General features: G+C 38.6%; 3 protein-coding genes across 5 annotated transcripts; 1 reads left to right on the top strand and 2 right to left on the bottom strand.

Moving 5' to 3' along the window:
• Positions 1 to 2,454: 2,454 nt before the first annotated feature.
• Positions 2,455 to 24,511, bottom strand: ALDH8A1 (aldehyde dehydrogenase 8 family member A1). The gene is made up of 7 exons (XM_027602787.2): positions 24,319 to 24,511; positions 19,930 to 20,077; positions 18,448 to 18,603; positions 16,716 to 16,865; positions 12,333 to 12,589; positions 8,702 to 8,863; positions 2,455 to 3,627 (listed from the first exon to the last, which is right to left on the bottom strand). Exons 1-7 carry the CDS (start codon positions 24,454 to 24,456, stop codon positions 3,175 to 3,177), a joined length of 1,464 nt encoding a protein of 487 aa, XP_027458588.1. The 5' UTR covers positions 24,457 to 24,511; the 3' UTR covers positions 2,455 to 3,174.
• Positions 24,512 to 34,475: 9,964 nt separating this feature from the next.
• On the bottom strand, positions 34,476 to 120,881 carry HBS1L (HBS1 like translational GTPase). 3 transcript variants are annotated; one of them, XM_027601352.2, is made up of 18 exons: positions 120,669 to 120,881; positions 116,760 to 116,825; positions 108,868 to 108,996; positions 108,168 to 108,362; positions 70,406 to 70,514; positions 65,226 to 65,485; positions 64,599 to 64,764; positions 61,375 to 61,492; positions 56,775 to 56,921; positions 54,634 to 54,708; positions 53,955 to 54,072; positions 53,487 to 53,555; positions 50,593 to 50,697; positions 46,737 to 46,827; positions 46,235 to 46,343; positions 39,025 to 39,125; positions 36,234 to 36,378; positions 34,476 to 35,136 (listed from the first exon to the last, which is right to left on the bottom strand). In XM_027601352.2, the coding sequence occupies exons 1-18, from the start codon at positions 120,709 to 120,711 to the stop codon at positions 35,125 to 35,127; spliced, it is 2,058 nt and encodes a 685-aa protein (XP_027457153.1). In that variant the 5' UTR covers positions 120,712 to 120,881; the 3' UTR covers positions 34,476 to 35,124. The 3 variants fall into 3 exon arrangements, with proteins under 3 accessions (XP_027457153.1, XP_027457154.1, XP_027457155.1); XM_027601353.2 differs by lacking the exon at positions 50,593 to 50,697; XM_027601354.2 differs by lacking the exons at positions 34,476 to 35,136; positions 36,234 to 36,378; positions 39,025 to 39,125; ... (9 more) ...; positions 65,226 to 65,485; positions 70,406 to 70,514 and adding an exon at positions 101,488 to 106,914.
• On the top strand, positions 81,738 to 83,136 carry LOC113926755 (60S ribosomal protein L37-like). The gene is made up of 2 exons (XM_035728538.1): positions 81,738 to 81,753; positions 82,810 to 83,136. The coding sequence occupies exons 1-2, from the start codon at positions 81,738 to 81,740 to the stop codon at positions 83,091 to 83,093; spliced, it is 300 nt and encodes a 99-aa protein (XP_035584431.1). The 3' UTR covers positions 83,094 to 83,136.
• Positions 120,882 to 144,179: the final 23,298 nt, after the last annotated feature.

Genomic DNA, 144,179 nt, shown 5'->3' with positions numbered 1-144,179 from the left:
GCACCCTGAGCTACTCTCCCAACTTGACCTTCCAGATTAGTACGTTAGCTGTCAGCCAAACCAATGATACAATTCTTTTGATTTTTCATTTTATGTGGGGAGCCAGTGTTTAATTTTCAAGGCCTCTCTCATGCCCCTGGCTCCCTCCTTCTGCATAGCCGCGCGCTGTGGTGACTAACGCGCTGGGCGCTCAAATCTCTTGAGACGAATTCAATGTTCAACATCTTCTTTTATCTTTCTCCCGGGTGAGTTGCTCTTTCACCAAATTGTTCATGATCCTTGACTGACCAGTAATAATGTTGAATAAAAAGCGTACTGGTTGATTATTATAGGTAGTCGGCAAAGTTATTTTCTGTGGTTTGGAAGAGCAGTTTCCCTGTACCACCCTTCCCTGGATGGGGGGCTAACCCTACATTTCCGTGTGGGCGGGACAGACACTGGCTTCTTTTGAGGCTGCGTGGACGGCTCAGTGCGCACCCGCCCAGGGAGCGATCGAAGGAGGACTTTCTTTACCTGAGCAGGGAAATGCTTTAGGGGATGTCTCTCCTGGGCGGAGCTGCCTTTCCTTCTACCTCCTCCGAGCTGCAAGTGAGGGTCCTCTAATTCCTTGACACTCCAAGTACAAGCAGGCCCACCCAGACCTACTGGATCTCAATCTGCATGTGAACCAGAGACCTCGCGGGCTGCGCAGCACCGCTAAGCACATTCCGAAGGTCGGCTCCCCGAAGTCCCCGAAGTCTCCGCCCCCTCAGCGCCGGCTCTCGCTCGGGGCCACCTCGGAGCCGGCACCCCCGCGGCGCGGCCAGGAGGAGGGGCTCTACACGCGCTCAGCTTCCTCCGCGCAGGCGCCAGGCTGTCCGTCACTGCGATGCACTTTCCCATTTTGGCATGTAGTTGCTACGCGTGAAAGACTATAGCAAACACCCGAGCACCCATCACCCAGCTCAGAAATAAAACTCAACAGATATGATCGTGCATCCCCTCTGAGTGTTTTCCTGAGCAGCCCTGAGTCCGGCAGGCCGGGGACCCAGGGCCTGGCAGCCACCAAGGCGCTCCACTGCCGGACTCTTGTCGCGCCGGCACAGACCCACAGGGCACCCTAAGCTGACGTGGGGCCTGAGACCGTGTGGGACGGCCTGGGAGGGGAAGGTCTTGGAACTAACCCCCCCCCCCCCCCCGGGTAGACTAGAACAAACGAAAAAAGGCCCCGTGGGGTGCTAAGACATCAAAGGCACTGGTGTTCACAACTGAGAACTGGGCCGGTGTTGGCGTGATGAAGAACAGCATCTGCTCAAACACGCGTTAATGAGACTGCCTCATGAGCCCGGGAGAAGCTTCTGAAGATCCAAAGAGGCACATACGAGGGAAATGGCATCCAGAATGTCTGTCTGTCAGCAGGATGCAGTCTCCTCCACAAGACAGGATCCAGAGCCCAGACAAGAAGGGACAGGAGCAGGGCCAGCTCCATGTCCTAGAGAACAGTCTTGGAGGCAGAACACAAGGGGGGGGGGGGCGCGAGGGGGGTATTGAGGCACAGGGAGCAAAGACCTTCAGTCAGCAGAATGTGGAATCAAGACATGGCTTAGGTCTCAGAAATAAGGATGAGCTTGGGCTAGACCAGGTACAAGAACAAAGATGTGGGTTCTTAGAGACTAGGAGCTGCTCAAATTCCTCCTACTGACTCTAGGAATTGATCCTAGATTTAACTAATGAAGACTCCGGGGCCTGAGCTGGAGAACAGGGCAGGTGAGAAAAGGAGAGGGGAGGGGAGGGAGAAGCTAAGAACCAGATATGATCCAATACCAGTGCTTGACCTCAAAAGGGCTTATGTTTTTCAGCATTTGTGAACAAGCCAACATATCCGAAAACCTACACAAACGGTGAAGACTATTTTGTCCCCCTTCTGACCCAACCCCTATCCCCATACACCATGCTACAAATAACCCCAGAGCACCGGGAAGACCTCATTCCGTTCCTGGAAATTGTTTTGCGCACCTTCTGTGTGCCAGGCACTGTGCTGGGAATGGAGACTTCGGGGGGGGATCAGCACCTGCCTGGGCCTTCAGGCAATTCCTGTCCAGCTGGGCAGTCAGCCATGCAGACAGATGGTTTCAGTTGGTGTAGGAAGGGCTGTGCCCGAAGAGTTCCTGGCTTACATGGATGAGTGGGACAGGGGAGAGGGGGAGAAGGGGAGAGGGAGGGAGGAGATATGGAGAGGAGACCCAACACGATGTGTTCCATGAACCAAAAGTATGTGGCTACTTCTGGAGCATGAACCCAAGGCAAGTGTGAGGTAGTCAGAGATCATGGTTTTGGAGACTGAGAGCCAGCCCTGGGTTCAAATCCTTCCTCTGCCCCATACCATTCATGTGACCTTGAGCATGCTACTTTAATCTCTGTAAACCTTGGTTTTCTCCTCTGATCATTAGGGGATCCAGAAAAAAGCCATGAGAAACACCTTTATTACTTTGCATAAAGTCCATACCCCTAAGAGGATGGGGATAAAGAGCAATAAAGGATAATTCAAGAAGAAGACGTAGGTCATACCGGCTACTGAAACTGCTTAACATCTATTCTTTTAGGATTAGTGGGTCGTAAGCCTCATGAGAGACAGACGCGAAGAATTGGAATTGATTAGACTCCAGAGTCGAAAGGGATCAAACTATTTCCTCTTCTTGCTTCAAGTTTCCTCCAAAAGTAGTCATTGTTTTAATTTTCTTTGTCCTCGGACAGATTTATTTAGTGGGACCTACCATATAGACCTCCTCTGACAAATTCCATGTTATGTTTATCATTGACATTCATATATATATATATATATATATATATATATATATATATACTTAAAAATGAAAAAAATTATCTGTAAATTTCCAAGAATTCGATCAAAACGATGAAAAAAACTAGAGCGAAGACACAACAGAGAAGGAACCTGACGATTATTTGGCTTCCTTTTTGTGACTTCCTGCTCAGAAGTCTCTTCTTTGACTTCACAGTGAAAACAGACATCCTCTCTGACAACGAATAAAAGTACAGACTACTGAGGATAGGGTAGAGAAAACCCGTGGAGCCAAGATATGGCTGGATTTTATGCCGGCACATCTGCTCACTGCATTGGACGACTGATCCTCTGCAGCCAGGAATGGACCATAACAGCTTCTCCACCGGCCAAGGTCAGTGTTTAATGGTGATGGTTTTGATTTCCGTGAAAAATTCATAAGAGTCCTTGGCTCCTTCTCGACCTACCCCAGAACTCTTCATCCCCCCAAAAGGCAGGTTGAGCTCTCTGATGAGCCAGCAGTTGGTCCAGACCAAGCCTGACTGCAACTTCTTAGCCACCCGGTGGATACGGCCCACATTGCTGGACCACACTGTGGCTGCCAGTCCGTATTTAACGCTGTTGGCTCTTTGAATCACTTCCTCTTCACTATCGAAGGGGACAACACATGTCACTGGCCCAAATATCTCTTCCTTCATGCAGCAAGATTCATCCTTAATGTCTGTTATCACTGTGGGAAGCATAAAGTATCCTGCTTGATTCCTGCGGGGGAGGTTCAATGTGTCCACCCCCTCACCACACAGAATTTGGGCCCCTTCCATCTGGGCTTTTTTGATGTAACTTCTGACCTGCGTGGGTGAAAACCAGGATTAGCAACATCTTACCATTTGGATTGACACAAAGCAGCAGAAAATTCAATATTTTTTAATCATCTAGGAAATATGTAGAAGGCCATTGCTAAGAAATCTAAAGTTGATTATCTTATTGCTCAGCTGCTAAGCCTGAGGGCAGAAGTGCTCTGACCATCATTTGGGCATCCAGCCCTCATACGGAAGAGGAGAGTAATTTCTTTACTATCTAAGTTCCAGGCACGTAGATAAATGCTTTTCATACATTCTCATTTAATTCTCTCAGAACTCTATTAGCTATGTATTATTATCCCCTATTTGCTGATGATAAAATTGAGCCTCAGAAAGGGTAGATGGTTCACACAATGAATAAACAGGAAAGCTAGAATTCACACTCAGGTATATTCAGTAGTTAAATACACAAAAGAATAGTTTCTCACTTTTGGGGGGACTCTGTCCATTGCAGAACATGGGAAGTTGAATGGTGCATAAGATTTCATGAAAGGCCAAGATGCCCTTCAATAGCTAGGCTTCCAGAACAAATCATTTCTAACTTCTAGTATCATTACTGATTATGTTCTGAAAATATGTCCAGTTAATATAGAATAGCTAACTATAATGGGAAATAAATTATGTAATAAGTAAACCCAATAACTCAGAGACAGTGACAGATGTTTATTAACCATGGTTGTAGAAATGACCTATTATAAAATGATATGTACGTTTATATATGGAAATTTCATTGCAGTCACAATGATACATTATCCTACCCCTCAGGGGTATTATAAGTATAGGAAAAGTAGAAAAGTCATCCCAAAAATTAAAAGTATAGAACAACAGTTAAGCAGTACATCAAAGGCAGGGTAAATTTTGAAGTCATACTTTGGCTCCCTACTTATCAAATATTTATCTGAGCATTCTGCCCCAGGATTAGATAAGTTCTCCATTGTAGAACTATATTCAATGTAGAGCTATGTGTTTGCCATGTAAAAATAAAAAAGTAATGTTGTTTTATCATTGATTTTGCTCTAGTTTATAGAACACTTAATAAGCCATGAAGTCAAAGACTTCTAAAAAATATATTATTTGGAACAGGTTCGTATTCTGCTCTGTTATACATTTTCCCCCAACATGACCAATGATCTCAAAGTTTTCCCAGAAAAGCCCTTGTCTAGTTTGTGGGTAGAGACTAAATTAGGTCTGGACTTCTCTTTCCCCTATTCTCTTACTCCTCTTGAAACAATCCACTCAGATTAATTAAAAGATGCCAAAGGCAGCATAGCGCGTGAACAGGGGAAGTCGAGGCAGAGATCTCCAGGGGCGCCTGCTGAACACAGGACCAGAACTTTTTTCCGTGATTCAAACATGGAGTGGCTTTAGATTATCTCGTCTATATGGAATCTCATGATTATCTCTTAGAGACTCTTGGATAATAAAATATGAAGGAAAGTATCAGTTTTCAAACTGTGAACTTTTCAAAATTTTTAATACGTAAGCTGACTCACACTAAACTAAATATATTTTCTGGATGATAGAATGATATCTATACTAGCAGCTCAGGAACTGAGATTTTCAGGAAAATATGGAAAAAAGAAAATGTTGTGACTGGTAATATGCCATAAAATGTAATAAATTATTACTACAAAACTTTTTCTGAGAGCAGAGAGCAGTTAGTACTTCGGAGCTTTGTCCATAAAATCTGAGCACAGAGGTCAGATGAGCAGGCGGGGGAGCCCAAGTGTTCAAATCTCAAGAGCCTCCACTTGCTCACTGAGGGATTTTCGATGCTCAGTTTCCCCTCTGAAAAATGGGATTAACATTCCCACCTATTCGCAAGCTTAGATAAAATGTATGTAAAATATTTAGCATAATGCCTGGCTTACAGTAAGTCTTTTGAATGCCAGTCACCAACTGGTGCTGTTGATGAAGAAGGTGATGGTATAACACACCATCTGACGCTTCCAAGCTGGGAGACTTCAAAGACGAGCCCACCCGACAAAAGAAGATAGCAACCTGCAGAAGTGGACCTTTGCTAACAGCCTGCAGCCTGCCCCATTGGGGAATGCACCCGTGAACGTGCCCTGCGCTCTGCCAGCCTCACTGTAAACACTCAGAATTCCATCTCCGATTTCCTGCATCTTGGGGCAGGCTGGCATCTAGCCCGAGGCTCTAGACAGTCACGTGGAAAAGCATTCGAGGGGGTAAAAAGAAAAACTAAAGCAAAAACAAAAGCAACCTGTGAAACAGGCAGAGAGCCTTTTCTTCACTCCTTGAGGACAGAGTCACCTGTATCACTGGGAGGCAGGCGCGTCTCTCACCCACGCAGGAGCAAGCTGCGTCTCTGTGAGGTTCTGAGCCCTCTGCCATGACGGAACAGCTTCTACATATTCTAACTGGACTCTTCTGGCTCTGCCTCACCATCTGTCATGACCACCACACAGAAGTAAGATGGACACAAAGACCCCAGACTCTGCAGGGCTAGTTTACTCCAAAGAAGACACAGACAAACTGCAGAGGAGAAGTGGAATACAAAGATGGCCGCCAGGCCTCCCTTGGACACAGCCCCCACAGCTTTTTTGGTGAGAGGCGAGGAAAGATGACTACCAGTGGAACGTGTCCACTCCCTCCTTGATCTCCGAAGCATCACACCAAACTGAAAAGAGTCCCACTGGAAAGGCCACACTTACAGGGCCCTACTAGGCTTCCATTAGCTCTCTCTTTCTCAAGCGCCGAGATACCCAGGGCCTCCCCACAAGAATGGATCTGCAAGCCCCCCATCGTGGGTCCACTTGGTGGGAGACTCAGAGGGGGAAGCTGTGACTCCCTGCATCTGGGCACTCGTGCTCAGGGTGGAGCAGTGAGGATGGCAGATGTCGAGGAACCCTCGGAGCCTCAGCAGGACAGCCCTGGGGCTTCACATGGGGGAGGCAATGTACGCCCACCTGACGGGCACTCTACTCTAGCAGGGAGCGATCCAGTCAGTAGGACCACAAAACAAGAGAGCTGCATGGACCGCAGCACGTTTACATGTGGTGGGGTAATGCGAATACATCTTTAGTGTTCTTCCCTAGAAAAAGGAAATACATTGGCGAATGATAAACTATTTTGAAAATTTTAACTGTGTGTACAAAATCTTTCTCCTTAAAAGCAGTAGAGCCATGGAGATTTCTGAGATGAGTACAGAGTAATTAATTGTACTTTATTTTAATAAGCAAGTGGCTGAAAAATTATTTTCTATAATGATCAAGAAGAAAGTCAAGAGAAGTTGATTGAAAAGTCTGCAGTTTGGCTCATAGTCAGGTGCTACCGTTGGTTTCTTAGTGTGGACAATTGTATTGTGGACATGGAAGACGTTAGTAAAAGGGAAAGCTGTGTGAGTGGATATAGAAAGTCTCTGCCTTATCTCTGAGATTTTTCTATAAATCTTAAGTTATTCCAAAATAGAAAGTTTACTTCTATTCTTAGTTATTTGACCGAGATGGAAAACATATGATGGTAAAAATACATGGGAGTTTTAAAAACTTCTGTTTGAAAGATAAATCTGGGATTATGTTTGAATATGGTCAGAAAAAAACCTGCTAACTGTAAGCGTCACCATTTTCAGAGTTATTCATGGCACCTAAGTATACTACATTGAAATGACAGTAAGCAAACAAAGTCCAACCAACATGTTAAATAAACGCTTGTCTTTCCAGCGTAATTTGGTTTCATAAAAGATGGCATCTCTGGGCTAAGATACGTGAGGGAGAGGTTGACACCGGGCCTGAAACCTTGTCAATGTTTCAAGTCTTAAAAAAAAAAAATCAAATATCATTTGTGGTTTAGATCTATTAGGATTCTTGGCTTTTTTTTTTTTTTAAGATTTTATTTATTTGAAAGAGAGAGAGCATGAGAGGGGGGAAGGTCAAAAGGAGAAGCAGACTCCCCGCTGAGCAGGGAGCCCAGACACAGGACTCGATCCCAGGACCGCAGGATCATGACCTGGGCTGAAGGCGGTCACTTAACCAACTGAGCCACCAGGCGCTCAGGATTCTTGGCTTTTGTACACGCCTGCAGGAGTGTTTCACACCCTCTCCTCCCTATTGAACCCTCTGCACCTTCTCCCCTCCTCACCCTGCTTCCTAGTTCACTGAGAAAACAGAATAAATAGACCCCCAAAAAACTGTTAAAGTTAAAATATAGTAAATCTCCCAAATCTGTGCAGTGTCAAAGATTTCTACAAACTAAAGTAAAGGCTCTGTCCCTCACTGGCCAACTGATGGGGGCAGATTTTCCATGGTGGGTCTCAGTTACCACCGCTAAAAACAAGGTCCTCCAGCTCCAACATTCTATGACTTATCTTAGGAGTCACATCGGGTAATACATTAAGATGACCTTAAAGGCCTAAATTCCACAAACCAGCCAGAGGCCATCAATGGCTTCTCCCACATAGACCACCACTAACCCTACCCACTAAGGACCACATAATCTGGATCATGCCTGTTGGCACATCCAGAATTCCATTTGCTGTAAGCCACAGGCAGAACCCTTTCCACTGGGAACTTTTTTTTTTTTAAGATTTTATTTATTTATTTAAGAGAGAGAATGAGATAGAGAGCATGAGAGGGGGGAGGGTCAGTGGGAGAAGCAGACTCCCCGCTGAGCAGGGAGCCCGATGTGGGACTCGATCCCGGGACTCCAGGATCATGACCTGAGCCGAAGGCAGTCGCTTTACCAACTGAGCCACCCAGGCGCCCTCCACTGGGAACTTTTATCAATGGAAATTCCTGCCACCCTTAGTCCACATCATTCTTATCAGCTGACCCTTATGTTTTGAAATTTGTCTTCCTCACTCTCGATGGGATCTCTATGCTGACTTCTCAAATTCATTCATTCCATGTAGATGCTGCTTTAACCTGGATTACATTTGTGTATTCATATCTAACATTTGCAGACTCTGTATCCAGAGGCCATTTCCTACAGGTCAGAATTTTTTTAAGAGTAGGGTGGTAATTAACAACATTTCAAAGCATGACTGTGTGCTATGCCCTACACTGAGCTTCTCCCCAAACTTCCATCACGGAGATTTACTTACTTTCTCCAAATGAGCTTTACTTATCAGAGCTCCCATGCTGGCTGACGGATCAGAAGGAATGCCAACTTTCCACATTCTGGTAGCTTCTACAAACTTCTCCAAAAATTCACTATAGATGCTCTTCTGGACAAAGATTCTGCTGGTACAGAGGCAGATTTCACCCTGTCAAGAATGACACATGAGGACGACAAGACACACTCCTTCATGGGCAGGTCACCCTGCATTTCTGAGCACCTACCTGCCCGTAGTACAGGTCTCAGCCATGGGAAACACTGATCAACAAAACAAAGTCCCACCACAGGGAACACACATTCTTGTGGGGAAGTCAGACAACAGCACAAGTAGATGTGTTCAATCAATATAATTTCAGGTCATGAGCAAAACGATACAAGAAAATTAAGCAGAGGATGGGAATAGAAATCAATGGAAAAGTGCCACTTTTAGTCCCTTTTAGTAGAGGGAGTTCTGGAAGGCCCTTGTGAAGAGGAGGTATTTGAATTGACACTCGATTGATGGGGAGGGCCTAGCTGAGCTCCAGGCAACGCGGAGGAAGGCAATGCTCAGCAGGCGGGGTAGAGCGGCTTCTTGCAACGGGAGCGTGCTTGCAGTGGTGTGGTGTGTGAGGCAAGGCAAGAAGGCGAGCAGGGCTGAGCCCGGGAGTGGAGATAGAATGAGGGGAAGGAAGGATAGGAAAGGAGGGCAGGAGGTGAGGAGCAAGGCCACACCACGCGGAGTCCCACAGGCTCACAAAGGAGTTTGCATCTTGCTCCCGGTATCATGAAAAGAGCGTGGAAGGCTTTAAGCTGCAGCATGATATGATGAGATTTCCATTGTTAAATGATCGTTCCAGCAGCTGTGTGGAGAATAGAATGGAAGGGAACGAGAGTCGGGTCTACGAGAGTAGAGTTCAGAGAGTATTCCAGAAGTCCAGGTAAGTGGAGGTAGCTTGGACCAGGGCGGGAACAGCGGAGATGAGCAAAGTGATAGGTGTCCACCAACATCACCAGATTCGTAAAGGGACTTGGGAGCCCAAGGTGCAAGAAAACTGGTATCAATGCTCTCAGAAGTGAGGGATTCCAGGATATATTAGAATAATGGAGCCAACAAGATGGGTTGATGGATTAGTGAGACAGAAGGCTGGGGGGTAAGAACAAGGTTGAGTCCCAAGTTTTTGATGGAGCTGCAGAGCAGATGGTAATGTTCTATCCCCGAAAAGCAAGCCCAAGGGAGAGGAGTGGTATTGCAGGGAAAGGAGAGGGAGGGAAATCAACAGTTCTGCTTTGCACAGGTTAAGTTTCAGATGCCTAACAGACATCCGAATAGAGATACTTTAGGTTTTGAGCAGAGGTGCTAACAGGAGCCTGAGTGAAAAATGATCCTTACTATTGTTTGAATATAGCATGCGATCATTTACAAACCACAGTCTAGACATCTCAAAGCATTATGTATGTATGGTAAGTATATATATCTGTGTAAGTAACAATTTTCACCACATGTATATTTGATCTTCACAACCACCCTAAGGATGGAATATTTCTAATTATTTTGACAGTTGGGCAAAGGTGTATTGTCCAAATTAAATCATCATTGTTTTGAAACAAAAAATTCTCTCTGCAACCCAGGATCACTGTAAGAACCATCTGCATATCTAGCTTGGGAAATCTCCAGACACAAGTGCCCTCTGCCGTGTGGGAAGGGAGGGTGTGGTAAAGAGAGTTGAGGGGTTACCCAGTCAGGTTTTTCCGGCTTACTTGGTGCCAGGAAAGCATAGGTAATGCTAGGATCTCTAGTGGCATGACTTTCAAGGAAATGAGAAAAGGGAAATTATTTATTGCGTGTCAGGCACCGTGCAGGGTGCTTTTCTCATGATAATTCTGTGGTCCAGTAGTTTTCCCAGCTTACAATTAGGAAATGGAGCTTTGAACAAACACAAGCCCAAGGCCACCAGACACAGGAAGTTTCAACTTCAGTCTGAGTGATGTGGAAGTCCGCATTCATTTCTTCTGTGTCCCACAGCGTGTTGAAGTGTGAGTGTGCCCCCAGCCAAAGGAGACTACGTGTGACAGAGATGTTTCAAAGTGGCCCATTATGTTCAACTGAGGAAGAAGTGTTCACTACGTGGGACTCATCTCTCGGTTAAGGAAAAAGAAATGAGCCCCTCTAGTTTGCCTAAAATCTGCTTGTTGTCTTGAATTAGCTAGTTGGGTTCCAGTCCTCTTCCCCACTGACATTCAAAATACCCCCAAGAGGAAGGTTCTCTCAGCAATTTCAAGTCCTGGCACAGTCCTGGTGGCCAAGAAGCTACAGTCCATCTCCACGCTCACAGTGCATTTTCTTTCATGCAAAGTTCACCTGATTCCTCTCAGCTGATTCTCAGTGCACAGCTTGTCCCCACTCCCCATGTTGTCACTATAAGCCACCCAAATGCTTGATTTAATTGTTCATTTTGATACTTGATACTTGTTTATTTTAATGATTAAAATAGCTGTATCATAAAATTATAAATCTATTTTCTAAAATCTAAAATTTAAGTCTATTGATCCAGAAAAGCTCTCTCTCTAGATACAGATGTACCTGTATATAGAGGTATACAGAGAGATACAGAACAAAGCCACTTTCTCTTAAGAATTACTGTGAGAGAAATAATTAAAATTATAATGATCACAAAAATAACCACTGTCAAGAATGGTTTTCATTCTACAACTCACAAAATCGTTAATGGAAAGCATCATTATTACTTTCATGATTTCACAGGTAAAGAAATGAAGGTGCAAAAGGTTATGGCAACTTGGGCAAGTTAAATATATATCTCATTTCACTCATCTTTCTTTCTATGGTGGTTCTAACTCTTTAGTTAATTCTTTGTTCGCTGCTAAAATTTTTAAAAAGCAGACCCTTTGGAGAAAATCCTTCAGTATTTGTGCACACCTGCTCTACCTACCCTAAGCCTGATCCTGGGCATTGAAGGTCAAACGCGGCCCCAAAACAGACACAGGTGCCCTTTTTGTGAGGCTTACAGTTTGGTCTACCTGGGTCAGTGTTCCTAACCCTTTGGGATACCATGACCTCGAAGAATCTGCTGAGAACTGCGGCCTCCAGAAAAAACATCTGTCACATAATTTCGGGAGATGCGAAGTTGCCTGTGACTCTATGACATCCATGATTCCAACATCAGAAACGTCCTCTAGACTGGTTTAGGCATTTATTTCTAACTGTGTGCTGCATTTGGGATGTTTTTGGGGGAGCACAAGGTTTACTGGAGATAAGACATTTAGACAGCAAGAAGAGAATGGGGGTGACTCTATGAATAAAGGGACGAAAAAGCTTGGAGAAGCAAACAATCAATCATTTTGCCCATGGCTGGTACCTGATAAAGCTCAAGAACTGGAGCTTGCCCAACAGAAGCTATGATTCTACAAGAACCACAGGTGGACACTGAGACAAAACAGAGTCAGTGGAATAACACAATGTCACAATCTCCTTTCCCTGAAATAGGGAAAAGAGGGAAACAGATTAACCCACTCACTCCTGGCTTGGCACTTTAATGAAACAGATCCAGCCTAACTGGGTCACAGAGTTTAAAAACAAACAAACAAACTCAAAACAAACCAAACCAATACAGAGGACACACCTGGTTGGCGAAGCTGGACTTGACAGTCGTTGGAATGCACTCCTCCATGTTGGCGTCCTCAAAGATGATAGCAGGGTTCTTGCCCCCCAGCTCCAGGGACAGCTTCTTGCAGTGGGGAGCACTCAGCTGTGTGATCCGCTCAGCTGTGGGCTGGCTCCCCGTGAAGGAAATGAGGGGTACCTCTGGATGGGACACCAGGGCCTCGCCGACCCTGGGCCCCGTCCCAAACACAATATTTACCACACCTGGTGGGACACCTAGACAGGAAACAGAACAGTCTCCAGGTCTGTATCCAGATAGGATACAGAAACAGTAACAGAAATTACAACAGTAATTCTTCTCAGTATGTTGAGAACTTCGGGTGACATTGAGGTTCTCCTTGAAAGTGCAGTAGCTTGAATGGGGAGGGGGGAGTAGACTTTTATGGCTGTCTCTAGTTTAATAACAAAGACTATAGCACCACCTCCACCTCCAGGGCACCCGAGGTGGGATTTCTCCAGGTGCTTTGGCTTAGAAAAATGAAGAGTGGAACATTCTAATTAATTCATTCCATAATATTAACTAGGCATCAGAGGCTGAGAGCATACAGATATCCTCAGGCAAGTCAAGCCCTGTAAGGTAGGAGAGCCCTGCTCCAAGTTGGCATTCAGGAGTCACAATTCAGTGTGAAAATGTGAAGTGGAGGGAAGAAGAAATTGACTGTCTGGGCCCAGGGAAGGGAGGGAGGGCTCCTCCAGGAAGGTGAGCATTGAGTTAAAGGTCCCTGTGTCCCATGATGTGGACATACACTCTAGGACTGACTTAAAGTGCCAAGTACACCCTAAAACAGGTGCCCCCATCTTTCTAGCATGAGACCCTACTGCCCTACGTTTGCGTGTATTTTTTTATGTGTTTATGGCTTTACTTGTTTATTGCCTAGCCAAAACTGGCAGGTGCACGATCTAAGGGCAAAAATGGTGTCTGTGTTCTGCTCTTCACAGTCCCCCCTGTGCCTTGGCCCTAGTTTGCCAGATAGATTAATAGCAGTCAATGCTCACATTCACTGTAGGCCAATCATTCCTGGAAGCAATTTAGATCTCCCAGCAACTGGATGAGGTAGGTAGGATTAATATCCTCACCTTATCCAAACTGAGGCAAAGTGAAGTCAAATAGCAGCCACTAGGAGGCAAAACCTGGTGTAGATGGTTAACAAATAATTAAGTGAATGAATGAATGAAGGTTTCTTGTACATTATCCAAATCAGAAATGGTCCTTGACTCTGGAAAGCTTTACGTGTCCAGAAAGAAAATCTGTGTGCCATTGTGTTGTGTCCAGGAAGCTCTTGGGGTTTGTCTGGAGGTTAGCTGAGTTTATTCCCCATATTTCTGCAGCCTCAAAGTACAGCAAATGCAGAAAACCTCCAACATGTAAGGTTTTTGAACTACTTTCCCTGCTCCCACTATCTTTCCCTGTCCAGGTTGGACATTCTGTCCTAAATAGAAACATACTCTGTTGGATTAAAACCATCTCTTCCAGAATATGCTTTTCAAGTATAGATAACAAGTTCTCACCGATGATCCATTATCATCCAGAACACCTTCCCATCGAGCCAGAACCTTAGCCTGATCACTTGAGGGGACAAACAAGGCCCCCTTCAGCTGAGCCTTGGAGACAGGTGTGGAGGTCAGTGACTCATGGTGGTATCTGGCAGAGCTTCACCTCCAATGGCCCCGCCTTTACACACATGTGCACACTTCTTAAAATCTAGCTTGGGTCGGTCCTGGATCACAGGTCACTGCCATGGAGGGGAGGTCCAAGGCCAGGCACCATGTGACAGCAGCTGAGCCCTGCGTTGGGGCAAAGAGGAGGCTCAGGAGAGGGGCCCTCACTGTGGTCGATGGCAGAGAAACAAGGACAAGTTTCCCACCATTTGCAGGCTGGGGTCCTGCGTCTCCATCAGAGAGTGGGCATGTGAATATTTGCCGGATATTTTCTGATTGGGGTTTGGGGGCAAGAAAAGGTGGACTATTGGGCTTTATAAATCCTAAAGGCAAAAATGGATCAAATCACTTCTAATGTATACAACAGCATTTTAACAAAGAGTGAAGAAAACTTAGAAACACCACATAGGTATCACCCCGGGAAAATGAGTTCATTTCAGCAGGCCAATTGCCTTCTACACAACGGCATTAACGCTTTATATTTCCTTGAACTTTGGTGTTAATATGTTAAGAGCTACCTACTGGCCATTATTTCTCAGCACCACTTTGCCATTTGATCAAGACAGTACCGAAACTTTTCTAGAGACAACTGCCCTCTGCCCTTCAGATATGCCAGTTATGAGAGAAAGAAGGCACAATGTACATTGGCAAATAACAATTTGGTAAAACTCAGAGTAAATGGCTAACAGACATCACAGGGCATAAAGTCCCTTCACCAGGGACAAGGATGTGGCAGAGTGGCAACAAGCTTCCACTGGGCAAAACAAAACTAGGAAGGGCCAGAAATCTGCTTTCAGTGGACACTCCAGGAATGAGGCATACATATGGTGCCCCCAAGAAGAAATGAATATTCTAGAATTATAAAAGAGGTACTCACTGTATACTTTTTTAAATGATTTTACTGCACAGAAAGGTCATCTGTCAAGTCTGTTTGAATGCTCAGGACTCAAGGATTGGCTCTTTAAATATCCAGAATGCACCAGCAGGTCACGTTAGCTTTCTTTTTCTTACACAATATTAAACATGTCTCGTACAGATTCTCAATCCAAATGGAGAAACTGAGGGCTTAAGACAGGTGCAATTTGAGACTTACACTCTCCGTGGTGGCCAGAGGAAGAAAGTTTAGCAAAGCCAGCAGAGGCAGGGAAGGAGGGAAGAACTGTCTTGGTATAATAAGCTTATTCATTCACAAGAAATAAGATCAATGCTGTGTAAATACATGGAAATGTAAAACTCTTGTGTAGACCAGGTGCTGGGTGTATGGAAGGGGAGAGTGCTTAGGGAAGAGAAATCATCATAGATCAAGGTGTGGTTGACTTCAAGAGAGAGTGGTTCTGGGAACACAGCTCTGTGGCCCCACCCCACCCGCATGGCTGCCCTCCCCAACATAGATCACAGCAGAGCATCGGCCCCACTTCTGTCCACTCCAGGGAATCTATAGTCAACAGACAGGGAGGAAAGGCCTTGTACCTCTGTAGACACTAGGCACTTAATTTTGCAAAGAATGGCATTAGAATGTGATCCCTCATGTAAAGAAGGAATGACACCTGTGGGACATGGGAGAGGTAGGCACATTTCTATCATAACCCTCCAGAAGCCTAGGGCATCCATAAATGTCACCCCAAAGGCTGAAGCTGGGACACCTCATTGCTCTGTACAGTACAAGGGAAATGGGAAGCTAGACTAGGGTCATAAGGCCACGCAGTTCAACCTGCCATCTAAATCCTAGAGTAAAGAACTGGCCCAACTTTCTTGGAAGCCAATATGTATGTTTCTGCTTGGAGAGATAAGGTATCCAGAAGAGGGAGATATGGGTTCTTTCCAACTGCCTACTTTATGGATTGGGTGAGCCCAGTGCTACCTTTTCTGTGGGCTTGAAGGAAGTACAAACAGCAGAGACTGACAGACAGAAAGACAGCCACCCATCATTCCAATCCAGGTTGTGTATGGAGACCTGAGCTGAGGGACCTAATAGCAAGGGGCTTTCTTGTGGGTTGCAAGTTAGGGTCCCCTGACACCCTCCAACCCTGGTGTGGTGTCTGTGCCTATGCTGAGTTATACCTCAGAACGTACCCAGGAACATACCTTGAATGGGGCCATGACACTGTTGACATAAAGAGGACGTGGAGCCATATTGTATCAGCTTCCACACAGTGGCTCCAAATGTGGGGAAAACTGAGGGAGGTATATTCAAATCTCTTGAAAATGGCTATTTCTAACAGGTATCATATAACCATACAAACCAGAGAAGTCCCTAACAGTAGTCTTATTTGCATCAAGATTAACATGTGGTTCAAATATAAGATTTAAATTGACCACTGAAGACAATCCCTGGAGCAGGCTGGTATCTGAGTTGACTGAGTTCTTTAAGCCTGCTGTCACTTCACAGTTGTGCAATGACATCACTGCCTGCCAACCCCCCTGCCAGGGGAACCATTCCTGCAGTGGCACAGACAGGGGTGAAGAGAGGAAGCAGTGTGATCCAGCCCTGTGCATGAAGGGGATTTCTCAGAAAAGAATCAGAGAGAGGAAAACCAAAGATGTCGATGGAATCAATTTTGCTCTGAGCAGATTTCTATCCAAAGCAACTTCTCAAAATGTCAGGACACTGAGGTGGCTGAAGCCCACAAAATGTGCAACCCCAAAGCCAATCCTGTGCCTCTCCAGACCCACCGCTTATTACCTGCTCTCTCCAGGAGTTTGCACATCATCCACGCAGTCACCGACGTCAGCTCGCTGGGCTTGGCTATCACAGTATTGCCAGCAGCAATGGCCGGTGCCACCTTCCAGGTCAGCAAGTAGAGTGGCAAATTCCAGGGGCTGATCAGACCGGCTACAAGAGAAGAACAGAAACACTGCCAACAATGGCAGGCCCCTCAAACTAGACTGGCCAAACTGGGTTTATTAACGTGGAACTCCTTCACCCTGCATAAAGCTTTGGCTTACTTGTAGCCAACTTCAGGGAAATAACTCTAAAATGTATTACAAGCAACTGTGCCTTTGAAAACTATAAATCAATACAATTTACTCTTTTCTTGACGATGTACCAGTTGTATTTATGAACAAGGGCAATGTAAGCTCCAGGGCCAAGAGGCTGTCACCTGTTACTAAACAGTTTCCAAATGTGATGAGTTTTGAGATTTATAGACTGAGCTTCACATTTTTTTAAACTTCTCTCTCCTTCTTCATCATCAAATTGTCTAGCTACTATTTCTTTTTTAAGTTTTTCCATCACTGTTTCTAACCTGTTGTGAATTAAGACATAAAATCTCAAGCTTTTTAGAATTATTGGTAAAATAAGAGCAAATGGGCTCTGAGTCTGTCCTGTAGAAGCCTTCCGATTAGTAAAGCCAGTGAATTTTGATGCACAGACTATGAGATCCATTTTGGTTAGCCAGGGGACTTTTTAATAAAAAATTCTCTCTAGATTCTCACCTATTTCATGACCAGATAGGATTGCTAAATAAGTAACAGAACCAGCAACTAGAATGTGTCCCCATGCAATATCCTGAAACCAACCAGGTTTCCAACCGTAAAACATGCCAAAAAAAAAAAAAAATCTACCTTTTGAATTTGTAAATGGATTCATCTTATTTTATACTCCTCCCTTAAAATCTAGCTGTGAAAGTAAACATATATTCTATATGATTATATTTCTCGTTAGAAAATCGTTTCTTTAGAGGATAACAATATTTTTTCAGCATTATGTATCACCATACTTCTAAGAGGGAGGTTTGAGCTTTTCCTAATTCCTTCAAAATATGATTTCCAAAGGGTTCAAATAACCAAAGTGGTAATATGTTCCATTTTCGTTCCTTTTAATCTATTTATCCTGTCATAAAATGTAACTAATCAATACTGGTATTTAGTGGTTGGAGGAACAGTGACCTCTAGTGGGTATTTTGAGTCATTGCTCATGTTTACATGTCCCCCAAAAGAAAGCGGAAGCCTCTAATTCAGAGCTCCCTACACTTACTAATTTATTTAATTCACACTAAAATATATAAATATAAAATTAAACTATGCTCCCGGTTTTCAGATTAGAATCCTGAAGCACACAAATATTATGAAAGTGGCCCTGCACATATCCAAAATCCATGCTCTTAACTACAAGACTCTCTGGAAATAATTTTTTTTTTTAATTGTGGGGGGTGGGGGAATCTTCGTATGTGAATTTCCTCCCAGCATTATTCTTTTCCTGGTAATTTCCCGAGAACAATGTTCTAGGAATAAGCAGGTAATGTAACACAAGGAAAATAAACCAGAAATAGATTTTTGAGGCCCATTAATTTTCGGTTAAAGTAGAAGTCCGCTCTTTCCTTTCTCTTGATCTGTTCCTTTGGATGAGCTCTACAGAACTGAGGGAGCATCCCTACGCACCCCCGCGGACCAGGCTTTCCCTGAGCAGCACCTACCGATCCCCACAGGGGCCCGCACTGTGTAGTGCAGACAGCCCATGTGGTCCATCTGCGTGCACTCGGACGTGTGGTGCAGGATGGAGGAGGCGAAGAAACGGAAGTTCTGCACAGACCGGGGAATGTCCATGGTTCTTGCCAGTGTTATGGTTTTCCCTGTAAGAAGTCAACAAGAGAAAGCACGGTCGGCATACTTCACCAGGGACAGTGGAGACACGATCACGCATGTATCCCAGCTCACGCTCACGGAGCCTTGGTTCTTTCCAGCCTGAGACTTCATCCCCTGACGACACAGACAGCTGATCCGTGGTTTCATAGAACCATGAAATAATTAGGTGTGACATTATCAGATAAAAGCGAGTGAAATAATCTATGCTTTGTAGACTGAACAATTCAGGGCTATCATGAATCCACCAGATGCTACCACTCTGCTCACATCAGCTCTTTCAATTCAAAATCACCAAGCTTTGTACGTGCTACAAAGGGGTTGGAGTAATGGGTGTTAAGACAGCTGTATCTGCACGACACAATAAAACCACTTTGACGAATGTATACAATAAAACCACTTTGACAAACAGATGATGTATATTAAATGTCTCCCCAACACATGATGGAGTCCTTAGGATAGGCACGTGGCAGAACGGCTGAGGGGACCCCGATAATGCTGTGTGGCACTTGCTTACTCACTATGTGCCCCATGCACGCCCTACCTAGCTCCTGGATTGAACAAAAGGAGAAACATAGCTTTTCTGGACTGTTCCTTAGTTGTCTTTGGTGATTCAGGGGGACTCCCAGTGTCAGCAGCACCAACAGGAACCATCTTCATAAGGGTTTGGACTCAGGCTGCTTCCTAACTTTAAGCTGATGTATAGCATGTATATGACTTTAAAAGATCTCGGGTTTTCCTAACAGATATTACTGCAAGGATTTATGGACATTTACTCCATTACCCATGCCTCTTGGAAGGAGATAAAAATTAGGAAGTTGTGTGAGGAGTGCAGTACTCACATATCCAATTCTTTCTAAATAACGTGACTGTAACGGCTCTTCAGTTACTTTTGCTTTGAAATGATCTGCCTAGAATTGGTGGAGAATTGCACGATCGGCCCTCTTCTTCCTCTCTCCCTACATCCACGCCCTTTGCCAAAAACCTTGGCAGTGTCTTCCACCAAATGGACAAAGTGTATTTATGTCCTTGCCCCTGGAACTTGGACTCAGCTGTGACCTGCTTGGACCATCAGGGGCGGGAGTCGGCCAGATGCAAGCCTCCTGGGTGATTTTTCTTTCCAATTCCACCTCTGCCATGAGAAGCTCAGGTGCGGTATAGCCTGATGGGCCCGGGTTGGGGGCTAATATGGAGGAAGTACCGGGAGTCCCAGCCATTGTGGTTAAGAGGCAAGAGGTCTGCAAGAGGTCACCTGACCAGCGGGAAGGAGGGTATGCCTTGCCGCCACTGCACTTTGCACTGAGCCCCGCACTCACCTTGGTCCCTGGATTCCGCCTGCGCCAATTCCTCCAGGGACTGCTCTAGCAGATCGGCCAGCCGGTGCAGCACCTGCGAGCGCTCCTGCGGGCTCCGGGCCGACCAGCCGGGGAAGGCTGCTCTGGCTGCCTCCACCGCGGCGTCAATCTTTGAGGAGCAAGAGGAAGAGGGTCACCTTAAGACTATTGCTCCTGGGGTGCCTGGGTGGCTCAGTCATTGAAAGTCTGCTTTCAGCTCAGGTCATGATCCCAGGGTCCTGGATCAAGCCCCGCATCGGGCTCCCTGCTGGGCGGGAAGCCTGCTTCTCCCTCTCCCTCTCCCCCTGCTTGTGTTCCCTCTCTCGCTGTGTCTCTCTCTGTCAAATAAATAAAATCTTTAAAAAAAAAAAAAAAGACTATTGCTCCTAAGGTTGGATGAATCCAGAATCCACAGGTCCACCCACACTTAATTTTTTTCTGACTGGTTTCAAATATTCAATACTTCCTCCTGCCGAGTTACCTGCAAAATCAGCGAATCAGGGGCCACACAGAAACAAAGAAGAATGCTCCATTTCAACCAGGGTATTCAGATGCGGCCATCAGAAAGAAGCTATTTGAATTTTAATAGACGCACATTTTCAAGCATGTCAAAATACAAAAATTTTTTTGAATAGCCTGAGAGCTCACTTCATGTAGATGTGTAGAATCTCTCAGCTTTTAATCCAAATCCAACATATCTGATAAAATCTATATTTTTTTAAGATTTTATTTATTTATTTGAAGAGAGAGAGAGAGAGTGAGAGCAGGAACACAAGCAGGGGGAGTGGGAGAGGGAGAAGCAGGCTTCCTGCGGAGCAGGGAGCCTGATGCGGGGCTCGATCCCAGGGTCCTGGGATCATGACCCGAGCTGAAGGCAGACGCTTAACCACTGAGCCACCCAGGTGCCCCAAGTCTAAAATTTTGTTTGAAATCATATCCTCATGGGCGCCTGGGTGGCTCAGATGGTTAAGCGTCTGCCTTCGGCTCAGGTCATGATCCCGGGGTCCTGGGATCGAGTCCCGCATCGGGCTCCCTGCTCCTTGGGAGCCTGCTTCTCCCTCTGCTTCTCTCTCTCTCTCTCTCTCCCCCTCTGTCTCTCATGAAAAAATAAATAAAATCTTAAAAAAAAAGAAATCATATCCTCAGATTGTCATTTACACTCAGAATGACTAATCATAATAGTCATTGACTAATTTTTATATATAAAGGAATATGCTAAACACACAAATTATGTCATTGAACCTGTTTTAAAATTCTGTACCATGACTATTGCTATGCCCATTTTGCGGACGAGGAAACTGAGGCACGGAGAAGTCAAGTAACCTGGCAGAGGTCACACAGCTAGTAAGTGGCAGCATCAGGATTCAAGCCCGGCTTTCTGTGGCTCCAAGACCACAGCTGGCCTGCTACGGCAGAGCCACAGTCCCCGTGCCCTGCCTGGCTCTGCCCAGTGACAGAGGCCTCTGTGGGGATGGAGGGCATCTGTGTCCGAACAGATAGCTTGCAGACCTGGTTTTGGAGCAAATCCAAAAGGAAACAATATATGGAAAGGTTCAAGCAAAGCCAATTCCTGCAAGACAAAATGAGTCTTCGCATCTTCAGCAAAGTCAAAGCAACATCTTTCCCAGAGATAACAAATCCCTAGCCTGTGTCTCAGCCCTCTCCCCTCTCACACGCATGACAAGACTTTATGATCACTCACAGCTTTCTCCCCCTGCCCCCCCCACCCAGGCCCACCCTCAGAATCCTTTTCCACAGGCTTTAGGCAACCACGGGCATCTTTCTTGCCATCACAGGACTTTATAAACAGAGTCACTTCCAGCTAAGCTGAATAAAGGATGAAATGATTCTCATCTTAATTATAAATTTCTGGAAAAGTGGTGTTTTCGGTTGGAAAGCCGAATCTCTACTGTGGACCCACAGACAGGATGAAGGAGGATCGTGGGCTGTGGTATTCTCCACCAAAAGTTGCAGCCTCCCTGAGGCCTGGCTGCCAGACAAGAGGAGGGCTCCTTCCTCCTGTGCTCAGAGTAAAATCTCATCTTCCTGAGGTTGTCAATGTAAAATCTAAGCTTTTTGCTATGCAGAAAACTCAAGTCCAGTCATTCTAAGTTGGCTTATGTCTGTGTAATATAGAATACGTATTAATGTATGTGAGCAAAAGCTAATACCTAGAAAGCTTTTACTATATGCCAAACACTAAGGGCTTCAGATCTATTAGTCTGTTTCAGCCTCAGAACCACCCTAGAAGACAGGTATTACTGTTATTCCCATTTTATAGGTAAGGAGACTGAGGCACAAGGAAGTTCAGCTCTAAGTCAAGACAGTAGATACTAAGGGATGCAGCTGGTCTTTGAAGACAGGCGATATGACTCCAGTCTGTGCTTACAGACTGCAAAGCTACCATGTAAATGCCACCACAAATGTGTGTGTGTGTGTGTGTGGCCACTGATCTAGGCATCAGAGATGAGAATGTTAGCTCACTGTCGTCTGTGGAAAAGGATGATGAGAGAGTCTTATGTGTAGGTTGCTATGACTCACATTGGGGGTAATTTGTGTTAGACAGCTTAGTGAACACAGAGCACAGAGCAAAACCTGTTAGCAGCATCAGCAACACTTTCTGCACGAGACTTTCTGCAAAATTGGGCATGCAGCTTGTATGTTGACAATATTTTTCAAGCCAGCAAAAACTGGGACTTCCGGGATCAGAGAGCATATTTGCAATTTAAATTGCTGGGAAATCCAAAATATTTATTTCTCTACTAGCAGATGCAGCCATACCAAATTCTATCTTCTGAAAAGGCATGAACCATTAGCCGCAGAAAATATTTCAACTAAATTTGTCATATTTGTCACTTTTTACTGCACTTTGGAAAACACTTCGAGACCAGGAGGATTGGATAACACAAAGCTGGATTTCCCCACATCTGTCCCAGGTCATTTGAAACAAAATTGTGAGTTACAGTTTAACCAACAGATTAGCCAATGTTTGCAAATTTTTGTCCACAAGTCTAAAGGTTTTTTTAATGCAAGACAGGTTTAAAATATAGTTAACAAAAGAGAAATAATACCTTAGTATATATGAAGGCTTATTTACGTATACTTATTTGTATATGAAGGCTACAGTTATCTTTTAAATAATCTAGTTCTTTGTGCCTTAAAAAATAAAATCCATTAGGCATTAGATGAGCGTACATACATCAGCCACATTCATCACCCCAGACACATTTACATTGTCAATGCAATAACTGATAACTAATCAAATATATCTCCAACATTTTATAGAACTTCCCAAATAAAATTCTAATGTTTGTGCCATTAAGCACTTTAAGTAAGAAAAAGGATGGTCTTAAATTTCATTGCAAAAATATATGGGAATTTGATTTTGCATTTCATCATTCAAATGATCAGTTTTACTTCACTAGATATTTTAAAGACATAAGGCATTTTTAGAGGATAATATAAAATAAATCCCTGGGTTTTTCACGTTTGCTCGTTTTGGTGGAGTAACAAGTTTTTTGTTTTTTTTTTTTAGAAATCCATGAATATAGTAGCATAGTTAGGCAGCACTTGGCAAAGAAAAGGAAACAGAAACAAACACTGATTGTTCTTAACAAATAATACTTTTTACTAGACCCCTAATAAGGAATGGCTGAGAAATGCAGCTGTGTGTTAAGTTGCCCGATTAATTGCTTGCTTCTGCACAAAGTCATGGGCTTTGTTCCAGGCATAGGTATCCCCTTTTGAAAGTTCACAGGAGGTGACTTCACTTTTATATTAGCACCTGTTTTTGCTAACCACAAGAAATACGAAGAGGATTTTCACTTCTGTGAAAAAAAGCCGTTTCCAGACTTAGTATTTCTTTCCCAAATGCAAAGTGGCATAACGTGAACTTTCTGAAAATGGGGGATACTCTTCACTTTAGGCCATTTCAAAAGATGTCCTAAGAACGCTCTCCTTTGGATAGCCGGGGAATCCTGCATCCTAAAAGTCCCATTACAAAGCAAACCTTCCCAGAACTCAAATCTTCCTCCTGCCAGCGTTTAACAATTCTACACCTTTTCCCCAACTCCCTTTGCTCCTAGAAAAGTAAGTGACATGAAATCCATCAACACAGGAAGTACATTTCCGTCTTCCCTAGGTGAATATACTCACCTTTTCTCTATTTTTTTTTTTTAAGATTTATTTATTTATTTGAGAGAAAGAGAGAGAGGGGGAGGCACTGAGGGGAAGGGAGAAAGAGCCTTTAAGCAGACTCCGCACGGAGCACAAGCCCAGTGCGGGGTTTGATCCCTCGCCCCTGAGATCAGCAGGACCTGAGCGAAACCAAGGGATGCTCAACGGGCTGCCCCAGCCAGGCACACCACTCACCTCTTCTTTTCCACTGTTTGGCACTCTGCAGTACACATCCCCCGTAGACGGATCATAAGAATCGATATAGGAGTTACAAGGTACAAACTTTCCATTAATGAAGTTTTCCAGTGTCAGAAGTGCCTTTGTTCCAGCCATGGTGGAGGCAACTTCTGCCTTTCTCCCTTCGGTTCTCCCCGCACAGTTCCCTACCCGGAGTGAGCCCCGTCCTCACCTCCAGCCCCAAAGTCCTCATTTGCCAATCAGTGAAACTGGGAGGTGGCCTGACACTAAGGACTATGTTCCAGTCTCCAAACTCTGAGCAAAGAGTATTCAGAAATATTTCACAGACTTCCAGTACATTATGAGAAAGGGATAATAATATGGTAAGCTAACATTGGCTTGTGTCCATGGCCCTTTGAAATGTCAGAAGGCACCTATGTGTCTCCTTTTATTGGGTTCACACTATAAACTGTTTGTTGCTCAAACATGGAGGGCCAGACCCTGAAGCAAGTCCTTGACATGAATTTACTCATTTATTCCACACAACAATTCTATATAAAGTGAATGTCATTAAATCCCCTGTATAATACAAGGAACTGAGCCTCAAAAAAGTTAATTTGTCCAAAATCGCAGTTAGTAAGGAATGAACTTTAATCCGTTTATCTCCAAATCATGTGATTTCCCTCAACACATCACAGCCCTCACCCCACAGAGGTGACTGAAGACAGACTCCCTCTTTCCATCTCCCATCTGTTTCTCCTTACCGTGGCTGCCTTCTCTGTGAACAGTCCCTCCATCCCGAAACTAGCAGCTCACATCTTCCCAGCTGTGCCCCTCCAGTAAGGACACAAGCCACATCTATGCACAGATATAGGAAACACACAGGGATTCGTAGCCACGATGCATGTGAGCATTTCTATAAACTGGTAAGGGAAATGGACAATCCAATTGAAAAAAAAATAAGCAAAGGCTATAAAAAAAAGCAATTCATAGCAAAAGAGATGCAATTGGCTAATGAAGGCGTGAGAGGTACTCCGCCTCATTGTTAATCAAGGGAACGTGAAATACAAAGAGGTGCCCTGATTCCCCAGTCAAACTCGAAAACATTTTAAAAGATCTCTACTCCCCGCTCTGTGTGCAGTTGTGGAAAAGCAGGTGCTCTCCTACTCCCCTGACAGGAGGCTTCACAGAACCCTGCTTAGGGCAGTCTGGCCGTGTCAGCATTTTAAATGTGCCCACATTGAGGCTAGTAATTCCTCTTCTCAGAATCTCTCCCACTGGATTTCTTGCTCCAGTGCAAGTAGGTAAGTCACAAGGCATCGTTTATTTATGGTATTTTCAAAATTGGAAACAAGAGAAATGCATACCATCTGACAATTATTATAATGAGTCTTGACACCCAGAATAAGGAATGTTATTTAGCCATTGGAAGGATGTACTATTAAGTGCAAAAGAAAGCTAGTGGGTAATATACACAATAGGATCTCCTTGGATGCCTGCTTGAGGGGGATGGAAGGGGGGAAACGAGGGTTTCTTCCTCTTTTTACTCCATGTGGTTTTAAATTTCTTGAATACTGTATGGTGACCCTATATCAATATGTAACTTTTGTAGTTAAAATTTAGTCAAATGTGAGATACCGATATTCTAAATTCATTGGTCATCTGGGACATTTGCTGGTTGCCCACGTCCTCAGGCCCTCCCTGCTCCCGCCTTAATTGGTGTCTCTCTAAAGAATCTCCAAAATTCTTGCAGATTGCTAATGCAAAGCAAGAGACTCTGTTCCCTGAGCAATGAAGCTTCAGGCCTCTCTGAAAATCTAAAACTGACCTACAATGGCCTGCTGAACAAAGGACCAACCCCCCTGGTCTTTTCTCCTTTGCAGCTCAAAGCCTCTGCAGAAACTTTGGCATTAGAACTCATTTTATTTAACGGGGCCAAATTCTTGAGGCTCCTTCTCCCTACCCAGTTAGAAGCAGGGAAGAAGTTTAAAGACGAAAATTTTTTTTCTCAGCCTAAATTTCTTAACCTTTCCTTTTCCAGGTGACTTTTCTTTTTCCTTTCTCTTGTGCTAGTGATTTGGGGTCATTTGGATGTGCTTCTGTTAAATACCTGGTTACGCATAAATAAAAAGATACATACATGGACAAATACAACACTGCACACAGCCAAGGGTCTGTTCCAGAACACAGAAACAATGCATGTTTCAAAGTCTAATACGAGGAAATGGCAAAATTGGGTTAGAAGGCTGAGAGAGGGGCGGGTCCAGCTGAGGGACCCAGGCAACAGTAATGTCTAATAACAGGGAAGAGAGGCCGCCATGTCTGAGACGGGGTGGGCATACAAAGGAGCGGTGGGTAACAGCAGCTCCGGCGGGCCTGTGGGGTTGCTGCTACTGGCAGGGCGGGGAAGGGGTGGGGGGCTGCTGCAGGAGGAGCTATCCGCTGTGGCTGCAGAGATGCTGATAGGGACTGGAAACAGAAGGTAGCATCTCCCCCCACCTCCCCAGGCTCTTCCTAGTGCCTCCCATTGGCAGAAAGCCCACCGACAAGAGATGTGAGCAATACAGTTTGCAGACCCCAGCCCTGGCCCCACAGGACAAAGTAGCGGGCCACCTAGAGCAGAGAGACCTCGGGGAAATATCCAGCCCAGACAGACTTTCCCTAGCTTGTGTCCCTGGTTCTCTCACTCTCAGCTTCTAGTGTCTTCTTTGCTCCTTCTGAATCTCCCAGAAGCCCACTCTTATCCCAAGCACCCATGCTCAAAGATAAGCATCACCCTCTCTTTCCCTCACCCACTTTGCTGAGATTTCTCTCACCCAAGCTATTGAGAAAGAAAATCTGATTAATGTGACAGAAGCAACTGAGACTAATGCGGGTTGATTAATCAGATTTCTTTGTCTTTTTGTACAGTTCATAATAATCCAAAAGATTCCAAGTAGAGGAGTCCCTAAGGGAGAGCTTTTTAAAGAAAGGGACTTTCTAAGGACAACATGGCAGTGGAGTTCTCTGCCTCATAATAGCAGAGTAGTGTGAGAAACTGGACCCAGTACTTCTAAAAAGTGCTTCATGCTTCTCAAAACTTCCCCACATAGAAATAGGCCCAGCCTCTGAGCTGACATGGGTATTAGTCATAGTTGCATCTTTGTGCCACTTGCAATTCAAGCTTGACCTGGTCCATTTTGGTGTAATGCAATGGCCCTTCACCTTCCTTCTCCCTCTGTCCTACCAGGCCTTTTCTGTCCATACTGCAACCATTGACCCCCGCATGCAGGTCAACCACAGATCTGACTCTGGAACCAGAGCTCAGTTGAAGTGGGAGACACTTCCTGAGGACGTAGCATCCAGCCTCACTTTGACTTGAGCCCTAACCTGCCTTCATGCCCTTCCCTCGAAACGTGGGACCAGTCATCTCTTGCCTTGTTTCCCTTAAGGAGACATAAAATCCTATATCCAGGCCTCAGAATAGAGACCCTACTCCCTTGTGGTTCCACCTGCCTCACTGTACCTCTGGATGAGTTCTCTGGACCGGTCCACCTGCTCTCTAGGGCGTGTTCTGCTGAGCGCTGATCTATTCTTGTCATGCCCCTGGAGTAGCATTCAAGTGTGTTTCCATTAGCAGCAACCACCTCTACCCCCACCACACATACACCCCAGTGGATGGATTAGTGCCAGGTCCTACGGAGTGAGAGTAGAGGACTCAAGACTGTAAGCTCAACTGGGCGCCTGGGTGGCTCAGATGGTTAAGCGTCTGCCTTCGGCTCAGGTCATGATCCCAGGGTCCTGGGATCGAGTCCCGCAATCGGGCTCCCTGCTTCTTGGGAGCCTGCTTCTCCCTCTGCTTCTCTCTCTCTCTCTCTCTCTCTCTCTCTCTCTCTCTCCCCCCACCTCTGTCGCTCATGAATAAATAAAATCTTTAAAAAAAAAAAAGACTGTAAGCTCAACTGACAAAAATTATAAACATGATAAACGGAGCATACTCATATTCTGAAGAACTAATAGTTCTGGAATATTTTGGAAGATGATAGGGTGTTTTCACGTCATTGACAAAAATTATTCCTTTTGGAAAGGGTAGGCATTTGCTGATTTAGAGAGCTCTCATGTGTTTTTGGAGCTCTGAACTACCCAGGGGGCTGCGGTACCAGGAAGCACAGGGTGTGTGTCACGTGAGCACCTGCCATATGCCAGAAGCCATAGCCAAACATAGAGGCACTTGATGCCAGGAGAAGTCACCTTCAACTCAGGGAGACAGCACGCTAAACAAGCCCAGTGTAGTAGCCTGTGGGCACCCCGGGGGTGTGCACTACACTCAGCAGAAACCCAAGAAAGGGAATGGAGAGCTCCGCCCGAGTTCACTGAAGGAATCAGAGGATGGAACTTGGGAGATGGATAAGGAAGGATGGGGAAGTTATCAGGCAGACAAGGAGTGGGTAATTCCAGGCAGAGGGAATACCTCTTCAGGACCCCACCTCCCTTCTGTCTCCACAAGAACCTTGACCAGCAGACTATCTCCTATCTGACCCTTTGTCCTTCTCCACCCTCCTGGTCCTGCAGCCTTTCAATGAGCCCGTCTGTCCACTATAATATCGGATCATGTGACCAGTGTGGAGGAAAGCAGAAGCCTGGCAGTGAAGGCATGTACCTTCTCCAACAGGAGAACATTGCTCTGACAATCACAAAATTAAACCCAGTTAATGGGGTGCAGAATTGATATTAGGAAGGCCACAAGCTATTTTGTGTCCCCACATATAGGTATAATTTAATTGACCTATTTATGTTGTTTTACACTATTATTTCTACCTATTTAAGTGATTTCTGTGTGAGAAAAAGTTGCTTCGGAGAGCTAGAAGCTGGCCTGGCCCTCACAGGCAGGCCATGGTGTTCTTCTATCAAACATTAACAATTCCTAAGTCTCTGACATCAGACCAGGTCGCACTCCGTGATCCCGATGAAGTGGGATCCTATAATCACACCTGAACGAAAACCCAAGTACTGCGTAAACCTTAAAAATGATGAAACTACCCCCTCTTGTGGCTAACTTGGGTGACTGCCACCGCTCTGCCTTGTTCCACTGCCCCTACCTCTTAGATAAACGTGGGTCCCCAAGCTGCAGAATTACTCCCTGACAGCACCCAATCCGGAAGAAACCCTTGCTCACTTGAGCCCTCCTCAAAATTACTTCCCTCCACATGCCAAATCCTTTAACAAGCTCTCCTTACACCATCTTACTGAGCACCTAGTCCTCTGTGGTGTGTGGTCTCTCTTGCTGCAGCAAGCATCAATAGAAATATGTGCCCTGGTGGTCTTTGATGACATCCACAAATGATGGGCACCGACATATGCTTGCTGCAGAATATTCTACCATGACTTCCCTAATCTTAAAGTTTTGAACTACTTCCATGATCTGAGCATTTTACATCCTGCCTCCCCACTTCCTTACCCCTCTCCCACAAGGACATCTTACCCTCACCTGTGAACAACACACAGCTGAATAATGAATTCATGGGTTGCAATCCCTCTTACTTAAAGTTTTATATATTTAGGTCCTGCGTCCCTGTGTCTTTTAAAATTCAGTGCTGCAGGGAAGCCTGGGTGGCTCAGTCAGTGAGCATCTGCCTTCAGCTCAGGTCATGATCCCAGGGTCCTGGGAGCGAGTCCCGCATCGGACTCCTTGCTCAGCGGAAAGTCTGCTTCTCCCTCTGCCTGCCACTCCGCCCCCCTCCCCGGATAAATGAGTAAATAAAATCTATAAATAATGAAGAAAATAAAATTTAGTGCTGCAGAAAAGACTGGGGTTCACTTTTTGTTTCTTTGAAGATGACTTTTTTGGGAACTTTGTTTTGTTCCCAAGATTTGTTTTAATCTTAGAATGTAAAAGCTTTAACAGAAAAAATGTCATTGTAACCCCTTTGTAATGTTTCGCATAAAAACGTTATACTCTCTTCATGTGCAATCTTGGAGTCTGTTTATCATCTTCATCTATCTGTACTCTAGGAGTGGAGTCCAAGGACAACTTCCAGATCATCAATTCACTGTCTGCAATTAGTATCTATTTTTACAGGCTTCGGTGAGCATTTGGATGTTGCTATTATGATTTGGGTTCCCGTGCCATCTCATCTAACCTATCCTGATTGTCTTCTCAACCCAGCCAATCTCCTACATCTCACAGATACCACGCGCAGTTAAAGAAAACTTCTGTTACCTACAGTGCACAGGAAAGAAAGGTTTTTGCCTCCACGTGCTCAGAACCCTACGTGTACTTCCAATTTTTCCATAGGCCTGTTACCATGTTTCATAGTCATCTTTAGAAGAATTCTATGTAAGCCCGGTGTCGGTGAGCAAGAATGCATCAAGTTCCCTTGGTCATCTCACAGTCCACATGGGTGCTGCTAGAATCCCTGGCAGCCAGTTGATTTCTCGCCTCGATTCTGAAATGCAAGCACATCTGAATCCCGAGGCTCACAAGGCTTGCCCCAGCTCAAGAAAGATTGCAAAGTGGGGCTGTAGTTTCACAGACAAGAGGAGAGACAGAAGCAGTGCTAAAGTTTGCTTCCCTAAGTTTTCTTTTTCCGTCACTATATAAACAGCCCCTACACACACAGCATTAGAATAGAAATAAAAACTGGTAATTTTCGGACAATGCAGGCATCAGGAAATTAAAATCATTCATATCGGTACCACCAGCATTAATTTTTTCATTCATTGAACAATCGTATGTGCTAGAGACTAATACCAATAATGAAATAATAAACACAAAAGGTCTCCTTCCTCATGGAGCCTACATTTCAGTAGGAGAAAATAGTGAATTGTACAAATAAATGTGAAATTGCAGGCCTGAAAGTGGTCCAGGGAGAGGAACAGGGTCCTCTGAAAGCACACAGTAACCCATCCTCTGTGACTGCGAGCAGAGCCCAGGGGTTCCCTGGGAAAGCGAGGAAAAACTGGTACACAAGAGCTGAGCCTCACGCTTCACCTCCTGTTCCAATTAATCCTTATCATGCAGTTATGTGCCTCTTCTCATCCTCAGTGTTTTCTAAAATCTTGAATAGCGTTTGCATTTTCAAAGAACCAGACTGTAAATTATTCAGCCATTCTACTTCTTCTAAGACCTCTGATACAGAAGGGCTTTCAACAGCTCAAACAAGGGTTACCATTGGGCTCACCTTGCCACTTGGACCCATCCCTCATGTCAGGGGGACGCTGCTGGCTTGTGTGAGCTCTGGTCCTACTGCGAAGCTTCTCATTCGTGTGACTCTTCTTCCTGGAGGCGCGTGGCTTCTTAAGAATGGTTCTCACTCTTGGTGGGATTTTAAATGTTGCTAGTTTGGAGGTCTTTAAAAGCTGCCCTCTTGGATGATTTTGCCAAAGCAAAACCTGCCTCCCCTCTTCCCCCACTAATTTCTAAATGGGCAGGAGGGAGACTGTGACTTACAGGCTGAATTACTTTGACTCAAGAGAATTTTTTATAGAAGTAAAATTTCACTTCACTAATGGCTCTCCCTCCTCATCTAGACTCTTCTGCGTTGTCCTTAGGGCACATTCTTGCTGGATGCTTTCATATCGTTAATTGTCCTTCGTAGTTTATGGTACTGAGAACCCACCCCACCCTGCCCTGGGCTGTCAGCCCAATGAAGCTCCCTTCTGTGCCTAAGAACATGGCAAGCTCATGTTGAGGAAGGAAGAAATGTTTTTCCATTAATATATCTCTGTGGATATTTTAGAGGAAAACTAGAAAGTGACGACCCAGTAATTTTTATTGGGTCTTCTTTTGAAAGGGGTGTGTGTGTGTGTGTGTGTGTGTGTGTGTTTCAGCTGTATAATCTTGATGAACTCCTATAGATCAGGAATGTGCTAGGGACATTCAAATAATTTTGTATTTTAACATCATTTTTTAAAAGCTACTAGTATTTTTTTTGAAAAATCTTGTTACACTATAAAATAAAAAGATCACAGAGGGGCCCAAATACTGTCATAAATAATGAACATGTGGAAAAAAACACCAACAAGAAAAAACATGGATCTATGTTTCCTAAGCCCAGTTACTCTAGAGGCAACTGAGCAGTAGAGACTTACAAAGACTTGAAATCAGAGAACAGAGCCACTCGTGTGAACAAACAGTAAAACCACACATAGGAAGAAGAAACACGTAAGTATGGGCAGCAAAGTAACCCCAAATGGAGGTACTATTATTAGTATGGGTAGAAGATTCAAGGGGAGGACTTCCACCAAAGCCAACCTTGGGCATGCCTGCGGTATGTCTTGTCCCTTAGCCCCAATCTTTCCTACTGCCAGCACACCTGTCTCACAGGTGGTCCCCTTAATGTCACCATCCCCTTCAGCAACAACCAGTTGTAAACATAATGTAAATAAAAAGACTGCACTTTATCACAATTTAAGAAAGAAATAAACTCATTTCTACTACTGCTACTACCATTTGTTTTATGCTATATATGTATTTTTAAATTTTATTTATTTATTTGACAGAGAGAGAGAGACAGCAAGAGAGGGAACACAAGCAGGGGGAGTGGGAGAGGGAGAAGCAGGCTTCCCGCGGAGCAGGGAGCCCGATGCGGGGTTCGATCCCAGGACCCTGGGATCATGACCTGAGCCGAAGGCAGCTGCTTAACGACTGAGCTACCCAGGCGCCCCTATTCTTATTTAAAGTTAATTCTATCATGACCTTGTATACACGATGGAGGTTTCCAGGTCTCAATCCATTTCCCCTTCCTAAAAACACCCTGAATTTCCTTCCCAGCAATCTCAGCTATGTGCTGTGGGTGATTCACTTCACACTCAACTACAAGGATGCCCCAAGCAAAGAAATTAAACTCAATTATAGTCAATAAGATGTTTCTAAAACTTCTGGAAAACACATGTTCTTTAAACCTGCCCTTGACCCTTGATGAAGGCTCTGAAGATCTAGGTGTGGAACTGCAGGGGGTTCTGTATGGAGTCTGAGGGGCAAAACCAACACCGGGGAAGGCAAAGTATAGATGAGTCTTTGCTCACACTGTGAGCTGCTCAATCTAGGCAGAGTCAAAGCAAGTCTACTGCTAGTCTTTTTTTTTGCTTAAGTTACTTTAAGTTTTGTCAGACTTACCGGTTAAATTCCTGATTAACATAATACATAAATATAACACTTTCTTACCTTAGCAAGTTTACTCTTAAGTAACAACTACTCAAATACTTTTCAGTAAAGAAATGTATTATATGGGCGTGTTCATTTGGTGATCATTCACCAAGCAGCACATTTACGCTCTGTGTGTTTTAGCATATGGATGTATATTGTTCCACAGAATAATAAAAGAAATGCTGTTGTATATGGTAAGTCATCAACATACAAATCACACCATTCCCCAACAAAAAAAGCTTATCATACAGTCTATCAGATCAGAGTCCCAGACTCAGCTGAGCACGAATTCTACTCTAAAGCAACTTGTACTCAGGAGGCAGCTCAACAAATACCTGTTAACTAAGTATACCTTGGAGTTTGCTGTTGAAACTTCAAAGAAAAACATGACTTTTACTCACAGAGGACTTGCAGTCTATAAGGTATGCAAGATGAAGTCATTCCATATGTAACAGGAGGAGTGCCTGAGTGGCTCAGTCGGTTAAACGTCCGACCCTTGACTTCAACTCAGGTTATCGTCTCAGGCTAATGAGATTGAGCCCTGTGCTGGGCTCCATGCTGGCTATGGAGTCTGCTTAAGATTCCCTCTCCCTCTGCCCTTCCCCTCCTCTAAATAAATAAATAAGAGAATAAGAGAAATAAAATTATGATTAGAAATGGAGGAGATGGGGGCGCCTGGATGGCTCAGTCGTTAAGCGTCTGCCCTCGGCTTAGGTCATGATGCCAGGGTCCTGGGATCAAGCCCCGCATCGGGCTCCCTGCTCCACAGGAAGCCTGCTTCTCCCTCTCCCACTCCCCCTGCTTGTGTTCCTGCTCTCGCTGTCTCTCTGTCAAATAAATAAATAAAAAATCTTAAAAAAAAAAAAGAAATGGAGGAGGTGAAATTTGATCTGCTACTAGGGGAAAAACAAAACAAAACAAGAATTCATGTGAAAGAGCAGAGAAACTTAGGTGAAACAGATCCCATAAAATCCCCAAGTCATTCTTAGCAATGGTGGTAGAGAACCTCATAAACAGAATCTAAGAAAAAAACACAGGCCGCTATTATGCTCAAACTAAGGCATTTTATTAGCTGGCTTTACACCTTAAATAATATCTTGGTTACCAAACGGACAGTTTCCACTAATTCCAAATTAAGCTTTCAAAAGTTCATTTGCTGGAGGAAGAATATTCTTATGCTCAACACAAAATACCTTTCCTATAACCTTCAGGAAATCTTTTCTTAGTTAACTAAAAAAAAAAAAAAAAAATTGCTCAGGTTGAATATTAACTGCCTCAACAACCCAATTTAGTTACTTTTCCTTAAAATGTGTGCAGTAGAGTTGAACACTGTAAACATTTTGTGGTTTGGCTGGAAGTAGAGTTTATTTCATGATGACTGAATGTCTTCTAATACATATTTCTGATAGTTTCCATAAACCTCAGCAAAGTCAATCCATTCACTAACATTTCAAAGGGAAAGCCGGTTTTTTAAGTGAAAGTGTAATATTAGCCTTTCTTTGCCATTTGGCAACTTGAAATTTTTGCAGGGGTGATGATTAATACTTCTTTGCAGCTGATTATATCATTTTAAGTTTCTCTCTCATTTAAAAAAATAACCAATTGCACATTGTTCCTTTAACTGAACAACTGGATTCTTTAAAAACAGAGGTTAGCTATTTCATTGCGTTTGGAAACATGGTAGAAATTCTGGCTCATCATTCTTTTATCTGTAAAAGAAAAAAAAGAAAAGGTGCTATAATTTAAAGTCACATTTTAAAAAAAACAAAAGGAAAATGGCAGCAATATAATCATTATGTCAAGATGAAACTTTTTTTTCCTGCTACTTTTCCCCTTCCCCAGTCATGCTATTTCTGAGATTTACTACAATCTCTCCATTATTTTCCACAAGAAACTGTATCTTATTTCTAGAATGCTCTTTCAGAAAGAATGCCTTGGCAGACTGTGCATTAGGTAACAACCACAGAATGCCAATTACTGTGCCAAGTGCTTTGTGAGAGCCTTTCACTTCACAACTGTGGGAGGTAGGTTCTATTACCCTGTTTTTACAGGCAAATGAACTGAAGGAGAAATGTACTTGTGCTGCTAGGAATCAGTAGGCAGCTGAGCACCACAGCCTTCTGGCAGGATGCATGCATAACTGAATTTTGATGCAACATAAAGCTCTACGTTCAAAGTAGACATCCCATTAAATGAATTGAATAATTTGTATGCAGAAAACAATCATATGAAGTATTCATTAAAAATAGAATATTTCTAAGATTTATATTAATAGTGATTATGTGGAAGAACATTTAAATTACTGAAGTTTGCTGGTTTGCCTCTGGCTATTTTCGCCAAAACTCAACTGCACCTTACATTATACAACAGGTCCTTTTCAGAAACATTAGTTGAACTTTCTGAGTGGATCATTTCAAATGCATGGAGAACCAGTTATTAAAAAAAAAAAACAAAAGTAATGTGGGCTCTTCTAGTAAATGGAATCACCTCCCCCAATTCCTTTGACTCTTAAAGACTGTGTTCGCATAATGTAAGGATTGCTTACTTACAAACCTATTTTTCAACGAACTTACTTTAATTCTGAGAAACATTTTTAGTGGCGAGGACCGTTCAGAAGTCTCACTATGAAAAGTTCTAAAACCAAATATTTTCTTGCCATCATTTAAAAGAAATGTTAATATAAATTTTAAAATCTTGTTCGAGTACTGTAACTGTGTTCCCCTTAAGGCACAAGCCCTCAGGAATTATTCTTACAAAGCAGTAAAGACAAGACACATGGACACACAAGCAACACCCTTCACAGTACCTCCGTGACCACGCCCCCCGCGATCGTGGATCCGCTGTAGCGCAGCATGAACCTCCCCAGCTCTTTAAAGTCTCTGTACAGCTCCAGAGCCACTGGGCGCTGTGTCTGCAGCTCCACCAAGGCACTCTGGCCTTTAGTCAACAGCCTAGCAAAACAAAAGGTGGATGGGGAACAGGGATAGCCCATACAGGTGAATAAACGCAGTAAGAGACTGAAAAATAAATACTTCACATTCGATCAACAAATCAACCTTCAAAAACTTAAAAAGAAAAAAAAAAAGTCTTTTTAAAATGAAAATATATGCCTTTGTATTTTTCTGGGTTAGCTGAAAGAAATGAGAGGAATGATTCTAGATAGAAGAAATAGTAACTGGTTCATTTTATATATATGTATGTATATATGTATTTTTTAAACCAGTCTTCCAAATACAACTCTTAAAGGACCTTATAACCTAAAATGCTCAAGGAACCTCCAACAAAGCCTTCCCTTTCTTCCTCATGCAGTTGAGAGGTTCAATTAATAAGGAAAGTAAAGAATTTTCATTTTAAAAGAGGGCTACAATGTAAAATTCTAACTGGTGGATTATGTGTTAGAAGTTATCTAGGACAATCTCCTAGTGCCAAAAGACTACTCTAAATTTCTCTCTTTCCCTCCCTCCTCTCTCTCACACACAGGAATAGTGATTCTCTAACAGGGGTTCAGAATAAAATCACTTAAGATTTTTCCACAATATGATGTTTGTAGGAAATGAAGGTGGGGGTGGGGGGAACGGGGTACATGAGCCTGACTGTAAGCAGTTCATACAAATACATACACCAAAATCCTAGTGCATGCACTCATCTAAACTTACTGAAAGACTAGAACCCAAAAGGGGGCACTTTGATAGGTTCTCTAATTTAATTTTGATGTGCTCCAGAAGGATAGAAGATAGCAATTATAGACTCTCCTTCTGAAAAATTAGTTCAGGGACAGACAGATTAGAATAAGCCAAACAAGTTTCTAAAAAAGTATTCCAAAATTTCCAACTACTGGTTTTGGACAATTTCAGTCCAAAGTCCCACTCCTAAGAAAGGAGAGCATCTAATATATTCATTATTTGCACTTAATTTTGTTTTTAGAAAGCTGGATTCCATTCCACATAAAGCAATTGAGTCTACAGTATACCTGAAGTGGAAATGAAGGAGAGAGACCAAATGGTGTTGGTGTAAAATAAGAGAAAAGCTACAAATAAGGGGCCAGGGAAAATTAATATGAGAATATATTAAAACCTAGCATCACTGAGCAAAGGACTTTGTAGCAGAAGCAGGGAGGGGAAAATTCAAGATTAGATATGATGAGTCAATTCTAGATTGAGAATTCTCCAAATCACTTGTGCGGGTCCAATAACCTGGCTCCTGCCAAAAATAATATAATGCATGTGAACCAACGGACTAGGTTAAAATCCTGACTGCCCCTTGCTAGCTCTGTGAACCTGCACATGTTATATAACCTCTCTACACCTCAGTTTCCTTATCTGAAAAATGGGGAAAATAGCATGTGTTTCATAGGGTTGCTGAGAATATAAATCATGTGAAAGCGGTGTAGGAAACAGTGGTCCTCAAGAAATGTTAGCCATTAGTTATAGTTCTCAGAACATGATGCCACGCCACACTCATGCCAGAAGCTAAAGACTCAGGTTAAAAATGAAGAACTATCAGTGACTACACTGAAAAATGCACAGAACTGTTGAGTCACTATGCTGCACACCTGAAATTAATAGAACACTGTATGTCAACCATAGTTCACTAAGTTCTTAAAACTTATCTAAAAAATAAAATAAAAAGAACTATTAAAGAACTATCTTTCAGAGAGACATTAAGTAGCCCTTTCTTCCTAACTAATGGAGAAACAGGCATGGGTTCAGAGAAGTGTGAAGACCCTCTCTCCTACTCGCAGCGGACCTATTAATCCACTAACCACCTCTGCCCTCTTACACAGGCACAAATGAGGAGGAACACCCAAAGACCGAAAAAAGGGGATTTTGGGTGGGATTCCCCATAGGACTGAAGTGAGGAAAACCCCAAAGCTGAAGCAGCCAAGCCAAACTGTGGTCAGCCTTTATTGAAGTAAGGTAAGAAACTTAAGTTTCTCAGGAAGTAGCACTTCCTTCTGAAAAATCCCAACCTTGTCCCAACCAAAGGAAACTGTCCACATTTAGGCCTGGATATTAATGGTAATCAGAGGGAAACAACATGGTGGTGATCACCTCAGCTTAAAGCTCCAAGTGGATTCTGAGCAGAAAGAAAATAATTTCTAGAAGCTACACAGTACTATGTAATTCACTCTCTTCCTGGAGTGTTCTTAGCATAAAGAATGATTCTCATTAAGGGGGTGACAAGATAGTTAAGAGGATCACTCAGCTGGAATGTGGAACTAGTGGCTAGGCATAATTCAAATTCATTCTTTAAAATGTAGAACTGATTTTTTTTAAGTGCCCTTTATTTTTACATCATCAGCATCTAGGGCTTGATATATATATACATGTATATTTATACTTCCATTTTTATACACAGTTCACACCTGACTGCCACCACCCGCAACAGAAATTGTATCTAGCATTCACACCTAGACAGGAGCTTCAACCATGTGTTTTGTGTTTCTTTTAATCTAGTTTTTGAAAAGAAAAAGAAAGATTTCTGGCCCAAGTAAAAATAGACTTTACTTATCACAAACAAATATTACCAAAATGAATTATCAGTAAATAAAAAATCTGCTAAATTGCTTGTGTTCACTATTTGTGCATTTTACTCACTTTGGCTTCTTCTTTGTGACTTCACCTGTGCTTTTGTTTAAGACACTAATCAGTCGTTTAATAACAGCAGGTTCACTGACAGTCTGGTAGTGTAACAGCACCTAAAACAAAAAACTGCCACGTCAAAAAATACTTTACCATACATCTGTGGCCTTTTATTTTGACAGTCACATTTCATCACATTTTTACAGCCGGCACTCCTGCCTGGACCTTCCAGGGTCTCCAGCTGCTTCCTCTAAGTCCCACACTCTCATCAGGGTGTTCTCTATTTTACTAAGGGAAAAAGGTCACGGAGCCAGTTCAAGTTTCTCCTCCACCACCTTACTGTGTGAACCTTAGTAGATCACACAACCTTCCTTACAGGACTGTGAAGAGAACTGAACAGGATCAGAGACAGTGCCCAGGAGAAGGGATGCTCAAGAGATGCGAATTGCTCTATCATAAAAATGAGGGAAGGTGGATCATGTCATATTCAGCAGTACTTAATGTATTCATTGTTGGATAATGAGAATAAGAGATTCTGTGAGAGTGTAGACAGGCTTTGAAGCCAGGCCTGACTCTACACTTTCCAGATGTATGGTTTGGGGCAAGTCCTTGAAAAGCCCTTTACCCTCAACACCTCCAGCCTCAGGTTCCTTACCACTGAGGAAAATCAGATGATGTTATTTTGAAGTGGTGCCTAGCACAAGGTAAATATTTAGTTAACTGATGACCATAGATATTCGCCATTACTGTTCATGTTTTATGTGTAAGGAAGTTTCATATCAAAAAAGCTAAGTAAGGGGCACCTGGGTGGCTCAGTTGTTAAGCATCTGCCTTCGGCTCAGGTCATGATCCCAGGGCCCTAGGATCGAACCCCGCATCCAGCTCCCTGCTCGGTGGGGAGCCTGCTTCTCCCTCTCCCACTCCCCCTGCTTGTGTACTCTCTCTGTCAAATAAATAAAACCTTAAAAAAAAAAAAAGTCTAAGTAACTTAATGTGGCCATGGTGACATATTTCAGAGGTGAATTATATGCTGAGGTCAACTGGAATCTGAGTCAGACTGGCTATTCTCATGCAAATAATAAGCACTGAGTGCAACATGTCTACGGTAGGGTATAGTGGGAAGACCAAATACTAAGGAAGTGGCAAAGCTAAAGTTTCACTCGTTTGAAATACCATTTTATGCTGTTTGCTTGAAGAATAACACTAACACCTCTACTATGAAATTTCCTGGCTGAAACAGTTTGTACATTCAGAAAATAGAAATACCAGGGGATTTGTGGATGCACAATCCTGGACTCTGTAACTTTCTAAAAACCAAGTCTTTCAATCGGCACTTGGTTAATTCTGTCTACTTCGCTCTCCAGAACAATGCTGTCCTCAGTCCAGGACCATCCTCTCTTACCCGAGTTAAAATGCAGGCTCCTTCCTGACCTCTCTGCCACCACTCTTGTCCCCTCCCACCCATTCTTCCTATGTCTACCAGACTGATTTTCTAAAAGACAGATTTAATGGTATATCCTTGCTTTTTTAAAACCACAGTCTTTAATTCCACTACAAGGCACCAAGGCTCTTCTCAACCTGTCACTTACTTCTCCAGCCTCATCTCTCCCCATCCCTCTCGCATTCTCTGCTCCAGACACACAGAGCTTCCACTCCCTACATGAACCAAGTCCTTTCTAACCTTTAGGCTTTTACACATCTTATGCTTCTGGCCAGAACACATCAGCTGCATTTGGTTAATTCTTACTCATCCTACTCTACCTCTCTTAGAGTAAAGCATCACTTCTTACAAGAAGCCTGAACCCCCAGTCTGAGCTAGATCCCTTCCTCTGTGTTCCATAATCCCACACCATAACATCTCACCTTTATTGTAACTGCTGGTTTTTTTTTAAGATTTTTATTTATTTATCTGAGAGAGAGAATGAGAGATAAAGAGCACGAGAGAGAAGAGGGTCAGAGGGAGAAGCAGACTCCCTGCTGAGCAGGGAGCCCGATGATGTGGGACTCGATCCCGGGACTCCAGGATCATGACCTGAGCCGAAGGCAGTCGCTTAACCAACTGAGCCACCCAGGCGCCCCGTAACTGCTGTTTTAAGTGTCTGCCATCCCATGTAAATATAAGCTCTGTAAGACTAAGAACTATGTACACCGTGCCAGATACTTAATCAGCGCTCAGTAAGTACTTGTGAAATAAATAAAAGAATGGAGGAATAAGAACACCTAAAACATATGGAGGAAATCAGTCAGGTGGTGTTCCTTTGTCTTTTTAAGGCACAACTGAACCTCCATTACTCTGCAAAGGCAAATTAGTTTTTGGTTTTTGGTTTTTGGGTTTTGTTTTTTGTTTTTGGTTTGTATTGTTTTTGTTGTTTTTATCAATGGCATTTAATCATTATAAACTGGAAACATTCCAGAAAAATCTAACGACCAACTCTTAGGGGGAAAAAAACCTTCCATAATGCATGGTAAAGTCACATTTGTGCGTCCAAAGGATTCAGGGGTCAAATACAGACCAATGTATAACATAAATGTAGGTCTACAGATCTAAGAAACATTTCTTTTGCAACAAACAGGTAAATAAGCAGAAGTCCATTACTTGGCTCGGGTGTGACTAAGAAATTGGTACTGGTCTCCCATCCACGGCTTTCCAAATTTGAAAGAATAGAGGCACATGAACCTAGTTAGGTTTCCTACCCTATTTGTGAGCTATGTGTAGGTTCCATCCAATGAAGTGGATGTGCCAGTATGGAGTAAGTTTTATTTGTTTTTTATCTCCACAACATCTTACAGGTAGTAGCTCAAAAACAAAAAACAAAAAACCCTTGTGGAACACACGTGTGAAAAAAATCTACATGCAAATTAAGTGGAAAGTAATTATATATTAACATTTAATTCATATTATATATAACCAAAGTCACCTATAATTCAAAGCAGTCTACAGCATAATGGAAAAGGAAAAGAAAGTACTCAATTTCAAAGTGGAAAGTACTGAGTATGAGTCCTGGCTTAATCACTTCTTGTCCAGATAGTCACCACCCCCAAGTCTCCTATTCCTCATCCTTAAGTGCAGACAACACTAATGCAAGTGCACAATCTTATCTGCAATTCCAAAAGTCAAAAGATTGGAAACCTAAGTTTTTCCTAATTCTGCTATAAACCTATTTAAGTAGTAAAACAGCACTTGAAGTAAGGCAATTTACAGTCCTTAGTTTTTTCACTTAGCATTAATATTAATAGGCTGTGGTACAGAATGATTAGTATGTTTGATTACAGGGTGTTGCCCCACTCTCTGTCAGGGGTTTTACGTAACATACATGCACCACATCACCTTTCTATTATCTGAATATTTCTGCATTCTGAAACACACCAGCTTGAAGAGTTTCAGATAAGGGTTGGGACTCTACTTCATATGCAGTTGTGAAAATAAAATTATAAACTATAATGAGCCACATAATGTTAGGTGGCAAAATAAGCCAAATTATTATTTTCCTTACACCTCCAGGTAACACTTATTATAAAATTATTAATGCATATAAGGTCAATTAGTTTGCAACAAGGATGCCAAGACCACTCAAAAGAGAAAGGACAGTCTTCACAACAAATGGTGCTGGGAAAACTGGATATCCACATGCAAAAGAATGAAGATGAAGCCTTACTTTACCCATGTACAAAAAATTAACTCAAAATGGATCAAAGATCCAAACAAAAGAACTAAAACTATGAAACTCATAGAAGAAAATAGAGGGGGAAGTGTCCTTGATGTGGAATCTGGTAATGATGAGAGGACCTCATCAAAATTAAAAACTTCTGTACATCAAACAGCACTATTAAAAGATCAAGAAGACAACCCACAGAATGAAGAAAATATCTGCAAATCATGTATCCGACAAGGGATTAATACCCAGAATATATAAAGAAGTGAAAAGATGCTCAACATCACTAGCTATTAGGGAAGTGCAAATCAAAAGCACAATGAGATACCATTTCACGCCGAGTTTGCCTATTATAAACACACAACAAAAATCACCTCCCCCAACACTAACAAGTGTTGATGAGGAAGTGGAGAAATCAGAACTGCTGTGCAGTGCTGGCAGGAACACAAACTGGTGCAGCTACTCTAGAAAACAGTTTGGTGGTTCCACAAAAAGTTCAACACGGAATGACCATATGATCCAACAATTCCACTCCTAGGTATACACCCAAAAGAATGGAACTTGGGGGCTCCAATAGATACTTGTATGCCAATGTTCAACGGCCCAAAGATGGAAACAATCCAAACGTCCACCAACAGATGAATGGATAAACAGGTGGTGTACACATACAAAGGAACAGCATTCAACCTTAAAAAGAAATGAAATTCTGATACATGCTACAACACTGATGAACTCTGACAACATTACGTTATGCTAAGTGAAGTAAGTAGGACCCAAAAGGACAAAATTGTATGATTCCACTTATAGGAAGCACCTGGAATATGCAAACTCATAGAGAAAACAGAATAGTGGTTACCAGGGGAAAAGGGGAAGGGGTAATAGGGAGCTATTGTTTAATGGGTACAGAGCTCCAGTAGGGGATCAGGAAAAAGCTCTGGAGATAGATGGTGTTGATGGCCCCACAATGTGAGTGTACTTAATGCCACTGACCTGGACACTTAAGAATCATTAAAATAGTAAATTTTATGTCACAAAATATTTTACCACAATAAAAAAATGCAGGAATGTAAAGTCTAACCCATTCTTCTATTTTTTCCTTCTTAAATCGAGTTTACCATATAAACCAAGAGACACATATTTCTGTAGACACTACATATTTCTGTAGTGTCAAGATATTAGTCCCTGGGGCGCCTGGGTGGCTCAGTCATTAAGCGTCTGCCTTTGGCTCCGGTCATGACCCCAGGGTCCTGGGATCGAGCCCCACATCGGGCTCCCTGCTCAGCGGGAAGCCTGCTTCTCCTTCTCCCTGTCCCCCTGCCTGTGTTCCCTCTCTCACTGTCTCTCTCTCTGTCAAATAAATAAATAAAATCTTAAAAAAAAAATAGTCCCTAAATAGTAATTTTTAATTGCTTAGGGAGGCTTTTCTTGGTTTAAAAACAAAACAAACAAAAACTGAAGGTTTCGTCCCACAACAGGTAAACGACAAAACACAACTGTTTTTTCTGAAACAAATTTCATCCGGGTCTTCGTGAATCAATATACGCGGGTGGAATTGCATAAAAAGCAGCACTGACAAACTTTCAATTCATACGTATTTCTAAGAAACTACAGTAGACAGGAAGACAGTATTACTATTGAAAGTAACTACTGACCTCTTGACCTCTCTGCATCTCCAATGGCAAAAAAATTATTGCTGCATGAGTAAAAACACGCAGTAACCAACCTCTCCAGCTTCTCCGCACTGGACATACTGCTTTCTAAGAACGAGGGCCATTCATTCATAGCAAATTAGCTGTAGTTTCTTGCTTATCAAACATGAATTCTAGATATTTAAAAATTAAATATTTTCAACTATAACCATTTTTTTGGGGAGAGAAACTTTCACTCCTTTTTTAGCATGTGGGGGAAATGGAATATGAATTATAAAACTAAAATACTTCAACAGTATCTTATAATTTTTATCTGATTAAATTTACATAGAAATAATTATAAAGGATTATAATCAAAGCACATGGTTATCTCAAATAAAGGTGTATAAGTATAAAATGAATTTAAATGAGCTAAATAAATTTATTCCCAACCTCTAAAACACTATCACTAACTAAATTAAGTTTAAAGGTCAATTACTATTATTTTCTTACTTTTTATTGCAATAACGCATCAAATGATGAAAACAACCTGTCTGTATTTTCACAGGCAAGCTATTTACTTCCACTGAGAAACATTTTTTGTCGTGCAAATTTGTACTATATAGGCTGATCAAGAAAAGAAAAGCCTAATGGGGAAAACGTCATCTGTTAAGCGGCAAAAACAAAGTATTAAACTATAAGCAGAGTATGGCCCCCAAACATCTGAAAAAAAATTACACATAAGAGAAGGAATTCATGCAATTCACAAGTAGTATGTCTTCTGGCTAAGTAACATTACAGTATAAAATCCCCCTCCTTCCCATAAATGTGTATGTTCAAATGATGCTGGGAAATAATAATCTACCAAACTAACCTCACAGCTTGCAGGGTTTGAATGTATTGCTTCAGCCCAATTAAAGTTAATTCTATGGCAAGCATCCCTAGAATATACTCATAAATACCAAACATGCACACGTAAAAAATCATTAAAATGTAAAGTGTAGAGATAGTTATGTATTACGTAATTATAGAATATTCTTATCTTTTGTTTCCAAAGTTTTATATGATAATGTATCACTTTTATGATAGGAAAGCACTATAAATAAGCATATTAAAGCAAGAACAGAAAGACACAATCTGAGATTAGTCAGATAACCTCTAAAACACAATAAAAAAAATCTACCATTTTGCCTAGATGAGTTTGACTACTACCATTAGTTTGTATCCTATTGATTATAATAGTTCTTCTTAATGTCTCTTTGAAAAAATCCCCAGGCTCAATGACCAAAATAAAAAAATAAAAATGACTTTCAAAGTCCAATGTCATGTTTTTCTGGATTAGAATATTAAGATTTCTTTTTATTATGTTATGTTAATCACCATACATGACATCATTAGTTTTTGATGTAGTGTTCCATGATTCATTGTTTGCATATAACACCCAGTGCTCCATGCAGAACATGCCCTCTTTAATACCCATCACCAGGCTAACCCATCCCCCACCCCCCTCCCCTCTAGAACCCTTAGTTTGTTTCTCAGAGTCCACAGTCTCTCATGGTTTGAGTCTCCCCCTCCGATTTCACCCCCTTCATTTTTCCCTTCCTGCTATCTTCTTTTTTTTTTTAACATATAATGTATTATTTGTTTCAGAGGTACAGGTCTATGATTCAACAGTCTTATACAATTCACAGCACTCACCATAGCACATACCCTCCCCAATGTCCATCACCCAGCCACCCCATTCCTCCCACCCCCCACCACTCCAGCAACCCTCAGTTTTTTTCCTGAGATTAAGAATTCCTTAAATCAGTGAGATCAGAATATTAAGATGTTAGTTGAAAATAACTACAGCATTCTCACTTGTAAAGTAAGTTACTACTTTTTAGGATGAAGTTACTTTGAAGTTTACTTTGAAGTGACAATAACAAACATTTCAAAACTTACAGGAAATCCTTTAGTGATAGGAATTTCAATATTAAAGATGAGGATTCGTGCTCTGAAACGAGTGCAAGCTTTAATGGGTTCTTTGGGGCCACAAAATATGCAGCCAACACTGCAACAAAACAAAACAAAAGAGAGAGAGAGAGAAGGTAGTTGGAGATATTCAATTAGCAGTACCTCCAAAACCGTTTACAAAGAAACAATCAAGTAAATTGGGGAGTTTTTCTAAATACTCCCTTTTGGGTTAAAGCATAGCTTTATACCACTATTAACCTTACACCATTTTTATACATTATAGCTTTCATTCAAAGGACATGTCAAGTACATGTGCTGATATGTATTAATTTCAGTTTTAAATAGGTTTTGCTTCTACAAGTGCCTATTTTTGGCCAAATAAAATTCGAAATTATATTCATTCTTTCAGTTTAGCGAGTGAATAGCAAAATCTATGTTTTGAGGTCCTATATCCAAAACAATGGTCGCTTAAACTCATTTTCTCACTCACTTGATCTTGATGATATCCATCCCAACCAACGTAAGACTAACATGATCACCTGCTGCCGCCCAGTCGACGGGTTCATCGTGCAGAGTGATTCCTGGAAATGAGTAAGAACCAAAGCATACAGTGAAACACCTCAATATCAAACCATAACAACCAAGAGAGTTTGGCTGATTTATGCCTCATCAGTCACTACTCATCATTTTCAATATGAATGGATTGAGAATGAGAAGTGTAACTGTGAGCGTTGAGGAAAACACACTTCCTCTAGACTTGACTCTTCTAGAACACCACCCTAAACATAAAGTGACTACAATTGTCCAAAAAAGGCCCATTTCAGCTTAATTAATCAAAATTTTAAAACTCATTTATACAACCAGTATATTCATTGAATACACCCCATTCAAATAGTTCACTTATATTAACAGCTGCATGCATAACAATGCAGTTCAAATGACTTGATAAGACAAAACATGGGACTAAGGAAGGTGTCCAGTAGTATTTTATTCTCTTGAATTTTGTTTTTAAACAACCACCTAAACAGTCACCTGAATTCTGTGAGTAACCCTTAGGGCATCAGTGCTCAGTCAGATGGTGTTCTTCACATGCCCCTTCCCTATTCCTGGCTCAAAAGAAATGCTTCCCAGAGAGATGAACAATGATAACTAATTACATGAAAAGTGTAGGAAATTTAACTTAAAAAATGGTCCCAGGTGTTGCTATATACCTTTATTACCTAGGGATAATCCTGGAGAACAATTACAAAGGGCATTACTCAGCTCCCTTATTCAAAAGCTTTTAAAAGGTATCTCATATTTTCTGAGATTTTCTGATTCTAAGGGGCAATTAACAGGGTAAGTTCCTTTCCACTAGAACTTTGACGAAGACAGTACATAGGCCAACCACTGTGAAATAGTTCTGGATTGAAATGTTTTTAGTAAATTATAACTCATCCATATCTTTCTCAAAGTACTTTTCCCATGTAGCATACTCTTAAGAAACTTTTTATTTTTTTGAAGATTTTATTTATTTATTTGACAGAGAGAGACACAGCGAGAGAGGAAACACAAGCAGGGGGAGTGGGAGAGGGAGAAGCAGGCTTCCTGCTGAGCAGGGAGCCTGATGTGGGGCTCGATCCCAAGACCCTGAGACCATGACCTGAGCCGAAGGCAGACGCCTAACAACTGAGCCACCCAGGTGCCCCACTCTTAGGAAATTCTCAAACAAGTTTGTTTTAGACTTTTTATGAGTTCAAGGACAACTTTAAGAGCTCTGAGACAACCTACAGTTCTTTTTCAAATTTTATGTATGTACACATCTGCATTAATCTAAAAGGGGCCATAACCTTCACCAAAGCATCAGAGAGGTTCTTGACTCCAAAAAATATAACAATTATGATATTAAGAAATGTTTCTTAAATTTTCAACTAATTAAATTTAGTTTTAAAATGTAAACTTAAAGTGACCATATCTGATTTTTGCTCTGAAATGTGGAACATTGTCTGAAGACAGGGCCTAGCTACTTACATACAACAGAGATTGCCTTTAGCTTAAGATTCTCAAGAGCTTTCATACTAGAAGTTCAATTGCAATATAAAATTTTTTAGAGGCAATCTATCATCTGATTTTCTCCCTCCAAACATGTTACACTGTCCTATATATGATATTCATCTTCTTAAGGACCTTCTTCATTGGACAGACATCACACAAAGAAGTTCTTTTATAACAATCCATGAACGTGATATGTTAATAAAATGAAAACTTAATTTACAATTTCCATTTGTTGGTAGCAGATTTAGTTACTTCTCTCTTTTAGGATACTACTGGTTAGTGACAGAATTGTTGAGATAGAAAGGTGCACTGAAAAATCAAGTAAATCAAGCAAAAGCAAGAGTTAGAAATTGAGGACTGAGAACCTCCAAGATGGGTTACAAGAGTGGCTGTCAAGGAGTTGGGTATGATCTCAGGTGCTTCTGATACAGCTTCCCCTTAAGATTAAAGATAAATGGTTAGAGTTTTTCTGGTGGGGAAAGGACAGGACGGAGAGAGGAAAAGAATGTAGTACTTCCAGAGGTAAATTATGATCTTGGAGGTTACAAAACAGCCAATCTGTAAGGTCCATGATAATTTTAGGATCATGGTTTTAATTCATGTCTACTGATTATTTTAAAAATTCCTATTCTCAAGAAAGCTCATTAACATACAAATAAATTAGGATTTCAAAAGTGTTGTAGCTCTTGATCACTTTAAAAAACAAAAGCAGAGATCTGAACTTGCAAACAACAGGTCAATGGAAAATGATTCTTTTATGAAAAGCACATTACTGGGGCGCCCGGGTGCCTCAGTCAGCTGAGCATCTGACTCTTGGTTTCGACTCAGGTCGTGATCTCACAGTTGTGAGATCAAGCCTCCTGTGGGGCTATGCACTCAGTGAGGAGTCTGCTTGAGATTCTCTCTCCCTCTGCCCCTCCTCCTGCTCATGCTCTCGTGCTCTAAAATAAATCTTAAAAAAACAAAAACAAACAAACACGGGCATTGCTTTTTATCTAAACAGAATTTTCATAATCCCTAGGCCGGCAAGAAAGAAAAAAAGTTAAAATGGAAGTAACTTTGGCTTTCATTCCCTTATTCATCTTTAAATTTAGTTTAAACTGTTACCTAAACAGATATTCATTAATTTCTTATAATCTTTAAGAAATCAGCTTTTAAAGTAAGCAAATTAATTCAAACAAAATGTACATTCAAACTTATAAACCAGTCAGGTACAAATCTGGATATAAACTATAAATAAGAGTAACAGAGGAGGGGCACCTGGGTGGCTCAGTCGGGTAAGCACCTGACTCGGTTTCAGCTCAGATTGTGATCTCAGGGTCGTGAGGTCGTGAGATCGCGAGATCGTGAGATCGAGACCTGCACTGGGCTCCATGCTCAGCAGGGAGTCAGCTTGGGATTCTCTTTCCCTTTCCCTCTGCCACTCCCACTCATTCTCTCTCTCTCTCTCTCTAAATAATATTTAAAAAACAAAAAGAGTTACAGAGGAAAAGTACCGACATCTAAAACTTTTTTATATTCTCAGTATACTTTAGCTTAGAACTGTTACAAATTATTACTCTATAGTATAAAACATCATCAATTTTATGTTGAAGTTGGAGGCTTAGTTGGAAGCTAGATTAAGATAAGTACAGAATTATAAACTTTTAAGCAGAATTAGGAAAGGGTAACACATACACTTGCAAGGTCAAAGGATTCGAAGAGAGAAATAGTCATTGGTCATTATGAAAGGCCATATATTCCAGGTGGGAAAGCAGTAATTGTGGCACATTAGCTCAATTTCTCTTTTCAACATTAGGATTCTCTGCATTTGCATCTTATTTTCTTAGGTCTTTGTGCAAAAAACTTTTTTGGTATAAACACGATCAAAGCTGTTAACTTATAGTAATTCTGAAATACATATTTCAAAACAACACAGTAGAGCAAGCAGTCTGCTTTGTTGTTGACTGTTTAGTGCCAGGATGGGGCCAGATTTAATTTCTGCTATGCATACTATTTTAAATGTATCTGTCAGGTGTCTATACATCTGGTTAAATCCTAACCAAGCTTTTAGAATCAGTGTCAGAAAAAATAAAAAGAAGAAATGCTACCACAGTTAGAATGTTCTATGTACATTTATATACACACAGTCACAACAGAAAAAAATCGTTTAATGTTTTCACATTTTTATCTTCAACAGTTAGTATCACTTTGACAGTCAGTTACAATTTCACTAAGAGGTTATTTACTCAGGAGTTAATAACTAAACTACTTTTAAAAATCTGCTGTCTCAACTTAAAGGATTTTAGCAAAAGAATCTTGCAGAGGAATACCTTTTGCAGTACAAGTTTCATTAGGAGGCATTGCTAGTAGTCGGTCACCGGTCTGGATATAACCAGCTTCAATTTTACCAGTTACACAAAATCCAGATCCTTGATCTGCAAAACATGCCCAAGTCTTACAATTCATATAGCAATGTTATCTGAGGATCACTGCTGTCAGCTACAATTAGTTCCCCAGGAGTTACATAAAACTAGTAGTGCAATGCACATTAAGCAGTGATTTTTCACAATTTTTAACATATCTACTAAACATAGCGTACTGCATTCCACTCTAGACTTTCTTATAACAATATTCATGTTATAAAAACTGAAATTTATTCCTTTTTCAAATATTTACTGAGTGCTTACTAAGTACCAAGTCATGTGTTAACCTCTAGGGATAAAAAGATGAAACGTAAGCCCCTACCCGTAAAGGGGTTCACTCCAGTGAAGAGAAAGACAAAAACAATTATACTGTCCAGAGACAAATATTATTTAGAGTGTACAATGAAAATAGAAAAAGGTACACCAAAGAATCCATGATGAGGGGAAATGACTACACTTTAGCTGGGCACTCAGAAGGAGAAAGAACAGGGGTTTACCAGGCACTTGTGTATATGTGTAGTGGGAAGAAGGAAAACACTGCTGACCCAGGATACTGTTTGTGCAAAGGCGCAGAGTCATAACTGCATGTGAGATGTGCTAAGACCAATGTGTCATTTATATGACATGTTTATGGGACCACATGGAGTAAGGAGGAAAAGGCAAGACATGAGGGCAACAGGGTTAGGAAGGGACAAATGATAAAGGGGCCTCATAAATCATGGTCAGAGTGGGAATTTCATCCTCAGTTAAAGAATAGGAAACCAGTAAAGAATACTGAACAGAGAAGTGACATGATGGTATTTCTGTGTCAGAGAGGAGGGGAGGTGGACTGAAATGCACACACTGCAGACAGGAAGTAAACTCAAGAATTTGGGAATAAAGTAGATATTTGGGTGATAAGGTAGATGACAGATAATGGCAAAAAGGGAGAAGTCTAAGATGATGGTGCATTAAATGTGAGATAGGAAATTAAGGAACAAGAGCCGTTTAGGCTTGGTGAATGTGAAGTGTCTACAAGACATACAGGTGGGAGGAGATGCATTCCAGGGGACACCAATCACATCAAATTCCATGAGAATGGGACCCCGGGAGCACACTCCCTGTGGAGATGTCCAGCAGTAGTTAGCACATGTATCCAGAGAGTGAGAACAGGCCTGAGCTGGAGATACAGATTTGGGAAGCATCAAGACACAGGAGGTAGATGAGCCATGGATGTCTGTCTGAAAACAGCACGCAGACTGAGAAAAAGACTGAAGCAACAGAACACCAGTTAGGAGACAGAAAAAGAGGAGCCCGCAAAGAAGACAGAGAAGTCAGAGAAATAGGACAGTAGTAGAAGGTGGGTCACAGAAACCAAGGGAGAAAAGTTTCAAGGTGGATATGGCTACCAGTCTCAGAAGCAATGCCAAATTCAAGTAAGGTGGAAGTAAGACAGAACTGAAAAATGTGTATTGACTTTGGCAACCAAAGGGTCATCTGAGGTTACCAAATTTGAGGTTACCAAATGACCCTTTGGTTGCCAAAGTCAATGCTGACGGGGAGGAGTGTAAGCAGAAGCCAGGAAGCAGCCGAGGAGAGAGAGAACAGAAGGTGAAAAAGCAGAGTCAGCAAATACTGTTAATCAAAGCATTATTTTTGTATTTTAAATAGGTAACAGGCATTTTAAAAAGCATTACCATATTTCTTCTACTACTAGAATTGGGAAGCTAATAATAGTGATGATTCATTTCAATTTCACTGAATGATTTTTTGGGAAGCATCTTCATTCATCCATTTATTAAGCATTTATTAAGCATGTACTACGTGCCAGGCACTGAGCTAGGTCCTGCAGATAAAGACATAGAAGAGACAGTACTCGCCCTTAAGGACTTCACAATCTTAAGTTAAATAAAAGGTACAGAAACAATTATAATGCCACACAAACAATGCAATGACAGGATACAGAGAACACAGAGGGGCACCACAGGATACGTGCATGGGTGAGCCCATCAGGTGCCGATTTATTGCTGCTCAGTTCTGAACCCACTCTGCACTGCTTGCTCAATGATAATGTTGATTTGGGAGACCACTGACATCTATACTGTACTGATTACTCCAACATATATGTTATACCCTTTTATTTATTAAGATCTTCATTCCATTTCCATTTTATAGTTTTTTAAAGAGGGTCTTGTACACATTAAATTGGATGTACCCTTAGGGATTTAATACAACACCTTCTCCAGCACGGCCTCCTAAGTTTTTCTTTCTTTGCATACAGTTTGCCCTCCGGTACCAGACAGAGTTTCCTTTCATCTTACAGTCACTCTTTTATCATATTCATATTTCTTTATATTAAACTTTCTTTTTACCAATGTATGGTATCTATCTCTCGATTGGACCCAAACTGCTACAGATGGGTAGGAGATGGACAAGTGAAGAAAAAGAAGAACAGAATACTGGGTAGCTGGAGTGGCAACAAAGATTCCATGTGGTTAAGAAATAGTTAACAATCCAGTCTGGCTGAAGGATACAGAAACTAAAGAGATCCGATGAGAGGAAAAAACACAGGAAGCTAGGAAGAGAAAGGATGAGGGGCTCCACACCTGGAGGAGGAGTATGAGCTGGGGAAATGACATAAACTGACGAGTTCCCTGGGCAGGGGAGCTAAAGAACTAGAACTATGCACTTCAAGATTACTTTGGCAACGATCCTTACACTGGCACATGAAGACAGTGTAATAATTTTGTCTAAGAAAAGAGGTCAGGAGAAAATGAAAAGCAAGGGCCAGAATGAAGCAGCACCGAAGAAGGAGCACTTACCTTTGAAAACATCAGACACACATAATCTAAAAGGCTTATCAATAGATCTCTGAGGAGGCTTGAAGGAATCTGGAAAAAATGGCAAAAAAAAAAAACCCACAAGGTTTAATTTAAAAGTAATTTTTGACTCAGGTCCAATCGGCCCATTATAGTCCCAACTCTCCTAGAAAATAATTTTCTTTTGTAATTACTAATAGCAAATTGACTCTCATTCCTACAACACTTGGTAGTTTATAAAATGTTTTCATACACGCCATCTCATTTAAGATCAATAGTCTGTGGGTTAGGTAGGACAGGCATGAGCCTCATTAATTAAATAAAGAAAATTGAGTATTATTTTAAATACTGTAGGTGATTTCAAAACTACTACAGTAGCTCTTCTGATTATAAATCCTATGCTTTTTCACACACATCACTGTCTCCCATCAAGCTTACAATGCATCAAAATTAGTATGGCAGTATACTTACCAATTTGTTCTAATAAACATAATCCTTTATACCATTTTGTGAGTTCACTTGACTGAGATCTTGTGATTAGATTTTCACCACTGAGACCACTTGTAGGGATAAAAGCTACATCACTTTCCTATTAAAAAGGATTGAATATATGAAAATTAATACAACGCTGCTTTCAACAAGTCAAAAGTCTCACTATTACCAGGCTGCACCAAGTTTGCAAATGCAACAATGTACTTTTTTAAAAGCAGTAGAAATCATAAAACCAACAGTTTTCAACTGTTTTGATTTTGCGGGAAACTTACAAATTTGTTCCCAAAACACTCAAGCATTTTTACCTGGTAACATAGGCATATTTCGTTTACATTTTGCTACAGAAATTCCCCTCCACTAGTTTTCACTGTAGTGGAAGTGTAGTTTCCATTCCTCTACAACCTCCCTAAGCTTACCCACCTAATTTAATAGCTGCAGAAAAGTCTTTTATTTTTGTTAAATCCAAGCCAATTTATAAAATATGCAATTTTCTTATGGTGAAATAACCCAACGAACCTAAGATATACATGCTACCAGGCAGAAATAAAAACAAACAAAATTAAACATACTTAAGACAAGAACACCAAAGTGTTAGGTTTTTCTCCCATATCAGTAAGATGAGACTAAAGATAACTAAATAAATTTAAAATTATCTTACCTTAAAACCTGCTTGCTTAAGAAAGTGCCCAAGCTTTCCAGTAATCTCTTGAAACCTTTCTTGTTGCCAATTAACCTGATAAAGATTCAATTTTTAAAACTATGCTTCAGACCATGCTATATATAAAATTTAAATTTCTGCAATAAAATATAAAAAAATCAAGACTATAAAATATAAATATAAAATCTATTCAATATGAAATCTATTAAAATTTAACTGGGAAAATGAACCCTTACTATTAATATGATCTAAAAATAACTTTTCCTACAACAGAAAGCCTAGAAACAAACTCCAATATATATATATATAGAACTTTTTGTATATGCTGTAAGTGATTTCAAATGTAAGGAGACAGAGTAAGTAATTTATTAAACTGCGCTCGGACCAAATACTGTAAATAAAATAAAATTATTGATACACACCCCCCAAGCCAAATAAACTAAAAATGTGTATGTGATATGAACTCTGCATGCTGTAGTATTCAGGGCTAAGTTTAACAATGTGTAACTTACTTGGAAATTCTTGTCAAAATAAGATGAATTAATGGATGGACACAGGGTAGACAGACAAAGATGCAATCAAGTATGTAGGAGAATCTTAAGTAGTGGGTATAATATGGTATTTATTGTAAAATTCTTTCTATTATTCTTTTCTTTTTTCTATTCTCTGTATTTGAATTTTTTCATACTAAAATACTAGGGAAAAATAAAAGATAGGTGTAATAATGATACTGTAAAAGAACTATGTAGAAAAATGTAGGTGAATAAGTATCTGATCTCAGGGTAAGCAAACACCTAAGCATAAAAAAAAAATCAAAAGGAAATATTTATAAATTTGAATATATGTCAAAAACACACAAAATGAAAAGTAAAATGGGGCGCCTGGGTGGCTCAGTCGGTTAAGCGACTGCCTTCGGCTCAGGTCATGATCCTGGAGTCCCGGGATTGAGTCCCACATCGGACTCCCTGCTCAGCAGGGAGTCTGCTTCTCCCTCTGACCCTCTTCCCTCTCGTGCTCTCTATCTCTCATTCTCTCTCTCTCTCAAATAAGTAAATAAAATCTTTAAAAAAAAAAATTTATAAAAAAAGAAAAGTAAAATGAAAAGTAAACAAATTGGGAAAAATACATAAGATAAAGGATTAATATCTTTACTAAGTAAATTATACTTAAAAATTGGTAAGAAGTTCTGAAAATGAGCAAATTATATAAATAATTCCAAAATTAAAAATATAAATGATTAATAAATATACAAAGTATATTTAAATATTATTAAGATTTGTTGGAGAGTAAGTTAACAAAAAAGAAACATGTTTTGCATATCAAATTGGAAAATAATCATTTAATAACAGCAGTATTGATTAAGTGTTCGGGAAAGTGCATATACTCTATGTGCTCAGAGTAAATAACTAGAACTTTTCTTGAAGGCATTTTGATCATATCTATAGCAAGTCTTAAAAATGCAAATGCCCTTAGGCCCAGAAATTTCCAAAGAATAAGCTATTTCTAAATACACACACACACATCCCTGGAAATATTCACAAATAGGGGATTATTTGAATAAGTTACATATATCTTTAAAACAGACTAGAAAAAAGCTGTAAAAACAACCTGTTCATACAAAAGCCAATTACTTGGAAACATGCACAAGATTATCATTTTTTTAAAAAGGAGATAACAAAACAAATTATAACACATCGTTATGAAGAAAAATATTTTCACCTATAAAAATAAACAGGATGGATACACAAAAGGAAAAGTTAAAAGATTTTGGGGGAAAAAGGGGAGTTGGAAATATAGGTTATTTCAGGTTTCTTTATACTAAATCAAATTGTGTATTATTTTATAACTAAAAACAATTTTAAGATTTTTTTTTTTAATTTAAATCCAATTAGCCAACATATAGTACATCATTAGTTTTTGGGTAAGATTTTTAAAATTAATGTTGAAAGTGAGAGAAGACATCTTTTTTGCTTAAAAATTACTTGTATCTCATTTATTTAATATGAGGATCATGAATTAATTCTTTTAAATATGGCCACCAGACTAATAAGATGTACACTAGTCACCTATGAGGTCATCGATACAACAGGATAACATCTTAACATCTGAAATGAAATGAACACTCGTTCGCCTTCAAATACCTGATCCATCTTATTGACCGCAACCGCAAGCTGTGTGACTCCAAGAGAACGAACCAAGAGGCCATGTTCCCGTGTTTGTCCCCCAGTCTCAAATCCAGCTTCAAACTCTCCCCTGCTGGCGTCTACAACTAAAATGGCTACATCCGCCTAAGGAAGAAGAAGTAATCAAAACTAGGAATAACATCACAGCATTTTAATTCAAAGAAAAGATTAGTCTATTAATTGTGGTCAGATTTTAAAGGCAGACTCTAACCTGAACACCAAACCCCAAAGCAAATCAAAGACCTACACAGATGGGTTAAATTTAAATATAAAAAAAATACCAGCACATGGCCAAAAATAATGACATAAAGAATAAAAAAAATTCCCATATTTGATTACATAACAAAGTATCTAGGCAAAAGAGGAAACACATAAACACGGTTTAAACATAAGTAAACAGGGACAGATATTTGTAAAAGTTATACTCTTAATATGAATTTTACTAAAACAGGGAAAAAAGACACAGCTCTGTAGAAAAATAAAGGGTACAAGCAAACAAAATGCTAAAGAAATACAAATGGCCGAGAACCATTAAAAAATTCAAATTCACTAGAAACCAAAAAAAAAAAAAAAAAGGGCATTAAAAGCACATGAATATATTCTTTCCTTCTCCCACTTTTAGAAATCACATAAGCCAGACTTAAAAGACAGAATGATTTACTACAGGCAAGGGTGTAGTGAGACCAGCATTCTTCCGCACCGCCTGTTTAAGGGAGGAAGCTTTCTGGAGGGCATTTTCACAGTAAGTAACAAGAGCCTTAAAATTATACTTGTATTTTGCTTCCCATCACTTCCACTTCCTGGAATTTATCCTAGAGAATTATAAATCAACAAAGATGTTTACCAGAGTACTATTTATAATGAAGAAAAACTGAATAAACGAGTTATCCAAAAAGAGCACGTTCACCCTTTACGGCAGAGAAAAAGAATCTTGACTTAACAAGGGTTCCTAACCTTTCTGGAGCATTTTGAGAATCAGGTGAAAGACATTTTTCCTCTCACACTCCATTTACACACAAAAAAAGGGAGGAAAAAAGCTAACCTTAGCCTTAGGTTCTTTTCCTCTTTAGCCTTATTAACACTAGTTTTACAGGTTCCCACTATTCTTTTATGTTGATTTTTTTTTTAATTTTATTTATTTATTTGTTTGAAAGAGAAAGCAAGCAGAAGCAGTGGGAAGCGGCAGGCAGAGGGAGAAGCAGGCTTCCCGCTGAGCAAGGAGCCCGATGTGGGACTCGATCCCAGGACCCCGAGATCATGACCTGAGACGAAAGGCAGACACTTAACTGCTAACCAACTGAACCACCCATGCGCTCCTGTGTCGATACTTCTTTATGTGACTCCACTTGCATCATGTGGATGCAGTCTTCGAAAATTTGTAGAGAATGGTTTGTGCACTTTCATCCTCATCAACTATTTCTGTCGATGCACTGTGAGGACGTTCTTGAAAGGAGCACTCTTGCATTTTTCCCCCTTTGAGGTTTTTGCCTTGCAGGCCTACCTGTTCTTACAAAAATTTTTTTTTCTCTAATCCAGGATGTAATAATGAACTCCAGCAGTCCCCTCCTGAGCGAGCTAGCTCAGACTGGTACTGGATAATCGCTCTCTGGAGAGTCCTCTTACATTCCATCCACAGGAAGCACTCTGGGCCTTTGGTCTGAACAGAGTCCATAATAGCTTTCCTCTTCGTTGTTTCCTCAATGACATTTTAAGTTTGTGCTATCCAGTCTTTAAAGAATTTCACATACATTGCCATATAATCTTTACCATAATGAGAAATAAAATGGTCATAAAGTAAGTAAAGAATTTATCAGATACTTTGCTCTGAACAGAACTTTACATTAGAAGTATCAACCACATACTTTGGTGGGGCAATTTACACTATGATTTCTGTTCTTTTTTCCTTTTATTCTTACCCAAATATTCCTGCCTTTCTTCTCGTCTTAAGAGTTCAGCATTCATTTCCAATTCTTCCTGACTTGAAACACTGAACCCTAACTTCTTCAACGAGATCCAGTTCTTTGAACAAGAATTCTTGGTTAAGAGCACAAATTGGAGCAATCCATTTGAAAACTGACTCTGTTTCACTCATGTGCACTCACTAACAGGCCTTACACCTCACCTCAGGCAAACTGCTTAATCTTGCTGGGTATCATTTTACTTGTATGTAAGTGCTGAATCACTAAATTGTACACCTGAAACTAATATTACACTGTATGTTGACTAGAATTTAAATAAAAACTTTAAAAAGAAAAAGAGTGCACTTGGTTGTGAGAAGCACAGGGTGTTTTATGGAAGTGTGGAATGACAATATTGTACACCTGAAAATAGTATTACACTATATCCTAATTAACTGGAATTTAAATGAAAACTTAAAAAAAGAAAAAAATTTGCTCACTTCACAGAAACAATGAAAAGTGTAGTTTATATAAAGCACCCAGCCCTGACCTTCCAAATCCTAGACTCAATAACTGTAAATCTCCTTCTAATCAGGTTTTGCTGATAACTGTCAAATTATATTTATTTTCTTAGGTTAAAATCTGAAATTCATTGGGATGCCTGGGTGGCTCAGTCGGTTAAGCACCTGCTTTTGGCTCAGGTCATGATCCCAGGGTCCTGGGGTCGAGTTCCGCACAGGGCTCCCTGCTCAGCGGAGAGCCTGCTTCTCCCTCTCCCTCTGCTGCTCCCCGTTTGTGCTCTCTCCCTCTGTCAAATAAACAAAATCTAAAAAAAAAAATTTTTTTTTTGAAATTCATTGAATTGACATTAAGATTTCGAAGGCAATAAGTATTCTTCCTAATTCTCTTTCCTATTACCATCTCCAAAAAATTCCGGGGCAATTTCTCTATTTTTTCATGCAGCAGCTTGTCTTTGGGAGCTCAAATGCCTACAATGCCTACACATTTTTAAGGAAGCCTTTTCAGCACTACAAAGAGATCTTTCCTTGTCACATATACTGTGTATATCCTTCTTGCAGTACATTTGTGTTAGCCTTTCGTCTTTACACGTTTTACCTTCCTACATGATCTCCTTGAGGAGAAGCAGCATACCCCACATTTTTCTTTGCATCCCTAAAAGCCTACCCCAGTATTTTGCAGGTTAAGTTCCCTAATATGTTGAGCCCATTTCTTCATTTGTCATATAAGAGAATTCAGTAAGATAATTTCTGAAATCCTTTCCTATGCTAATTCCATTAGGAGTTTGGAAAAAATGATCTTTATGATTATTCTGGATTCTAAGATTCTAGGATTCAAAGACATTTTACTATAACTGCTTGATGTTTGCCTCTCCCATTAAACTACCAAAATGTGCTTCTTAGTTCGTATCCCTACACTGCCTACCATAGCGCGTGGTACACAGCAGACATTCAGCAAGTATTCATCGAATGAAAATACGGACACACACACAAACACACACACACACAATGAAACAAAGGGAAAAATATATTGTATCCTTTGGTAAATGCAATGAGAAGTACACTAATTTAAAAAAGGGATGGGGCACCTGGATGGCTCAGTTGGTAGAACATGCAACTCTTGGTCTCGGGGTTGTGGGTTCGAGCCCCACCGTGGGTGGAGAGATTACTTAAAAATAAAATCTTTAAAAAAAGTAAAATAAAACAGGGATAATATGCACCTTCATTATAAGGATTAAACTAAGTGTATACAAAACACCTCATACAGTGTCTAGTCCATATCTGGTACTCAGTCAAGAGTGTAATTATTTTTCAGTCTTCAATATCTTGTTCAGTCCATGGACCTTAAATTAATATTCTGAAATTATGTATCAACTTCCTAAAATAGAATATTTTCTCATTTATCTTCAAATATATTCTAATTTATTTATATAACATCCTTTTTAGGTTGACGAATGCTCATATTAACATGCCCTTTAAATAGATGTTAAGAACTCAGAAAATGGCCAATTGCTTAAGTCACACTTATTGCCAAATTACACAGGCAAACTTTTGAACTCTTCACATTTTCCAATAATCATCTTTTATTAAAAAAAAAATCCATGTCCTCTATGTGCAGTGCTATTTTTATTGTTTAATTACTTAAAGTTATTATCTTTGATTTTTTTCCATATCCTTAAGAATCATGTAATTCTACAAGTTGCAACTATTTTTTAATCCTACAAAGAAAGTAAATAAACCACAGGGGCAAAACTCCCAAGCTTTACTGTTTCTGCATAAATCAGTGCTTTTAAAAGATACAGGCCTTTAATATAAATACAGCAAAAAGGCAGATATTGAAATATTCACTCCAACTTATTAATTAATATAATATAAAGCTATATCTCATCCAGTACTTTACCATTATTTTTACTATAAGAAATTCATAGCTTTTATACATTTGCTTCTATATAATTATTAGAAAAACTTTTATATGGTACCAATAAGATCATAAAAATACAATCTTTATTTTTTCAAAATTTTTCAAAAGTTAAAATTTTTAATTTCAAAATATTTTAAAAGTTATAATCCTAGAATTATAAGCTCAGCATCAGGAAATTGTATGTACAATCAGTGTAGTATAATTCAGGAAATATCTGGTACCTGGGCTGCTCCTGTAATCATATTTGGAATGAAATCCTTATGGCCCGGAGCATCCATTAATGTAATAACTTTGGTTGTGGTCTCAAACTTTGTCATACCAACGTCCATTGTTACTCCCCTTAAAGAAAACATAAAATGGTTAGAACGCACTATAGAAATCATCAGTGCTATGGACTAAATTACTTAATAATATAAGCTAAATGACAGTCTAAATTCTTAAGAAATAATGGGAATTTTATTACACTGTCTATTATTTTGACAAATTAAGCTATCAATTGGGGCTAGAATCTCTGCTGTAACAAAATTTCACGTGTATGGCTTTAAAATAAGGCTGTGGATACAACAAGAGCTTAATCAAAATGCTGGATATTTCCCATTTCTCTTTTTTTTTCCTTTGGTAAAAGGCTAGGTAGACTGTGAGCAAACAAAGATATATGGGGACACCTGGAGGAGGAAACAGTAAATACTGCACATGAGACGGTAACGTGGAGCATGACCACTATCGGGAGGAAATTTTCCTCATCTTCATATGTAGATGCTTCACTAATTATAAAAATAAACATAAAACTTTCATTTGCAAGGTAGGTCAGTATGTTACACATTTAGAAAAAAAAGAAATATCAAAGGAGAAAGCAAATTTTTTAAAAACTGCAAGAGATAAACAGTAGTTTGTTTCCCATCCTGTTTCGTCCTTCTTAGAGACCAACACAGGCCTCTTCTTAGCCACAAAAATGTAGGTTCAGCTTGTAAGAAAGCCCAGGGAGAGTCTACAAAGGTACTGAGTCTTTCCAGACATCAGGAAAAGGAAATCGGGTGGGCAATAAACTGGGTAATCATTCATCCTGATTTGCCCCAAACAGTCCAAAATAAGGAATGAGCACTCCCTTTTACTATCAAGTGTTCTGACAATGATAATAATTTCTGTGTCTCCCCTAGCAGAGCGAGCAGTAACTGTGGGTCTGGTTGATCAAGTCATTCTAGCTTAAACAATGGGCCATTTGATTTGGTGAAAATGATGCTTAATTCTCTCTAATAATCTTCAAATAATTGCCTAGAATACTGGTGAACCAAGACTTATTCTGAGCTCCTCCCTAAGACTGCTTTGACCAGAATACACACTTGAGCCAGCTCTGGTCTGCATTTGTAACCCTAAGGATATATAAATGTCACTCATTTTACTAATTTCTGTTCAACATCTGAGAATAGATGATTTATAAATATTTAACGTGGTGGGATAACACACTGTATTTTTGAAATGCTATTAAGGAATATACAGTGGTGAGTTAAAACTCTCATTATGTATCTAGAAGCATCTGCTATCTACAGAACCAAGGAATATTCTAAAACTGCATCATGCTGAGCAACAGAAAACTACAAGCAGCAAAAATATAACAGCCAACCAGTAGATGTATTATCAAAAATAAAAAATAAAAATAAAAACCCCACTAAAATTATTGACTATTCTAGGAATTAGATAATTAGCTCACTTGCCAGCTCCATGCACATATTAAGTAAATTCAAACAAGTTATTCTAACTTAAATTTTACTGTTCTCAATCTCTTTACCTACTTAGCAGATGACACAAATATAACTAAAGAGCCATATATTTTAAAAATCTGCTTGGTAAGCTGGTAGATGGAAATTATTTAGTCTTCTAACACTGACATCATACAAAAATTCCACTGTTTTCCAATATTCATTTTCCAAAAATTTGCAACCAACTAATTTTCCTTACGAGGTTGGAAAACAAGCTTATGATGTGATATAGAATAAAAAAGACCACCTACAAGAAAAAAAAAAAAACAACCCACCATGATATAAAATTCTGTTTATCAGAAGAGCTAAGGAATATTGTGACCCTTGAGAACTACCTTATATATTATAATGTAGACTATTCAAGACTCCGCAAGAAAATAAATACACACTTTTTTTAAAGTATGAAAATCCAAATATATTCTCTAATCATACTCAGAAGGAAGATAGGGAACATGGGATAATTTCTTGGTTGATTTAGGACTTTCAGAGGACTTCAGAGTCTTTAGTCATTATTTTGACACAGTTGATATACCTGCCATTTCACTTAGTAGCTGTCCCCATCCTTTCCTGACAAAGGTGCCATTGGCTCCCCCCGCCTGGACAGTTCTGACATGATACATACCACCACTCTAAAAAGACCTCAAAAGAAATACTTTGGGGGCGCCTGGGTGGCTCAGTCGTTGGGCATCTGCCTTCGGCTCAGGTCATGATCCCAGGGTCCTGGGATTGAGCCCCGCATCGGGCTCCCTGCTCTGCAGGAAGCCTGCTTCTCCCTCCCCCACTCCCCCTGCTTGTGTTCCCTCTCTCGCTGTGTCTCTCTGTCAAATAAATAAAATCTTTAAAAAAAAAGAAAAGAGAAGAAATACTTTGGCCAGAGGTATATGAGTAGCTGTTCTCTCCTGCAGAGTTAGCACTGGGCACAGCAATAGACTAGGTTAAATCCCTACGGTAGGAAGTAAGTCTAATTACTAGTTTGTTGACTCTATCTCATATAAAAACACTACAGAAAGTATGAAGATGAATTAAGTCTGATAATTTAAATTTACTGGTCATTTTAGTTCCAGACAAGACAGTTTACTACAAAAAGTTACCTGTCCTTAAAGTTACCTTATATAAAATTTAGCCTTATTCATAATTTTAATTCAAAATCAAGTCAATTTGGGCGCCTGGGTGGCTCAGTCGTTAAGCGTCTGCCTTCGGCTCAGGTCATGGTCCCAGGGTCCTGGGATCGAGTCCCACATCAGGCTCCCTGCTCAGCAGGAGGCCTCCTTCTCCCTCCCCCACTCCCCCTGCTTGTGTTCCCTCTCTCTCTGTCAAATAAATGAATAAAATCTTTAAAAAAAGAAATCAAGTCAATCTGACATATACTTAGAGAAGGGACAACTGAAACTTCTCCCACAGAATAAGTAACTAAGGTTTTTTACTGCCTTTTTCTGTGTGCGGTTTTTGTTTGTTTGTTTATAAACATTCTTTTCAACTATTCTCATAGAATTTGGAAGAGTAGAAAATGTATATAGACATAATGGAAACTATAATAAAAATATTTCCCTGATAATTAAAAGCTTTTCTCTAAAAGAAGTTTCTAAAATATTTCATGGCATGTTTCATACATATTCAACACATACTACATACTTATTTAAAAGATTATATATCATTTCAAACTGAAAATTTTGAAATATAGTGACTACCTTTCCCTTTCTTCGCCAGTCTCATCCAAGACCCATGCATATGCAAACGAAGCTTTGCCAGCCTTTTTAGACTCTTGTTCATACTTATGCATAGTTCTTTTGTTTACATTACCCAGAAGATAAAGCATATGGCCCATCAGAGTACTTTTCCCAGCATCAACATGACCTAAGGAAAATTGATTCAGGATTAATACTCAGTACATTTTCAGACGCTGTTCACATTGAGGCATTGCATGAATATGTAATCCAATAGTTCATGTCAGTGTTTAGAGTAATAAATACCAATTTTTATCAAATGATAGTTAAAGTAAATGGAGAAAAAACTGTGTCTCTTTAGAGAGGGGGACATTTCCTTGACTTTTGGACATTCAAACTGTCAATAAGACATGGCATTTTGGAAACATTCACAAAATGAAAATGCCACAAGCAAGTCTAATGACCTCGTTGGTAACTTGGCATTATTTCCCCCAGGGTGACCAGAAAGCATTATGATGTGATGCCTCCTTGCTTGTGTCCATTTACACCCAGACAGAAACTCAGAGCGGGAACGAGCGTCCGTGCTGCCACCAGGAAGCGGCCAGGCTAAGGCAGAGGTGACCGGGCACTCAGAGGAGCAAAACACATTACCAATGACCACCAAGTTGAGGAGCTGCTTCCCGCCCTGCCGCTTCTCCAGTTCCGCTTTGACATCTATTTGCTGCCTCAGCTTGCCAGACTTTTTCACCGGCGTTGGTGCTGAACTCTGCTCTTCTGATGTTTGAATGGTGTGGGATGGAAGAACTGATTTAGAAACAGTGTCAAGAACATCAGAAGCAGCAATGCCGGTTCCTTCACTAAGATGTCCTTTTGGAGGTGTGTGGAAACTGTGACCATTTTCTTCAGTTACTCTACAGAAAACAGAGATAGGAAAAAAAGTGTTTAAACCAACTCAACTGACATCCTATAAGGTCAGAAGGGCAGAGGAGTTGTCTCTTCTTATTCCTTACACTTGCAGACCAAAATGATCTCTGCTAAGTGGCTAGTCTATTAAGGTGGAAATGACAAGTTAGCTAGACCCAAACCACACAAATACAGACAGACGTGGAGGATCCCAGGAGAAAAACAGTCCAGCAAACAGTACGATAAGAAAAAAATATCCTGTAAAATAACAGAATTAGGGCCATAGCCTTAGCCATACAGTCCTATCAAAACAGATGGCATAATGGAGATATTTTGTAAAACCTGGCTCTAAATGTCTTCCTAAAGATAAAGTAGTATTTTAAAAAAATAGTTTCATCCCTAACTCATTCTTCCAACAGGACAGAGACTTAACAATCTTTTTTGCTCCAACACTATCCTTAAGGGAGGTAACTCTGTCTACATTTTCTTAATACTTACAGCAAAGAAATTTTTAATTCATTAATTCAACTAATACTTGATTTTCTAAAAACTACAACTTCTACTAGGCATTGATGCTGAGAAGAAAAGATGGAGATGAGAAATTTATCTACTAATCCCAAAAGCTTACAATCCAGTGAGGGACTCAAATATATAAAGTAGAAACCAGGCCATCTAGCACAACTTACTTGCTCTTTGATAATGATGATGCCCCCAAAAGTAAACACTGACCTTAGTTCATCAGCTCTTTGACTGTTATCTACAGAAACCGTATCAGTGCTATCTATCCCATGGACAGCTAGCAGCAATGTGATCTAATCAACCAGCCTACAACAGACTTTACATTCCTTTCAGTGACATAGATAAATAGAAACAGGCCAAAGAACAGGTCAAATTGCAAGTTATTAAGAATGAAACCAATCCGGGCGCCTGGGTGGCTCAGTTGGTTAAGCGACTGCCTTCGGCTCAGGTCATGATCCTGGAGTCCTGGGATCGAGTCCCGCATCGGGCTCCCTGCTCAGTGGGGAGTCTGCTTCTCCCTCTGACCCTCTTCCCTCTCGTGCTCTCTATCTCTCATTCTCTCTCTCTCAAACAAATAAATAAAATCTTTAAAAAAAAAAAAGAATGAAACCAATCCTATTCAATTCAATTTGGAACTGGCAAAGAATTACATACAAAAAGCAGTTTCTGTGAGAATAGTACATTATTTTCTTCTTGTCCACTGCACAAAAAACAGAATCCTTTTTCCCTCTCAGGGCACTTTTATGTGCTGAACACTGACCCTTCATCCTAGCCCTCAGGAAAGAGTCCCATTAGTTATATTTGCAACTGCATTAAAAACCTCATACCCACTCCCCTTTTCTCTTGCTTTTGTAAATCTCTACTAACAATTTTGGTGTTCTTTGTTAACACCACGTAGGCAGATTGGCTTCATCTAGATCCACAGGGAAAAAAATTTAAGTATGTGGAAAACCGTCCAGTTCTTTTAAAGGATTCCAACAGGTTAAATTAAGTGAAATCTTAAGACTATAATTTGCAAACATTTGAATGACCACAGCTAGTTCTAAAACCAAAACATGACAACTCTGCATTTAGACAAGTTGAAAAAACCCCTACAAATTGTAACAAAAGTGTTCAACCAAAATAACTAGACATGGGCTATGGTTCTGCTCCGACCTGGGAGAAATCACAATTTCTGGTTTCAAATCTCTGTTTTTAGTTACAGAAGCTTTTCTTCAAAGGAAAGCTTATGTTAACTCCAGTACAGAGAAGAGATCCAAGCAGAATGGCTATGGCTGACAGCAGGTAGGGCCCAGAAGCTCAGCTGGCCCAGCAGTTCAAGGGCTTCACAAAGCATGGGTCTGACTTGATCGTTTCATTTACAACTCATTAAAATGAAAGGTTTGCTTTTCTCTTGGTTTCATGAAAACATTCAAATAAATTCTAGGTAAAATACAAATTAGTTCACTAAATTATACAGTGTTAGAAAGAAGTGACCAAATTAGAAAAGCATCCTAGGTTAAGTTTGTGCTTATTAAAAACTTCTACATATTATGAGGTAAAATTCAGTATTTTAAGGTTTTGAAAAATCTCTGAGACCTAAAAAGACTGTTAACTACTAACTGATATGAAAAAAAGAGTAAAGTGGTTGAATTTTTTTCAAGTGCTTTCTGATACAATTTTGTAAACTTATCTATTATTATAAAATGACTACTCTGGTGTTTTTCCTAAACCATCTTTCCAAAAGTAGGAATATTTCTACATGAATCTACAGGCTTAACTTTTCTTCTTCATTTATTTAAATGAGACTGGGAAACTAATTTAAATTTAAGAGTTTTCTATGCAAGGTTCTAACCATTTATACTTTTTCTAGAGAGGTATTTACCATCTTTAATATTAGTGAAGAAAAAGTTTGCTGTTTTAGTTTCTTCTAAGCAATGCATCACCCCTTTTTCATGAGCTGCCATTGGGAATCACACTATGTAGGTATTCATGATGCTGAAATCTTGACTCAGAAGTGTTTCATTAATCCAATCAGAACAACAGCCTAAGTATTATCCTCAGTATAAACTTGTTAAAAATCCTATATAAGTATTTGACACAAATATAGCTTGGTCCTTCAGCAATATTATGCATTTCTGAGTATCCTGATCTGTACCTACAGACCTCTCATGTTCTGATGACTTCTCTCCTAGAGCTGTAACAAAATATTGATTCAGACTGTTTTATCACCTTTACATTTTCCCAAGTTGGTTGGTTTAAGATTTTATTTATGTATTTGACAGAGAGAGCTAGAGAGCACAAGCAGAGTAAACAACAGAAGGAGCGGGAGAGGGTGCCTGGGTGGCTCAGTTGGTTAAGCGACTGCCTTCAGCTCAGGTCATGAGCCTGGAGTCCCAGGATCGAGTCCCGCAACAGGCTCCCTGCTCAGCAGGGAGTCTGCTTCTCCCTCTGACCCTCCCCCCCTCTTGTGCTCTCTCTCTTTCATTCTCTCTCTCTCAAATAAATAAAATCTTTAAAAAAGAAAAAAGAAGGAGCAAGAAGCAGGCTCCCCGCTGAGCAGGGAGCCCCATGACTCATCCCAGGACCCTGAGATCATGACCTGAGCCGAAGGCAGACGCTTAACCAACTGAGCGACCCAGGCGCCCCTCCAAGTTTATTTTTAAAATAAAATGTATTTCCCCAAGGACTCTGATCAATAAATAAACTATTCTATGAGAAGAAATATGATGATGAACATTAATGGTCCCTGTCCTCATGAAGCATATAGTCTTGTAAGGTTCTGAAAGGCTTGCAGTACACTTGTGAAATACAACAGAGTTAGGTTGTCAAGAATTATTTACTTGTACTTATTGTTTTTTTCTTGATCATTTATTATCCATTATTTTTTATTATTCCCACAGATAACTATGCACTTACATCTAATATACGTTAATTTGGGCTTATTTGCCTTAAAATTCCCAAAACCTTTTGCAGTAAGATTATAAAATTCTTAGAATAAGGTATTGCACATTCTATTTATTTTTTTCCCTTTCAATGGAAATGATCCCATTTTAGGATTAAATGGTTCCCAAGACATAAGAATAATAAATTTATGATTCTGACTAACCCAACCCCAGCTCAGAGAGAAAAGACATATATTAAGCTTTTGGTAATTAAATGAGGACTCAAAATTATTGTCATGGGATACAGTTACCCAAATTAAAATGTCATTCATTTTAATTCATTAAATGTCACTCATTAAAATTTCATTCATCCAATCATTCAACATACACTGAACACTTACTCTGTCCTGGATATGGAGTTCCTTCCTTCACTGAATTGGAATCTAAATAAAGTATTGCTTTTATAAAATAAAAAAAATTGAACTAAGTGATCATGAAGATTCTTCACAACCAAGACTCATGAAGCTTCCATTAATTTAGAGAGAACAATGTTGTAAGGGAGAAAAAAATAAGGCTGCTTAGTTTTTATTTCTTAAAATTTAAAAAAATCCTCTATTTTTTGTTTATATTTGATAACAGTGATTCTTATCTATCTAAATGACAGACAAAATATATGTAATTTATAAGTAATGGATTTAAGTTAACTGTGCTGTTAAAAGCCTCAAGCAACTAACTTCCCTTGCCTACAAAAACTCTTGGGAGGATCCTCCAGATTATGTTAAGAACAAATGAGTGCTACTAATGTAACATCTATAATTTCTCACCAGATGTGAAATTCTAGGTATGTTTCATTTTGTATTTTGTGCCTCTGTTCTAGTGATCCATTTAATTCAACCCGAAAATCTAAAAGAGTTTAAAGATTACAGTTACTGGGCGCCTGGGTGGCTCAGTTGTTAAGCATCTGCCTTCAGCTCAGATCATGATCCCAAACTCCTGGAATCCAGCCCCACAGTGGGCTCCCTGCTCAGCCGGGAAGCCAGCTTTGCCCCGCCCCCTCACTCCCCCTGCTTGTGTTCCCTCTCTCACTGTCTCTCTCTCTGTCAAATAAATAAATAAAAGCTTAAAAAAAAAGTAAAGATCACAGTTAGAAAAAAAATTTTTAATTAATAATTACATGATTCACCAACCACATTTAATTCCCACACTGCTTACCTACACCATCTAGTGGTAGAAGGATTCCCTAGCTCAGAGTGCTAGAATTCACAAAATAGAGGGTTTTTGCTAAAAATTATTTAATTAACATGAGGAAACTGACAGCGTATCAGATTAAGTAACATGCATATTTAGTATCAAGCCTAATTTCCCATCCCCTTTTCTTTGTACCATGTCACACTGAGGACCCATGATACTTCAACCTTAATGACACATCCTGCAAAATTTATTAAAATAGATTTTCTTTCTTATAGTCAAGTGGAAGACAACACCAATTTCCAAAAAAAAAAAAAAAAAAAAAAAAAAAAAGATGGGGAGGGCTTAAGAACTTACCCAGGCACTTCGAATCCCATAGTTTGCTTCTTTCCAGACACAGTCATTTTAGCAACTTTTGGCACAATTTCAGATTCACTTCGAGATGACTGCAAGTCTACTGATTTTCCTAATTAGAGAGTAAAATGTAAAAGCCTAATTAATTAAGGCTGATTTCTAAAAAATTTGTTACACATTATATATTAAATAAATATAACATGATAAATAAGTTTTATAGAATTTATATCTTTATATTCTTTTCTCTAAAAAAATTTAGTGAAAATTAAAATGCTGAAATTCTTTTGTCACCCTATATTCTGGGAAATCCCCTACTATTGGGACTCTGCTATGCTTAACCTCCACCAAATCTCTTCCTAATTTTGAACTGACTCTTAAGTTTCAGTATTAAGGGGTCACGAGGTGGTTTCTGCACTGAGCCTTGCTCTGACAGAATACCTAGGCCCTAGGTCCCTGTCTCCTACCACGCCCTTTCACACTACTAAAATTGTTTGGTCAGTTAACAGATGGCTAAGCTATTTTTAATCCCGTGATACCTATAAACTGATGAGCAAGTTAAGAGGCTGCTGAACTGTGCTGGACACTATATATTTTACTTGTGCACAATACTAGGCTTAGTAAGATATTTGATATCTAACAAGAATACGGGGGAAGAGGTCAATACAGAAAGAGTGAATTAAGAACAAGATCAATTATGAGGGGCCCCTGAGTGGCTCAGTCGTTAAGCATCTGCCTTAGGCTCAGGTCATGATCCCAGGGTCCTGGAATTGAGCCCCGCAGCGGGCTCCCTGCTCAGCGGGAAGCCTGCTTCCCCCCCCACTGCCCCTGCTTATGTTCCCTCTCTTGCTGTGTGTCTCTCTCTGTCAAATAAATAAAATCTTAAAAAAAAAGAACAAGATCAATTATGAGCTAGATCAAAGACTTTTATGCATTTGATCCTTTAAAAAATATACCTGTGATTCATGGAATTCTTTAGAATGTATCTATAATTTTCAGTAATATTACCATCAGGATTGGGTCCACTTAAAACTGGAAACTGCACATTACACTGGTAAATATATATACATAAATTACATTTTAAATTGGAAAAGATAAATTAATGCATATAATGCATACAAAATGTTTACTATTTACTTTCTATATATATATGGAAATATACATAAATTACTTTTTAAATTAGAAAAGATAAATTAATGTATATAATGCATACAAAATGTTTACTATTTACCTTCTATATATATATGGAAATATACATAAATTACTTTTTAAATTAGAAAAGATAAATTAATGTATATAATGCATACAAAATGTTTACTATTTGCCTTCTTTATGCCAAGCACTATGCTGGAAATATAATGGTGAACAAAAGCAGACATAATCTCTGTGCTTAGAGAGCTTACATCTAATGGAGAAAGTGCACTAACTGACCAAAAATAAAACTGTTATTAGTGTCAAAATGTGTATATGGTGTCATAAGGTTTGGTGATAGGGCACACAAATTAGAGAGCTTCCTCAGGAAAGTTAAGAGTTGAGCAATGATGCAAAAATGAGTAGGAATGACCTACAAAGAAAGGAAGAGTACTGTGAACAGAGAGAGTAGTTTGCACAGCGACTGTATTGTGGGAGGCAGCATGGGACCTCAGAGGAAGTAAAAGCAGAAGGGAAAGGGAACGTAGCTCACTAACTGAGGCTGAAGCTGGGGCAGTGGTCAGGCCATGCCACACAGATCCTAACACTTGTTCTAACAAAATCGGAAGCCACCAAAACGATATAAGCAAGTAACAGGAAGAAGAAAGAGAGAGGGAAGACGACAGAGTCAAGCTCAAGGAGAGGTGTGAGCTGGAGCATCTATCTGTGATTCATCAGCATATAATTAGTAGTTGAAGACACAGACCTAAGTGAGATCACAGAGGGAGTGAATATAGAGTAAGAAGAGAAGTAATCCTAGGACAGGGCCTTAAAAGAAATCCAGCCTTTAATCACAAGACAGAGGACACTGAGGCTGCAAAAGGGTGACTGGGGAGAGCGGGCGGGGGTGCCAAGGAAACCAGGGGAAGAGTGTTTGATGGAGCTGGCACCACCCGAGTCTGGGGAAACATTCACTAGTAACATGATCGCTTCAAATAAAGGTCATTGGTAGAGTTAGTAAGAGCCATCTGACAGAAGTGAGAGAAGGAAAAGCAAGAATGGGTTAAAAAAAAAAAAATGAAGATGAGAAAACAGAGGCAGTACCTGGCCACAATCTCTTATTTGAAATTCGAAAACCTGAAAGCTCTGGAAAATTAAGGTTTTTGTTTTAATTTGGAAGCAAAACCTGACCTGGACTGACATGAAGGCTATTTGTAACCCTTATTTATCCCACTTAAGAGTGAAAAACCATACATTTCAAGGTCAGAAATCATCATATGATGACCACAGGGTGCTGCCCCCCATCTCACTGAGGCTGTCATACATAGGTAGTACGTACATGGTAATGCTTTCCTAAATCTCAAAACTTCTGATTTCTGAGTTAAATATGGTCCCAAGGGCTTTAGATGAGAGATTACAGATATGTGCAAATGACTCACTTAAAAAGTTTGGGAGGGCTATGGTAGAATGGTAGGAAAAGAGTCAGCTGATAGGGTAGAACTGAGAGGGACTGGTTGAAAAAACTGGGAAGAGAAAAGATCACATTAGATATTTTAGAATTCCTGAAGGCAGAAAGGGATGGGATGTGAAGCACAGGCCGAGTCTAAACTAAGATAGGCGAAGGGCTCTTTTGACTGTAATAGGAAGTAGGTTTGTGTGTTGAGGAGGTGGAAGATGAAAATTCCTAATGGTTAGCTTCTATTTTCAACATAACAAGGAGCCAGTTACCTGGTGAGACTGAGGGTGAACAAGGAAAGTAAAAAGACCGGTGAAGCAAATAGTTTTCAATAATCGTTGCACAAAGGGTAATTGTTGGACAGTACTGAAGGCTCACTTAAGATCTATGACAACACCTGAAACTAATGTAACATTTGGGTCAACTAAAATAAAAACATCTTTTAAAAAGATCTATGATAATAAATTTATAAGGGAATCAGTCTGTCTTTCTTTGTGACCAGATCTCATCCAGCAATTTAGGAACAGGCACAGAGAAGACATTAAGTGCTTTATTCAGGGTTACCCAACAGGTACAAGGAGAAAGCAGAGAAATAAGGCAGTTAAAGGTATTGGCAAAATGGGAGGAAAAGTTATTGAGATTTTTTTTTTCCCGATATGGACCTCAGTTTTCCTAAAGTAGGTATAATTATACCTACTCTGCATGGTTGTTATGAAGGCAAAAGAGCATGTAAGCACCTAACAGGACAGCATGCGAGAGTGCCCATAGCAGGGCCAGATTGGCTTTCTAGAATGCAGATCTCTAAACATTAGGAAGTGGCTGGTATTAAGTGCAAGTAATAGAGAGTAAATTGAGGTTATTGTCCAAGGAAGAGATCGAAGATAACTTGCAAAAGCAATAGAGATCATCTCATGTCTTCAAAATGTAAACTCTTAGGGGTTAATTATTAATCACAAATCCGAAGTGGGATTGAACAAATAAAATGACAAAGGAAGAGTACTAATGCACTGGGATAAAGTGAAGAGGTCCACAGGTCAAGAAAAGTGGTCGTGGTCAGAACAGGACTGTGAATTCGCAATTCTGGAGGACGGGAATTAGAGTGAATTGTTGAGGAGGCAAAGGTCACTGGAAATCAAGTGGTCAAGGAACTCAAAGTCCAGGTGTAGCATTTGTTGGTGTTTTCCTACATCGATGCACAAGGAAACTATGATCAAGAGCGGAGGGTGAGAAGAAAACTGTAAGCCAGCTGCCAGTATTCAATGAATAAAGAAGAGGACATGAGGTTGCTCAGTAGATGATAGCAGTGAGAGGACTAATGAACCGATGATTTTGGCAAAAGACGGGAATTTCAAAGAAGCAAAACTTCAGGAAAAAAAAAAGGATGGAGGAATAATGGGATGGAAAAGGCAGAGAACAAAGTTGACATTCCAGACCCTGAGGTTTGAGAGAATATAAGTGAAGTAAGGCAATGAGTGGAAACACCACTCAGAAAACAGATTGAGAATTACAGAAGGGTTTGATTTTTATGAAAAAAGCAGTTCCAGAGTTATAGCAAAAGTAGAGAGGAGTCAGAGATGAGAGAGGGATAAAAAAGGAGGACACACAGCACTGCTGATAATGGTGATGGTGGCGGTGGTGGTGGCGTGTATAGGGAGGGAGGACATCCTAAGACAAGGAAAAGAGGAGTGGTGGATTTTGGCCCCTGTCAAAATAATAGGGGAAAAAACCCATAAAGCACAGAAATGTCTCAATCCAGGCTAGCCAGGACTAATTCTCACTTCCTACACATTTAGTACATTGAAAAACTATAATTTTGACTTAAAAAAAATTAAATTAAAATGACAAAGAAGGTCTTAAAAGTACAAAAATCACAATATCCTGTATTTCTGGGGATACAATAAATAATATATTCTCTTCATTTCTAGTGATTCTTATCTATAAGACATCAAACACAAGATGCAGAATTTCAAAAATTCAGTTAAGTGAAAGTCTTTTTTCTCTCAGAGTAAAATAAGTCTAGTATTATAGATCTGAGTATCACCCATTGAAGCAGTAGTTCTGAAATCTTTTTATTTAGGTCACACACCCCCCCTTTGAAAAAGCTCACAAAAACAATGGGACACGCTTGCCAGAAAAATGCACCATACACACAAAATTTTGCATGCTATTTCAAGGGGTTCAATAATTCCAACTCTAGAACCCTCCCTTTGAGAGGTAAACTTGACTTGGGCTATTTTGGAAATATGTTAATTTCAATTTGGTGTTATCCACAAAGAAAAAAAGATACATTCAGTAAATTTTCCACTGAGCTGTTGTCAACAGCAATGTGATACACTTCCACTTATCCAACCACATTACAAAGTTCCTCTCATAATCACCATCACACTGATGCCAGGCAAAATCTACAAATAGGTCAGAAGTGAACTAATAACTAAAATAACCAGTCACGGATCACTAAGAGATACGTATGAGTATTTGAATCCTCCCATCACATAAAAATATGAAATGTTTACTGTGTTCTCCAATCTTCCCCCAACCAACTAGAAATTCATTCACTGCATAACCACCTCAAAAAACTGAGCATTAAATTTTCAGGAAGCCCCAAAAAATGTCAGTATGGAATGAATACCTGCACAGAAAAAAGGCGGGGATTCCGGTTCCTGCTCTGCCACTAGTTAGCTACTACCTCCCTCACAGCTTAAGCAGTTCCCTTAATTTCGCTAGCTTCAGTTTTCTCATCTACAAATCTTCCTCAACCTACAGTGGGGTCAAGTCCTAATAAAGCCATCATAAGCTGAAAATATCATAAGCTGAAAATGCACTTAATACACCTAACCTACAGAACTTCACAGTTTAGCCTAGCCTACTTTATTTTTTTTTAAAGATTTTGTTTATTTATTTGACAGAGAGAGACACAGCGAGAGAGCGAGAGAGAGAGAGAGAGAGAGAGAGAGAGAGAACACAAGCAGGGGGAGTGGCAGAGGGAGAAGCAGGCCTCCCGCTGAGAAGGGAGCCCGATGCGGGGCTCGATCCCAGGATCCTGGGATCATGACCTGAGCCAAAGGCAGACGCCTAACGACTGAGCCACCCAGGCGCCCTTCTAGCCTACTTTAAATATGCTCAGAACATTTACATTGGCCTACAGTTGGGAAAACTCATCTAATGCAAAGCCTACTTTTTAGTAAAGTGTTGAATACTGTACTGAAAATGAAAAGCAGAATGGCTGCGTGGGTACAGAATGGCTGTAAGCATATTGGCTGTTGACCCCCGTGATCAGGTGACTGACTGGAAGCTGAGCTCACAGCCACTGCCCAGCATCATGAGGGAAGATCGCATCACATTATCATCTGTGTAAAGATCAAAATTCAAAAATTCAAGGTATAGTTTCTACTGAATGCGTATCACGCCAGCACCACTGTAAAGTCAAAACATCTAAGAAGAACCATTTTAAGTGGGGGACCGCCTGTTACAATGAAATAAATGATTTCTAGTCCAGTATATGTCTCTGACTCCCAAACCACTAAAATGATTTTCAAATCAAATAGCCCATTAGGAGGTAAAAGTAAAATGTGCCATTCCAAAGGAAAATAATCAATGTCCTCCCTCAAGTCATGTATCATGTAAAACCCAGTCACAAAAAGATACGCATTCTGAAGATTCACATATTAGTGACTAGTGTTTAGTCTCTAGGAGGACGGAGAGAATCGATCATCATTTTGATTTTTCATTTGGATGGAAAAAAACTTATCCAGTTGATGAAGCCTAACCTGCTTATTTTATAGACCAAAAAATGACACAAGGAAATTAAGTGACTTCACAGTAAGTGGCAAGACCTGCCCTTAATCATCTCACCCTACCTGTCCAATTCATCATTCTCATACTCCAGTTATCTCTAAAGCAAAGCCGCCTTTTGTCCCTGTAGTTATTCCTTGGGCTGCTTCCTCCGGGGCTCCACTGCTTCCTTTCCCGACTGAGATCTACAGAGCAGTGTCTAAGTTTTCTCTTAAATACAAAATTATCTAGGCCCCTTGTCCTGAAGATCTTTTTCAATGTGTATGCCTTTGTAAAGGATACAAAGCTCAATTTCCCCAGCACCACACAATTTTCATACTCTTCCTGAATTTACTGAAAACTTAAGCTTGCATATCCACAAGATCTACCTGCCTCTGATTTACTCCTTTGGTCTTAAAGCACACTCAATATTAAACGACCAGCTCTTGGGAGGGTAGAAACTGTCTTATACATATGTTCACATAGTCCACAGCACATGACAAGTGTTCTGCCCACAACAAACATTCAATAGAGTTTAATGATTAACCCCTAAGAGTTTACATTTTGAAGACATGAGATGATCTCTATTGCTTTTGCAAGTTATCTTCAATCTCTTCTTTGGACAATAACCTCAATTTACTCTCTCTATTACTTGCACTTAATACCAGCCACTTCCTAATGTTTAGAGATCTGCATTCTAGAAAGCCAATCTGGCCCTGCTATGGGCACTCTTGCATGCTCTCCTGTTAGGTGCTTACATGCTCTTTTGCCTTCGTAACAACCATGCAGAGTAGGTATAATTATATCCACTTTACTTTAGGAAAACTGAGGTCCGTATCAGTTGATCTGACAAAGGCTATACAACCTATACAATCGCACGGTGGCTATTCTCAAAGGGCTTATATACTACCCTGAGAGTTAATTATAAAAGTGGTAGAGATGAGTTAAAGAAACAATAAGCAAGAGAATTCAAAGTATGCACCTTATTAGGAAAGTCTCAACAAATGAAATTTGACATGACCCTGAAAAAGAGGAGGCAAAACTAATTTGAGAAAAAGTCTATTTAAGGGTCAACCAGGCAAAAAAATCTGAAAAAAATTGGGCTTTGTCATAGACCAACAGTAACACAAAAGTGTACTTTACCTTTAGATTGAGCCCAGGTTTTTGGTTTTTTGGGGTTTTTTTGTTGTTGTTGTTGTTTTTAATTTGCTTAAGTGTCATGCAAGTTTCAAGAGTACATAACAACAACAAAAAGAATGAGCCAGTAGTACAAAATCCAAAGGAACTACTTTGGGAAGAAACAAGCCAGGTTGATGCTGAAGTTCATCTGGAAGAGTAAATGTGAGAGAATGACCAATAAAATTTTTAAATTAAGAATAATAATAAGGGAACTTGAACTACCAGGTATCAAGACCTTCTCCTATAAAGCTGGAGTAAATTAAAATGGGGCATAAGAATAGCTTGATGAATGAGAACAGAGCATCTGCAAATGGACCAATAGGAATATATTTATATTTTTTATACATAAGAATAGCATTTGAGTATATAGAAAAATATATAATATATGGAGAGTTACAAACAGAAATTCAGAATATACAAAGTAATACTTCAAATCAGTGGGAAAAGGATGGGTTATTCCAAGTTGTTGGGAATATTGGCCATTCATTTGAAAGAAATGTTCTATCATATGTCTATGGTGTATTATATATAAATTCTTTGTTGATCAAAGATATGAATATAAAGAAGAAAAATATAAAAACATATTTATAGGGGCACCTAGGTGGCTCAGTCAGTTTAAGCGTCTATCTTCAGGTCAGATTATGATCCCACGGTCCTGGGATAGAGACCCACAACCACAACAGGCTCCCTGCTCAGCAGGAAGCCTGTTTCTCCCTTTCACTCTGCCCCTCCCCCCTGCTTGTGTGCTCTCTCTCTCCCTCTCTCTAATAAATAAAATCTTTTAAAAATGTATTTCCTGGGGCGCCTGGGTGGCTCAGTCGTTAAGCATCTGCCTTTGGCTCAGGTCGTGATCCCGGGTTCCTGGGATCCAGCCCCGCATTGGGCTCCCTACTCAGCAGGAGGCCTGCTTCTCCCTCTCCCACTCCCCCTGCTCGTGTTCCCTCTCTCGCTGTGTCTTTCTCTGTCAAATAAATAAAATCTTTAAAAAAATAAAATAAATAAATAAATAAAAATGTATTTCCTTTAAAAATATTTATAACGTTTAAGTAAGACTAAGTTTTATATAAAAATTTTAAAATTTCTCCATGATTAAAGATACCACAAGGAAACATAAAGTATGTAGGGAAATATATACAAGGGGTTAAGATATATAATAAAAGAGCTCCTACAAACCAACAAGAGAAAACAATTCAGAAAGAAAAAAGTGAACAGGGGCGCCTGGGTGGCGGTAAGCGTCTGCCTTCAGCTCAGGTCATGATCCCAGGGTCCTGGGATCGAGCCCCGCATCGGGCTCCCTTTCAGCGGGAAGCCTGCTTCTCCCTCTCCCACTCCCCCTGCTTGTGTTCCCTGTCTCGCCGTGTCTCTCTGTGTCAAATAAATAAAATCTTAAAAAAAATTAAAAAAAAAACAACTATTAAAAAAAATAAAAGAAAAAATAAAAGAAAAAAGTGAACAATAAAAGAACCAGGTCAAGATATACAAGTCAAAGAAAGGTATAGCAGAGGAAAGGGGAGACCCGAACGGGAGGGGGACTGAGGGAGATGACTAAAAAGAGGAGGTGCTGGAAGAGGGAGGACACGGGGAGAGAGCAGAAGAAAAAGCAGAAATATTTCTACTTTTTTATTAGCATCTAGAGTTTCCAAGGAAAAGAGGAAGAGTGTTATCTGACACTGTTGGCAAGAGCACAGCCTGGTGTACTTTTGGCAGAGAAAATGTGATAAAATAAAAAATTTTACTATGTACATTATACTTCTGGTAGTGTGTTCTACAGAAATATATTAACAGGACTGTGCAACAGTGTATGAACAAGATTGTTCACTGTGGTGCTGTCTGTAATGGCAAAGAAAGGTGGGTGTAATCAATAAGGGAATGGTTAAACAAATTACAATACATCTAAATAATTCAGATATAAAGTGTAAACCTATACTCATGAAAAGGAAACCATGACACATTAAGTGGAAAAAGTAACTGCAATATTAAATAGCAAAGATGCTATATCACTATATTCTTGGCAATTAAAACGTCCACAGGAATGGAAGTGAACTTTTAAAAGTGATTATGTCTAGAGAGTGATATTAAAAAGGAAATAACTTTCATTTCCAAAATTTATATACTTCTGTGATACTATATTATTTTATAATTAAAAATGTTTAAGGGAAGGGGCACCTGGGTGGCTCAGTTGGTTAAGCATCTAATTTCAGCTCAGATCACGATCTCAGAGTCCCGGGATCCAGCCTGCGTAGGGCTCCGTACTCAGCAAGGAGCCTGCTGCCCCACCCCCAGTTTGTGTGCTCTCTCTCTCTCTAATAAATCTTTTTTTTTAAATGAAGTGAAAAGCATACAAATTAAAACAAATACTTCAAAACACTAAAAACCTCTTTCTACAGTATTCTTCAGAGACGCTCTTGATTTTTCTTAGAAGTTAATAAAAGTAAAATCCTCCTTGACAGTAACACGTAGAATCAGCATACCACAACCCAAACTCTTTCCATCAATGATCCTGAAGGCCACACTACTGAAAAATCCGTGTTTGGAAACAAAGTGCAAAGTTCATCCAGTCAGCCATTCAATGGCAACTATATAGTCAGAATGCACTAGGAAGCTGAAAGAAATGCTCTCAACAGTTTTGCCTTTTGTGTTAGGCAATCCCCTTGTTTTGACTCTGAAGCTCCTTGACTGAAGCTCCTGCAAATTTTGTATTTCTCTACTTCTGCAACCTAAGTATTTGATACTTTGTATATCATTTATACCTGTTTGCTGGTGGCTGAACTGAACAAACAATCATTTCCTGGCAGCTCTTTCTATGCTGACAAATTTCTAAAGGAGGAAGGGTGAAAACTAAAAGGGGATTATCAATGTGACTTCTCTGAATGGTATCATGGTAAAAATCTACCCAGCATGCCTCAGGTGCTCTAGAGCAGGATTTCCCAGCCGTGGTACTCCTGATAGTTGGGGCAGGAAATTTCTCTGCTGGGAGAGCTGACGCCCCCGCCACAGGATGTTTAGCAGCATCCCCAAAGTGGCTACGGACATAGCCAAGTGTCCCCTTGTGGTCCAAAATCACCCCCCGTTGAGTACTGCTCAATAGTTATTAGAAAAAGCATTAAATACATACTTTATACCCCACAAGCACCATCTCAAATGCATAGATCATCTCCTAACTCATCCTCTTGCCCAGAAAATGATCAACTGCTTTAATCTGTCCAATCAAGCTTGAAACCCCACAGTTGTTGATTTCTGATTCCCCCTTTTCTCAAGACCTCTATATACAATTAATACTAACTCTATTTACTTTTTCCTCATCAACATTTCTCAAATTTCTCATTTTCTTTCCTTTCCCATCTACGTAGGTCAGGCCCTTAGGATCTCATGGCCGATTTACCTTTCAAGACTCATCTCTTCCCTACTACTCCCGTAAGCGGACTCGAATTTTCTGGCACAAAATCACTCTTGTTTTCTCGCATCCATGGACATGGCCCAAGCTATTTCCATGTTCATGCAAATGCCATTATTTTCATGAAAATTATTAATACAAGGAAGCCAAGCCTTCTTGATAATGCAGGAATCACAGAAGCCAACTTTAGCACTGATGATCAAAGACTCTCAGATTCATCCTACAAAGATTTACTGACAGCCTATGAGGTAGAAACACCGGTGTCCTCTGTGTAACTGGCAAGAGAATAAAGTACCTGTAGATACATTTGCACACTTTCATGTTCCCACAAGAGAACCAACCCCCATAACCACTCCATGTCAAAATCCTCCAATTTACCACTCAGAGTTTGGTAAAGTAGGTAAGACATGGACTCTGCTGCAAGTAACAGTGTGACTTCCAGGGCGTTATTTAACTTCTTTCTGTGCCTAGGTTCCTTACCTACAAAATAACAATAATAGAATCTACCTGATAGGGATGTTACGAGATTTAAATAAGGCAATACACGTGAAGTGCTTAGAGCAACGCCTGACATATATTAAGTATTCAGTGCTGCATAGTAATGCCAGAAAGCAGCATAGTCTGTGAGTCTCTGATATCACCAAAATATCAACTTCATTTTCCTCATCTGATATCAGGGAATCCACGGACACATATTACTCTAGCAATCACAAATTAATGAATGATGGGGAGAAGAAACATGCCAACTGTGTGACACTGTGCTAGGTACTAGGATAAACAGATGAAATAATAATAATGACCTAATTCGTATCCTCAAGAAACAGAAGTCTAGGGTGCCTGGGTGGCTCAGTTGGTTAAGCGACTGCCTTCAGCTCAGGTCATGATCCTGGAGTCCCGGGATCGAGTCCCGCATCGGGCTCCCTGCTCAGCGGGGAGCCTACTTCTCCCTCTGACCCTCCCCCCTCTCATGTACTCTCTCTAATAAATAAATAAATCTTAAAAAAAAAAAAAGAAACAGAAGTCTACTAGAGGTAACACACATATTACCATGTGAACTGCGACAATGCAGGTACAATGAGTGTATAGGAAAGGTGCTGTCCCACCCACACTGAAAGAATTAGGCAAGGTTTCCTTTAAAATATTCCTAGTGAATCTTGGGAGGACAAAATAAGGAAAAGGGGATTGGGAAATACGACACAATGCCTGAAACAATATGACTGCTGGTAGATCGGCATGGCTGGGACACAGGAAAAGAGGTTAAGTGGGTAAGACGTAAGAAAAGCAGGAAACACATTTAGGGCTATGTATAGCATTTAGGAATTTAACTTGATTTTGAAATATAAGAAGACCCACTAAAAGTATTGGAGTAAAATATCAGAGCTTTTAAAAAACCTACTCTGAATGGACTTGGAAGCTACCTCAGCAAAGTGAGCGTGTCGCCTTTCATGAGAACCCGCGTGTTGTGAGGGTCTGCCGCAGAAACGAGATCGTTTGGAAAGCGTCGCAATAAGATGCACACGTTGTGCCGCCGCTGTGGCTCGAAGGCCTACCACCTTCAGAAGTCCACATGTGGCAAATGCGGCTATCCTGCCAAGCGCCAGAGAAAGTATAACTGGAGTGCCAAGGCTAAAAGACGAAACACCACTGGGACCAGTCGAATGAGGCACCTAAAAATTGTATACCGCAGATTCAGACATGGATTCCGTGAAGGAACAACACCTAAGCCCAAGAGGGCAGCTGTTGCAGCATCCAGTTCATCTTAAGGATTTCAACGATTAGTCACACAATAAATGTTCTGGTTTAAAAAAAAAAAATTATTATTCAACCCTTAACACAATTGATTAATCCTATTATTTAACCCTTCTGAAAGATGATTCCAAAATAAGCTAAGCATTGCTAAGAAAAGAGACTCAAAATAGGGTCCGGGGATATTGAGGAAGCCAGGCCTGTGTATGTCTCCTGCTTCAACTCTCAGAACAAAGAGAACTTTTGACTTTTGTCAATTGCAGCTAACCTCCTGCTAGAACACAGCCTTCTACTTTGGACTAAAATAGAGATAATGTAGTATCTGCTAGCTAAACAGCCAGTCTTGTATTAGTCAGTTTAACCCTGCCAGCCCCAATCATAATTGTTTCTAAACAACTTTTGTAACTTTGTGGTTTTTGCCTCTATAAACTTACACTCCCCAGTGGCAAATTCAGAGCAAGCATTTGATTTCAGCTAACTCTGGGTCTCCAGGATTGCCATCCCTAAAACCTCAAATAAATGTTTTTGGCCGCTTTAAAAAAAAAAAAAAAAAAACCTACTTTGACCACAGCATGGAAAATGGATTGTGAAGGCAAGACTGGAGAGAGAACAGAAGACTTGTACCAATACGTGTAAGAAATTCTATGCACTGACCAAGATCAGAATGATGGAGACAATGAAAGGGATATCTAAACTATTACAGGGTAAAATCAGAACTACTTGATGCCTGAATGTATGTAGGCAGGTGAGACAAGTAACAGTTCCCAAATTTTCCAGCAAGGAAGAAAGAGCAGATGGTTATGTCATCACCAAACAGAAAACACATTCCCGAAAACTAAGAGAAATCTGCTATCAGGGTCTTGCGTCTCTTGATTGGTCCTTTCATCAAGTCAAAATTACAACAGTCCATAGAGAAACTGCTTCCTCCTAAATAGACGGAGATTGCCACCAAATTATTTTTTTAAACACTGCTTAGATACTATCTCTAGTCTTTAGAGTTTTGCAAGTTAAATTATAACATGTTCTTGGCCCTGGTGACACAAAGATGAGTAACAGTCTCTGTTTTCAGGTAACTTTCATTCTAAATGTGATGGACACGTAGACAGACAAGACTGAAAGAAAATACAAACAAGGACATTAAAGATAATTTTGCAGGAGACAAGTGCTATGACTACAGTTGAGCAAGGACCATAGCACAGGGAGTAAGAGGAAACAGGCAGGAGAGGAAAATACATCCATACATCGTGATGATGAATTAAGTGTCAGGGAGGCAAAAAATCGAGATCTTAATCCCTAGGACTCTAAATTAGATATGAATATAGAACACATTGTGTCTGAGATTCTTTCAAGGCAAAGAGAAATTGGGTAGAAACCTGGATAAACACAGGAAGCAACTTACAACCTGGGAACGGATGAGGTAGCTTACAGAAAGGGAAGGCTGAGAAGGCAGGCAGGCAGGCAATGGAGGAACTCAGACTAGTAAAGGGGCAGGCAGAAAATAAGCATTCACATTTCTTGTAGAATGCTTACATGGAATCTAGATTCATGGAGTCAGGTAATTTTGTGGGCTGTATTTTTAGAAGTCATGTGGTCCAGTCCCTCATTTTACAGACGAAAAATTTAAGTAGATTTCTAAAGATCACATGCCTAATTAATGGAAATTTTGCTTCTTTTCTCCGGGGTGCTTTCTGTTTCTGGATGCACCTCCTCCAAACTTCATGAGCTTGATTTTCCCAACATTATTGAACCAGGTTTATTTTGAAGTTAAATGTATACAAAAACTGCTCAATCAAGTGTCTCTATAAACTGTTAACGCTTTGTCAAGATCATGATTTTGTGATTTTAGTGAGGTTAATCATTAGTATCTTCTCAGATGCTTCAGGTAAGTTGTTAAAATCAGTAATTCTGATTTCCTTTAATGTTTGCATTTCAAAATCCCCAAAGAATCTATTTGGTTACAGCCTAGTAGTTAAATCATTCCCTGCTTACCAAAGAAGTTTCTGTTTGATACAATTTTAAATTCCAGTGGGAAACTGGAAGGGTAGGCTAGTCTTCCCCTAATAACAAACACATACATACTAATTCCTTAACCTTTTGCTGATGCTGATTTTAGGAGGGGAAAGTGACATTTAGGCTCTAAAGCATACATCATAGCATAAGGCTATCAATTTTAGGTCATACATGATACTCCCAAATTCTTAGCAATGATAACTCCAGACCAAAATGATATGACTTGAAGTCAAAAACCTTTACTGTATATTCTCATATAGCATATGTTGTTTTCTGACTATACTGTAAAATATCAATATAAAGTATGTGCCTTACCTCTCCAACAACCTGAGCTCCAGAAGAGTACTTTTTGATGTTTTCCACAACATCCAGTCCAGTGCCTGGTACATACATACTAGGCACTCAAATATTTAATAAGATTACATAATTTTATAGATGGAAAAAAGTAACATATTCTCTAAGCCAATGATTCTCAGCTTGGGAGGAGAAGGTGGATGGAAAGAACAAGACCATCCTTGCCCCTCTTCCTTTGAAAATCCTTGTCACTGGAAGATACTGATGCTGACAAAGTGTTGTATCTCTCAGATGTCCTGAGACAGAAAAATAACTGAGAATAATTTATCTGGTACAAAAATAATTTTATAAATGAAGAAGTGAGGTTTGTTAAGTTAAGCAATTTGACCAACCCAGATTAACATTCTTTGCAAATTATAACCACCTACCTCTTGTTGACTGGTTTCAGGTTCATTAACTAAAAAGATGTTTGAAGATCTGCCTCAAGTCAGGAAATTAGTTCAGATGACATTTTAAGGTTCCTGCTCTCATAATCCTATTTTTAAAAATAACTAGTTAGCCTATTCAGTGAAAATCTCTCCCCATATAATTCTCTAAATAATATCAACTGTAAAAGTTTTTAACATTTTAATACTATCAGGCATATCAAATAGGGACTAGTTAATGAAAACTGTTATCTAGGAAATAATACTCTTAAACCCAATTAAAAATAACCAAGGTGTGTTTGGTTTTTCCCCATGTAAAATCCATAACTAAAGATGGGAAATATTACAAGGGACATGTTCAAAATGTAAGCTTGTTACCTGATAGCATTAAGTAATTTCAAATTTGAATAGTACCTATAAAGATGTAAAACTATTTTTTGTTTTAAAATAAAAATACTTTTCACGATTTTTTAATCAATGTTTTTCAAGTATTCTCTGAATCAAACTGGGATATAAACATTGATTCTACATTTAAAACTGTGTGCACAGACAGGGGCTCCTGGATGGCTCAGTCGTTAAGCATCTGCCTTCAGCTTAGGTCATGATCCCAGGGGCATCAGGCTCCCTGCTCGGCAGGAAACCTGCTTCTCCCTCTCCCACTTCTCCTGCTTGTGTTCCCTCTCTCGCTGTCTCTCTCTCTCTCTCTCTGTCAAATAAATAAATAAATAAATAATCTTTAAAAAAAAATGTGCACAGATATAAAACATAAAGAAGGAAATATGATACAAAATTGTGTGTATAATAATTGTATATATAAACCTTAATAAGATAAAGAATAAATATGCCTAGGAAAAAATTGAAAAAAAATATGGCAAAACACAGAAGTATTGTCTTTGTGTAAGAAAATCATGAGTGACTTCTCCCCTTTTTCTAATTAAGGATATACCACTTTGATATTGAGAAAAATAGGAGGTGAATAGGTGATCTGAAAGATTTCAAAAGGAGAAATTCTTTGTATTTAGAAGGTTAAGATAGAAACATTCAAAATAAATCTGTAACAGACTCTTAATGTAAGAAAAATTTACAATTTAAAGTCATTCGGATCAAAACACCTTGAGCTTAAAAAACATTTAAGATTACTTAGAAAGAAAAGGGTGTTGGGTGGGGGGGAGTTCCAGGTAAGTATACTTTTTGCTATCAGTCATTATTGTTCCTAAAAATGTTTCAAATACACCAGTACATATAGGTACGTACACTCACACACGAAAATAAGATTTTTCAAAAATTTCAAAGAAACCAGTGTTAAATTTTCAATGAAAAGCAACTACTTCAGATATGAAATCATTTCAGTGAATCTGACTACATATTTAAATTCTAGTTACCAGATGTACATTCAAAAAGTACATCAACTAGGTTACAGAGAATAAACCACTTCCTTCAGTATTACAGCTGCACTGTGATTTATTCAGTATGAATTGTTTTTACACTTTAAAATAGCTTTTATATAGCAAAATTTGCCTCATCAAATCCACCATGCACCACCACCTGCTATCAAATGGAAGAAAAAGTTTTACCCCAAAATATTCATTGGGATCAGATTTCAACATAAATATTGCTGAGCCAGCAATCTTTAGAAATTAAAACACTTTAGATGAATAGATTTCAATCTGTATATTACTTTAGATTATATACCTTCAAGTAGCATCCACAAAATTTAAAATCTAATATATGTAATGAATTTAAATTATGGAATTTATGGAATTAACCATTCCATAGCAATAAAATTCTTGCTACTTCAAGAGTTAAGGAATAAAGACAATACTACATTACTAATAATTTTCCTTTTAACAAAGCCATTTACATTTTGGTAATATTGCTGTGATAAAAATTTTGTTAGACCAGAATTAGGAACAAAGCCTTTTTATTTTATAGAATAAAACTGTATATTTCAAAAAAAAAAAAAATATATATATATATATATATATCCCTAACCATTCTTTCCTAGACCTCTCACTTATTCTAAACTCTCCCTGAGAAACCTCATCTATATTCCTATCCCTGGGACTATCTACCCTTGAGACTCTCCCTCACAAATCTTCTTAATACTTCGAAGTACGTCTTAAATTTAGGCATGAATGTATATTTGAGAAACACTTTTTCAACAATGCAGAATAACTAAATTTAATGAGTTCCTACTATGTGCCAAGACATGCTATAATGGCTTAATATATGACTTCATTTAACATCGTAACTACCCTAAAAAATAAGAACTATTATTATCCTAATTTTGCAAATGAGAAATTTATGACATACAAGGTTAAGTAATTTGCTGAAGGCATACAGCTAATAAGTGGTTCAAATGGAATATAAATCCAAGCAATCTACACAAGTACCTGTGCTCTTCTCCAAATTACTGTGGAAACTAAGAGTGAGAATCAACTTTCAGTCATAAAATCAGAAAAACACTAAACTTTTGGACAGAGGAAAAGTCTCATAGTACGGATATGAGCTGAAATAAGGAAAAAAAGTTTACAAGAACCTTGCTGAAAACTTCAAGAAAGAGGTCCAACTTAAAAAGAGATGGTAAGTAAAAATTAAACAGTATTAATCAAATTTAAAAGGTATTAAATTTCATTAATATTCTCATTAACTAGGTGTTGTTCACACTGTTTTATTTTAATGACTGTAAAATACACACATATGCACACATACCCCAGCCTACATAGGTTCAACTTAATCCTTATTTCCACCTAGTCTTCAATTTCTTTCCTAAATTCTACCTTTGGGATCTTCCAAGAACATGGTATTAAAGACAGGAAGAGGCTACTGCACTGAATAATCCTAAAACAAAAAATGAAGTTTTAAAAGGATATACAAAAGGTCATATACTAACTGCTGACATCATCGTGAATTCATATGTGGGACCAAGAATCATTCCCAAATGATTTAAGAAGACCTGGTAATATCGAACATTACCCATATCCAGAAATAACTCCCTGATAACAAATGTAATGAATTTTAAAGCAATTAGTAAAAGGAAGAAGATAAGAGAAACCACACTATTTAAACAGACTATTATATGGCAGAAGCTGGATTAAATAAATCTTAATACATTTGAAGTAGATAACATTATGGCCATTTTAAAGAAAGCCTCAGAAAAATCCAGTCAACCAAAGTCATGCAGATAACAAATGACAGAGCTAGTTTGCAAAACAATACCGATCTAATCTGAGAGCTACTAACCCCTCCTACTATACCACACACTACTGATCAGAGCATTAAAAGCTGATGCATTGAAAATCTGGAAGAAAATAGTTTGACCCTTCTTTACACACCACACAAAAATAAATTTTAGAAGAATTACAAGTCAAACATAAAAAAATTCATATAATTCTCTCAAAAGAAAATTTAGAATGTTTATAACCTAGAGTTTTTTGAGGGGGGATGGTTTAAATCCAAGACTGGAACCTACTAAGTTAAAAAGACAGATAGAGTGACATAAAGTTTTTTAATTTTTCTATAGAAAAAGAGATGATAAAGAAAATAAAGACTGGGAAAATTATTTACAATGCATAGGACTAAAAAAATTTCTCTCTCAGACACTGGACTTAGCCACATATTTATGGATATGTCTCCTTAGGCAAGGGAAACAAAAACAAAAATAAACTATTAGGACTACACCAAAGTAACAGTGAAGGAAACCATAAACAAAATGAAAAAGAAACCTACTGAATGGGAGAAGATATTTGCAAATGATGATATCCAATAAGGGGTTAATATCCAAAACATATAAAGAACTCACATAACACCAAAAAACAATCTGATTAAAAAACAGGCAGAAGACCTGAATAGACATTTTTCCAAAGAAGACATGCAAATGGCCAACAGACACATGAAAAGATGCTCAACATCACTCATGATCAGGGAAGTGCAAATCAAAACCACAACGAGGCATCACTTCACACCTGTCAGAATGGCTAGTATCCAAAAGATAAGACATATCAAGCGTTGGCAAGGATGTGGAGAAAAGGGAACCCTTGTGCAGTTGTTGGGAATGCAAACTGGTGCAACCACTGTGGGGAACAGTATGGAGGCTCCTCAAAAAATAAAAAATAGAAATACCATATGATACAGTAATTCCACTACTCGGTATTTACTCAAAGAAAACAAACACATTAATTTGAAAAGATTTAGCACCACGCTGTTTATTGCAACATTATTTACAATAGCCAAGATACAAAAACAACCCAAGTGTCCATCAATCGATGAATGGATAAAGATGTGATACACACACACACACACACACACACACACACACACACACACACAGAGGAATATTACTCAACCATAATAAATGAATGAAATCTTGCTATTTGCAACAACATGGATAGACCTAGAGAAAGTTATGCTAAGTGAACTAAGTCAGAGAAAAGATAAATACCACATGATTTCACTTATATGTGGAATCTAAAAAACAAATGAATAAAAAAAACCTCTCAGATACAAAGGTTGCCAGAGGGGAGGTGGGTGGCGAAGAAAGGTGAAGGAAATTAAGAGGTACAAACTTCCAGTTGTAAAATAAACAGTGATGGAGATGAAAAGGACAGCACAGGGAATAAAGTCAATAATAATGTCAGATGGTGACAGATGTTGATTACACTTATCGTAGTGAGCACTGAGTAATGTATAGAATTGTTGACTCATTATGTTGTACACTTGAAACTAATACAACACTGTATGCCAACTGTACTTCAGTAATTTTTTCAAAAATTCGTATCTGTAATTTAAGACTTCAAATTAATAAGGAAAAGACAACCTAATTAAAAATGGGCAAAGGATACAATTAGCAATCCACAGAACACGTTCAAATGGCAAATGAATATATGAACATACTTGACTTCATTAATGATCATAGAAATGCAAAATAAAGGAACAATGAATACATTAACTTCTCACTTGTCGGACTGTCCAAAATCAAGAAAAGTACTAATACCTACTGCTGGAAAAGGGATGAACCATAATAACTTTAATAAAGCAATGGCCATACCTATTTAAAGCAAACAATACACCTTTCAACATAGCAATCCTGCTACAGGAGATCTATCTCATAACATCAAAAGCCCTGGTTTGTAAGGATATGTTTGCAGATGTTCTACAAACAGCGCTGTTCACAGAAACAAAAATTGGAAATAAAATGAATGTCCTTCAATACGGCAAATTTTTAAATTGTAGCATAGCCACATCATGGAATAACATAAAATCACCAAAAGAGTAAGTTGGAAATATCCTAGCTGACAATGTATTATAAGGAAAATGAAATTATAGTATTTTAATAGAACATTAATGAAAAATCCCTGTATGTGTGTGTGTTTTTACATATTATGTGAAAATAAATACATAGAAGAATCTCTATCAGGCTGTTAAAAATGGCTAAGTAGAGAGAAAAGCCAAAGTGGCTTATATGAAAACATCATGAAGGACGAAAAAAAAGCCCAAAAAGACAGCAGCTGGAGGGCACTTGTAATGAGCACTGGGTGCTATATGCAACTGATGAATCACTGAACTTACCACTGAAACTAATGATACACTATGTTAATTGATTTAAAAAAAAAAAGTCAGAAGTCATTTAAGCATCCTAATGCATTAGACTTTAATATAATCACCTTTTAGTTGCACTCGTTCCTTAGTTGGTAGTGAAAGAGCACCTCATTTCTTTGAACTAAGGCAGTCAGCACTTGGTGAGCATTTTCTATGTGCCATACACTGTGCCAACAGCACATCATGGACTATTTTACTTACCAGAGAAACTTCTAAGGTACTGTTTTCTCAAGAATAAGTGGTATTTTATACAATGCTAACCTATGTAACAGCGTGCACAATGCAACACAGATAAAATTTTCAGGAACACATAGGTGACCATCATCACAGCAAGCCTCCCAAAAATGGCATAAGAAAGTCACCATCTTTGACTCTTATCCACTCTATTAATGAAAGAAAGCTTTAATACAAATATATACTCCATCAGTGAAATATAATTATCCTTTATAAAATAACATTAGAAATGTTATGATGATTAAAAATTAAATGTAAGAAGTAAATTAGTACAACCTTTCTAAAGGGTAACTTCATAATATGTAGCAAAAGCATTAAAAATGCCCATAACTTTTTAACCAGCTACTCTATCCACTACTACTCTATAAATATCTTTTATAACAGAATTGATAAAACACACAAATATACAAAATGTTTGCTGAAGCACTTTCTGTAATAATAAATTGAAAACCTTATGTTCCTAGAGTAAGTGATTAAATAACAGAATACTATGAAAACCTAAATTTGCTGGCATACAAAAAGAAAAAGTCTATGGATGGTTGCTAGAGGCAGGGGGAGGGGAAAATGAAGAGTACAGAGTTTCAGTTTTGCAAGATGAAAAAGTTCTGGAAATTGGTTTCAAAATACTGTGAATATACTTAACATTACTGAATTGTACACTTAAAAATGGTTAACCTGGTTGCCTCCATACCCTGGCTATTGTGGATAAGGCTGCAATAAACATGGGAGTGCATAAAAAAAAATGGTTAATATGGTAAACTTTATGTTATGTGTATTTTCCCCCAATTAAAAATAAAATTGAACAAATTTTTTAAAAATTGAACAAAAATTTTAACATATATAGAGCATATGATTCAGTTAAAATGTGTTTAAAAAGTGATGTGTGGTCTCATTAAAAAAAAAGAAATTACAGTAGAGAAACTAATATTCTCTACATACAGCAACAGGTACACAATGTGCAAAACAGAGAAGGACATTGGTATTAGAAGCATCTTACTCGGAATGTTGGTTTCACCATGTACTAGTTTTGTGGCCTAGAGCAAGATGTTTAGTTATTTCTGAGGTTCAGATCCTCCAGGTGTAAAACTAGGATAAAAATAATCTCTACATGGGGCACCTGGGTGGCTCAGTGGTTTGAGCATCTACCTTCGGCTCAGGTCATGATCCCAGGGTCCTGGGATCCTGCCCTGTGCCAGGCTTCCTGCTCAGTAGAGAGCCTGCTTCTCCCTCTCCCTCTGCCCCCCACCATGTGCTCTCTCTCTCTCTCAGATAAATAAAATCTAAAAAAAAAAAAAATTCCTACTCTATATAATTATTGTTAACATTAAAGGAGACAACAGAGATAAAAAGTACAATATTCGGCATATAAGTGTTCATTAATATTGTCTACTGTTATTGCTTAAATGCATCAATATGCTAATAACTCAATTCTGGATAATGGGGGGTCCTGGGATTGAGTCCCACATCTGGCTCCTTCCTCAGCAGGGAGCCTGCTTCTCCCTCTCCCTGCTACTCCACCTGCATGTGCACACTCTCTCTCTCTGTCAAATAAATAAATACTCTAAAAAAAAAAAAAAGATTTTAAATCAAACAGAATTGGTGCTCAAGAAATGGAAGACCACAAGGTGATTTAAAATTAAGTAAATGAGAAAAAGGCTTCACTTCTTAGGACTGCTCGTTTGCAAGGATTTGGAAATTGATACCAATTCTCTATACATGAATGCCACGTCTCTTAGTTAAGTCATACTGCCAGAAAAAATACTTGAAAGTAATTTTTGAACACCTCACTGATGATAAAGCTGATTTCCTTAACAAGGGATTTAATTTTATCCTTAAGGTACTTATCAACAAACTCCAAACAAGGTTAAATTATTATAATATAAAACTTTGTTGCAAGTACCATATAACCATGAAAAAAGCACTGGAGTTCAAAAGAACTCAGTTTGAGTTACAATTTGGCTCTCAATACTCATGTGAAATTAAGTCAAATTATTTATTTTATTTAGGCCTCAGTTTCTTCCACCTAACTCACAGATTCTCCTGATGACCAAGAGAATACCAGAACTACTATAAAGCTTCACGGGAAAGTCTGTGACCTAGATCTATGTCTCCAAAGGCTACCACACGCTTTTCTGACAAAAAGTGAACATGAAAATTAAATACTGGCTAAAATGAATTTTGTCTTTTGCTTCCACTCTACTCCTTGCTGAAGTACTTAGCAATGCTTAGTATGTACATACATTAAGCACTCAAAAACATACTAAAAGAATTGCTTAGGAATGACACATGAAAGTATACACCTGTAATCAGATTATTATTTCTATGGTTTAAAAAAAAAGTAATTAGGCCTAAGAGAAAACTCCGTATTTAGCATTCATGCAATTCTTATATGGTACTGGCTCTATCAAGAAGAAGATAAGCTGTTTTGAGAGTCTAGAGCAAATCATTTTTAAATTAAGCAATTAGTGTTTAAGTTTTTCCAGTGTAGGTGTACATACAAAGAGAATCTTAAGACCTATCTGAAAACATTCTGAACCAGATGAGGTTCTCAGTGAAATAAACCACTTCCTTTCAAAAGCCCACATAATTTTAAAGCAGAAAGTCAATTAATTCTGAAGTTTTCTGTACAAGTGTAAGATTCTTCTAATTGCTTGAATAAAATTACTTAGTGATAAACTAGTGAAAAAGTTTTTCAAAGAAAAAGATATTTTAAAGGGACATCAAAAATACTGTAGTTTAAATTAAATATGCCTATTTTAAACTCCTTACAACAAAGGATTAAAGTAAAATGAATATGCCTATTTTAAACTCCTTACAACAAAGGATTAAAGTAAAATGATTTACGCACATTACTAAAAGTTCATATAAAAGTGTTCATAACATCTCATACTAACAAGTCTTCTTTGTAATACAGACTTTTCAAATTAAAACTGGGATTTGTTTTCAGGACAAGGATAAAATACTCACAATATGCTCTACCCGAGAAGGAAGAGGCGGCTGCATCTCCTAAAAATCTAATGTCACTTTCTCTTCCATTTAGTCAGGTAATGTTGAAAAGACAAATACAGCACAATGAAGAAGCAGAAAAAAAACGATCCTGTGCAGGTGCGTTTACAACTCTGCTTTTATCTTTTTTTAATTCTTTGTACCTTCTCTAGTGAACAACCTACTATTAAGACTCAAGAATACGAAAATCACTGAGTATAGTTATAAATAATATTTTACAGACATTCAAACAGGAGAATACAGATACACTATAACGAAGACTGTTTAATAGAGTATTAATACTATAAAACTAGCAAAGCAATGCTAGAAAATACAACCTTACTATGTAAAATTAGAGTTTATTTTCCCAATGAAGGGAAAACAAGATGAAATTCAAAGGGAAAGGAAAATGAATATAGATTTCTAAACAGTATGGGCAAGCCAATATTACTTAAGACAAACTGTACCAAAAACAGTAGCTCAACTGTAAAGTACACTATTGAAATATATTTATCCAAAGCCTCCAACACTTTTAAACAATCAGTTCTTTGAATGAACTAATTAATTTAAATAATTACTGCCCACTTTATTTGTAAGGCAATGGCAATATCAATTTTAAGAACTGTAAAAACTGTTAAATTTAAATTACATATGATTCCTTTACCAGATCTGTAGACCAACTATTTTTCTTAATGCTTACTTTTTTTTAGGCCAACTAGTTTTCTTAAAAAAACAAATCGAATGTTAGAAAAAGCCTCAACAGCCATTAAAGAGTTAAACCTCACCTCACACAATAATATCCATTGTGTGAAAAGCTATTTTTCTTCCAAGTTGACTAATTATACAGTTCTAAAGATAAATATTAAGATTTTTCTGCCAAGAACTTTCCTTTCAAACAATACTATATGTATTTCAATTTGGATGTTTTTGTAACAACAACAACAAAAAGAGTCTGTGTTACTCAGTTTTAGAGAGTTTTCTCTCTTGGTAGATTTAAGGCAGCAAGGAAAACACCATCAGAAAACTAAAAGATTGTCCCAGGATTTTACTCCCTAAATATATGCTCTTTTAGCAGTCCACTCATATTACTGTATAACAAAATTAGACAATAACCCATTTGAGGGTCATTTATATTTGCTATTGGTGATTTTCCATATTACACATGTTAACAAAATGAACTCAAATGTTATCCAAATTAAGGAGACACATCAACATTTAATGCATTATTTTAGACATCAGAGTTTTAATTCATTACACCATAATAAAAGGCTAATTTTCACACAAGTATTAAGTTCTCATTCCAAAATTCTAAAAGTACAAAAACTTAAAAAATTCTCTAAATGAGAAACAGATTTCCTTCTATGCTGTTCAGCGGTATGTCATGATCAAGTCAAGTTGATATGGATAGTGGAATAATTATACCTAAGCATTTAAATCTTTGATACAATGTCTGCCTTATTCATGAGTCTCTCAAATCAGTCTAGTTTTACAGTTGAAAAGGGAGTGTTTAATTTGATCAAGTGCTTTAAGGAAAAAATATCTAGTTTCTATCCCATTTTTCTCCCAAAACATAAACACACACACACACACACACACACACACACACACACACACACACACACACACACACACACACCCCTACATAGGGTCGGGGGGAGGGGTTAGGAGAGAGAAACAGAACACTAAGGATAAAAGAGAAGATGATAAAAACACCAGGAGAAAAAGTTAGAAAGCAAGCCTGCAGAACTCAGAAATACGGGGTGGGGGGGGAATACTAGAGAAATAAAGGCCACACTAAAAGCAGCAGAATCAGACTAGCTAGCAACATACAACACTAGAAAACGGTACAGCAATGTCTGCAAAGCCCTCCACAAAAGAAAGAGGGACCCAAAACCATTATTTGTCAATCTGTCATGCAAATATAGGCCACATAATCACTTTCATATATTCAAAAATTTGGGAAGTTATTTCACACATGAATATTTTGCAAGGAGGGGAAGGTGATCTGTCAAACCAGATGTCAAAGTCAAATTATACAAATAGAAGTCCAATCATGAGAAATCTATTTTAAAATAACTACGATTGGTTTGAAACTAAGGAAGTTTTGAATACAGAATAAAATAAAAATGCTATAAATCCTGGCAATAAATAACATGACTAAAAATATAGGACAAAAAGAGAGAGAGGGCAAGTATGAGAAAGTGTAACTTTGCTGAGCTCAACTTTTAAATCCAGGACTCCTTAAATAATAATTTAAGGTTAATAATTCAGTTAGTAGAAGTTTAAACATATTATAAAAGGTATAAATAAGAACTTAAAATATAAACAAAAATTAAGAGAAACAGAGTGGAGGTGAAGTATAAATTAATTTCTTCATCTTTCATAATGAAATCAACACCTACCTTTCAGGGCTGGCAAATTTAAAAAGTTGAAGTATGTTACTATGTCACAAAGATAGTACAAATCTCCAAGTTATCAAAGAGTATACACCAAATCAAAATACAGACCACACATCACAGAAAGCATTCTATCTATCCTATCATTCCCATAAATGAGAAAAACTCTATTACAACAGTCTCTGACAAACGCAATTATACACATCTACAGGAGGCACAACTAAACCAAACTGATTCAAAACACTGAAAGCAAAAGTATGAACAAACAGAACTTAGAGAGAGCAGCAATCATGACATTAAGCAAATTGAATTTAAGTCAAAAAGCATAAAACAAATCATAGAGGAACTTTACATTAATGAAAACTTCGAATCCACAGGAAGATCATGTATCTATCTATCAAAAGGCATAGGGTAACACCTGTAAGTAGTAAGATGAAATAAAATGCCAGGGTCTTATTATATTTTAACTTACCTCTCTCAGCTTATAACCACCAATTAAGAAAACAGAAGTTAAGTAAGAATACTGAACCCTGTAACAATTTTAAAAGCAACTAACAAGGGGCACCTGGGTAGCTCAGTCAGTTAAGCCTCTGTCTTTGGCTCAGGTCATGATCACAGGGTCTCGGGATGGAGCCCCACGTAGGCTCCCTGCTCAGTGAGGAGTCTGCTTCTCCCTCTTTTTCTCCCTCTGCCCCTCCCTGCCATTCCTGCTCGCATCCTCTCAAATAAATAAAATCTTTTAAAAAATAAATAAGATAAAAAGTAACAAAAAAAAAGTAACAGAAATGCATCATATTTTGTATTCTTCAGACAGAATTCATACTCTTGATAAATGCCTATGAAACCATTCTACAACTACACTGGGCCTCAAAGAAAAACCTCAATATACTTCAATAAGTAAAGGGCACAGACCACATTCTCTGGTAAAAGTACAATGAAACCAGTAATCATTACAAAAACAAATACAAAACTCCCACAAGCTGGAAATTTTAAGATTCTTTCAGGTTCTTGGCTTAAAAAGGAAATCAAAATCAAAACTGTGAATTATCCAGAAACAGTAACTCTAAAAGAACCCAGAAAATAACAATGATTCTAAAGGAATCCATGAGCCACAGCAAATGCAGTATCCCTAGGAAAACTATAACTTCAGAGACCTAAGTAAATGAGACAGAATGTGAACAATGCATATCTACTACAAGGTAGTGGGGGAGGAACAAGGAAACGGTGGAGCTAGGACTCCGATCTAACAATTTATTTCTTATAATAGAGATCTGAAACTAAATGATGGGTCCACAAGTGATTGCTACATTATTTTCTGAATTTTTCTGTCTTTGCAATCTCATAAATTAAAATTAACTTTTAAGGTAAAGAATTAAAAATGCATTTAAGTTAAATGTTAAGTTCCACTCACAAAGGTAGAAAAAAAATGGAAAACAGATTTGGTAATAAACAAACTCACAATTTAATGAAATAAATACCAGCACAGTTAATTATTAATCTAGGAGCCAATCTTCAGGGAAAAAAACAAAGGCAATTAAAAAAAAGAGAGAGAGGAAAAAAAAAAAAACAGGCAGAGAGGAAGAGTAAAGTAGAGGGGAGAAATACCGATTGGAGTGCCTGCCTGCCTGTATGCAACTCTTGATTTCGGGGACCTAAGTTTGAGCCCCATGTGGGTTGTAGAGATTACTTAAATAAATAAAACTACCAAAAATGACTAAATAAAATAAGAATAGAGATTTAACTGCATATTAGAATCTAAAAAAAAAAAAAATAAGACAATGTTTGCTATAATGCTAAACAAATATATTTGTCAACCTGGATGAAGAAAAACAAAACATTCAAACTGACCGTAGAATATTGAGAAAGATAAATCCTATGATGAAAGGAATAATTTCAATGCTCTTTGCAACTCTATAAAACCATCACAAAGAGAAACCAAAACCCAAACACATACATATACCCATACAATACACACACAACTGCAAATTAAATTTATGAATAGATGGAATAATCTTGAATAAAATATTAGCAAATAAAATCCATCATATTAAAAGTACAATCTACCATGACCAACTAGGATCATTCCAATATTACAAGTCTACTAGAAAATCTTAAAGCTTGATGTTTAATAATGTAATGTCAAAAGCCTTTTGCCATCTATAAAGACAGTATATTTTCTCCACAAAGCTTCTGGTAACATTAACTATCTCAGTAACAATTATAACTGGATTTTTTTCAGAAAATTTGACAAGCTGTTTCCAAGTGAGATAATCAAATGAGCTAACTCACTGAAACTATGAAAAAGGAAAGAAGAAACAAGATAGCCTACAAAACATAATCAAAATTGTGTAATAATTGCTACACTAATTAAAATTTGATACTGGCATAAAACAAGACAAAGAAATGGAATGGCAGAGTCCCAAAATAGAGAAGAACTTAGTGCATGTCAAAGATGGCAGTTCAAATAAGGTTAAGAAAGAAAAGGGATATGTAATGCAACAAAAGACACCATTACAAATCCAGCTGTTGGAAAGACAAAAGATGCTGGTGAAGAAACTGGATTCCTGTCTTACTCCCTAATGGCAGCTGAATCAAAGATTCAAAGATGTTTAAAAAAAAAGAAGAATCTGTCAAATGTATTAGAAAAAATGAATAATGTTTTAAAAAATTATCTTGTAGTGGAATAGAACTTTCAAACAAAAACCTTTAAGATCGATTCATTTGAATGTATTAAAATTCTGTTATAAAAACGACAAGCTGGGAATCAGAAAGAGTATTTTCCATGCATATAACAAAGGACTAATTTCTTTAACATTTAAATACATGTGTATGTATGCATGTGTGTATACAATACATGCATTGTATGTATACACACACACACACACACACAAAAAGTCATTATGAAAGATAATAAGCAGAAAAATGGGCAAAGATTAAGAGTACAGTTCCAAGAAAAAGAAATACAGATTTAAATATACAATAAAGCAGTTACCTTTACTCTATTAAAGACATATAAATAAAAAAATATTTTCTAATTATCAGGTTGATATAATACCAAAAAGAGTAATAACCGTATCTGAGAATCTGAAGAGAAACACTGACAAACTTGTGAGAAGGAAATCGGTACAACCTCTATTAAAGACAATTAGGTAGTATCTATCAAAAATGTAAAGTATATATTTTTTGGCTTAGAAATTCAACTTCTAAAATCATGGGATGTTCATTTTGGAGTCATTAGCAATAGCATCTGAAAACACTTAACACTGAGTATCAAGACAAGGGCTGTTTAATGTACAACCCTATTATGGAATTCTACACCAGCTTTTGAAAAGAATGAGATTGATCTCTATATAAATGGTAAGGAAAGATCTGCAAAATGCTTTGGTAAATGATACAGTTATAGAAATGTTATGTATCTTCCCATTTGTCTAAAGATACATATGTAGGTCCATATAAGTGATATGCAAGTAAAGTTTCTAGAAGAGTAATAAAAAAGAAGTGACTTTTTTTACAGATTTATTTACAGTTTCCTGTAGGGAGCAAGAACGTGGGACTGTATTAAGAGTGACACTCCCTTTCTACTTTAAACCCTTTCCTATATTTATGAGCCAGACATATTCTAAGCTGAGGAGATAGCAATGAACACATAAAATCCCTGCACCCATAGCAATTGCATGGGGGACATGGGGATCAGTAGGGAGACAGATAGTAAAACAATAACTGTGTACACACACACACAATGTGAGATGATATTGAAGTGCTGTGAGGAACAATAAAGCAGGGTCACAAGGGAAAGGGACTATCTGCATTGGGGAGGGAGGTTGTAATTTTACATGGAATGGTAATAAAAGGAACACAGTGAACCTGGATGCATATAAAGGTTCCCCTCCCCAGGACTGGGAGTAAAGTGATATATAAACTAAAACCTGAAGTATGATTAGCCAGGGGGAAAAAAGGGGGCGGTGGCAGGGGCAAAGAACTATATAGAAGCAGAAAAAACTCAGGTGGGTTTGTTCTTGGGTGGGTTGGGGGGAGGGCTACACATGAACAGAACCCAGTTCCTAAAAGGTCTTATAACAATTTAAAACATTTATACAGAGGACAGAAAATTAGAGCTAAATTTGGAAAAGTTACTCTGGCTGTAATGTGTAACATGTTTTGGTCGAAATTACCCAAGAAGTAAAGAAACCAGACAAATGTTTGAGTAATTCTGCCCCAAACTAACGGCCTTTAAAAGGTAAAGTAGCAGGGCGCCTGGGTGGCTCAGTCGTTAAGTGTCTGCCTTCGGCTCAGGTCATGATCCCAGGGTGCAGGGACCGAGTCCCGCATCAGGCTCCCTGCTCAGCATGAAGCCTGCTTCTCCCTCTGCCTGCCACTCCCCCTGCTTGTGCTCTCCCTTTGTGTGTGTGTGTGTGTGTGTGTGTGTGTGTGTGTGTGTGTGTGTGTGTGTGTCAAATAAATAAATAAAATCTTAAAAAAAAAAAAGTAGCAAAAAGGATGGTGAATAGTGGGTCAAAAAATGTACAATCCATCCTTATTACTCACAGTTTCTATATTTGCAAATTCACCTATATTCACTAAAATTTATTAGTAACCCCAAAATCACTATGTGTAGCACTTTTGCAATCACGCCCAGACAAGTGCAGGGAAGCAAAAACTTTGAACCCCCCAATATGCACAGTCCCAGCTGAGGTCAAAAGGTGGTAAGATACTCTGCCTTCTTATTTCAGCTCTCACACCATAAATAACACCCTTTTCTATCTAGTGTCACATTTTTCACATTATGATTTTAGTTGGTTATTTTGTTGTTTAAAATGGTCCCCATGAGCATGGTATGTTAAGTCCCCCCAAGGTAAACATATATAAAATTCTACCTTTTGTAAAGCAAGAATTCTAAGTGACAAATATTTTAGAAGAAATTCTTTACAACCAGGTAGTTTCTTTTTTTTTTTTAATTTGTTTACAGGAACATAAAAGCAGGTACCTTCAGCATAAATTATTGAAATTCCGTTCTGAAGGATCAAGCTTATCTAAAAAATCTCTATGGATAAACTGTGATGTTTTCTTATTTAAGAGAATCTCAGAATTATCATTTATTTCAATGTAGCTTTTACAAAAATGTATATATACACTCAAAATGACAAGTCTTTTACACCCTAAAAATTAAAAATACAATGTACAACTGCATACACTGAGCCTTATATAATTTTAAAAGAAAACTAGTAAAGAAATTACTATCAACCCTTCCCTGTCTGGTCAACATTCTCTTTGTTTATATAAGTAACAAAAAAATGTTTAGGCTACTACAAAAATGACTCTATAACCAATATACACTTGTAGGAACACAAAACAAAAAATTTGTTGAGACATAGTTCTTCCTCAACGTGTAACTGTGTACTTTTATTTGTAATGGTCCACATATAAATTCAGGGTCAATTTAAAAGGTAAATAATCACATAAGAACTCATTACTTTTAACTGTGTTTATCTTAACAGTGTTTCCTTTCACATACAAAGAAAAGCGCTGTACTAGTTTTATCTCTGGTGTGACAATCAGTTGCATGACCTGCCACTTGAATACTAAACATAAAATATAACACACTGGGAATATTTATTACTACTTATATGAGAAGAAAAAAGGCAAAGAAAAGTTCAAGAAAGAAGGATTCAAAGCCGAAAAGAGGTTAGAATGCCAATTATTAAACTCGAAATAGGAGAAAGGTAAAACAAAAAAGAAAGAAAAGTTAAGCAAAGTGTTATGTACACAAGTGAAACCCTAGTTCTTGGCAATTAATGGAAAGAAGAACCATAACCAAAAGAGCCAAAGACTTTAGAATGCAAAAGGACAAAACATCCATGAGCCATTTAAATCATTTAGATCATTTAAAGACCAAAAAAAAGTGAGCAAAAATAGTAATTTTAAGTGTCTTTTGCATTTTGTATCACTTAGAATATAATTACAGTATCATTTACATTCCTAAAGAAAAATATTAATGCACGTGATCATAATGCAAATAAAAATGGCTTTGCATCACAAAACTGATATTGGAATTATAAAATAAACCAAAACTCTTAGCATACCTGAGCTACCAAGACAGCAGTCAGTCTACAACCAGCAGTTGGTGCAGAATATGCACTTAGTGCAAGCAATCATTGTCACTGGGAATGGTATCCACAAACAGGCACTGATCTCTTTATCAATGGCCAAAAGCCAAGGGTGGAAGGGGCAAGGGGTCTTCCTGGTTCCACTCTCTGAATCTCAGAGACTGTGACACTTCCTTAGTCAACAAGGCCATATCATGCATGTGCCTGACGGACCAGTAGCCATGACAAGGGAAAGAGGGAGACCTATTTAAAAATTGTTGCCTTCCCTATCATTCTGCAACATAGTTTTTCCCCCTAAATAATCTTGTAAGTGATAGTTACAATCCTAATCAGTCAATAAAAGGAGACCTAGTTCACTCTACAAGATCTTCTATATGGCTTAAAAGTATTGTATTTCCGCTTGAAAATCTGTTGTAAAAGAAGGTAAAATAATAGTACCACTGTTCAATTTCAGTGTGGGTTAAGTAAGCATTATTTGTGGATTCATGTGCAAAGTGGACCACATGCATAACACTTAATCTATCTGGAATTACTGTCAGTTCCAAACAGACTCATAGAATACAACTCAATTCTAAGTGGGAGACTACCCATATATAAATCTAGTTGATGAGTCATATACTAATTTTATAAAATTACTAAAATGTTTCATCAAGGTTTAAGAGGAGGAAAACAAAATCAGCAGTTGGGATAATCCAAACTTTAAAATCGGCCATAAAACATAATGTGATTTATATGATCCCCTAAGCATCAGCATGATGTGCACTGAAATACGCAATTAAAAACAAAACCTGAAGACATCATGAAAAAGTGGTCAAGAACAATGAAGACATAATTCTGGCTTAAGTTTTCCCACCAAAACACTGGATATAAAAACATTATACACAGCTAAAAATATTGGAATGTCATTCTGAAAATCAACTGAAACAAGAAATACAAAAAAAAAAAAAAATTATCAAAAGCATAGTGAAGTAGCTGCCAGAGAAAAATATTTCTTTACTGGGAAAAGTCCAGCTCTATTTCATTTTCATTAAGAAATAACATTTTAGACACTATTTTTTCCTGCAAGAAATATTAATAATACACTATCAGCAAACTCTTATGTAAAAGACTATAATTCATAATTCATAATTTTCCTTGGTATTCCTGATTACTAGAAACTATGAAGTGTAAATTCACATTGGTCAGATGTTTTTCTTAGCATTAGTAATTCCTCTCATACTACTGATTTCTTCCCCTAAGGCAGTGGTTCTCAAGTAAAAGTAACACATCAAAATCACCTAGGGATTATTTTGAAAATACACATTCCCAATCGCCATCCCTCAGAGACTGACCATGTCTAGAGTGAAGCCACAGTATCTGTGTTTTGAAAAAATTCCCCCAGCGATTCTGATTGTTAGCTAAGGACCACTGCTTTAAAGTATGAATTACATACTTGTTCTAGCAATTAGAAGAGCTTTTATTTGGTCTACCACTGCTGAAACTTTGTCAGTGGAGTATACACAGCTGTCAGTATCAAAGAGGAAAACTCGACATTTCATTATTTACAGTAAAAAAAAAAAAAAAGGGTAAGAGATCTGATAAAACTATCTGTTCAGAAACATGCAACCATACTTGAAAACCCTTTCTATGTATTTATTTTAAAGTGTGCATTTAGGACAAATGGTTTTGAAAATGTATAAAAATAACTTATGTATTAATCCAACTTCAGTATATACATGGTCCCTTAAAGGATTTTCATTTTATTATCATCAAAAAATGTATTTCAACAACCTCCACAGTATTCTTAAAAGTCAGGAATTTTTAAATTTTTTAATAGAAAAATAATGAATGGGAATGATATCACTAATATTTTAAAATATAATTACATCTCACCTATGCTATGCCACGTATCATAAGAAAAATCTTTTATCACTGAACTTTAGTAATCCCAAGTGGCATTTTCATTTAAGAACGAAGCACAAAAATACTTTATAAAAGAAAATGTCTCATTGTAAAAACTTATAAAGTTGAATGCTTCAAACAAAAATATCTGAGAGGTTTGATTTCACAATATCAAGTTTCCAAATACACTTTGTAAACATACACCCATTTTAGGCTATCAACTTAAATAAAGCCAGTTATCACTAAAAGAAGATATAGTAAAAAAAAAAAAAAATTTTTTTTCAGTGCAAAAATCATTATCAACTAAAGCTATCAACTGACTTAAGACAATTTTAATATAAAAATCACAACTTGAATCCCATAATATAAGGTAATTCTATAAAGACTTTAAATTAATTTAAAACAAAAGCTCTACAACAGTTATCAAGTTTTCCTTTTGTTACTATTCTCTAGTGAAAGCTTTCTTTTGATTAGCTTTTACAATGTCATCAGGAGATGCTGATTTGAAGTCAAATGGTGTTATTGCTATAAGAGGACTTATTTCTTTGTCCTTTATGTCTTGAACTTGTCTACTATAAAGAAAAGTCTTATACAGGTCAAGGGTGCGTCGCTTGCAGCTTTTCAGTGGGTAACGAAGACACAGTGTTGAAGCAAAAGCTGAAGGTCTAGCAGCAAGGGCCTTGGTCCAAGAGAGAGAAAAAGGTGGTTTCCTAGTCAAAGAGCCTTTATTGGTTTTCTTACTATCCTTAGCAGAATTGAAGCTTTTCCCTAACCTTGAACTTAAAACTTTTGTTTCTGATGTTGGAGCAACTGATTGGTCTACTGCATGTTTTGGAACAAAATCAGGGGTTTTTATAAGGACACTAAGATCAATATTTGAATCTATTCCAGGTGACCTCATTTCAGATAAACTGAGCTTAAAAGAATCCTTAATCTGAGAGTCGTCTATATCAATTGTTTCTGCAATCAAATCAGAAAGTGACAAATTCTCAAGGTCTCTTGTAGGAGAAGCTTTACAAAATGCCAAAGATGACAGAGATCCTGTTAATTCTGATATTCCAGTCGAAGATGGATACCGATTTGCTAGCTGTGACAAGGGAAAGGATCCCAAACTTAAATCTGTGAAACTGGAAGATGACTGGTTACAAAGATCAGATAAAGTAAAGCACTGGCTCGGATTGTTTTCTTTGTGCTCCTGCAATAGTTCAGCTAGGGATGGACTTTCACACTGAGAAAACTGCAAAGTGTCACTTTTTAAAATGTAATTCTTGGCACTTTGTTCAACTGAAGAAACACTTCCAACATCAGTCATTTTACTAGCATTTAAATTATCATGAGCCGTATTTTCCAATGAGCTAGTTAAGAGCGAAGGATCATTTAAATTTCCTATGCTGTTTTCTACTGGAATGTTTTGCAAATCAGGTAGCAAATTATTTTGAGTACATAAAGAGTTATTAGGTGTTATGTTCTTTATCATTAAGGATTTTAAATCTGGTATTTCTTTGAATGAAGAATCATCTTTGGAAACACATTCAGATTCATGAGGTCTTAACATATCAGCACCTAGATTCTTTGAAAATAGACTTTCCAGACTATCTGTGGTTGATAATCTGACTGATGGCTGACTTTTACAAGAATCTCTTGGCATATCATCAATTAGGTCAGCTAGTGACAGCTCTTTTGTTAACTTACATGATTCTAGTTTCTTTTCACTTTTAGGTCTGTCAGGTTTCTCTTTTTTATGGAGTAAATAGTGACTTGGTACAACTGAGGAATTAGGATATAATCCAGATTTTGCTACTGGGCCAGAAAAATCAAAGGATTTGCTACTACGATCCAAGTGGTTTGTGGATTGAGGACAAGAGCTTTGAACATTATCAGCTGAAACTTCAGAGGAAGATAATAAGACTCCTTACCTTACAAAAGCCATTAATTTTCAGATGAATAGGTTGACATATGCAGAAGACAGTCACAGCAACCAAAAGGAAACATGAAATGAGGCATTTAATTACTAAATGTTTCTTTTGATTATAACATGAGTAAAGTGATCAAAGATTTGATCAGTATTTAATAAAAAGTGAACACTCTATAAAAACAATAATAAAGGAATTTTACCTTCCTTTAACCATCTAAAGTGACCTTCTTACTTTGTTCACTGATATATACAAATATAAGTACCAAGTTAGTCAGTATTCTAATTTTCACAAATTTTATAATGTGAGGATTTAACATATTTAAAGTATCATCAGAATTGTCAAATTCAAAATGTCTAAAAGGCCAATGAAAGGAACTAGGTTCATCTTCTCCTATATTTTTAATGTATTAAAAACAAGCAAACAAATAACATTCTGTAATTTCTGGAAAAAAACTATTAATAAAGATAAAATATCATAGATTTCATTTTCATATGGTCATTTCATATAGATTCATTAAAAATGCCTCCCCATCAAAATACTTTTAAAATTTAAATAGAAAATAAAAAACCACCCTTATTTCATGGTAACAGACTGCATACAACTTTGTTATGGTAAAAAGGTAGGCCTCAGGATACAGGAAATATCAACCCAGTTAATAAATAACCATGCTCCTACTGGCAGATACCATACCAATTATTATAAAGATACCTCAATTCCCTTCTTATGCCAATTAAATTCGAAAAATAACCCCAAATTCTATAAATTTAAAATTAAAGATCTGGCTTTGAAATGCAAGAACAGTATAATTACGATACTTATAATATTTAAATAAAACTAATACATTTACAAATGCTATAAACATAAAGGTTATTTTTGTAATTAATTGTCTGGCTATTAATTTCCATCTCCTGAGCCATCAGAGTTAAAAAAAATAACAATCAAACAACTTTCTAAGCTACTGACAAGAAGCAACAAGTGTCTTGTCTTGTTTTTATCTGATTTTATTTCCCCCATATCTTGATAGTTAAAAAAGAAGCAGGGAAATAATAAAAAAACAAGCTTTAACAGAGGGAAGAAAACAAAGCACTCAGCTTAAAAATTCACAAATGGGAAAATCAACTGATGATCATCAGGATTACTGTAACATGCACAACTTTCTGCCCATTTTTCTAAACGGCTAAAGCAAATCAAAGCCTCTTTTAAAGCATTAACTGTAAAACAACTAAAAGAGAACAATTAAAGGCATACCTTTTGCTATCTTCCCTGTAGATATTGCTCCCTCACTCTTGACCTTCCAATTTTGCATTTTATCTTGTTCCAGAATCACTGCCAAAGCCTTCTGCACATCAAACTTGTTCTTCAGAACTGCTTCAATCAAAGTGTCATCTGGCACAGCATCTCCAAGTACCTCTCTCATGTGATCAAGGCATGAATGAAGACGAGCTAGAACAGAAAATAATTAAAAGTCTTAAATGATGCCATGAAAGAACCCTCAATCTTCAAAACAAAACAAAAAAAAGATCTGAAACTATATTAGATGTCCAACTCTCCTCTTTCCCTGGCAAAAATTATTTGTAATGATTATATTTTTATCCACAATATACCTATCTTTCCCTATTAGAGCTCATGAAACAATAAACAATAAATATTGCTAAAAGTAAACAAATTACTGAAGTTTCTCTCTTAAGGAAATGAAGATCTCAGTCAAAAATTCCAGTTACTAAATAAGAGCCACACAACCAATTTTTCAACCACAGAGTTAACCATACACTCCTCGCAAAATATACTTAATAAAATGTAAATTTCCCTTGAAGATACAAGGGACATTTGTACCATTCTTCCCCAGAGTCACTATTAGGATCAATCACAATAAACCTGATCAATTCTGGTATATTGATCATCAATCATTTTCACACATGAAGCACAGATAAACTACTTTTTACTATACCTTGATCAATTCCACTCAGCTGATGGTTCAAAAGAGAATTGGAGGACTCTCTCAGATCTTCGTAATCGTATTCTTCTAGAGGCTCAACAAGTGAAGGTTTGTCACGCCGCGAGTAAATAAACTGAGCAGCTAGAACAGAAAATGATGGAAGAATGCTGTAGCACAGCCACTTCCCAATAAGTCTTTTTTTTTTCCAACAAAGTTAAAATAGAAATTAAAGATTCTGACCTACCACCTATGGCCATTTACCCACATTCTACAATAATGGATAATAACAAAAACAAACGAAGACAAAACATACCATACCCCACGCAGATGTCCTTAGTAACTATTCAATGGCCTCCTGCAATCATTCTCCTTCTTTCTTCCTATCTCTGACACCTCCACCAAGCTGACTTTCGCCACAGTTTCCAAATACTACCTTTCCTAACACCTCATCCCTGCCTACTACTCCATGTTCCATGCAAAATGTTCTCTTCTTTGGAACAAATATTTCAAACCACATACCAAACTTGCTTATTTGCATAATTAAGAAAGTACTAAAAACAAGTTAATTTTCACTTTCCGAGAATTGCTAATTTTGCCTGAACCCAACAGTTGACCAAAATCATAGGCCTTAACTTTTGAACAACTCCTGCTTTCAGTCAAACACTCTCTACACTATATGCTGGTGTCACATACCTAACTGACTTTCAGGTTGTGCCATTCTACAGCCGTGTCATCACTCAATATATAGCTGGTATTGTAGATTTCATTAAAAAGAGGAAAGAAAATATATGCCTGAGTATCATAAATAAAATACAAGTGAGCAAAGGAGAAAATCATCACACGCGCCCAAAGTGCTGACTCTTCCATGTCAGCTGGGTGCCCACTGAACTCAGTTCCTAGAGACTGTGCTCAATTGTGAAGAAATAAAATTAAAGAATAAGAAAGATAGAAATTTTAATACAGTATTCTACAGGCAAGGTGTTACTAGGGATTTTATATTATTGAGCTTTCTGGAAGAGCACATTAACACTCAAGTCTACTGCTTAGTGTTCCTACATTTAACTTTTGTTCATGTTTTCAAGAAGGCACTATCTGTGAAAGAAAGGGAAACTACATCAAAAGTTTATGGCTACTACATATAAATAATATACAAATAGACATTAGATAATACTATGGCTTACATAGAAGGCTGTAGCATAAGGGCTTTCTATACACAGAACAAATCAACGATGGCCTTACAGAGGAATAGGAAAGGCAAAGAAGAAAAACATAATGATGTATTTTAAAAGCCAAAAGGGGGTGCCTCGGTGGCTCAGTCGTTAAGCGTCTGCCTTTAGCTCAGGTCACTTCCCCACATCGGGGTCCCTGCTCAGAGGGAAGCCTGCTTCGCCCTCTCCCACTCCCCTTGCTCGTGTTCGCTCTCTCGCTGTGTCTCTCTGTCAAACAAATAAAATCTTTAAATAAATACATAAATAAATAAATAAATAAAAGCCAAAAAAGTAGTATAGATAACAAGTGCCACAGGAGCACAGAAGATTAAGTAATCACTGAAGATTGACACAGTTCTAAAAAATGAGGTAAGAGTATCAGAAAAACTGAGGAAGAGGTAGAAGACATCTTGGACAAGGAGAACAAATAAGAGAGCAACAGAACAGCTGAGAGAATTCAATCTATTCAGTTATAAGGCATGCTACCTCAACAAAACCTATTCACACCCAATGGTAAAGAGGAGAATGATGAGGGTGTAACATTCAAGTGCTTTGGTTTATTTTTCCCCCAACACTTCAATGTTCAGTATCATCACCTGATAGCAGCAGGTACAAAGTAACACCCACCACTGTAACTATAATGGTACTGCAATGCCAGAGAGACCCACAGCCTTCCTCTTGGCTCAGTTCGGAGGACTTGTGTCTTGCTTTGTGCATGCTTACTGCTTGGCTCTCCAAGATCTGTGATCATTTGCCTTTGCAACATTAGTCATTAGTTCAACTCTTTCTCACATTTCTATTAAGTTTTTTACCTTTTTTTAAACTTTTTTAAATCTCCTATATTTACTGGAATATTTCTTTATCAGGAAGTTAAGGTATCTTTTCAAATGTGCAAGCATTTTTATTAAGATTACTGTTTTTGCTAGTACTTTACAGGCTGACTGATCTGTCATGATCCCATTTTTTCCCAGATGTTGTTATTTTCAGCATACAGTTTTGAAGACCATAAGGTTTTTCAAGAATACACATTATTATGCTGTATATATTTCTATTTAGCCCCCTCTAGTACAAGAATAGAACACTATTATAAATTCAGCATGGCTAAACAGAAGAGACTCTCTAAAATGACCACTATTTTCATGTTAAAATCTCAGAATGAGGATGTGTCTTACAATCAAATGGCATCTCAACATTATGTAATACTTAAGACTGACAGGAGATTTACTTTAAGTGGTACATAAAGTTACAATATGCCTTACATTCTGTGGCATCTTAGATTTAATAAAATGTGGTAGTACTAAAAAAAAGTAAACTGGGTCACTTTGTGCCTGGTGATTTACAAATTATTTTCCTAGCTATAATAAACTACTCAGTTTAGCCTAAAAGTAACAAATATACTTTCCCCAACTTCCTCTGATAGCTTTCACCTGTGAGAAAAACCCCAAGAATAATCAAAAATTAAGTGAGGAAAAAATCAGATTATTTCCCTCAACAATTTTCACTTAGGAAATCTGGACAGGAAGAAAAAGTTGTCAATATCCAGGCTACAACTCAACCTCAGAGGAGCTATTTTTTTTCCAGGGGGAGTGGAGGGTTCCTTACCCCCGATCCACACACAAATCCAACTCAGAAACCTATACTTTGGCCACTGTTTTGGAAGCAGTGTTGGCTAGATTTGCTGGCAAGTGGGGAGGGAAGGAGGGTAGACTAATTCCCCAGGGAAAATAACTACTAGTGGGGAAAAACAGTCCAAATCTTTGAAGTTGAAATGAAAGCCCAAAAGGCAAGAAAAACAATAAAAGAGTAAGAAAAAAAGCAATGGAGAGGAAAGGATAAATATAAAATGCTCTTCGTTTCTAAATTTAAATCACAAACTTTGATGGGAATGCTTTTTGAAAAACTGGGACACCCATGGTGACTTTTAAAACTTAAGGCAGTTTAACAAATAAAAGCTCAAAGAATTTAAAACCTGACCCCTACAACTGCTCCAAATTGTTTCCTTAACACCTTAAAATAAAAATCATGTAAGAGGCACTCATTAATGACACAGCTGTCTGGGCTTCTTGCTCTGGAGGTTCTGATTCAGTGATGCTGGAAATGGGGCAGTGAATCTGTATTTTTAAAATGTCTCCCAGCTGACTGATATCATCAGTGAAGATTAGGAAACACTGGCCAACAAGTCCCCCCGTAGTCCACTCTGCACAATCATCAATTCCCTTCAGAAAATACAGCCCCCTCACTCAAAATCCTTCAAAAAGCTGACATGACACACCTACAATTAAAAACTGCCTTCCACAGATTGCCTACTTCCTTTCCCAGTCCTCTCTCCTGCTGCAACTACATTAATCATGTGAGTGTTCTCAAATAAGCCTCACATAGAGGCCACTGCTCAAGCACTATTTTCTTCCTCTGAAGAAAGCCATTCCTCCTCCCAAATTTACCAGTTCAATCTCCCCTCCTTCCAGAAGCCTTCCCAGACTCCTTCATGCGGAATTATGGCTTCACCCACCAGATTCACCCACAAACCACTGTGGCATGTTTAAGAGGACTTTTAACATGCTACCTATCTAGAATCGGGTTTTTCTTAGACGTTAACTGATGGCTCAATAAAGATTTTGAGTTGGAATGGACTAAATAAGGATCACTACTGTTTAAGTAACCACTGGAGGCCTTTTGACTGAGGTGGCTCCAGTGCCTTGATGACAAATGGAACACGAAGCCAGAGTCATTTACTATAAATGCCTCAGGAACAACCAATCACAAAAGCCAACCAGGCTTTCCCAAATAATGCAACCCTTAAGCTACAGCCAATCAAATAATTTCTTTGCTTTGTTTCCATCTTCCCTATAAAAACCTTGCCCCTAGCTCTGTTCCAGTAGAGCACGCCTAACCACTTCCAGTTTGGAGTTACCTGATTCAAATTGATGTCTGCTCAAATAAATTCTTAAAAATTTCAATATGCTTCAGTTTATCTTTTAACACTTCTAATTTCAGTAGGCAAAACAAAACCCATAACTGTTCAAATAAAGTTATATATATAGGTTATTTTTGCCATCTCCAATTCCTTGCCATATGTTCAATATTCAATATCAAAAGTCAATCTTTCCAAAGGAAAAAAAGCTGTAACATTTAGAAATCACCTTTCCATCACGGAAACTGTGTTTAGTAGAGTTCAAAAAAATACAAGTGCTGATTAATTTTTTAAAAATTCCAATAACTGATAAAATCACTCAATTATCAGAATTCATTAAGACCATGAATATGATCATCTCTTCAATGACACTGGCTGTTTAAAAACAGAGGATCCTTCTAAAATTATTCATTTTTTTACTGAAAATCACTTGGAAAATATACTACTAAAGAGGAAAAGTTTCTGATCTAATATCACTATGTTTTGAAAAATTAAAAAATCCAAAACCACGTTTTTTGTTAAAAATACAGTCTGTCACAGAAAAAACTCAAAACCATTTAACTGTATCTCCTGCTTCAATAATGTCATTGATGGGGCACCTGGGTGGCTCAGTCATTGAGCGTCTGCCTTCGCTTCGGCTCAGGTCACGATCCCAGGGTCCTGGGATCCAGCCCCACATCGGGCTCCCTGCTCCGCGGGAAGCCTGCTTCTCCTTCTCCCGCTCCCCCTGCTTGTGTTCCCTCTCTCACTGTGTCTCTCTCTGTCAAATAATCGACTTCCCGGAGTGTACAAAAGTAACTCAAAGAGCAAAACTGTCCTAAATATGAACCACACACGACACACATGAAGAGCTATGAGAGACACAAGAATAAACTGACCTCAAGAAAGCCAGACCATGAGTGCAAATCTCAGAAAAACACGCTCAGAATGTCTGACTTGGTGTAGGTGTACCATCAGTTCCCAACACAAAATTAAGCATGATTTATCCAGATAAGCCTAGATAAATCAATGTGTTTACCTGCAAGATTAAGATGTCTTTCAGTAGTTCCTCCCTCTGTAAAGGTTCCCACCCTTGTGCAACTTCTAAATCCTGTAGACCTTAACTCCTATAATTATCTCTTGAATCTACCTCCAAATCTAATGCTACCACCTTTGTCCTAAACAAATGATTCTCAAAGCAAGCATCAACATACCATGGAGTGCTTGTTAAAACAGTAGCTGTGCACCACTCTTGAGTTTCTGACTGGAACGGGGCCAAGAATGACTCTTCTAATAAATTCTCAAGTGATGTTAATGGCACATGGACCACATTTTGAGAACACTGTCGTCAAATATCCCCATCTCTAGATTAGCATAATAACCTCCAAACTAATCTATAAATATCCACTCATGCACCACCTTCAATCCAGTCTCTACTATGTAGAAGGGATTTTTTAAAAATTCCAATCTAATTATCACACCCACATCATCTCATTTCATGAGCATGTCATACTCTCTATTCCACTTACAATATGAGTGATGAAGTTAATGCTACCAGCTATCACTGTATCACCTCGTCAACCGTGACAGCATTATTACAGGAGCCCACAAGGGTTAACCCATTAAGTTTTTTTTAACACTGCAAATGGCGGGGCACCTGGGTGGCTCAGTTGGTTACACGACTGCCTTCGGCTCAGGTCATGATCCTGGAGTCCCGGGATCGAGTCCCACATCGGGCTCCCTGCTCAGCAGGGAGTCTGCTTCTCCCTCTGACCCTCCCCCTCTCATGTGCTCTCTCTCTCTCTCTCTCATTCTCTCTTTCAAATAAATAAATAAATCTTTAAAAAAAAAAAAAAACTGCAAATGGCAAGTGTCTGGGAGGTTCCATGGACAAAATGAAATTTCTTTTATTCCCAATCCCTACAAAATGTGGCCTTGTACCCCTGCATAGGGAGCTCTAAAGGAATGCTGATGAAGCCATCTCTCAGCTTCAAACCCAGCCTTCTTTATTCTGCTTTGTGATGCTGGGGTTGCAGTCTCTAGGAAGTTCATTTCTTCGACAGCTGACTCCCTTTTAGGATCAGCCAACAGAGGAGATGCTAAAGGGAGACTGAAGGCCAGTGGAGGAAAACATACGCTCCTTTCCTTTTTGCTTCTTGTGCAGCCCCCTCTGCCCCAGCAACACTGCACGCTGCAGTAACAGTAATTAGTACCAGTGAGCAGTTGGCCCAAAACTCCCAGAACCAGCTTCCATGTGTCCCCACCCACATCCCTCAGACACCACACCATGACCAGAAAATTCCCTCTTCAAAAGACTGAATCCCAGCTTCACAGGGTCCTTTTGCAGACACCAGTACTAGCCATGCAGTGTTCCCCTCCTCGGAGGGCTGAGTCCCCATTCCATAGTCCTTCCTCTGAATTTCAGAGGCAAAGCAGAACCCTCTTCTCACAGGTCTAAGCCCCAACTCCAAGAAGGACCTCTACAAGCTTCTAAAAGGTTGGGCCTGACCTCACCCATTTGCTCCTCTAGAACTAGGTAAATCCTTCCTGAAGTCACCACCTCCTTGATATTCTGCTTGCCTTTCTTGCATTTTTTTGTTCTTTAAAACCTGGTTAACAATTTCTTGTATTAAATTCTCTCTGACAAAATAACTGGTGCAATTTCTATCTCCTAACAGGATCGTGACTGGTAAAAGTGTAACACTAGACCAAGAGAGGAAAGGCCTTGATTAGTAAGGCTAAATGAGAAAAGTACAAATAAAGAGCTAGATGCACTTCAGAGGAACAAGCAACAGGATAAGAGATGGCAGAAAGAGGAGAGGTGCTAGGACACCTTGTGGAATATCTATGCTTTATAAAGAAAAAGGAATTCTACAAAGTCAGAAGGCACATATTTGGTCTTCAGAGACTAAAAGTGTGATTAAAGTAGGCACAGGGGTACAGGACAGCTCCGTAGACTATATGGTATTAAAAACAAGGTGGATTTTGATACAAACGTTAATTGTATTAAGCCTTTAAACTCGTAGAAAATGAGTTTTGTGAATTACATTTATGTTGTACATAACTGTACTTAATTTTACCCTTTTGTGGCACAGTAAAATTCAGCAGGGCATTTTAACCAACTAGTTATAGAGTAGGCTGAAATTTGAAGACAAATATATTGTTAGGGAAATTAGGAGAAAAGGTCTGGTCAAAGACTATGTCTTTACTGAAAATCAGAACATATGAATGTTTCATGTTTTCTTTATATGGTGGCAAAGAAGAACTCTTTCAGTGGGTAAGACAGGAGATGCAGCTCTGATGTGGAGTCCTTACAGGAATGTGAACTCTAAATCACTCTGGCTCCGGGAGGACTGACCTATATATATTTGGTTTACTTAACAAACTGTTTAATGGTAGATAAACTGAAGTACTGTATGAAGGGAAGTTTATGCATAACACCTCAATGCTTCTAAGATTTAAGAGATTCCTGAGTATATAAAATTAATTGTTACCAGCCTTCAGAAGTTCTAGATTTTTATTACTGACTAAATTACCATTTCAGTACAATTCAGATTAATTGCAAGTTACAAAAAATATTGGAAAAAACATAGTTTTCAAAGTTTTCTTCAAATGTTTAAAACTTAGATTCTATTCATGGGTAAAGAAATGTTTTATACACCTTTAAAAGTTAAAGACATCATATTTTTAAATGTTACATAATATTATACTCTTATGGAACACTCTAATCCTAGAATGACAATAATACTTACTTAACATTTTTTAACACCCAAATAATGGAAATCAAATTATTTTTTAAAAGTCACCTGTTGATGGCGAAATACAATAATCATCCTCTACAGACTGGCCATAGAGATCATCATCTTCAAAATCTAAAATAAAAACACAAGAGATAAATTTTTCAAAAGTTTTATATTCTTAGTTATTAACAAGGAAGCATCTGAATTCTCTCCAAACTAAACTCTCCCTCAAAATTAAAGGAGCTTAGAATGTCTACTCTTCCAAAAAATTCTAAAAATTTTACCTACAAAGTAAATACTTTCTATATTCAGAGACATACATAATAGTTCTTCAGTTTTTAAACTAATTGGGTTTTATTAAAAATTTTCCAAGTTTTCACTGTATGTGATCAAAAAATAATAGTACCAGAGACCACAAACCTGAATCGTCTCTCCAGTGTTAAAATATGAAATAAGTCATCCATTCATTTTTTTCACCAAGTGCCCTTCTATGACCAAAGCATTTATTTCCCATAAAATTGACTAACACAGGGTATACAGACCATGAAAACAGTCTTTCTTCATGTTGAGCTAGTTAATTTCTATAAAAACCATCTTATCCTAAATTCCCTTATGCTCTCAGTTCATGCTAATTAGACTTTTTTTCCTACTGACTAAAATAAGCACTTTGCCCAGATTTTCCTAAGGTTGTTTTTTTTTCCTCAAGGTTCCAGCTAAAACGTCACCTATTTGCATACATCCTCCCTGACCACTCTGGTAAAGCAGCAAGCCCCGCTGCCGCTTTCACTCTCTCGCACACTCCTCCAATTGATTGTCTTCAAAGCACTATATCTGTTTCATTCCATGAAACTATAAGCTCCTTCAGGGAAAGGCTTTGTCTTAGCCAACTACCAGGCACATGATTGGAAGTAAATTAGCTTTCCTTTTATTATAAATTAATGAATCAAACAATTTAAAACTAAAACCCACAAAAAAAAGGTAAATATTGGGCGCCTGGGTGGCTCAGTCAGTTAAGCATCTGCCTTTGGCTCAGGTCATGAGCCTGGAGTCCCAGGATCCAGTCCCACACTGGGCTCCCTGCTTGGCAGGAGTCCTCTGCTTCTCCCTCTGCTCCTCACCCCGCTCATGCTCTTGCTCTCTCAAATAAATTAAGAAAAAAAAAATTTTTTTAAAGATAAATATATTTACATAAATGCATTTATTCATTTGATAAACAGATTATGCCAAGGACTATTAGGCGTATCTGAGGGATATCAGTGAGTGACAGGTACATTCCCAGATCTCTATGAACCTAAAATCTAATAGGAAACACAGACACAAAAGCAGGCAATTGCAAAATTATATGACAAATGTTTTGAGACATGAGACATATAGAGTGAATTGGGATCACACATATGAACAACAAAAACAGAACTGGGAGTGGGGTGGCTAGGGAAAGATCCCCCGGAATATAATATTTAAACAAATTCCAAAGGATAGTTAGCTAGTTTCTTAGGGTATTCATATAGCAGAAGCAGCATGTTTCAAGGGTTTAAACCAAATATTTACAGCAAAGAAAAATTAGATAAATGCTACTATTGGATAAAAATATGTAACAGTCTGGGGCGCCTGGGCAGCTCAGTCAGTTAAGTGTCTGCCTTCAGCACAGGTCATGATCCCAGGGTCCTGTGACTAAGCCCCACATTGGGCTCCCTGCTCAGCAGAGAGCCTGCTTCTCCCTCCCTCTCTGCTGTTCCCCCTGCTCGTGCGTGCTCTCTCTCTGTCAAATAATAAAATCTTTTAAAAAATATGTAACAGTCAATAAATTATTAGATCACAATCCCAAGTAAACAATCTATTAGCAAATAAATGAGCCATTTACAAAATATTATTTTTAGATATGAATGACCAACATTTTTACTAGGTCAGTTTTTCAACTGAAATTGACCCTAACAGTGCCACAATATAAAAAGATGAAGAGAATTCTTCCCTGGTATTTTTGTAAAGTGGTTCTTTTCCTCAACAAAATTCTGTAATATTTACTGCACAAAAAGCATTGTTTCACCTACTGGAGTAAATGTAACAATAGAGTAAATATAACAATAAGGTATGGACTATGCCCTCCTGGCACTTTTAAATTAGTAGCTAATTTAGCATTAGCTAAAGGCCGTCATTTAAGTACTATCCAGATTACAGAGAACAAAGTGAAAGTTAAATAGAGGAACCAATAGGTTTAAAGCACATACTCTAATAACGTCATATTACTTTTGAGAATTTTCAAATTATTATTTGAAAATAATACAAAGGGGAAACTTTGAGAAAAAAAGAGAAATAAACTGAATCCTTAAAATGAGTAGAACTTTTATAAGCAGGAAATGGGGATGAACCTCCTATGCTATAGGAACAGATTGTTTATGATGTCATCAATTGTTCCAAAGAAACATGAAAAAGGACAACCTGAACTGGGGTTGCCCAGGTGAGATAATATTTAGCACTCACTCCCACAGGCCAAACATCTCTCCCCCAGGAAGACTTTCCTTCACATAGAAATCCTGCTTAAACTCCTCCAACCCACCCTGAATAAGGTGATCTCACTTACATAGCTCCCACAGCACCTTGGGAGTACTTTTTGTAGCATGTTATACTCAAATCATCTGTTACTTGTATATTTCCCCCTTTAGATTCCCTCAAGCATCTTATTATTAGTCCCCAAGGCTTAGAGCAGTACTCTAAGCACTCAATTAATGAAGAATAAGCACTCAATTAATGTTGGTTGAAGAAATTATATATACTTATTTAAGAAATGAGTAAGTTGTCTGTTCATATTTTTTATATCATAACCTCAAAAATATCTCTCAGGCTAAAGTCATCTCTCAGGTAGCAGTGATTACATCCACTGCAACACTTAAAACGGCCTCCAATCTAAAGTGAACACCAGGAACCTAACATGTGACAGGCTGACTAGGTGACAGTCTCCAAATGTAGCACAGGGTGTTAGCTACAGTGTGGTTAGGGCAATACTGATGTTCTAGAATTATCGTCCAGCAGTGCCAATAACAGCCACCAACATATTAAGCACACTTACATGATCTGCACTTTAAAAAGTAATAGGTCTTTACTCCTTTTTTGCACTCCTTCATATTTATTATTTTAGTTGGCATGATTATCCACTGCACAGAGATAGGCGCCTACCCTAAACTAATTCTAACTCCTTTTAAACTCCTAGAGAACATATGCACATTTTTTATTTCATTTTTTTTAAATCAAGAAGTACGTTCCGGAGCCCCCTTGTTTCTAGTATTGCTTTTTTTTTCTCCCATTCCAAAATACATTTAAATTCAGCATTATCAGCCAAGAACTGAGTATACACCTCAAGATCATCTGATCCACTTATTCACTGGGCCTTTTGATATCTCTTTTTTTATCATCTCCTAAGTTTCCAATTTAAATTGAAACTCATAGAAAATAAGTTATCTGCTCAAGCCAGGTTCTGTACTAAGTATGTATAAACAAACACAAATAATTTACCACGTATATCTAAGTTACAGTAGAACAGTTGAATGTCAGCATGAAGTCAATCTGTCTTTTACAAATAAGCACAGTTTCATGGGCATTTTTGGAAGGGGGGTCGGAAGACACTACCTAGAAGTAGACAACTGTCTACCCGACCTGGGAGGAGACAATGGGAGGAAGAGATGATAATGCTTACGTGCACAAATATCACCATATCCCAACCTTCCCAAATGTCCTTCCCATACGACGGCGTGCAGCAACCTCCCCCTCCCCAAATAAAATTAATCCCAGAGGGCAGAAATCACGACTTAAAACAATGCCATTCGCTGGCACTCACATATATTGTTATTTTCTCCAACTGAGGCTACTGTGAATTCCAGCCTGGCACCACTAACGAGAAACACAGATCGAACTGGAAGCCAACGGGCTGCGATCCCAGCTGGAACCGCGAAAATGACGTCCCGGCACGACCCTGCCACCTACCTTCATCGTAGTTATAGCCTCGGACATTCCGATGCCGGGCCATGGCGACGGAGAGGGCGTTCGCCACAGCCCCTTACAAAACACACGATTTAGATGCTGATAAAGCGCTAACTGCGGCCTGGACAACACATACGCGCCATCTTGACTTCCGGCAGGCCTCTTCGCTGAGCGCCTGCGCACGCGCGACGTTTTATCTGCGCATTGAAAGACGGCAACGTCTCAGGGTCACCCGCCTCCCTGGGGCGCATGCGCAGACATGCGCACGGAAGCTGACTTTTAGCATAGCCCCGCCCACAGACAGGTTGATTGACAGAGGGCTCAAAGGGGCGGGATCCCAGTGTCTAGTTTGTGGGTTTGTACCAAAAACTTGGAGCCTGAGTCCTTGACCTACCTCGGCGTTCCAGGTTATTTCCCAAATCTGGTTTGAGATAATGAAGCTGACTATGTGCTCAAGAGAAGCAGGAAACTTATGTAACTTTCATCTTTGAGGCCTAGATAGGCACGTAATAGGCACTCACAAAATTGTACAAGTTTGGTTTTAGAATTAGTACAAGATGGGGGGGGTAAAAGGGCTCTGTTTAAATGGGTATATATGGTTTAACTGAGAACCTGGCTACAATAGGTCACCACACCTTCGTGTATGTAATTTACGGTTTCACATATATGCTCCATCCTGTGTTAACATCTAGTAAACTGCTGTCTGTCCTTAGCGATGCAGACACTTACCAGCATCATAAAGAATTCTTTGAGCATTCGTTGAACACATAATCATGTGTAACATGCTACGGGTATTAATTAAATACAGCTTTTTAGACATAGCACTGGCCTTGGGGACCCTCATTTTTGGGGACACAAAGCGGAAACAAAAACACAAAGTGAACGATGCCATGTAAAAGACCAACATCATTATCGTACTGAACAAATTACATTTCTGTTTTAGTCTGTGTTTTCAAAATGGTGATACTTTACATCAAATTCTAGAAATGAAAACTTACTCAACTTTATTATACATAATAAAAGGATAATGATGCAAATGCAGTTCATATTTGTAAGTGGCTTGAAATATAATTTATACATGCATTTGACCGTGTCTGACTACCAAGTGTTTATTCTTAACTATCACTGATGTTTAATGTAGCTCCAAGACAAAAATATACACAAAAATAGTTGCTAATTTTATAAGGCCTAAGGATTTTACTTTACACTTTTAGATAATTTTTATGTTGCAGCCTGTTTCTTTGTAAAATGGAGATAGTAGTGTAGTATCTAACTCACAGAGTGGTGAATAGTAAATATCCTTTTAAGATGATTTCACACAGATCTCAGATGCTTTAAAATACTAGGCATTATTAAAACACAAATAGCAGCTTCTAGCCTGGTATAATTGTCAGTTATGAGCTTCGGTATAACTCACTGAGGTATGAAGTGGATGAGTGATAAACTGACCACATAAACAGTACTACAAAGCAATGAAGAAGAAAATATTACTTCTGCCTGAGGAATAGTATATAATTTGCCTCTGGTTCATCAATAATGCACTCTTTTAACATCCTAAACACTTTTTAGAGCCTTGACTGCATCTCAAGCAATAGAGCTTCTTCAGTAGTAAAACCTTCACTGACTTCCTCAGAAAGTGTTAGGGATTTTATTCTCTGCCCCCAGAACTCTTTAGTTGTGCTTTTTGTATTGTGGTTTGATGGAAAGTACCATAACTTTGAAGTCACATAAACCTGGATTTCAGTGCCAGTTCTGCCACTTTCTGTTAACTTTTTTGGGCTCAATTTATTCATCTGTAAAATGGGTATAAAAAGATATGCCTTCTGTTTTGTGAAAAGTAAATGAAGTGATGGATGTAAAAACAGCTGCTACATAATAAGTTCTGTAAGAGAAGAAAAAATCTCTACCTTCTTTGGGTCTCTGACGCTAAGAGTTAAGCTGGCAGAAGAGAGATTAACAGGAGAAAAGCATACAAGTTTAAATTTTTACACATACATGGGAGCCTTCACAAAAGAATGAAGATCCAAAGAAGTGACCAGAGCAGGAAGTTTTTATACCTTTTAAACAAAGAAACAATCAACTTGTCAAGAATTGTTAAGACAAAGGGATATGGGCTACAGGTAGTAAATTATGGGGAAGTAATTAGGAAATGTATGGTTGGGGCAAAGGGGTGCAAAACAAGTGGAAGATAAGGGTTATTTCAGTAAATGTGTACAGATCCATTTCAGCATCAATTCCCAGTCTCTGATGATAAGGATGCTTTCTCGTGCTGGTATAGGGAGGGTAACTTTCTCATGAGAAATTTGATGGCCTGTTTTATATAGAAAAGGATAGGTTTGCTATTTCTGAGGTTCCTTCAGCTCAAAACAATCAAAGTGGCATATTTTGGAATGAAAGGCTCTGGACTCCTTCAATACTCAATAAATACTAGTTCTCTACCCAACTAATTGGATAACTTTATCTTTGTTTCTCCAGCACTTTGAATGTTTGCTGAATGACCTAATGAATTAAAAAAAAAAAAATAGAGCCTCGAGAAAGACAAATACCACATGATTTCATTCATAAATGGAATCTAAAAAACAGATGAATAAACAAACAAATGAAAAGCAGAATCAGACCTGTAAATAGGGAGAACAAACTGATAGTTGCCGGGGTGGGGAGGAGAGATGGGCAAATGGGTGAAGGGGAGTGGGACATCAGGCTTCAAGTTATGGAACAAAAAGGTCACAAGAATAAATGGCACAGCATAGGGAATATGGTCAGTGATATTGTAATAGTACTGTATGTTGACATATGGTAGCTACACTTGTTGGGAGCACAGCATAATGTATAAAGCAGTTGAATCACTGTGTTGGACACCTGAAACTAATATAACATTGTGTGTCAACTGTACTCAAAATAATTTTTAAAAAATGATATAGTCTCTGGGTATATTTAACAAATATCATGAACAACTATACAAATAATTATTTTTATAGAATGGTAAAAAAAGTTAAAAATGAAAATAGCATAAATAGATTACTGAAAAGTTTTTAATACCTTTATTGAGGAATCCTTAATAAACAATAAACTACACATATCTAAAGAATACAATTTGATACATTTTGACATATGTATTTACCAGTGAACCCATTAACCCAAACAAGATAATGAACATGTCCATATTCCCAAAAGTTTCTTCATGTACCTTTATAATCTCTCTCCTGCCACCCCCCCCCACACACACACCTCTTCACCCTTGTCCCATGCAGCAACTGATCTCTCAGTCACTGTAGATTAGTTTGTATTTTCTAAAATTTTGCATAGAGGAAATCATATAATACGTATTCTTTTTTATAGGTCTTTATTCGTTCAGCGTAATAATTCTGAGATTCATCAGTATAGGTGCTTTAATCAACAGTTCATTTCTTTTTATTGCAGAGGGGAATTCCATTGTATGGATGGCTTCCATTCACCTATTGATAGCTATTTGGGTCATTTTCAATTTTGGCTACTATAAATAGGACTACTATGATTTTCCATGTACGATTCTTTGTGTGGACATAAACTGATTTCTCCTACATAAGTACCTAGGAGTGGAGTAGGCTGGATGATATGACAGGTTATCTCTAGCTTTTTAAGAAACTGCCAAACTGTTTCCCCAAGTGGTTGTAATATTTTATGTTCCCATCGTCTGCACAGTTCCATTTTCTCCACATCCTAGCCATCACTGGTTATGGTCTAAAGATGTTATGCTTATTTGACCTTTCTATACCCTCTTTGGTGGAGTGTCTGTTTGAATCTTTTTGTCTATTTTTAATGAGGTGTCTGTTTTCTTATTTTTTACTTTAGAGAGTTGTTTTTATATTCTGGATACAGCTACTTTATCTGATATAATTTGTAAATATTTCTCCCAGTGTGTAACTGGTCTTTTCATTCTCTTAACGGTGTCTTTTGAATAGCAGAAGTTTTTAGGTTTGATGAAGTTCAAGTCATCATTTTTTTTAAATAAGGGATTATTTTAAAATACGGATACCGTATCTGAGAAATCTTTGCCTAACCCAAAGTCACAAAAATTTTCTCTTAATTTTTTAAAAAGTCTAACGGTGTGGGGTTCTACACTTAGATTTTTTTAAATCTATTTTCAGTTGATTTTTGTATATGATATAATGTTTGGATCAAAATTCACTTTTACATATATATATATACACATATATATATATGCAATTGTTCCAGCACAATTATTGAAAAGGTCCTTTTGCCACTTAATTTCATCTGCATCTTTATTAAAAATCAATTGTCCATATATGTGTGATCTATTTCTAGGTTCTACATTCTATTGATCTAGCTTAACACCAATGCCATGTTGTCATGATTACTATATCTTCAAAATTCTTAAAATTAGATAATGTTAATCCTCCAACTTTCTTCTTTTTCAGAGTCTTCTTAGCTAATCTAGGTCCTTGGCATTTCTGTATCAATTTTTATTTTTTAAAAGATTTTATTTAATTATTTACCTGAGAGATTGAGAGAGAGGGAAAGCACAGAGGGAGAGCGAGAGGGAGCAGCAGCCCTATGCGGGGCTCAATCCCAGGATCCTGGGAACATGACCTGAGCCAAAGGCAGACCCTTAACTGACTGAGCCACCCAGGAGCCCCTCTATATGAATTTTTAACTAAGGTGATCAATTACTATAAATATTCCTGTTGAGAGTTTGACTGTTATTTTACTGAATCTATAGATCAGTTTGGGGAAAATTGATATTTTAACATTGCTACAAATATGCACTCTTTTAACACATGACATCATTTGTCTCTCCATTTATATAGATGTTTAATTTCCCCCCAGTAATGCTTGCCAGTTTGCAGTGACTAGTCTTACACAACTTTTGATAATTTAACTCTAATTATTCCATGTGGTTTTATTCTATTATAGATAATAATTTTTAAAATTTCAAGGTAAAGGTACATAATTACACTATTAAAATTAGTAAGTTAATTAGTGCCATAGATACTCCAAAAAGTATACTTATATATCATAGGAACAAAGTAGAAAAATAAAAATTAAAAATTAATTACATTAGCATAGAAAATATCATCAAATACCATAATAATTATAAAGAAATATGAATAAGGCCTAAACTAAAACTAGAAAATATTGCTCAGAATAATAAAGAAAATCACATTAAAAGGAGAAATATACCATGTCATTTTAACTGGAAGAGAAATCAAATGCCCCCAAATGAATTTATATTTAATATTATCCTGGTTAGATCCTAGCAGTTCTTTGGTGGAAATTGACAGAATCTGTAATTTAAGCAGAGCTGCAGTGATTCTGAAACAGTCAAGACAATCTCAAAAAAGAATGTCTTTCTCAGGGCACCTGGGTGACACTGTCAGTTAAGCAGCTGACTCTTGGTTCCAGCTCAAGTCATGATCTCAGGGTTGTGAGATTTGAGCCCCAGGTTGGGCTCCGCACTCAGCATGGAGTCTGCATAAGATTCTCTTTCCCTCTCCCCCTGCCCCTCCAGCTCGTGCTCTGTCTCTCTCAAATAAATAAATATTAAAAAAAAAATGTCCTTCTCAAGTTGAAGGACTTACACCATCATTAAAACTTGCTTTAATGGTAACAGTAAGGAAGACAGTGTGTTATTGGTACAAGGATAGACAAATACACCACAGAAACACTATGGACAATCCAGAAATAGGTTCACACACATGTGATCATCCAATTTACAACTAAGTCACCACTGTAGCTCAGGAGGAGAGAGGATGGTCTTGTCAATAATAGTTTGATCACAATTCTAGAAAAAAAAAAATAGGGGAGCCAGAGCAAGATGGCGGAGGAGTAGGAGACCTGGATTTCGTCTGGTCTCAGGAATTCAGCTGGATAGGGATCAAACCATTCTGAACTACCTACGAACTCAACAGGAGATCGAAGAAAAGAAGAGCAACAATTCTCTGAACAGAAAAGCGACCACTTTCTGGAAGGTAGGATGTGCAGAGAAGTGAATCCGAGGCGATATTCAGGAGGATAGACGGTGGGAGAGGGGGCCTCCGTCGGCCGCTTCTGGCAAGTGATAGAACCGTGGAGCACAAAATCGCAACTTTTAGAAGCCGGCTCCGCTGAGGGACGTCGCTCCAGTGGCTAAGCGGGGGTGGAACCCTCGCGGGACAGTGTGGTCTCAGGACCCTCGGGGTCACAGAAAGACCGGGGGAGGCTGAGTGCGCCAGAGCTCCCAGGTATCGGAGCGGGGAAGCCGGCTGCAGAGACGGAGCCGAGGAGCAAGCTCTCGGCTCGGGGTTGCCATAAACTGTGATTGGTGACAGGTGGGCCACTGCTCCTCCAGCAGGGACCCAACAGGCGGCGGATCCAGGGAGACTCCCTTTCCTCCCCCGGGAGGAGCGGCGCGGGAGCGCACCGCAGGGATCTGCTGGGTTTGGAGACTCCACACGGGGTCGGGTGCCAGAGATAGAAACGCTCGGTCACAGGCCGGGTGAGCACGGAGTGCGGCCGGAGACCGGGGACACGGGAGTGACTGCTTTTCTCTGGGGGCGCACTGAGGAGCAAGGCCCCGAGTTCTCAGTTCCTCTGAGGCGGAGATTGGCAGGCCGCCATTTTCACTGTCGTCCTCCAAAGCTGTATGGAAAGCTTGCAGGGAACAAAAGCTCCTGAAAGCAAACCCGAGCAGGTTACTTAGTCCTGACCGGCAAGGGTGGGGCAATTCCGCCTCCGGCAAAGACATTTGGGAACCACGGCAACAGGCCCCTCCCCCAGAAGATCAGCACGAACAGCCTGCAAGCCAAGACGAAGTTTACCCATCAATGAGAACGGGAGAACTCCAGCGCTAGGGGAATACTGCACATAGAATTCATGGCTTTTTTACCATGATTCATTAGTCTTTCGAAGTTAATTTTTTAACTGTTTTTTTTTAATTATTCTTTTTCCCTTTTTCAACCAACATCTTATCAATGCCTTTTTTTAAAAAAAATTTTTTTTTTCATTTTTAGAGTCATATTCTATCCCTTCATAGTAGTTACCTTTATTTTTGGCATATATATATAAGTTGTTCTCTCTTTAAAATTTTGAGATACAGTTTCTTCTAACAGATCAAAATATACCCTAAATCTCTAGTGTATGGCTTTTTTCCAGTCTCCTGCCTGATCACATTCTCTCCTCTTTTTTTTTCTTTCTTTCTTTCCTTTTTTAGAATCCTCTTCTTTATTTTTTCAAACACCTGATCAATTCCTTTTTTAAAATTTTTTATAATTTTCATCTTTACAGTCATATTCCAACCCTTCATCATATCAACCCTTATTTTGTACATATATAAGTCTTTCTTTCTTTAAAATTTTAGGAGGCACTTTCTCCTAACAGACCAAAATACACCCAAAATCTAGTGTGTGGCACTGATCTACACACCAGCCTGATCATATTTGATCATGTTCTGTTTTTTTTTAAAGATTTTTATTTATTTATTGAGAGAGAGAGTGATAGAGAGAGAGCATGAGAGGGAAGAGGGTCAAAGAGAGAAGCAGACTCCCTGCTGAGCCAGGAGCCCAATGCGGGACTCGATCCTGGGACTCCAGGATCATGACCTGAGCCGAAGGCAGTCGCTTAAACAACTGAGCCACCCAGGCACCCACATATTCTGTTTTTTTGTTTTGTTTTGTTCTGTTTTTGTATGTTTTTATCTTTTTTTTTTCTTTCTTTTTTCTTTCTTTCCCTTTCTTTTCCCCCTGTTTCAGGTCTTTTCCGATTTGTTTAGAGTATATTTTCTGGGGACGTTGTTACCCTGTTAGCATTTTGTTCTCTCATTCATCTATTCTCCTCTGGACAAAATGACAAGACGAAAAAAAATCACCTCAACAAAAAGAACAAGAGGTAGTACCGTCTGCCAGGGACCTACTCAATACGGACATTAGTGCAATGTCGGACCTAGAGGTAAGAATCATGATTTTAAACATACTAGCTGGGCTTGAAAAAAGCATGGAAGTTATAGAGAAACCCTTTCTGGAGAAATAAAAGAACTCAAATCTAATCAAGTCGAAATCAAAAAGGCTATTAATGAGGTGCAATAAAAAATGGGGGCACTAACTGCTAGGATAAATGAGGTGGGAGAGAGAATCAGCGATATAGAAGACCAAATGATGGAAAATAAAGAAGCTGAGAAAAAGAGAGATAAACAACTACTGGATCACGAGGGCAGAATTCGAGAGATAAGCAATACGATAAGACGAAACAACATTAGAATAATTGGGATCCCAGAAGAAGAAGAAAGAGAGACAGGGGCAGAAGGTATATTGGAGCAAATTATAGCAGAGAACTTCCCTAATGTGAGGAAGGAAACAGGCATCAAAATCCAGGAGGCACAGAGAACCCCTCTCAAAATCAATAAAAATAGGTCAACACCCCGACATCTAATAGTAAAACTTACGAGTCTCAGTGACAAAGAGAAAATCCTGAAAGCAACTCAGGAGAAGAGATATGTAACCTATAATGGTAGAAACATTAGATTGGCAACAGACCTATCCACAGAGACCTGGCAGGCCAGAAAGGACTGGCATGATATCTTCAGAGCACTAAATGAGAAAAATATGCAGCCAAGAATACTATATCCAGCTAGGCTGTCATTGAAAATAGAAGGAGAGATAAAAAGCTTCCAGGACAAACAAAAACTAAAGGAATTTGCAAACGTGAAACCAGTCCTACTAGAAATATTGAAGGGGGTCCTCTAAGCAAAGAGAGAGCCTAAAAGCAGCATAGACCAGAAAGGAACACAGACACTATACAGTAACAGTCAACTTACAGGCAATACAACGGCACTAAATTCATATCTTTCAATAGTTACCCTGAATGTAAATGGGCTAAATGCCACAATCAAAAGACATAAGCTATCAGATTGGATTAAAAAACAAGACCCATCAATATGCTACCTGCAAGAGACTCATTTTAGACCCAAAGACACACCCAGATTGAAAGTGAGGGGGTGGAAAACCATTTACCATGCTAATGGACACCAAAAGAAAGCTGGGGTGGCAATCCTTAGACAAATTAAATTTTAAAAGAAAAACTGTAATAAAAGATGAGGAAGGACACTATATCCTACTTAAAGGGTCTAGCCAACAAGAAGATCTAACAATTGTAAATATCTATGCCCCTAACATGGGAGCAGCCAATTATATAAGGCAATTAATAACAAAAGCAAAGAAACACATTGACAGCAATACAATAATAGTGGGGGACTTTCACATCCCCCTGACTGAAATGGACAGATCATCTAAGCAAAAGATCAACAAGGAAATAAAGACTTTAAATGACACACTGGACCAAATGGACTTCACAGACATATTCAGAACATTCCATCCCAAAGCAACGGAATACACATTCTTCTCTAGTGCCCATGGAACATTCTCCAGGATAGATCACATCCTAGGTCACAAATCAGGTCTCAACCGGTACCAAAAGATTGGGATTATTCCCTGCATATTTTCAGAGCACAGTGCTTTGAAACTAGAACTCAATCACAAGAGGAAAATCAGAAAGAACTCAAATACATGGAGGCTAAAGAGCATTCTACTAAAGAATGAATGGGTCAACCAGGAAATTAAAGAAGAATTTAAAAAATTCATGGAAACCAATGAAAATGAAAACACAACTGTTCAAAATCTTTGGGATGCAGCAAAGGCAGTCCTGAGAGGAAAGTATATAGCAATACAAGCCTTTCTCAAGAAACAAGAAAGGTCTCCATACACAACCTAACCCTACACCTAAAGGAGCTAGAGAAAAAACAGCAAATGAAGCCTAAACCCAGCAAGAGAAGAGAAATAATAAAGATCAGAGCAGAAATCAATGAAATAGAAACCAAAAGAACAGTAGAACAGATCAACAAAACTAGGAGCTGGTTCTTTGAAAGAATTAACGAGATTGATAAACCCCTGGCCAGACTTATCAAAAAGAAAAGAGAAATGACCCAAATCAACAAAATCATGAATGAAAGAGGAAAGATCACAACGAACACCAAAGAAATACGAACAATTATAAGAACATATTGTGAGCAACTATATGCCAGCAAATTAGATAACCTGGAAGAAATGGATGCATTCCTAGAGATGTATCAACTACCAAAACTGAACCAGGAAGAAATAGAAAACCTGAACAGACCTATAACCACTAAAGAAATTGAAGCAGTCATCAAAAGTCTCCCAACAAACAAAAGCCAGGGCCAGATGGCTTCCCAGGGGAATTCTACCAAACATTTCAAGAAGAATTAATAGCTATTCTCCTGAAACTGTTCCAAAAAATAGAAATGGAAGGAAAACTTCCAAACTCGTTTTATGAGGCCACCATTACCTTGATCCCAAAACCAGACAAAGACCCCATCAAAAAGGAGAATTACAGACCAATATCCTTGATGAACATGGATGCAAAAATGCTCACCAAAATACTAGCCAATAGGATCCAACAGTACATTAAAAGGATTATTCACCATGACCAAGTGGGATTTATCCCTGGGTGGCAAGATGGGTTCAACATCCGCAAATCAATCAATGTGATACAATATATTAACAAAAGAAAGAACAAGAATCATATGATCCTCTCAATAGATGCAGAAAAAGCATTTGACAAAGGACAGCATCCTTTCTTGATCAAAACTCTTCAGAGTATAGGGATAGAGGGTACATACCTCAGTATCATAAAAGCCATCTATGAAAAACCTACAGCGAATATCATCTCAATGGGGAAACCTGAGAGCTTTCCCCCTAAGATCAGGAATGTGGCAGGGATGTCCACTATCACCACTGCTATTCAACATAGTATTAGAAGTCCTAGCCAGAGCAATCAGACAACAAAAAGAAATCAAAGGCATCCAAATCGGCAAAGAGGAAGTCAAACTCTCACTCTTTGCAGATGATATGATACTGTATGTGGAAAACCCAAAAGACTCCACCCCAAAACTTCTAGAACTCATACAGGAATTCAGTAGAGTGGCAGGATATAAAATCAATGCACAGAAATTGGTGGCATTCCTATACACCAACAACAAGACAGAAGAGAGAGAAATTAAGGAGTCGATCCCATTTACAATTGCACCCAAAACCATAAGATACCTAGGAATAAATCTAACCAAAGAGGCAAAGGATCTGTACTCAGAAAACTATAAAATACTCATGAAGGAAATTGAGGAAGACACAAAGAAATGGAAAAACGTTCCAAGCTCATGGATTGGAAGAACAAACATTGTGAAGGTGTCAATGCTACCTAGAGCAATCTACACATTCAATGCAATCCCCATCAAAATACCATCCACTTTTTTCAAAGAAATGAAACAAATAATCCTAAAATTTTTATGGAACTAGAAAAGACCCAGAATAGCCAGAGGAATACTGAAAAAGAAAAGCAAAGCTGGTGGCATCACAATTCTGGACTTCCAGCTCTATTACAAAGCTGTCATCATCAAGACAGTAGGGTACTGGCACAAAAACAGACACATCGATCAATGAAACAGAATAGAGAGCCCAGAAATGGACCCTCAACTCTATGGTCAACTCATCTTTGACAAAGCAGGAAAGAATGTCCAATGGAATAAAGACAGTCTCTTCAACAAATGGTGTCGGGAAAATTGGACAGCCACATGCAGAAGAATGAAACTGGACCATTTCCTTACACCACACACAAAAATAGACTCCAAATGGTTGAAAGACCTAAATGTGAACCAGGAGTCCATCAAAATCCTAAAGGAGAACACAGGCAGCAACCTCTTCGACCTCAGCCGCAGCAACTTCTTCCTAGAAACATCGCCAAAGGCAAGGGAAGCAAGGGCAAAAATGAACTATTGGGATTTCAAGATAAAAAGCTTTTGCACAACAAAAGAAACAGTCCACAAAACCAAAAGAGAACCGACAGAATGGGAGAAAATATTCGCAAATGACATATCAGATAAAGGGCTAGTATCCAAAATCTATAAAGAACTTATCAAACTCAACACCCAAAGAACAAATAATCCAATCAAGAAATGGGCAGAAGACATGAACAGACATTTTTCCAAAGAAGACATCCAAATGGCCAACAGACACATGAAAAAGTGTTCAGCATTGCTCGCATCAGGGAAATCCAAATCAAAACCTCAATGAGATACCACCTCACACCTGTCAGAATGGCTAAAATTAACAAGTCAGGAAACGACAGATGTTGGCGGGGATGTGGAGAAAGGGGAACCCTCCTACACTGCTGGTGGGAATGCAAGCTGGTGCAACCACTCTGGAAAACAGTATGGAGGTTCCTCAAAAAGTTGAAAATAGAGCTACCATATGATCCAGCAATTGCATTGCTGGGTATTTACCACAAAGATACAAATATAGGGATCCGAAGGGGTACGTGCACCACAATGTTTATAGCAGCAATGTCCACAATAGCCAAACTGTGGAAAGAGCCAAGATGTCCATCGACAGATGAATGGATAAAGAAGAAGTGGTATATATACACAATGGAATATTATGCAGCCATCAAAAGGAATGAGATCTTGCCATTTGCGACGACGTGGATGGAACTGGAGGGTGTTATGCTGAGTGAAATAAGTCAATCAGGAAAGACATGTATCATATGACCTCACTGATATGAGGAATCTTAATCTCAGGAAACAAACTGAGCGTTGCTGGAGTGGGGGTGGGGTGGGAGGGATGGGGTTGCTGTGTGATAGACATTGGGGAGAGTATGTGCTATGGTGAGTGCTGTGAATTGTGCAAGACTGTTGAATCACAGATCTGTACCTCTGAGACAAATAATGCAAGATATGTTAAGGAAAAAAAAAAGAAGATAGCAGGAGGGGAAGAATGAAGGGGGGTAAATTGGAGGGGGAGAGGAACCATGAGAGATGATGGACTCTGAAAAACAAACAGGGTTCTAGAGGGGAGGAGGGGGGGGATGTGTTAGCCTGGTGATGGGTATTAAAGAGTTCTGCGTGGAGCACTGGGTATTATACACAAACAATGAATCCTGGAGCACTACATCAAAAACTAATGATGTAATGTATGGTGATTAACATAACAATAAAAATTTTTTAAAAAATAGGAAAATATCTATATGACCATAAGATGGGCAAAGATTTTTTAATCAGTGTACAGAAAACACTAACCTAGTCATAAATTCAACTTTATTAAAATTAAGAACTTCTTTTCATCAAAAGACATTAAGAAAGTAAGAAGGCAGGTTGCAGTCTAGGAGGAAATATGTTACAGCATATACATCTCACAAAGAACTCAGATCCAGAACATAAAGGGAAACTTATGCACTCTTTCAAAATATTTACCCCTGCCCCAAATTAAAAATGTGTAGAAGTCCCAAATAGGCATTTTACAAAAAAGAATAACCATATGGGCATTGAGCATTTGCAAAGGTCCCCAACACCATTAATCATCAAAAATAAAATGCAAGTAAAATCATAATGGGCATATCCCTACCAGAATGACTAAACTTAATAGTAAGGGTTGGCAAGGAGGTAGAGCAACTGGAAGTCTCATAAGTAACTAGTACCTATGCAGATTGGTACAACCACTTTGAAAAACTTTTGACAGTATCACTAAATACAAAATACATACATGCCCTGTAACCTAGAAATGCTACTCCTAAGTAGAGACTCAACAAAAATTAGTACTTGTGTTCAAAAATGTTTATAGTAATTATATTCATAATAGTCCAGAAATGAAAAAAAAATAATAGTTCAAAAATGTAAACAAACCAAATATTTATGAACAGTGGAATAGATTAATCAGTTGTGATATATCCATTTAATAGGAAACTATACAACATTGAAAAACAGCAAAGGAGGTTTTATACATATATAAACGTTTTATGCTGTATATTTAAGATTTATGCAGCTTGCAGTACAGAAGTTATACCTCGATAAAAACAAACAGAAAAAGGGAGCAAATCCATGGAATTTTCAAGATTATCTTTTTTAAAATAAAGATTTGTTTATTTATTTGAGAGAGAGAGAGTGCGTGCACATGGAGGGAGAGGGAGAGGGAGAGGGAGAAGCAGAGTTCCTGCTGAGCAGGGACCTGGATGTGAGGCTCAATCCCAGGACCCTGGGATCATGACCTGAGCCAAAGGCTGATCCTTAACCTACTGAGCCACCCAAGTGCCCCTGTGGTCCATAATTCTTAAAACGAAATGAAGGAATTGGTCATAATCATTAAGAAAGCAAAGGAGGCGGGGGAATAGTTGTAACTGTGACATTAGACACAGCATATAAGAAAAGTTCTGGAGTTTCCTAATTAAATGCCTAGGAAAATGTGGCCTATACTACAAACTGTAAAATGACATTGATATAACGGGCGCCTGGGTGGCTCAGTCATTAAGCATCTGCCTTCAGCTCAGGTCATGATTCCCAGGGTCCTGGGATCAAGCCCCATATCAGGCTCCCTGCTCGACAGGAAGCCTGCATCTCCGTCTCCCACTCCCCCTGCTTGTGTTCTGTCTCTCGCTGTGTCTCTCTCTGTCAAGTACATAAATAAAAATCTTTAAAAAAAAAAACATATCTATTTAAAAAAATGACATTGATATCTAGAAGTTTCACTTTGGGGTCCTTTGCAGTTCTGTGGTTGTGATTATACACTAATAACATAATATGCATCTTGGTTATTCTTACCAAATATCTGATATATCTATAAAGAGATGATTTGATTGTCCTCCTGACCTTCTAAATTAGTTCTAGAACCTTCTGTCTGACCTAATGATATTCTTATCCTCCTTTATGGAGTTTCCCCTGATTTCCCTCACATATTATTTTTTTCTTCTTCTTTTATATTTAAGGCATAAATTTAGTTGAGTGAAAATTGGCAAGATCCAGTGAACAGGTAATTCATCAGGACAAAGCTTTGCCCCAAAGGGCTTGAGGCCATCCAGGGATTCCATGTTTGACAGAAGCATTCACAGCATAACTAAACAAACAAGAAGGTATTCAGAGAAGCTGAAAGAGATCTTCAAAGAAGAGTCAGTGGTTGATTTTTAATTTCTGTGTGGTATTCTGAAGCTTAGTGCAGAACATATCAAAACCTTGGAAAGGTAATGGTGGGGTCATGAACTTCGTAATGCAGAATAATTCCCAACAAGAACAAAATAGAAGTCAAAGAACTCTATATTTAGATATGAACTACTAAAGGGGGAATACCAGCAAAACAGTAATGCCTGGGGAAAACCTCCTTCTTCCAGAGGTGGGTTCTTTCAACCACCAATCCTGGGCTATCTGGCTGTCAAGCACTTTATCATGAAACATAATAATAAATGCAGTTCAGGAGTTCTTTATAAAATTCACTTTTGCCAAAGTTCATGTTGTTTTAAATGTTCTAGTAATAATTAATCCTCCAGTTTAAAAATCTTGGACTTGAAAATCAATGGAGCCACATTCCTTGCAAAATAGATCCAGATCCTTAGAAAAATATACGAGTCCGTTGTGATTTCACTGCTGCCGGGTCTCCCACCTCACCTGCCACCACTCCACCCCCACTCCACCCCCTTATCTGAAGTACTAGAGGCCACAGCTCCTACTGTTAGGGTTTTTAGTCCAATCATGCTTTTCCTGCTCTAGGACATTTGCACATTGTATTCCTTCTGCCTAGAATGCCCTTCTGTTTTCATGCCCTTGCATATTGTTCACAGGGATCCTCAACAGCATCACACATTCTGTGATGTCTTCCTTGGCTCTAACAGAATAAGCACCCCTACTCTGTGCCCTTTGTTTGTCTCAGCTATAAAACATTAATAATATTCTAATTGTCTATGTTTGCTTCTAACCTTCTCCATCTCCCTAACCAGATTATAAATTCCTTAAAGCAGGACACTCTTTAGTTTATCTTGTATCTTCAGCATGCAAAATAGTGGCTAGCACAAAACTAAAATAAATAAAATATATTTTGTTGAGTGATTGTTGAATAAATCTATAACATGTAAAACATGTTTGTAAGGTAGAAGAATGTCATGACTTTGTAGACCTCAGTATCAACAGGATTCTGAAGAAACTGCAAGGAATGAGAGAGAGAGTGGGTAATACAGAAAGAGAGGCTGTGAGTAGAAATTCCTAGACTATAAAGGCCTCTTATATAACTCCAAAGAAATGAAACATGTTCACACAAACATTTGTACACAAATGTTCATAGCAGCATTATTCAGGACAGTCAAAAGTAGGGCCAACTGAAATGTCCATTACCTGATAAATGGATATATAAAATGTGCTATACCCATAAAGTAGATTATGATTGACAATAAAAAGGAATGAAGTACTGATAATATGCTATGACATGGATGAATCTTGAAAACATTACATTAACTAAAACAAGTCAGTCACCAAAAAACAAAACAAAACAAAAAAACCATATATTGCATGACTCCATTTATATGAAATGCCAGCTTGGCAAATCTATAGAGATAGAAAGGAGGTAAGCGATTGCCTAGGGCTAAGGAAGCAGGGGGCAGGTGAGGAGTGACTGCTAATGGGCAGAGGGGTTCTTTTGCGGGTGACGGAAATGTTCTAAATTCATGTGGTAATGGTTACACAACTCTGAAAATATGCGAAAACCACTTTTTAAATTATACACTTTAAATGTGTGAATTGTACATGTTAACTATATATCAATAAAAGCTGTTATTAAAAAGAAACAAGAGTCTCTTTTAGCGAAATCAATCTATTTTTTTTTAAAGATTTTATTTATTTATTTGACAGAGAGAGAGACAGCGAGAGAGGGAACACCAGCAGGGGGGGGTGGGAGAGGGAGAAGCAGGCTTCCCGCTGAGCAGGGAGCCCGATACGGGGCTCCATCCCAGGACTCTGGGATCATGACCTGAGCTGAAGGCAGACGCTTAATGACTGAGCCACCCAGGCCCCCCTCGATCTGTTTTAGATATTCAATCATCCTCCTGTGAAACAGGGTGTAGTGAGAAGTTTCTGTACCTTAGCAGCTTACTATAGTGATTAGGAGCCACCTGGGGAAAAAAAAAAAAAAAAAGCCTTGTTCTACCATTTACCAACTCTGCAATTGTGGGCCAATTGCTCATTTTCTGATGCCTTAGTTACCATGCTGCAAAACAGTGAATAAAAACTGAACTGCCCTGAACAGTAGCAAGGATTTGAACGTCTCGATTCCACGAAGCACCTAGAACAGCTCCTGGCACATAGAAAGCACTCCAGCAATACTCCTTGGGCCCCACCAACTAACCCTGAAGTGGGACAGAGCCCATCTGGCCCTTGAATGCTGTGTTGGTCCCCATCGAGATGGGAGATGGGGGCTGTCTGGTTTTGTGCCTTGGTGCTGACATCCACCACTGATGTTCTTGAACTTTACCACTGCCTCCAATGGTAAGGCCCCCACGAGGCCTTCCCATCTTTATTTCAGGTGTCTTGGTCCGTCAGGACTTTTAGCACTTTCCGGTTCCTTGGCAGGAACCAGATGGTTTCAAATGTTTTCTCAGCTCTGTGCTGCAGCAAGTGAGATTCAGTAAGTCTGTCCTCAGTCATAGGTCTCAGCCCCTGTCAAGGTAATACTGCACCATCCCCTACTCAACCTTCACCACTGGATTCTGCACCATGTCTAGGAGGCTTTCTTGAGGGACTTTCAGTCTCTCTCAATTATCTTAAAAAAAAATCAAAGCACAGCTCTAATATTTCTGAATTTATCCAATGCATCTGGAAATTTCTAATATAACAGCTCCCAAATAGGTTGAAGAGAAAAATCCTTTTCGAACATAGATTTCTGGTTTTAAATTGTGTTATCTTCATTGTTCTCCCAAACTTGTTGTCATATGAAAAATTTAGTGAAGATTACTACAATAGTGTTTAAATTATCTATGTGTATGGGCAGAGCTTGAAAGGGCACATGAGAACATAAAGTTAGAAAGTTGGAGGTATTCTAGAGGATATTCCCAATTAAATGTGTTTTTGTTATGTGATAGAATTATTATTTTAATCATCAGTGAAATAAAGATAGCTAACATTTATTTAGCACCTGCCATATTTTAGGCATTGCAATATGTGCTTTAAAGACACTGTTTACCTAAAAGAAAACACAGTCATTAAGCTCCTTGACATCAGCCTAGGTAATGATTTTGGATTTGATACCAAAAGGAAAGGTGGCATAGGCAAAAATTTTAAAAGTGGGACTACATCAAACTGAAAAGTTTCTGCACTGCAAAGGAAACCACCAACAAAATGAAAAGGCAACCTACCAAATGGGAGAAAATATTTGCAAATTATATACCACTTTCCTCCACTACCCAAAAGTAAGAAGTGTTCCTGTGAAAGCTTTCATAAACCAAAATGGTACTAATTTATACAGAAAAACTTTTGAAAATTTTCAGACCCAAAAAACCTCTCTTAGGCTTTTCTGATACCTTAGGACACATCTTGCTAATGAATGCACTACATAAATTAAGATAAAGCACAGATGTTCACATAGTTCAAAGCTACGGCGGCTTGGTGCTGAGTGTGATTCCTGGCGAATGAGCTTGGTGGTGCCACTCTCGCTGGGAGTGCACTCTGCCTCTCTAGTGGCTTGCTGCAAAACAAATGCTGAACACCATTTTCGCTTTTCACCTTTTTCTCGTGAAAACGAAAATTCTCTTCTGATTTCTTTCAATTAATGAAACAGGTACCAATGCAGGTCTTTCGTAAGAAAAGTGGCATGAGAACTTTCAAAAAGTGAGGGTACCTGTATCTGATAGTAGATTAATATCCAAAATATATAAAGAACTCATATAACTCAATAGCAAAAAAAAAAAAAAAAAGATTAAAAACGGGCAGAGGATCTTCATAGACATTTTTCCAAAAAGACCTACAGGTGGTACATGAAAAGCCACTCAACATCACTAATCAGCAGGGAAATGCAAATCAACAGCACAATGAGCTATCACCTCACACCTATTAGAATGGCTATTATCAAAAAGAAAAGACATAATGAGTGTTGTTGAGAATGTTGCACTGTTGGCAAGAAGGTAAATTGGAAAACAGCATGGAGGTTCCTCAAAATGTAAAATGGAACTACTATATGATCCAGCAATTCCACTTCTGGGTATTTACCCAAAGAAATGAAAATACTAACTCAAATAGATAGATGCAATCCCATGTTCATTGCAGCATTATTTACAATAGCCAAGACATGGAAGCAAACTAAGTGTGCATCAGTGGATGAATGGTTTAAAAAATGTGGTATATCTATACAACAGAATATTATGCAGCCACAAAAAAGAATGAAATCTTGCCATTTGTGACAACATGGATGGACTTTGAGGGCATTAGGCTAAGTGAAATAAGTCAGAGAGACACAAATACTGTATGATTTCACTTACATGTACAATCATTAAAACGAAAACAAAAATAAAAAACAATCCAGTTCATGGACACAGAGAACAGACTGGTGGTTGTAGAGTGAAGGGAGGGTAGAATGAATGAAGGTGGTCAAAACATACAAACTTCCAGTTATAAAATAAATAAGTCCTGGGGATAGAATGTAGCATGGTGACTAGAATTAATGCTACTGTATAGCATATTTGAAAGTTGCTAAGAGAATCGATATTAAAATTTGCCATCACAAGAAAAATCTGTAACTATGTCTGGTGGCAGATGTTAACTAGACTTATTGTGGTGATCATTTCACAATATACACAAATATTGACTAATTATTGTAACCTGAAAATAATATACAGTTGACCCTTGAACAACACAAGTTTGAACTGCACCAGTCCACTTAAATGTGGATTTTTTTCAATAAATACAGTACAGCACTATAAGTATACTTGTCTTATGATTTTTTAATAACATTTTCTTTTCTTTAGCTTACTTTATGGTAAGCATACAGTATATAATAATACATATAAACATACAAAAGTGTTAACCAACTGTTTATGTTATTGGCAAGGCTTCCAGTCAACAATAGGCTATCAGTAGTTGAGTTTTGGGGGAATCAAAAGTTATACATGGATTTTCAGCTGCGTGGGGTATCAGCACCCCTAGCCCCCACATTGTTCAAGGGTCAACTGTGATCTTGTATGTCAATTGTACCTCAAAAAAATAGTTCCTTTACCTGTCTTCCATCCACTGGTTTTCTATGTAATCAACGTCATTGGTTTAGCTAGTGTTCAGATTTAATAAACGGCATTAGAGACACTTAAAAACACGTGGTAACACACAACTGCTGGAAGGTGTTCATTCTCTAGTAGTGATAGCCTCTTGAGCAAGTAACTTGATTTCTGAGGACCCCAATTTCTTAAATGCATAATAAAGGGCCTTGAGAAACTTACCTCTGTAGTATTTGCTTTGTTTCTTTATTTCCCACCATTCTCATTCTTTTCTTTATTCCATGCCTGTCACTTCCTTTAGGACAACTCCAAGACTCTTTTCCTATATAAATTCATTCCACAATGATCATTCGCTTAGTATGTAAACACATTTTATACAAAATTATTTTGTACTTGTATTCAATAGTTAATACATGTATTCCACTGCCTTATGACAGGGGTGATGCTTTTAAATAGACCTGTAGAATTCCACCATGAAGCATAAATGCATATGAAAGACACATGTTGAAAGCATGCTGAAAATGCCAACAAATCAAAATTTAAAGTAGGTTTTTAAGAAATCTGAACTCACCCAAACTATAAACTCATATTTGTATTCCATGATGCCGGGCACCTAACAGACTTTTTAAAATATATACTGAAAAAATTTCTACAAATATCAGAAGAGAAACAGATGTGGGTTTACCATAAAACTAAGAAGATGAACCTTCAGAAGCCGTAACTTCCATGAATTCCCCCCTTGAGGCCTAGGGAGGTGCCCCATGAGCTTGTTGACACAGTCATGGGGTTCTGCGAAATTTCAAAACTAAAGTGTATACTCACCCATGGTTAAGGCCTCAGGGTCCCTGCACTTAACTTTCCTTCCAACATAATTCCTCTCATGTTGAATGTCAGTGATGTGGCCACACATATTTCTAGGTTCTGGCTAAGGGGAAGCTGAGATGGGGATAACTTTATTTAAGATTAGTGAAATATATTTCTTTTGTTCACACTCATCTCTACTTTATGAGGAGGGCATCAACAACAAGGTAATTAATTGTATCATCACTTCAAAAGATGTTGAAGATTAGTCAAGAAGTCACAAAATGCACAGAAGTGCATTTTAGTCAGTCCTAAACTTTACGTGACATTACCAGTGTCACGTAACATGATATGACACTACCACTATGCATTGTGAAACCGAAAGAAACTTTTCTAGATCTTCAACAATGAAAAAAACTAAAAAAGAAATTTCAGTTGGCTTAGGCTGACTGAATCACCTTTCTATTCCTTCTACAGAAAATATTACAAAATCATTGTCATGAAAAGAAGAGATCAAATTATAGGCAAGCAAAAATGTAGGAAAAAGTATCACAGAAGTGTGATAGACAGTTAATTCCTAAATATTTTACTTTTATGGATTTTTATTATATTCATGATATTTGTCAGCTTTAAAAATAAATTTTGGAGATTCTTTTTCAGTCTAAATACATACTTTTTGAAATAATTTTGTAATAATTTCATATTTCTTTTCTTAAAGAAGGACCCCAAAGTTAAATGAAGTACAGACTCCACCAAAGCTGAATCTACTTTGATAAGAAAAGTCACAGAGGGGCACCTGGGTGGCTCAGTTGGTTAAGCACCTTGATTCTTGGTTTCAGCTCAGGTCATGGTCTCAGGGTCATGTGAGTGAGCCCCAGTTTAGACTCTCCGGGCTGCGCAGAGACTGTTTGTCCCTCTCCCTCCCCTTCCACCCCTCCCCCTGCTTGCTCTCTCTCTCTTTCAAATAAATAAATAAAATCTTTAAAAAAAAAAAAAGAAAAGTCACAGATAAATAACCTGAAATAACATGGCAGCTTCCTCCATTTTATTCCTCTCCTTCAAGCATTAGTCAGCAGCTGCAGTTTAAAAGTGTATAGTTTCTTACACAAGGAATAATGCAGAAGTAGTGCAGAAGCTACCAAAAAAAAACAAAAAACAAAACAAAAACAAAAAAGGAGGTGGTGCTTGATTGTTGTGTTGTTGGAAAAAGCAAGACCAAGGAAAATGTATTTGTTTGGATTGAAGGGTTGAAGAAAGCTAGGTAAGAAAAAAAGTTGGGTGGGAATATTTCAGTGAAAAGATGAAATGAGGATTTGTCCATCCTGGTTTAAATCCAAGCTTGTTGGACATACATTGTTAGTGTACACACAACTTCCTTTGAGATCTATACACTGTCCATTTCTGTGTATCATCTTGAATGCTGCCTGTGTTCGTTTAACTTAGGGATGCACACAGCTCCTTTGCCACCATACCAAATGCTCCAAGGTACCAATGGAATATTAATAACAAATCAAAGGGCAAAGCATTTTTAAATGCCAAGGGAAAATTCAAAGCAAAGAAAATTTGCAAATCAAATTTAAAGGAGAAAAAAACATAAACATAAAAGGTAGGGTTTGAAAAGGTAAAATAGGCTCTCATTAGAAGTCATTTAGAACAGTGACCTGTGTGAGGAATTTCCCTTCCTTGCCTTGTCATGCCATGTTTTCTTTGAAAAGGCAGAAGGTGGGGTATAGTGTCAATGTATTGTTTAGGAACCTAAATCTGGAAAAACTATGAGAAGACAAGAGTAAAATAATATAAATCAAAACCATTTATGCTACTTGAGATAGTTCCTCTTGGAATTCCTTCAGGGGGAAAGTTGGAAAGTGAGGAAAACAGAAGAGACGCTTTTCTTTCTTCCTCATCTCAGTATGTGTATAGGGCTGGAGGTGTTGGTCATCTTAGAAAATTAGGATATGGAGCAATCACCCAACAGTGTTGCCTATATACAGAACCACAAATTTTGTAGACTATCCCATAAAGTCTGTTAACAGTTCTGAACAAAATCATCCTGAGAGAGGCCCCTTGATACTGATTAATTTTGTATAATTTGATCGCAGGCCATTTAAAAGACTTTTGGCTCCTAAGGAAAACATTCAGTGTGATCAGTCATTTTTTCAAATTTTTCTTATATACTAGCTTGTGATTCTCAGATATGATCTAAATAAGCAAGAGTTACTTTTGACTGAGGGTTGCTGGAGTGGTGGGGGGTGGGAGGGATGGGGTGGCTGGGTGATAGACATTGGGGAGGGTATGTGCTGTGGTGAGCACTGTGAATTGTCTAAGACTGTTGAATCACAGACCTGTACCTCTGAAACAAATAATACATTATATGTTAAAAAAAAAAAAAAGAAGAAGATAGCAGGAGGGGAAGAAAGAAGGGGAGGAAATCGGATGGGGAGACGAACCATGAGAGACGATGGACTCTGAGAAACAAACTGAAGGTTCTAGAGGGGAGGGGGGTGGGGGGGATGGGTTAGCCCGGTGATGGGTATTAAAGAGGGCACGTTCTGCATGGAGCACTGGGTGTTATATGCAAACAATGAATCATGGAACACTACTTCAAAAACCAGTGATGTAATGTATGGTGATTAACATAACACAATAATAACAAAAAAGTGCAATGGA

The sequence above is a fragment of the Zalophus californianus genome, chromosome 7 (genome assembly GCF_009762305.2).
Source record: "Zalophus californianus isolate mZalCal1 chromosome 7, mZalCal1.pri.v2, whole genome shotgun sequence".
NCBI classification, from domain to species: domain Eukaryota; kingdom Metazoa; phylum Chordata; class Mammalia; order Carnivora; family Otariidae; genus Zalophus; species Zalophus californianus.
This window is presented reverse-complemented; position numbering and strand designations above follow the sequence as displayed.

Coding starts and splice junctions, on each gene's coding strand:
- ALDH8A1 (XM_027602787.2), bottom strand. CDS start 24,456: ATGGCTGGAACAAAGGCACTTCTGACACTGGAAAACTTCATTAATGGA. Junction 18,604..19,929: donor GGCGGAATCCAGGGACCAAG/GTGAGTGCGGGG, acceptor GACTTCTTACAG/GGAAAACCATAACACTGGCA. Junction 8,864..12,332: donor AGTCCAGCTTCGCCAACCAG/GTGTGTCCTCTG, acceptor CATTCTTGACAG/GGTGAAATCTGCCTCTGTAC.
- HBS1L (XM_027601352.2), bottom strand. CDS start 120,711: ATGGCCCGGCATCGGAATGTCCGAGGCTATAACTACGATGAAG. Junction 61,493..64,598: donor ACTGGCGAAGAAAGGGAAAG/GTAGTCACTATA, acceptor GTTTTCTTTAAG/GGGAGTAACAATGGACGTTG. Junction 46,828..50,592: donor TGAAACTTGTACTGCAAAAG/GTATTCCTCTGC, acceptor ACTCATTTCCAG/GAATCACTCTGCACGATGAA.